This window comes from Schistocerca gregaria, chromosome 7, assembly GCF_023897955.1.
Source record: "Schistocerca gregaria isolate iqSchGreg1 chromosome 7, iqSchGreg1.2, whole genome shotgun sequence".
NCBI classification, from domain to species: domain Eukaryota; kingdom Metazoa; phylum Arthropoda; class Insecta; order Orthoptera; family Acrididae; genus Schistocerca; species Schistocerca gregaria.
In genome coordinates, this window is record NC_064926.1 from 346,387,764 (window position 1) to 346,531,942 (window position 144,179).

General features: G+C 41.8%; 1 protein-coding gene across 1 annotated transcript; it reads right to left on the reverse strand.

Moving 5' to 3' along the window:
* Positions 1 to 1,771: 1,771 nt before the first annotated feature.
* On the reverse strand, positions 1,772 to 97,925 carry LOC126281411 (glutathione S-transferase D7-like). The gene is made up of 6 exons (XM_049980348.1): positions 97,821 to 97,925; positions 67,450 to 67,605; positions 54,492 to 54,550; positions 42,316 to 42,457; positions 26,255 to 26,422; positions 1,772 to 2,228 (listed from the first exon to the last, which is right to left on the reverse strand). The coding sequence occupies exons 2-6, from the start codon at positions 67,588 to 67,590 to the stop codon at positions 2,070 to 2,072; spliced, it is 669 nt and encodes a 222-aa protein (XP_049836305.1). The 5' UTR covers positions 67,591 to 67,605; positions 97,821 to 97,925; the 3' UTR covers positions 1,772 to 2,069.
* Positions 97,926 to 144,179: the final 46,254 nt, after the last annotated feature.

The window sequence follows — 144,179 nt, forward strand, 5'->3', positions numbered from 1 at the left end:
TCGAACCCATCGTTCTACCATTCCTAGACCGGCAAGGGAACTTGCTGTTCCAACAGGACAATGCACGTCCGCATGTATCCCGTGCCACCCAATGTGCTCTAGAGGGTGTAAGTCAACTACCCTGGCCAGCAAGATCTCCGGATCTGTCCCCCATTGGGCATGTTTGGGACTGGATGAAGCGTCGTCTCACGCGGTCTGCACGTCCAGCACGAACGCTGGTCCAACTGAGGCGACAGGTGGAAATGGCATGGCAAGCCGTTCCACAGGACTACATCCAGCATCTCTACGATCGTCTCCATGGGAGAATAGCAGCCTGCATTGCTGCGAAAGGTGGATATACACTGTACTAGTGCCGACATTGTGCATGCTATGTTGCCTGTGTCTATGTGCCTGTGGTTCTGTCAGTGTGATCATGTGATGTATCTGACCCCAGGAATGTGTCAATAAAGTTTCCCCTTCCTGGGACAATGAATTCACGGTGTTCTTATTTCAATTTCTAGGAGTGTATATACAAAAACTGTTGACGTTAAATCTCTGTCAAACTGTGCATGAGTGGGTCGACTGAAGGACTGTGGCAATAGAGCTGACGAAGTCTTAAGTGTGTCAAATGTGGGGTTGGCTAGCAATTTGTCAAAGGATTTTATTTCCTCGCCTGCGTGTTTAATAACCAGAGAATGACCTGTGACCTTGCTGTTTGGTCCCCTCCTCCAACTCAAACAACCAACCAACAACTTAAAAAAAATGGAACGATTCAGTTAATTCTGAATTTAGTCTTCGTTAAGCATCGTGTGTCCGCAGCTTGTGGGCTCGTGGTAGCGTTCTCGCTTCCCGAGCACAGGCTCCCGGGTTCGATTCCCAGCGGGGTCAGAGATTTTTCCGGCTTCGAGATGACTGGGTGTTGTTGTGTCGTCTTCATCATCATAATTCATCTCCATTACGGTCGGAGGAAGGCAATGGCAAACCACCTCCACTAGGACCTTGCCTAGTAAGGCGGCGCGGGTCTCACGCGTCGCTTCCGCATGCTCTGAAAGAAGTATAGGACTCATCACAACCACCGTATTCACTGGGTCAGAAGCCTGAAACGAGTGGAAGGTGTTAGATAGAAAACGTTTTGCACTTTTTAATTTGACTGCGTTAAGTGTAACCAGAAAAAAATGCTGTATAAAAGTAGTGAATTCGTCAAAAGCTTGTTCATGGAAAAGGCTCAGCCTGCCGATATTCTACTACGAGTGTTGTAGAATGTCTTTTGAATTGAATATTGTGTCTGTTACTTTCCAGTGATTATTCAATGGAGTTCTTCAGAGTCAAAAACCCAAAAAGTACATAGTCTATTTCCAAGATATAGCGTTTTCTAAAGATTTGTTCAAAGATGCAGAATGACTAGAAAAAGCGTTTGACGGGTTAAAATCTGCACGTGTCACACTTACCATTAACAGCTGTCATTTTGCTCACACACAGGTGAATTACGCAGAGCATATTATCTGTTAGGACAGAATGAGGATCAATACTCATCTCACTTCTGCTGTACATGACTTTGCAACTCCACACACAGCTATACAATTGCAGTCATTTATTGGGTTGGGTAATTATTACCGAAAATTTGTTCAGGATTTTGCAGAGATTGGAAAACCACTGAATGCGAAATTAAAGAAAGGTGTAACTTAGAGGAATTATTCAACAACTGGGAAAGAATTATTCTCAGAAGATACTTCTTTAAATAAATTTACACATCCAATGATACGAATGAATATCACAAATTTGACACTGTCAGTTTTGTGTGTCACTTCAGACTTGTTTTATTTTTGTACAGTAATGGTAAGAATGATAAATCTACTTTTTACATACATAAAATTTGGTGCTATAGAATTTCATTAAATATGTCATTGATAATTATTTAGGTCCCATTGATTTGTTTTCTTTTAATAAGTATGAGAAGTTGAAACAATGAAACCAAAACTTGGAAGCAAATACAGCAGTAAATATATAGTAAAAAAGGTATAATCAAAAGAATACACCAGTCATACAGATAAGTAATTGACTTTCAAATACAGATATTTGAAGCCTCATAGTTACGGCGCATATACATTATAAGTCACTCTGCTTTTAATGACTTCAGTGACATCCTTCAGTCCTTCCTTATTTTCCTCTTCAAAGTGGGGGATGGTGCTGTTACATCGTTGCAGCCACTCCCTTATCTTTGGGTATGCATCAAGGACTACTCCCATTGCCTGTAAAACAAAAATTAGCTGTGTCACTGTGCCTTGACAACCAGCATATTGTTGTGATATTAGTAAATCTAAAACAATAATGGTAAAGTGCTTTATGTTACAGAAAATCTTTACAACATATTTCCGAGGTCCTTCAATGGTTTATTCTTTCTGATGCACTGACCAATAAGTCATTTAGAGAAGAAACTAAAATTTCCTTTCCTTCTCAACTGAACTAGGTTAGAAAATGAAATCAATGGAATTAATTTGGATTAAATAAGTCAATTGTGAGTACATGAGACAACAGCGATGAAATGGATTCAGAAAAGTGAGTGTGTTGTGACAAATGAAAATTAGTGGTATTCTGAAGGCATGGTTACATTTAAGTGAACCTATTTCAAATTTTATTTATATTTATTTGTTTATTTATTTTCTGGTGGCAGGGTAAGTTCACAAAGTGTGCTACTCCGATGTGCATACACCGTGAGAGAACATCTGGTAGGAGTGTTCAAAAGTAAGAGTTATCCTCAGTGACGATAAAAACAGGTCGGCTTAGGCGCTCGTTTGGCACAAAATTTCCTTTCCTGGCATTTACATCAATTTAGTGAATAAATGAGAAAAGCTTTTACAGGAATATGTGACGATACAGTTGCATTTATTGGTAACTAAGATACTTATATTTGAAAGAAATAGCAACTCGTCAACTGACCATCCTTTATGTCGTTTTGTGAATATTTTCGTAACTGTAACACTCCATTAGATACTTTCACATTGTGTCGTTAGAACTCCAGATTGCTTTGGTACACTTTCAGGAGCTCTTGCTACTTGGTAATAGTTCAAACTAGATACATCCAGACATCTATAAAAAAAAGCTCCGTGATTGTCAACCCTCTGTAACTTACAATACATTTCAGATGACAGAACACTGGCTAAACAGAATCTCAGGTACCTCATGACATGTTCATAAAAATAAATTGTTAATTAAGCATTATCAGTTAATGCTAAACACTCAAAGTAGCTAGAAAAGCAAGAGCTTTTTTTCAAAACTGTCATTTTTCTGCTTTTAGTTACATTTATAATTTTTCTAGTGTGAAGAGCATAGCACACTGATGATAAATGACTCAGTTATGCTGGACGAGTAATTCTTGTCAGTTATCCTTTTTGTGTATATTTTGACTTGCACAGAAGTGAAATGTGGATAATAAACAGTTCGGACAAGAAGAGAACTGTAGCTTTTGAAACAACATGCTACAGAAAAGTGTTGAAGATTAGATCGAATAACCAAAAACTAATGAGGACAAACAAATTTGGGGAGAAAATAAACTCATGGCACTGCTTAGCTATAAGAAGAGATCAGTTGAGAGAACGCATCCGAGGCATGAAGGAATTGTCAGTTTGATAACAAGAAATGTGTGTGTGTGTGTGTGTGTGTGTGTGTGTGTGTGTATGTGTGTGTGTGTGTGAGAGAGAGAGAGAGAGACAGAGAGGGGGGGGAGGGAAGAGGAAAGAGGATGGTAGAGGGGCACCAAGGGTTGAATACAGTCAGCAGATTCAGGTGAATATATGTTGCACTAGTTAAGCAGGGATGAAGAGGATTGCATAGAGCATTCTGGAATGAAACCAGAATCAAACCATTCTGCGTACACACACTGTACAAGGGGTGCGTCAGAGACACAGAGGGAAGAAGCTCTCCAGGAAATGACGCTATAGGTGCTCACTCAAAAGTGCTATTGTAGGCTTGGGTTCGGGCGCATGGCTTCCTGTTGACCAATGCGTCAACAATGATCAATGGAAGAGGCTGAGAACGGCAAGGTAACAGCCGTTGCAGATCCAGTGAGAATTCGTCAAATTAAATAGCCTGCTTTCAGAACAGATATTTTTTGATAAATGTCTGTTTCCTTTAACATGGAAAAAGAGGGCATTACCTAAGATTTCTTAAAGTTGCTAAAATGCAATTCAAATGGCAAAGATATACAATCAGGGCTCTCGAATGAAACTTAAGGAAACGCCTACAGCAAAGTCTTCAGAACGCCAGGATAGTGAGGAGACAGACGTGTAGTCTTTTTTCCGGCTGTTACGGGAGACACTTCTATTTCTTTTCAGTTCCTACTGGAAAGTCGCTCAAGACTATTTCTGAGTGGAAAAAATGGCTCTAAGCACTATGGGACTTAACATCTGAAGTCATCAGTCCCCGAGACTTAAAAACTACTTAAACCTAACTAACCTAAGGACATCACACACATCCACGCCCGAGGCAGGATTCAAACCTGCGACCGTAGTAACAGCGCGGTTCCGGACTGAAGCGCCTAGAATTTCTGAGTGGACCCAGTGGTTATCAGTTTGAGTCTTTGCCACTATATGCCTGATCCAGTTTTATTCTATCGTCTTAACATAAAAACAGCAAACTGCTCAGTCTTCTTTTTCCTCTGGGTGTAGTACCCAACGCCATTAACAGGCGGATCACTGGAGTTCGTCATTAGTGTGATAGGTATATTAATGTTTTCATTACCCTTGGTGTCTGATAAAAAGGCATTAAATGTTTGAGATTAAATCTTGTCAAGAGTAACTTCAATCTATTTAACTGTGGCCCAAAATAGATCAGTTTCATGGAAATAACAAATAATTATAATGCACTTTAATTACTTCTAATACTTTAATTTTTTACTGATTAAAGTGACACATTGTAGTGAATTTTTATCATTAAGTGTGTAGTAATGTAACAGAAAAACTCTGTGGACTACCAAATTTTTTCCTTGCAATTTTACTTTTCGATGTATTTTTATATGAATCAAAGTTTGTAGATAAGTGTACTATATGTAAATTGAAGGTGGAGGTGGGAGATTGGGAAAGAAAGGAATGGTATTACTGATATCAGCTGCATTGGGACACCATGCGGAATCGGAGGCAACAAATGAAAATGAGTACCGGATCAGGTTTGGAACCCAGCATCTCCTGCTTACTAGGGAGGTGTGTTAACCACTGCGCCATCCGGGGCACAGTGTTATTGTAACTGCATGGACTATATCAGCACGTCTCACGGCAGACCCACATTCTACATCTACATCTACATCCATACTCCGCAAGCCACCTGACGGCGTTTGGCGGAGGGTACCTTGTGTACCTCTATCGGTTCTCCCTTCTATTCCAGTCTCGTATTGTTCGTGGAAAGGAGGATTGTCGGTATGCCTCTATGTGGGCTCTAATCTCTTTGATTTCATCCTCACGGTCTCTTCGCGAGATATACGTGGCAGGGAGCAATATACTTTACTCCTCAGTGAAGGTATGTTCTCGAAACTTCAACAAAAGCCTGTACAGAGCTACTGAGCGTCTCTCCTGCAGAGTCTTCCACTGGAGTTTATCTATCATCTCCGTAACGCTTTTGCGATTACTAAATGATCCTGTAACGAAGCACGCTGTTCTCCGTTGGATCTTCTCTAACTTTTCTATCAACCCTATCTGGTACGGATCCCACACTGCTGAGCAGTATTCAAGCAGTGGGCGAACAAGCGTACTGTAACCTACTTCCTTTGTTTTCGGATTGCATTTCCTTAGGATTATTTCAATGAATCTCAGTCTGGCATCTGCTTTGCCGACGATCAACTTTATATGAACATTCCATTTTAAATCACTCCTAATGCGTACTCCCAGATAATTTATGGAATTAAATGCTTCCAGTTGCTGACCTGCTATATTGTAGCTAAATGATAAGGAATCTTTCTTTCTATGTATTCGCAGTACATTACACTTGTCTACACTGAGATTCAATTGCCATTCCCTGCACCATGCGTCAATTCGCTGCAGATCCTCCTGCATCTCAGTACAATTTTCCATTGTTACAACCTCTCGATATACCACAGCATCATCCACAAAAAGCCCCGTGAGCGAGGCTTTCCGCCTTCACCAACTCCGCCAACCGGCTGTATGAACTGAAGATGACCTCTGAACCAAGCCGGCAGGAGCCATTGGTGCCGACATGAGCAACAATTTGCAATTGGGTGCACCCAGTGCTCTCTATCGCCGCCGGCAGGGCCTCCTCCACATCTCGGATGAGATCCCCCGGCAAGCAGAGTGAACACTGGCCTTCTTCCCCGACCTTTCTGCTATTTCCCTAAGGGGCTCCATCACCCGCCTCACGCTGGAGCTCCCAGTCACTAATAACGCCCCCCCCCCCCTCCCCATGTGCCTGTTCGGACATTGCTGAAGGAGTGGCCACATGTCCACTCACAGGCAGAGCGGGCAATGCCACACGGCCAGCCTTCACATTTACCCTCCACCTCGTACGCCGCCAACGCCGCTGAACCCGCCACTCCCCTTGGGGAGAGGGTAGCCCAATCGCGCCCGGTACCCACGAAGATGTCTCGACAGCAGGGACAGTGAGTGAAGCATGTAACACCTGGGGTGTACCATGCGACGCACCAGACTCCCCATTCCCGCTACACTCTGAGGCAGCAGCCTGAAGACAGCTGACCCCGGCCATCAACACGTTCAGCTGTTCCCGAACAGCGGCCAGCTCCTCCTGCGTCCGTACATTCCCACCAAGCACCACCTATCTGCAGTCCTGTCCGTTTGGAATGATCATATAAAGTTGATCGTCGATAAAGCAGATGCCAGACTGAGATTCATTGGAAGAATCCTAAGGAAATGTAATCCGAAAACAAAGGAAGTAGGTTACAGTACGCTTGTTCGCCCACTGCTTGAATACTGCTCATCAGTGTGGGATCCGCACCAGATCGGGTTGATAGAAGAGATAGAGAAGATCCAACGGAGAGCAGCGCGCTTCGTTACAGGATCACTTAGTAATCGCGAAAGTGTTAGGGAGATGATAGATAAACTCCAGTGGAAAACTCTGCAGCAGAGACGCTCAGTAGCTCGGTACAGGCTTTAGTTAAAGTTTCGAGAACATACCTTCACCGAAGAGTCAAGCAGTATGTTGCTCCCTCCTACGTATATCTCGCGAAGAGACCATGAGGATAAAATCAGAGAGATTAGAGCCCACACAGAAGCATACCGACAATCTTTCTTTCCACGTACAATAGGAGACTGGAATAGAAGGGAGAACCGATAGTGGTACCCAGGGTACCCTCCGCCACACACCGTCAGGTGGCTTGCGGAGTATGGATGTAGATGTAGATGTTTCCTCCGTGTTCGATACTCTGCGAGTCCCAGGACGCCGGACGTACTTGTGCATCTGCACTGAATCAGGTGATCCTTTGCCCTTCTAGACGAATCAGTTATATGAGTGTGTGATGTGTATTCTTTCGGACATGTCCGATGAAATGGAATGTTTTCTCATAATAAAGATAAATAAGTATTAGTTGTAAGATAGTTGTAAGTAGATATGCTAGGTTTAGTCAGGGCAATGTGACATTGTCAGAGATTCTAGTGAACTGGGAGTTGCATTATCGCTGTACGCCAGCAGTTCATTACCTTGCAGAGGAGAAGGCGGGGGGTGGGGGTGGGGGGGGAGAGGGGATGTTGAGAGAGAGAGTCGAGTTGAGTGAAGCTGTGGTTCTCCTTCCATTTTTGTTGTTGTTGGAAAATGGTCGAAAGCAGTGGTGCTTAAGTATGCAATGGCACAGCATACATTTGGTGAGGGCTGGCGTAGTATATAGCAGTATCTGGGAACAGTACAATTACTGCAAGAGGATGCAAAATAACATGAGGAGTACTGTTGTTGTTGTTGTGGTCTTCAGTCCTGAGACTGGTTTGATGCAGCTCTCCATGCTACTCTATCCTGTGCAAGCTTCTTCATCTCCCAGTACCTAGTGCAACCTACATCCTTCTGAATCTGCTTAGTGTATTCATCTCTTGGTCTATCTCTACGATTTTTACCCTCCACACTGCCCTCCAATACTAAATTGGTGATCCCTTGATGCTCAGAACATGTCCTACCAACCGATCCCTTCTTCTGGTCAAGTTGTGCCACAAACTTCTCTTCTCCCCAATCCTATTCAATACTTCCTCATTAGTTATGTGATCTACCCATCTAATCTTCAGCATTCTTCTGTAGCACCACATTTCGAAAGCTTCTATTCTCTTCTTGTCCAAACTATTTATCGTCCATGTTTTACTTCCATACATGGCTACACTCCATACAAATACTTTCAGAAATGACTTCCTGACACTTAAATCTATACTCGATGTTAACAAATTTCTGTTCTTCAGAAACGCTTTCCTTGCCATTGACAGTCTACATTTTATATCCTCTCTACTTGGACCATCATCAGTTATTTTGCTCCCCAAATAGCAATACTCCTTTACTACTTTAAGTGTCGCACTTCCTAATCTAATTCCCTCAGCAGCACCCGACTTAATTCGATTACATTCCATTATTTTCGTTTTGCTTTTGTTTATGTTCATCTTATATCCTCCTTTCAAGACACTGTCCATTCCATTCAACTGCTCTTCCAAGTCCTTTGCTGTCTCTGACAGAATTACAATGTCATCGGCAAACCTCAAAGTTTTTATTTCTTCTCCATAGATTTTAATACGTACTCCGAATTTTTCTTTTGTTTCCCTTACTGCTTGCTCAATATACAGATTGAATAACATCGGGGAGAGGCTACAACCCTGTCTTACTCCCTTCCCAACAACTGCTTCCCTTTCATGTCCCTCGACTCTTATAACTGCCATCTGGTTTCTGTACAAATTGTAAATAGCCTTTCGCTCCCTGTATTTTACCCCTGCCACATTTAGAATTTGAAAGAGAGTATTCCAGTCAACATTGTCAAGCTTTCTCTAAGTCTACGAATGCTAGAAACGTAGGTTTGCCTTTCCTTAATCTTTCTTCTAAGAAAAGTCGTAAGTTCAGTATTGCCTCACGTGTTCCAACATTTCTACGGAATCCAAACTGATCTTCCCCGAGGTCGGCTTCTACCAGTTTTTCCATTCGTCTGTAAAGAATTCGTGTTAGTATTTTGCAGCTGTGGCTTATTAAACTGATTGTTCGGTAATTTTCACATCTGTCAACACCTGCTTTCTTTGGGATTGGAATTATTATATTCTTCTTGAAGTCTGCGGGTATTTCGCCTGTTTCATACATCTTGTTCACCAGATGGTAGAGTTTTGTCAGGACTGGCTCTCCCAAGGCCGTCAGTAGTTCCAATGGAATGTTGTCTACTCCGGGGGCCTTGTTTAGGCTCAGGTCTTTCAGTGTTCTGACAAACTCTTCACGCAGCATCTCCCATTTCATCTTCATCCACATTCTCTTCCATTTCCATAATACTGTCCTCTAGCCATCCCTGCTTATCCATTTTGCACTTCCTGTCGATCTCATTTTTGAGACGTTTGTATTCCTTTTTGCCTGCTTCATTTACTGCATTTTTATATTTTCTCCTTTCATCAATTAAATTCATTATTTCTTCTGTTACCCAAGGATTTCTACTAGCCCTCAATACTGTCCTCTAGCCATCCCTGCTTATCCATTTTGCACTTCCTGTCGATCTCATTTTTGAGACGTTTTTATTCCTTTTTGCCTGCTTCATTTACTGCATTTTTATATTTTCTCCTTTCATCAATTAAATTCATTATTTCTTCTGTTACCCAAGGATTTCTACTAGCCCTCGTCTTTTTACCTACTTGATTATCTGCTGCCTTCACTACTTCATCCCTCAAAGCTACCCATTCTTCTTCTACTGTATTTGTTTCCCCCATTCCTGTCAATTGTTCCCTTACGCTCTCCCTGAAACTCTGTACAACCTCTGTTTCTTTCAGTTTATCCTCGTCATATCTCCTTAAGTTCCCTCCTTTTTGCAGTTTCTTCAGTTTTAATCTACAGGTCATAGCCAATAGATTGTGGTCAGAGTCCACATCTGCCCCTGGAAATGTATTACAATTTAAAACCTGGTTCCTAAATCTCTGTCTTACCATTATATAATCTATCTGATACCTTTTAGTATCTCCAGGGTTCTTCCATGTATACAACCTTCTTTCATGATTCTTAAACCAAGTATTAGCTATGATTAAGTTGTGCTCTGTGCAAAATTCTACCAGGCGCGTACCTCTTTCATTTCTTAGCCCCAATCCATATTCACCTACTACGTTTCCTTCTCTCCCTTTTCCTACTGCCGAATTCCAGTCATCCATGACTATTAAATTTTCATCACCCTTTACTATCTGAATAATTTCTTTTATTTCATCATACATTTCTTCAATTTCTTCGTCATCTGCAGAGCTAGTTGGCATATAAACTTGTACTACTGTAGTAGGTGTGGGCTTCGTATCTATCTTGGCCACAATAATGCGTTCACTATGCTGTTTGTAGTAGCTTACCCGCATTCCTATTTTCCTATTCATTATTAAACCTACTCCTGCATTACCCCTATTTGATTTTGTATTTATAACCCTGTAGTCACCTGACCAGAAGTCTTGTTCCTCCTGCCACCGGACTTCACTAATTCCCACTATATCTAACTTTAACCTATCCATTTCCCTTTTTCAATTTTTTAACCTACCTGCCCGATTAAGGGATCTGACATTCCATGCTCCGATCCGTAGAACGCCAGTTTTCTTTCTGGTGAGGAGTACTATTGGCCCAATATCATTTGTTACAGAGTTACAGGAAGATCAGCCTGTGCTGCACATTGTCAACCAACAATACTTTACATTGCACTAACGACATCTCATCCTCAATTAAGATCCAACCACTTACTTGGTCAGACTTACATATGGGTAGCCAGCGTCACAGCTCATTTTGTGTTTCAGTAATACTGAATTACACCACATTGATGGTCTTCACTTTTACTTAAGACAAAATACCTAAGTAGGATCCGTTCTATCCATTACTGATGATCTGAGAATTTCTGGTGATTGAGGAACTATTACACAGTTTTTATTAAAGAAACAATAGAAATAAAAAATCAATAATATGCAAAACACTTATTAATTACTTCAGTGCTTCACTCCATTAAAACGTAATTTGAAAGACAATGCTTAAGAAAGTAAAATTATTGTACTTTTTCATGAATAAGTAGGTTTTCATTTTTACGCAACTGCAAACAGTAAGAAACGTGTGCTAAAGTCTTGAGCAAATAATAGTAGTAACTGCACAAGGCAATTAGCAGTACTTGTTAATGAATAGTAATAAAAGCTGACGTTACTAGAACCCAATGAGTCAATAAAATCATACCACGAACTTTACCATTCTTTCACAATCAAACTTTTAACTTCGCAAGTTACGTAACTGTTACTCACAGGAAAGTGATTATTGAATGACGCTATCACTACGATAAATTATATGCTAAATGACAGCATTCAATAATGAACAAAACACAAATAACTTTTCAGTGAAATGAAAGACAGTAAGCGTTACAATGAATGAACTTGAAAGGTCTCTGTCGGATTCCTTTCATGTTAATTTCTTAGAACTGTTGTCATTTACGGCATACATTCCACTTCTAAATTTACTGTGGTGTTTCTGACTATCTGGGAGGAGACTGAGCAGTGGAACGTGTTACTTTTACACATAATCAAGAACGGTGTGTCACACTACTACACTTTAAAACACCGTTTATATGTAAGTCATGTCACACAGTCTCATACGGAACCTACATCCGCTTTCTTTTATATATTGTATATGATAAGTTACTGTCATCCGCCTTCCCTTCTGTGTGAGAGGATGAATGAGCAAGTGTATTTTTAGTTGCATGCTGGATGGTAGCAGACAAGCCTGTCTGCTAGAGAACAGTAGGACCAACGTCAGAACAGGTAGCTACGCTTTCTAAAAGCAAAGAGGTTTCTATCCTTAGTATTGTCCTGTCCGTCCCTTGTCATGTTGGTATAGGAAGCTGCCCCTCTGGTCACTTCCGTTTTGTATACGGAAGCACCCTTGGTAGGAGCCCAGGTCAGTCTGTCCGTGGCGAGCGTCTGAAGTGGTAAGATCTCCGGCTAAGGGCGTGTCTGCTAAGTCCGTAGGACAATGGATTTCTTAAGATCAGCCTAACTGAAAATTTAAGCACCTTTATTTCAGGTTTAGATCTAAAATATCTAATGTTATCTTAAATTGCAAAGCAGTGTAAGAGTGAAGTTCAGAATATCTTCCAGTAGTTGCTTTGTCATTACTTTGTGAGTAAAGTGGAACCACGTGTTGATCAGTAACTCTAACTAAGACCATCAATCTTAAATGCCAATGTGCGTGAGATTATAACGCCTCGACTTGATAATATTTTTCAATATAGCAACTTTTCTTTATGTTCAACCCACGTGGGGTGTACTTTGTGAGACCAGTACCACGTGCTTATCCAATTGTTTGACCCATCGGGTTAATAGTAAGACGATAGTAACCAGTTTGAGGTTTTTCTTTTGTAATTTGTGCTTCGATGTAATTTATTTTAATTATAAAAATTATTGTGGAGTTACACTCTTTGTGTAAACCAAGTTGACTACGTGAAGCATGTAGTGTAATCATCAAAGTAGCCCTCAGCTATTCTTTTCGGGAAGATTTCACAGAGAGTTGCTATGAATTTAGTATACCAGTGTGTGGTAATTTCATGACGGACATGATTGCGCTACGAACGTAACTTCTTTGGGTGAAAATTGAATCAGTTGGTCGTGGTTAATTTCCTCTTTCATACGTTTCAACGTTCTTCGTGTGTTATTTTATGGATGCAGTGTTGTATGCTGTCTCCGAATCTTGGCTCCATATTTGATGTGTTCCGTAAGATTACAAACTCACATTTTCACAATCCTAAATAAGGCACCAGTTTCGTTATGAATCAAGTTTAATATGCTGAAATTTTAACGGAACAATGATCAATGTTAAAATAAATGTCCCCAGATAGCTCACAGCTTTTAACCCGCTTTTATTGTCTTGAATATCAAAACCGCTTTCAGAACAAATTAAGGCATCAACATTACAACCTCACGAATTTTTGCATTTCCTAATTTTTTATTAGTGATGAAATTTTTTGTTCTTTGGTTACTACTAATTGATTTCCATGAGCTGGTGTGTAACTGAAAGAGGTTTTTTCGCTGTGACATATCCATCTGGAATCACGCTGGAGCAATATTTACCAATTTTTTACTGTTTTCGCCTTACGACAAAATCAAACATTGTTATGTACTTTTTCACCATTAGCGGACAGTGATTATAATGACAGTATCTATGTTCACATAGTGATCGGGCGACCATTAATTTTCCTTAATTCATCAACTAAACTTAAATAACTTTTCAAATTTAGCTAATTACTGTAATCCCATCCCGGCAAATTTTATTTTCGTTTAACGTTAACAGAGTTTTTACTTCTTGTTGTCATTGCTCCAAATGCAGAGCAACGGCGATTCGGTTATAACTGCACCAACATTTCACGGATTTCATTTACTCTTCGGAGTAGAGGCCTTTCATGTGCAACAGGGAACTTTAGGTACACGGTTTATTTCAGTCCTAATTAGCCAAAAGTGTAGTGGGTGGTTATAATGCATCCATCACGACATAAATTAACTTAACAGGCAGTGGGGCTAATACATTGATGGCAAGAAGTTCCATCATGTGGTTTATGAAACACAGTGAAATGTACACGCTTTCATTGTATTTGAAGTCCGCCCCCGGTAGCTGGCTGGTCGCCGGCACGGTAGCTCAGCGTGTTCGGTCAGAGGGCTGGTGCTCTCTGTTATAAAAAAAAAAAACTGGGTCAAGGAATCAACGATCTTGTGACGCCCACGCAGACCAAACGCAACGAACTATATCGAACAAAAAAAAAATGTGGTCAGCACGACAGAATGTCAATCCTAAGGGCCCGGGTTCAATTCCCGGCTGGGTCGCAGATTTTATCCGCTCAGAGACTGGGTGTTGTGTTGTCCTAAGCATCATAATTTCATCTCCATCGGCGCGCAAGTCGCCGAAGTGGCGTGCAGTCGAAAGACTTGCTCCCGACGAACGGTCTACCCGACGGGAGGACCTAGTCACACGACATTCATTATTTTAATGTATTTGAACAGATGTGCTGTGAGACGAAAGAGATGTGATCACACAATTACCAACAGATGCAGATTTTCCTGTATTAAACTGTCACGCAACTTAGTAACGTAATTCGGTATGAAATTTTTGGGAATGTACAGAAGTAACTTCTTTTATTAAAGTACATTTAGCTGCCTTTTGGACAAAAAAAATTATCAGCACTTACGCTAAGATAAACATTCACACGACTTTGTCAAATATTTAGTACTTACATCTAATGTGTGTATAATAACTTACCGGACAAATGGATGTTTTATATTTGAAAAGCTAATTACAAATACATCTTTCAGGAAATAAAGTCTTAAAAGACCAATTTCTTCCAAAGTCACTTAACTGGTTTGTTTTCGTTTTCTCCTTTTTCTAACCTGTTGAAGTCTGTTTCTGCACGCTGCACACAATGACGTCGGAAATTTATACTACACCACTGGCCAATAAAATTGATACATCACGAAGATGAAGGTGCTACAGACGCGTAATTTAACCGACAGGAAGAAGATGCTGTGATATGCAAATGATTAGCTTTTCAGAGCTTTCACAGAAGGTTGGCGCCGGTTGTGACACCTACAACGTGCTGACATGAGGAACGTATCCAACCGATTTCTCATACACAAACAGCAGTTGACCGGCGTCGCCTGGGGAACATTGTTTTGATGCCTCGTGTAAGGAGAAGAAATGCGTACCATCACGTTTCCGACTTTGATAAAGGTCGGATTGTAGCCTATCGCGCTTGTGGTTTATCGTATCGCGACATTGCTGCTCTCGTTGGCCGAGATCCAATGATTGTTATCAGAATTTGGAATCGGTGGGTTCAGGACAGTAATACGGAACTCCATGCTGGATGCCAACGGCTCGTATCGCTAGCAGTCGAGATGACAGGCATCTTATCCGCGTCTCGATCCCTGAGTCAACAGATGGGGAGACAATAACCATCTGCACGAACAGTTCGACAACGTTTGCAGCAGCATGGACTATCAGCTCGGAGACCATGGGTGCGGTTACCCTTGACGCTACATCACAGACAGGAGCGCCTGCGATGGTGTACTCAACGACGAACTTGGGTGCACGAATGGCAAAACGTCATTTTTTCGGATGAATCCAGGTTCTGTTTACAGCATCATGATGGTCGCATCCATGTTTGGCGACATCGCGGTGAACGCACTTTGGAAGCGTGTATTCGTCATCGCCATACTGGCGTATCGCCCGGCGTGATGGTATGGGGTGCCATTGGTTACACGCCTCGGTCACCTCTTCTTGTTCGCAGTGACGGCACTTTGAACAATGGACGTTACATTTCAGATGTGTTAAGACCCGTGTCTCTACCGTTCACTCGATCCCTGCGAAACCTTACATTTCAGCAGGATAATGCACGACCGCATGTTGCATGTCCTGTACCGGCCTTTCTGGAAACAAAAAATGTTCGACTGCTGGCAGGCACATTTTCCAGATCTCTCAGCAATTGAAAACGTCTGGTCAATGGTGGCCGAGCAACTGGCTTGTCACAATACGCCAGTCACTACTCTTGATAAATTGTGGTATCGTGTTGAAGCTGCATGTACACGCCATCCAAGCTCTGTTTGACTCAATGCCCAGGCGTATCAAGGCCGTTATTACGGCCAGAGGTGGTCGTTCTGGGTACCGATTTCTCAGGAAATATGCACCTAAATTGCGTGAAAATGTAATCACATGTCAGTTCTAATATAATATATTTTTCCAATGAATACTGGTTTATCATCTGCATTTCTTCTTGGTGTAGCAGTTTTAATGGCCAGTAGTGTATAAACAATGATTTTTGCTGTCCAGGATAATTCCCCTTCTATTTTCTGTTTGCGTCAATTCTGCAGTAACTAGTTCTAGATGGCTAACTTATTTATGGCCATTGTGAGTCTCGTACTGATAAAGGTTTTAATATACTCGTACTTCTCTACTATCTTTTCGTTTCACAAAATAGTTTTCCACTTATTGCTCACGTTTCGTAACATCATATTGGAAATTCTTCTGAATTCTTCGCAATGCTTACCAAAACCCACATTCTCCAATTTATGCTGTATCCCAAATGAGTAGTTTCATAGATACGTCCATGACGTCTAGCTTGTGAGACTTTGCGTATACCAGGTCTAGCTCTCACATTTTTATACCTATTTAAATAATTATTTGTATACGTCTTGCCAAACACCTTCGTCCTCTGTTTCGATTCAGGCGGTATTTGCTCTCCTCGATCAAACTGCTTTCGCGCTTAACTACAAGTCTGGTCAGGGACAGCAATGCACTTGTATTTCAACTCTGTTCTGATGCAGGTGAAATCTGTCATTACTTGAATGTAGAAGACCTTCTGTGTCTTGTTACTTTCGGCTCACGGGAACCTCAAATTTCGAGGAAGAATCAGCCTCTCGCAGGGGCCAGGCGTACTGTCAGCAACACAGAGCTCAGCGCGCTGGCAGGAGTGAACACGAGTCGGCCCTGCCAGCCTTATCTGGGGTTCGGGCAGGACAAAAGGGTTCTCCTGGACAGGCGGACGGATGATGATGATGTTTGGTTTTTGGGGCGCTCAACGGCGCGGTCATCAGCGCCCGTTCAATGTGCCAGTTTGTACACAGCCCAATTTACACACAATCCAATCGAGCCTCTATTACAAATGTTGATGATGATGATGAAAAGATGAGGGCAACACAAACACCCAGTCCCCGAGCTGGTGGATGGAGAGTCCAGTTCAGACAATACCGACGGAAGACTTAGCAATATGAGGTGGATGAAGTCTCTCAAGTTCCTAACCTGCCCTAGTGGGTCTGGGCGACCAGTAGGAGAAAACACAGTTTTATCCTGTCCTGCAACTGAGAAAACTTCCATTTCAGTTTTTCGTGGTAAGTACAATCAAAAAAATTAAAAAAACTGTCGAGAAATCCCAGAACACTTGCTTTCCCATGGAAACGTGATTTCGGGCCATTCCTCGGTCCGATAGCACGTTTCTGGTTGGCGTTCTGCCATCTAAACTGTTTTTATGAGACTTCAGGCTTGATTCCAGTCTCCTCATCGGAGGGGCATTTAGACCTTTCCCGCAATTAGCTAAACAAAGTGCGCCAAGCAGGGACACTGATGTTTGAAGGGAAGCAGGCGGTGTTTCCGTGGAGAGACTCATGGAGACTTCGCACTGGAAGCTACTCTCAGGACCGCTTCGATTTCGATACGCAGATTTGGACTTCTGCCTTACGACAAGTCGCGGGAGTTTCATCCCGCGGCCGCACCCACGACTGCCAGCCAGCAATAGCGCTCGCAGCAGCACAGTGTACGGCAATATTACCCACATTCATAGCAGACACGGAAAGACCGCACTGCAGTGCGAGCAGCCGAGGACAGGAATTTCAGCTGTTTGAGAAGAGACGGTTTCATCCTATGCTTTAGGTTCTGCTAATCTCTTACTGTAACATGCGCTTCACGAAACTGTTTGCATACTTCTTTCTTTTCCTGTCATTTTAAATACAGGGAAAACCTTTAACTAAGCGCTACTCATGTATCGCCTTTAATATTATTTTCTTCGTCTTATTTTCATAGTGATGATGTGTACTCATTTCAAATCCTTGCCTTTTTCTGAAATTTTGAAAAAAACCACAGTTGAGTCAATTTGCTAGCTTTCCAGTAATTTAACATTAATTCAGCCATTATTTTCCAGCGATACTCTGAACCCTAGCTTGCCTTTCTGAATAATTTTGCTGTTCAGTTTGTGTCATAAAAGCAAAGACTAAAGAATTTTTGTCTTTATGTGTTGTTCACAGATTGACAAATGTGAGTAAGCAGGTCAAACTCTGTTTCAAGCATTTATCCCATCGTTATACTGCCAACGCCCACCGACCTTTATCACTTAAGTTAGGCCCGCTGATGAGATCATGATTTAAATTTCCGCTTTCCTATCAGCGACACAGGTATATTGATAATCGCTTTCTGATCTGGGACTGTGTTATTGGCAACTGAAACTTTTTACCTATCCCCGAAGGTTCGTAGCAAGTTGCCGGTTGTATTTCCTAATACACCCGACTTGTGGCAAACTTTTGTACCTAGGTGGCACAGAGAGACGAATTTTGAGAAACACACGGCGTGTCAGGTGGGGAACTATATTCTGAAGGCGACTAGTGACGTATTGTGCAGCATGATCGAAAGGAAGGGAGCGAGTGGAACTGGGCAGCAGAAATAACCCACTCCTCTCGAAACAAGATTGGTGGCGACTAACATCGTTAGTCAATCTACCAAAGGGACCACTACTTACAGTGTAGTTCCCCCGTATTTCCTATCATACTCTTGAGAGATGCTTCAAATTTACCCCGGGACACTGCTACGTCTATTGGTGATCAGGAGCTGTAAACTCTTCTACTTGCCGATCAAAACCTGATAATTTAGTTTGCTTTCACCATCAGTACATAAAAAGCCCATACTTTGGTACAGTGTCCGCACATTATCACAATGTAACCCACTTCGCCATGAAGTAAGTTGAAAGACATCGATGTTTTTGCTGAGGAAATCAGCCCACCATTTAACTTAAGCAATTTCAATAAATCACACAGAACGTTCTTCTATAGTGCGATTAAAATTAGTTGCGACTTTTGACGTTTGGTCCACCGGAGGGGACATGACGCCATTGCCCAAGTAACACCAATGGCGAACCGGATTTTCCTACCACATCGTCAGCAGTTCGGTTGGTGTTGCTACGCCTGGGATAAACAGTCCCACGAGGTGTCGCGCGTTAGAGGCATCTACGTTTATCAGCTCTCGTCCAATAACACGTTCACCGCTGCGAAGATACGTTCTCTTGCAAAATATTATTCTGAATTCAACAGTAGTAATGGACAATGCACAGTACCGCTCGGTTGTGGTGGATAAAGCTCCAACAATGCAGCGGAGGCAAGCGGCTATTTTTCTCTGGGTACAAACGAATGTTCGAGTGGATGAAATTGAACCTAGCTTGCGTAAGGCGAACTTAATAGAACTTGTAGCATTGCACAAGCCAAAAACACCACACTACCAAGCCGTCGGAATGGCTTAATGCTAAAGAGCATCAGTTTAATCAGGCTTCCTCCGTATCATGCTCATTTAAATCCGACTGAGAGTACAGGGGCCTAGATGAAAACTAATGTGGCGAAAAACAAAAAGAAACTTACACTCAGTGAGACTGAAATGCTGTCAAAAGAAGTCATTACAAATGTTACATGACAGGACTAGTTTCAATTTGACAGCCATAGCAAGAATGTAATTGAGGAGACATGGATTCATGAAGGACTGCGTCGAGTTTTGAGTAATACATCTTGCTATTTTGTCTAAGCTCAGAAGAGTTTACAGGTATACATCTCACTAACATTCTAATGCAATTCAAATTGTGGCAGAATCCTAAAACAGCGTATGATTAAAGTAGCAGCTGAGAGCGAGACACATAATTAATTATGAGAAAGCCCATTTTCAGAACAAGAATAAATGTGCAGCTTCTTCACCTATACTCTCCTAAGCCCACGATCATCCTCGTTTCATAGACTATTGGTGGTCCTCAAAAATGACATTAGTTCTTTAAAAAATCTCCTAGTTGCACGAATATCGCAATTGATGTGGAAGTTTCGCATATTAATCATATAGCGAAATACTTTTCACTTTCTGTGCTATCATTTGCCAAAATCTTGTTTCGATACCTCAGATCGTCAGTGAGATACGAGGGATTGATGAATTTTTCATTCTGCTTTTTCACTGACGAGTGCGTTCGTGACGGTACCCTTTACATACATTCCAATTTCTCGACATTGAAGACAGATAGCGATATCCTTGGAGGTTTAAAGAATAATTTAATGCGTTATCTAAACTTCATATCCAGCACCATATGACTTAACACACAGCACACGCAAATTCATAGCGACCCCCAGTTTTCACTGCAAACTTTAAGAATTTCTTGCAGTACTTTAGGTAATTCCGAAATATCACAATAACTGACAATTAACGAAATGATAGGTAGTTCACCACGAAGCTAACGAGTGAAGATTTAAGATGTGTGAGACTCAGAGATCTTTAAAAGCCCTTGAGAAAGACTACAGGTCGACCAGCCTGCGCGGCTGACAGGTTACGCGCCATTAGGCCTGGCGCTATCGTAGCCTGCTGAGGCGTCCATTACACCCTAGCAACTACGCTTCCCTACACAAGCCCCGCAATGAACTGCCAAAAGTCGCAACTAATTTTAAACCCACTATAGTGCTTCCAATTTCATAACACGTTGGAAACCCTCTGAAGTTTGGACGGACTGGAGGGTTGGTACTGTCATTCTTTGAAGGGTGCCCTCGAAGTTCGGCTCGCGAAAGGTTTGTGCCTAAGCTGAATTCCCCGTCTGGCGTATACTTTTCATTCGTCATACAAGATCGACCACCACCACTTTTCAACAATAGTGGAAAATTGAATCTCATATTTTTGGATAGGATGTTATATCATTTACTTCAAAGTAGTTAATTCGATCATTTGCTATCGAGATGTGTCTCGTGGAAGCAGAAAGATATTGGTGGGATCATGATGCATACTTTCTTGAAGCCTTGTACGCAGTGACGGATTTGTTATTCTGTGTAGCTTAAGAATGTAATGTATATTAATTACATTTGTTATTTATAAATAATCTACATAAGTGATGGAAATTGCAAACAGACAGACAATATAATGCATTCGAATGCAGCTCTTACAATCAGTAACATTATTAAAGGAATAGGTGCACCGATTAGAGAAATGCTATTAAAAACACCATAATTGCTCTAATTTATAAATAAATTATTCATTTGTAATGGTTCTGAGCACTATGGGACTTAACATCTGTGGTCATCAGTCCCCTATAACTTAGAACTACTTAAACCTAACTAACCTAAGGACATCACACACATCCATGCCAGAGGCAGGATTCGAACCTGCGACCATAGCGGTCACGCGGTTCCAGACTGAAGCGCCTAGAACCGCATGGCCACACCGGCCGGCTATTTATTTCTGTTCCACAGTTAAATACGTGGGTGTTACCCTATATACAAGTATTTAATAAAGTGCTCAAAAGATTTTACACCAAGTAAGTCAATATCTTACCAGCGCAGACTACAACGTAAAGGCGATAATATTCCTTGTGTTAACTGGTTGTTCTGTTGATTCTTGGTATAATATTTTATAACTTATGAATCAAAAACAAACGGTATTTCTTCATCATTCTTCATTATACACTACTTAACTAATTGGATATGGGCTACTAGTCATCGATAGTTACAAAGGTAAATATATATCATTTTTTATGCCTTATTTTGTTGCTCAATCTCTCCTAAAGCCTCTGAAGATTCTTCACAAATAAAAAGCAGTGAAACGTTTATGGCTCAATATTGAGAATCTTTCATAGTGTTGCATTAGACGAACCAACTTCCAGGAATAAGTATGTTTGTGTGTGTGAATTTTTGTAAGATCAAAGGTTTTAAACAAAATGCAGCCAAAGAGACTCTCAGCTGCCTGTCAAAGATGGCAATGGTTCAAGTTCAATATAATATTAAATTGAGAAGAATTATATTGATAAAAATGTGAACTATTTCTCTTACAACCAGATGAAACATGACGAACTGAGTTAATGAACAGTTCAATAGAGAAAAATAAATTGACAAAAATTCAGTAACGTTTGGTGACCCGTTATAATGACATGAGTGAACAGTGTAAGGCTTTACATGTAGTTACTCACTGAGTATCGATATTTGTACCTTACATGAAGTGGCCTAGCGCATCAGCAGTACCACCAGTGATTCAGAAGCTCGGTTTGGCGCCGACCGTGTGGTGCCGAAGGCAATTGAATGTTACAGTGCTCGTGGATGGGATTGAGAACCCATCAAAATTAGAAGCAAGTTTTTAGCAAGGATCGCTAGAAGCAATGGTTATCACAGGATAGTAATAATAAGCTGAAATAAGTCTGAATATTAGTGCATGTGTGCTTAGAAACATTAGGAACGTATTCCGTGTCCTGTACTAGAGACAATAAAACTTTCAGTTTTATAAAGCCATATCTCCATTCGAATCTTTTTCATATGTATTAGAGAAAAGAGTATATAGGTTTTTAATGGCAAGTATGGAGACTTCGATAGGGCATGTACCAGTAGGCGCATTGTGCCATTTTGTTCCTTGGGAGTAAGATGCCCACTCTGAACTCTAAAATATAACATTAGTACGACCGTCATGGCTATTTCAGCACAACTGGTTTTAGAGACAAAGTTGTCTGTGATTAAGACGAATAACAAGATAACATTGTCTTAAGATATGTACGTATTGAATTGTACAATTTTTATTACTTTGACCTGTTCTTTTTTCTCACGATTTCATTGGTCATGTAAATTTTTAAATCTAGCTGACATGTACTTTATCACTTGACATTGCTTTTCTACAGCAGTCTGTGAATTTTAAACTCCTTCTGTACTCATATAGTACATATATAAGCCTTGTTTTTTCATCTTCTATTACATACAATATTTATATATTTATCATATTTCTGGCAGTTTTCATAACCACTTGATAATGGCTTAAAATAAAGCCTGAAACCAGTAGTGTAGTTGTAACACCAAAAATGTAAATAAAATACCTTCTGCACCATCCAAAATCTTTTGACATTTAATATCCGCTCATAAATTGTACCACATTTTTAATTTTGAATCTCTAAGCTGTTTTACACCAACTGTACTTATTATGTAATGGATATAATAGTGGATTTATTTGTGCATGTATATAACTGATTGTAATTATAATGCAAATGACATAAATTGCTGGATAATAGCCAAGGGAACTTACTTTAAATGTATCGATAGGAACGACGAAATGGCAGTAGACGTGCCGTTGTTTATCTTTGGGTATGGAGAGTATCAGTCGCGCTGCCAGCAGAAAGGAAGCAGAGCAACTTGAGTCATGAAAGCGTTGGGCGCTCCCGCAGATGCGGTGTGCAGCTATGATCGCGCCAGTGTGGACGCAACTACTTCGTTGACCCGCGATTACTGAGAGCCCGGTAGGCGTGAACAGACGGAGGAAGCTGCAGTTCTCACAATTGCCTGTCCCATGATTATCCGTGGCTCTGGAGACGACTCGTGGTTCTCAACCAGCAACAGTAGTAGCTCAGTATTCTCGTCGGCTACATTCTTCATCGCTCGCACAGCTACAACATTGTAAGACTGTTAGCTGAGAGTGTAAATAATATTGTACGGCCATTACCCAGTGACATTTCTTTCACAAAGATTGACTAAATTTCACAAATAATAACGTACAATAATTAAAACTTGTAGGGCACCTGTGTTGTCGTTGGCCTCAGGCATTATTATGAACCGGGGTCCCTTTCCTTTCCATGCAATCACCGAGTGTCGTAAAAATATGAAAACTGATTAACTACATACTGCCAGTTTTTTTTATGACCAGTTTCAGTCTAACTTCTCCTGCCTCAGTAACTGATCAAATGGCTCTGAGCTCTATGCGACTTAACTTCTGAGGTCATCAGTCGCCTAGAACTTAGAACTAATTAAACCTAACTAACCTAAGGACATCACACACATCCATGCCCGAGGCAGGATTCTAACATGCGACCGTAGCGATCGCTCGGCTCCAGACTGTAGCGCCTAGAACCGCACGACCACTCCGACCGGCTCAGTAACTGTTCATTCTTGTATTGCATAACAGAGGCTTAACGAGTTTGCAATTGAATCACTTACAGGTGACGTAAAGTTTCACTAGCAAAACTAATAACTAAAAACACAGCACAAATCAAGATTGCGCAATTTCATTTATTCCGTATTTAGCTTATCGAGTGTCTTCTGCTGGCTTCATACGTACTTTATTGTTCTTATGTTAAAAGTAAAATCAGTTGCTCATTAGCTTAAAGTACATTCAATAATTAAAAGTAAATAGCTTGTCGTTTTACAGATGTTGCATTACGTTACGCTGAGGTTGCTGGAAGTCATTCTTTACGTAACGAAGTTTCAGTTGCGGCCAGTCATTAATTTAATCAGCAACATCATTTAACTTTACTTTCAAAATTCAGTATTTCAGAATAAATAACCACAAACTCAGTGCTTTCTGGTTCGTTTATGTTGTCGTGAACTGTTGTGCTGTGGAAAAGCGTGACAACTTTCTGTCGCCACGCCAGCGATTATATGCTTCATTTGTTTTGTCATTACCTTTCTCAGGATATTCATTGCACTAGTGAGCTGGCGATATGTTTAATTATCGGTTTTTTTTTTTTTTTTTTGCGTTCACTGTCATCGGTCATTCTCGAAGCAATCACGACTTTGTCCCATCCGATTTTCACGTGCTTTCAAAATTTACAGGACACCTTCGAGGACTTCACTTTGACAGTGATGAAGCAGTATAAGCAGAGGTGAGGGTGTGGTTTCGTCGACAAAGTCAAACATTCCACTGCGACTGAGTCAACGAACTAGTCTCTCGTTCGGAGAAAAGTCTTTGCCTCCAGGATGACTATGTTGAGAAATAAATACGTAGACATGAAGAATGAGGATATAGAACGTAAACGAAGTTTGTGTTATTTAAAAACAACATTATGAGATATTACATAAAAAATCAGAGGCATTACTTTTCAGCACGACCTCGTAGTAATTGCACAGTTGCAAAGAAACAACAGTGTAAGCTACAAGTAAGTTACTGCAAACTAGAGTATAACGTTAACAATAGCTATAAATTTAGCGCCTACGAATTCTAGAGTTACATACGACGTGTATGAGAAAAATTATTAGACTGATTTTTTATCTACCAAAGTTTTAATTTTTTTCAATCAACAATATTGTCCCCTAGTTGTTCCCCGTCTTGGTCATATCTTTTGGATGCTCTACAGAGTTGCAAAATGTCGTCCTTTTAAAATTTTTCAATTTCGGGAAAAGAAAATCGTCACAAGGACTCAGATCAGGCGAGTAGGGGGGCAGTGGAACAACAGCAGTGCCTTTTGATGTCAAAATGCGACACTCATGCTGCAGTATACGCTTGCCTGCAATGTCCTCAAATCACCATTTTCCTGAGCATATCGAAGACATTTTTGTAAAACATTTGGTTGACAGTTTGCCCTGGAGAAACAAATTCTGTATGCACAATACCCCTAAAATCAAAACAGCATGCAAATAATTGTTTTGGTCTTTGATTTGTTCATTCGAGATTTTTTCAGTGAAAGATATGCCTCAGTATGCCAGTCCTCACCTAGCCACTTTGTCTCAGCACCATATTCAAAAAACGAAGATTCATTACCTGTGATCACACGACTGAACCATTCATGGTCAATAACAATCCTAACAAGAAGATCAACGTACACGTTTCTCCCATTGTCCATCTGCTCAGTGAGGTTTATCTGTACCGTTTTCGCATAATTCTTTCGTATGTACAGAACTGACATCAAAATTTGATGTACGGTGAAAGTGTATAACAGGTCACCCATCATCCTTATTCTTAAATGTCGGTCTGATCCCACAAGAGCAAACACACGTTCTACGTTTTCGTCGCTTTTTGAGATTGAAGGTCTCCGTGAGATCTATGGTGTGTTCTCGGCCTTCCATATTTATTTGTGCCAGCGAAAAACTTCTGCTCTTGGTACGAAATGTTCCCCATAGGCCAGTTTCAACTTTTCAAAGGTCACACTCGCGAATTCCCAAGTTTAACACAAAACTTGATAGAATAACGTTTCTCTAAATTCCCCCGTTCCATTTTCGTAAAAAAAAAACTTTACTGACGGCGCTATCGAGAATCGCGTGATGGCTGTACAGAGCTGAAACTTGGCCTGAGCAACTGGAGGCATGAATACAGGGGTGTACACAACTAGAACAATACAATGTTGCCAGCTCGCTCGCGGTGTTGTCTATCTTATTACTTCTCTCACACACTTCATATTTTGTATCATTATACCTTCAAAAGACATAAACGTAGGCTCACTGATAACGCTACCACAGTGGTGAAACATATTTGGGATGAAACAAACAAAATTGCGCTCTTGCAAAAGGACGCTCCGTCCAAATCATTCGCTAATGTGTCGGCTTTCCGGGTGCATGGCCGCGGTTTTGTCACCATAGGTCAAGGCACTAGGAAACCAGAAGCAGCTGACCTGCAGAGTGGCCGTAGTCACGGCGCAAGCGATGTCTGCCACCGTGGCGTGGTCTCCAGCCACCCATCCAGTTGGCTCCAGGAACTTCTCCAGAATCCCCAGTGCATCGTATATGGCAGCTTTCTTGTCCGGTTCCACCTCAGATTTTCCCAGGAACATCAAAGGGAACTGCAAAACACGACATGATGACATTTGAATTAATCTCATTAACTGCTAGACACATTAAGAAATACAGAATATTGCGCCTGGCAAAACAGGGGAGAAGTTAGTCTTTTCTTTGCCGTACATCAAAAATCTACAAACAGGTTAATGTGAATGCATTTCTGACAACTGAACTACAGACTTGATAACTACGATGTCTAGTGCCACTTTTGCTCGGTAAATCATTTTTCAATAACGTGTCTTAAAAGTTTCGTGCATCAAACGACTAGTTATGTCATCCCACTTGAAGTTTTCTTCGTTATATAACAGTTTTATGTGTAAACGTATGACTGAAACTGAGCGCTCCCCTTATGCTTACAGCATAACAGTCTGCTTTTACGCCCTTTGCAATTCCTCTACGCGTGTAACTTTTCTGTGTATTTCTCTACGCCGAAGGTTCCCAACAATATATTTAACCCGTTTAATTTCAAACTTTATTACTTTCTTCTTTTCGTGTTGCCGTAATTTCTACGTTTTAGTGCAACGCACTCCTGTTCTCAAAAGTTACAGTTTCAGAATTTTCCTCCAAAAACTGGGGAAATTTTTGGAACTAGAGGATATCTTTAATTGCAAAAAAAAAAAAAAAAAAAAACTGTGTTAATTTTTATGGGCACATTAGCTTACATCTTGCGTAAACTTCCTTAAGAACATAATTATTTTACGATAATTTTTTTTATCTCAGCCTACCGTGTAGGTGACGTGTTCCTGTTTTAACGCATGTCGTAATGTTATTATCTTTTAAATCTCTGCAAACGTTTTATTAGTCTGCACAAACATAAAAATGTTAATGCAAATGTTTTGTATGAAATGTTTGTATTTGTAAGCTACCATGCCCAGAGTTAACTGCCAAAGTCATTCGAAAGAGTCTATACCGAGACAACTGAAATACTTTCTTATCATGTCTGCCTATCATCTCGGAAGTGTGGAATTTTTTTAGAGAAATTTTAAATAGTTTAAAATGCAAGAACATCTAAGCTGGTTAAATTTTCGTCAAGTTATGGAGAAAATATATTCATAAACATATAAAGTTTGCGTTGAAACTAACACCAAGCTAAACAAAAACATACACATATATTGGACCAAAGTTATTTGACATAAACGATGAGGAATTTCGCCTTGGCAGTTATTTATTGTAAGGGTAGAGTGATACAAGATGTTTTCTCTTGCACTGAACGTCGCTCTCTCCAATACTTAGAGGCTACGGTTGTGAATTTTCTGGAGCAATTTCTTTGTGAGTGAGTCATATACATCTCTTCCTGCTTTATATTAACCCTGATACCGTTCGGAGTCGGGTAATGCTCTTTACACAACAATACCCGCAAACTTTACTTCATTTTGACGTCACGTGCAATATTGACGACTGCATGATCGGCTATCGACATTGTGACAAGGAAGAATATGAATATTATTGCTCCTCCATTCATTCACAGCAACTTTAAGCTGTCCTCTTAGATTCCTCCCTAACCACACATTCGCAAGTCGCTAGATATTCGTAAATAAAGGGACAGATATTTGTGAGAAGAAAAAATACAAATTTTATTGCAGCTCGTTTTAGCCGCAGCATTTAATGCTGTATTTTTTATTCCGTGCCTAATCACACCCTCGGAAAACGCCACACATCCGTAAATAAACAGCGAAATATTTGTGATAAGGAAGACTTTGTTCTCAGACGGCAAAGACTACCACCGGTTAGTTCCTGAATCGTTAGGGGTAAAACTCAATGGGACCCGGGACAAGAAAGGCTAGCAACCTGCTTCCCTGGTACGTTAAATATGATGCTGGCAACAATCGGAGCAAAATGCCTCGGACCTTTGGAGGTGACGGAGTCTCACCTCTAATTGACAAACCAGGGACTCCTAAGATACGACTCGGCAAACGAATGGTAACGAGATGGGGAGCTATTAATAACAATGGGGGCTACTCTGGGAAGAAGGTAGAGCTGGCAGAGGCTGCAAGTAAGATGGGGTTGGACGTTATAACTGTTAGTGACATTCAGGTAAGGGATGAGAAAAAAGAGGATGTGGGAGAACACGAGGTCTACCTGTCAGGAGTCAAAGCAGGAATATCACAATGGGGTGTAGGGCTTTACATCAGGAAAGAAATGGAACCCAGCGTAGTTGCAATAAGGTTTGTAAACGAACGACTGATGTGGATAGATTTGACAGTGTCTAGCAAGAAAATTAGGATTGTGTCAGTATATTCGCATTGTGAAGGGACAGATCAAGTTAAGATGGATAGTTTTTATGACGCACTCAGTGATGTAGTTGTTAAAGGACAAGGACAGTGTTCTGCTCTTGGGTGATTTTAATGCCAGGATTGGAAATCGAACAGAAAAGTATAAAAAGTTATTGGTAAATTGGGAGAGGATATGGAGGCCAACAGGAACGGGAAACAACTCTTGGATTTCTGTGCCAGTATGGGCTTAGTAATCACAAACTCCTTTCTTAAACGTATGAACATTACCGGTATACTTGGGAAGGCAGGGAAACCAGATCTGTCATTGACTGTATAATAACAAATCAGGAATTCAGGAAGGCTGTGAAGGACACACGTGTATTCAGGGGATTCTTTGATGACACTGATCACTATTTAATCTGCAGTGAAATTGGTATTGTAGGGCCGAAAGTGCAGGAAGTCAGGTCCATATGTAGGAGGATAAGAGTGGAGAAACTTCAGGATAAGGAAATCCGGCACAAGTACATACAAGTACATAACAGTGATCTCAGAAAGGTACCAGTTAGTTCAATGCAGTGAAGTACAGTCATTGGAAAAGGAATAGACAAGGTACAGGGACACAGTACTAGAAGTGGCTAAATAATGTCTTGGAACAGTAGTGTGTAAAGGTAGGATGAAGCAAACAGCTTGGTGGTATGACACAGTCAGGGAAACTTGTAAGAGGAAAAAGAAGGCATATCAAAAATGGCTGCATACTAGAACTCAAGTAGACAGAGAAAGTTATGTTAGAGAAAGAAACAAAGCCAAGCAGATAATTACAGCATCCAAGAAGAAATCTTGGAAATACTTTGGAAACAGGTTGGAGTCTTTGGGTCAAGTTGCTGGAAAACCATATTGGAGTGTAATTAGCAGTCTTCGAAAAGGAGGTAAGAAGGAAATGACAAGTATTTTGGACAGGCCAGGAAAACTGCTGGTGAATCCTGTGGATGCCTTGGGCAGACGGAGGGAATATTTTGAAGAGTTGCTCAATGTAGTTGAAAATACGACCAGTAATGTTTCAGATTTCGATCTACAATGGGATAGGAACGATGATGGAAATAGGATCACATTTGAGGAAGTGGAGAAAATGGTCAGTAGATTGCAGTGCAATAAACGGCTGGGGTGGATGAAATTAAGTCGGAACTCATCAAATACAGTGGAATGTCAGGTCTTAAATGGCTACACAGGGTAACTGAAATGGCGTGGGAGTCGGGACAGGTTCCATTAGACTGGACGAAAGCAGTAATCACACCAATCTTTAAACATGGAAACAGAAAAGATTGTAACAACTACAGAGGTATCTCTTTAATTAGCGTTGTGGCCAAAATCTTCTCAGGTATTGTTGAAAGGAAAGTGCGAGTATTAGTTGAGGACAAATTGGACGAAAATCAGTGTTGGTTTAGGCCTCTTAGAGGCTGTCAGGACCAGATCTTTAGCTTACGGCAAATAATGGAGAAGTGTTACGAGTGGAACAGGGAATTGTATCTATGCTTTATAGATGTAGAAAAGGCATATGACTGGGTTCCTAGGAGGAAGTTATTGTCTGTTCTACGACATTATGGAATAGGAGGCAAACTTTTGCAAGCAATTAAAGGTCTTTTCATAGATAGTAAGGCAGCAGTTAGAGTTGAACGTAAATTGAGTTCACGGTTCAGAGTAGTTTCAAGGGTAAGACAAGGCTGTAACTTGTCTCCACTGTTGTTAATATTATTTATGGATCATATGTTGAAAACAATAGACAGGCTGGGTGAGATCAAGATATGTGAACACAAAATAAGAAGTCTTGCATATACGGATGACTTAGTTGTGATGGCAGATTCGATTGAAAGTTTGCAAAATAATATTTCAGAGATAGATCAGAAATGTAAGGACTGTGGTATGAAGATTAGCATCTCCAAAACGAAAGAAATGTCAGTGGGAAAGAGATATAAACGGATTGAGTACCACATAGGAGGAACAAAGTTAGGAACAGGTGGACGGTTTCAAGTACTTAGGATGCATATTCTCACAGGATGGCAACATAGTGGAAGAACTGGAAGCGAGGTGAAGCAAAGCTAATGTAGTGAGCGCTCAGCTACGATCTACCCTCTTCTGCAAGAAGGAAATCAGTACCAAGACTAAGTTATCTGTGCACCATTCAATCGTTCGACCATCTTTGTTGTATGGGAGCGAAAGCTGGGTGGATTCAGGTTACCTTATCAATAAGGTCGAGGTTACGGATATGAAAGTAGCTAGGATGATTGCAGGTACTAGTAGATGGGAACAATGGCAGCAGGGTTTCCACAATGAGGAAATCAAAGAAAATCTGGGAATGAACTCTATAGATGTAGCAGTCAGGGCGAACAGGCTTAGATGGTGGGGTCATGTTACACGCATGCGAGAAGCAAGGTTACCCAAGAGACTCATGGGTTCAGCAGTAGAGTGTAGGAGGAGTCGGAGTAGACCAAGGAGAAGGTATCTGGATTCGGTTAAGAATGATTTTGAAGTAACAGGCTTAAAATCAGAAGAGGCACCAATGTTAGCACTGAATAGGGGATCATGGAGGAATTTTATAAGGGGGACTATGCTCCAGACTGAACGTTGAAAGGCATAATCAGTCTTAAATTATGATGATGATGATGATGATGAGGAAGACTATGAATTTTAATGTTCCTCCTTTCACTCTTAGCAGTTTACACTTTCCTCTTAGGTTCCTGCCTATCCTCACACTCTAGAGGTGGCACATATTCGGAAATATACAGCCAAATATTTGTGGAAGATAGAATATGAATTTCATAGTTGCTCGATTCAGTTGCAGCAATTTAATCTGTCCTCTTAGGTTCCTGCCTAATCGCTAAGTATTTATTTCATCCGTTCTCAGATGAGGCTGACTGTAAATAGTATCCAATATTGCAAAACATACATGTATTAGATTTTATAAAAAGCGGAGCATGTTAAGAACGCTAACACGAAAAAAAAAGCATGCAACGGGATGCGAACCAAGAACTTTCGATTCCAGTAACCACGACATTATTAATCACCCTAACACTTAACCATGCGATTTTTAATTCCCGTCTTGGTTATCATATTCTGTCTTGAATGCTTGTCTCGTTGATACGTTATAAAGCGACATTTAATTATAGTTGTGATGTGTTTGTGATAAATTGTTAATGTTCCATTACGATGAAGCGGCATATTGCAAATTATAATAGAAGTGTGTTTCATTCTTAATTTGTAAATTATTGACCATATTAAGTCACTCCTATGACAGCAATTATTCAGATAGTGAAGGGAGACGAAAATTTAATAGTCATGGGTGACTGGAATTCGAGAGTAGAAAAAGGGAGAGAAGGAAACACATTAGATGAATATGGATAGGGGGTAAGAAATGAAAATTTAATAGTCATGGGTGACTGGAATTCGAGAGTAGGAAAAGGGAGAGAAGGAAACACATTAGATGAATATGGATTGGGGGTAAGAAATGAAAAATGAAGCTGTCTGGTAGAATTTTGTACAGAGCATAACTTAATCCTAATTAACACCTGGTTCACGAATCACAAAAGAAGGCTGTATACATGAAAGAATCCTGGAGATACTAGAAGGTATCAGATAGATATCTTCATGGCAGGCAGCGAAAGACGTCCCCGGAGACTGATCAGAAAGCCTCCCCGGTGCGCTTGACAAACAGGTTTCAGGCACTGTCTCTGGCTGAGCCAGATGCATCTGCCTGCCCTGCTTCAGAGGATCATTCTCAGCCTTCAAGGACCTGGCAATCGCAGAGTGTGGGCTTATTGGTAGTTGGGAGCTCCAATGTTATGCGCGTAATGGGGCCCCTTAGGGATATGGCGGCTAAGGAGGGGAAGAAATCCAGTGTGCACTCTGTGTGCATTCCGGGAGGAGTCATTCCTGATGTGGAAAGGGTCCTTCCGGATGCCATGAAGAGCATAGGGTGCAGCCAGCTGCAGGTGGTGGCACACGTCGGCACTAATGACGTGTGCCGCTTTGGATCTGAGGAAATTCTCTCTGGATTCCAGCAGCTATCTGATTTGGTGACGGCTGCCGGTCTTGCTTACGAGTTGAAGGCAGAGCTCACCATCTGCAGCGTCGTCGACAGAACCGACTGCGGACCTTTGGTGCAGAGCCGGTGGAGGGTCTGAATCAGAGGCTCAGACGGTTTTGCGACCGTGTTGGCTGCGGATTCCTTGACTTGCGCCATAGGGTGGTGGGGTTTCGGGTTCCGCTGAATAGGTCAGGAGTTCACTACACTCAGCTGGCGGCTACACGGGTAGCGGAGACTGTGTGGCGTGGACTGGGCGGTTTTTTAAGTTAGAAGGCCTCGGGAAAGTACGGGGTGGGCTGCAATCCCAAAGAGTGCATGGTAAATACAGGACTGCTTGGATCACGGAACAGTCGGAATTGTAGTTGTAAATTGTTGTAGTTGTGCTGGGAAAGTCCCTGAGCTTCAAGCGCTAATATAAAGCAGAGAAGCTGAAATCTTTATAGGTAAAGCCTGAAATAAGTTCTGCAGAAATTTTTACAAAGTCTCAGACGGTGTTCAGGAAAGATAGATTAGGCAGAATTGGTGGTGGAGTGTTTGTGTCTGTCAGTAGTGGTTTATCTTGTAGTGAAGTCGAAGTAGATACTCCGTGCGAATTGGTATGGGTGGAGGTTATACTTAACAGCCGAACTAAGTTAATAATTGGCTCCTTCTACCGACCCTCAGACTCCGATGACATAGTTGCTGAACAGTTCAGAGAAAATTTGAGTCTCGTAACAAATAAATACCACACTCATACGGTTATAGTTGGTGGGGACTTCAACCTTCCCTCGATATGTTGGCAAAAATACTTGCTCATAACCGGTTGTAGGCAGAAAACATCTTCCCAGATTGTCCTAAATGCTTTCTCCGAAAATTATTTCGAGCAGTTAGTCGACGAACTCATGCGAATTGTAAATGGTTGCGAAAACATACTTGACCTCTTAGCCACAAACTACCCAGAGCTGATAGAGAGAATAATGACTGATACAGGGATTAGTGGCCACAAGGTCGTTGTAGCTAGGCTCAATACCGTTTCTTCCAAATCCACCAGAAAGAAACGCAAAATAATATTATTTAAAAAAGCGGATAAAGTGTCACTAGAAGCCTTCCTAAGAGACAATTTCCATTCCTTCCGAACTGAATATGCAAATGTAGACGAGGTGTGGCTCATATTCAAAGATATAGTAGCAACAGCAATTGAGAGATTCATACCTCATAAATTGGTAAGAGATGGAACAGATCCCCCGTGGTACACAAAACAGATCCGAACGCTGTGGCAGAGGCAACGGAAAAAGCATGCGAAGTTCAGAAGAACGCGAAATCCCGAAGATTGGCTAAAATTTACAGACGCGCGAAATTTGGCACGGACTTCAATGCGAGATGCCTTTAATAGGTTCCACAACGAAACATTGTCTCGAAATTTGGTAGAAAATCCGAAGAAATTCTGGTCATATGTAAAGTACACAAGCGGCAAGACGCAGTCAATACCTTCGCTGCGCAGTGCCGATGGTAGTTACCGACGACTGTGCCGCTAAAGCGGAGTTATTGAACGCAGTTTTCCGAAATTCCTTCACCAAGGAAGACGAATGGAATATTCCAGAATTTGAAACACAAACAGCTGCTAGTGTGAGTTTCTTAGAAGTAGATACCTTAGGGGTTGCGAAGCAACTCAAATCGCTTGATACGGGCAAGTCATCAGGTCCAGATTGTATACCGATTAGGTTCCTTTCAGATTACGCTGATACAATAGCTCCCTACTTAGCACTCATATACAACCGCTCGCTCACCGATAGATCTGTACCTACAGATTGGAAAATTGCGCAGGTTGCACCAGTGTTCAAGAAGGGTAGTAGGAGTAATCCATCTGACTACAGACCTATATCATTGACGTCGGTTTGCGGTAGGGTTTTGGAGCATATACTGTATTCAAACATTATTAATCACCTCGAAGGAAACGATCTATTGATACGTAATCAGCATGGTTTCAGAAAACATCGCTCTTGTGTAACGCAGCTAGCTCTTTGTTCGCACGAAGTAATGGCCGCTATCGACAGGGGATTTCAAGTTGATTCGATATTTCTAGATTTCCGGAAAGCTTTTGACACCGTGCCTCACAAGCGACTTCTAATCAAGCTGCGGGCCTATGGGGTATCGTCTGAGTGTGCGACTGGATTCGTGATTTCCAGTCAGGAAGGTCGCAGTTCGTAGTAACAGACGGAAAATGATCGAGTAAAACTGAAGTGATATCAGGTGTTCCCCAGGGAAGCGTCCTGGGACCTCTGCTGTTCCTGATCTATATAAATGACCTGGTTGACAATCTGAGCAGTTCTCTTAGGTTGTTCGCAGATGATGCTGTAATTTACCGTCTAGTAAGGTCATCCGAAGACCAGTATCAGTTGCAAAGCGATTTAGAAAAGATTGCTGTATGGTGTGGCAGGTGGCAGTTGACGCTAAATAACGAAAAGTGTGAGGTGATCCACATGAGTTCCAAAAGTAATCCGTTGGAATTCGATTACTCGATAAATAGTACAATTCTCAAGGCTGTCAATTCAGCTAAAGACCTGGGTGTTAAAATTACGAACAACTTCAGTTGGAAAGACCACATAGATAATATTGTGGGGAAGGCGAGCAAAAGGTTGCGTTTCATTGGCAGGACACTTAGAAGATGCAACAAGTCCACTAAAGAGACAGCTTACACTACACTCGTTCGTCCTCTGTTAGAATATTGCTGCGCGGTGTGGGATCCTTACCAGGAGGGATTGACGGAGGACATCGAAAGGGTGCAAAAAATGGCAGCTCGTTTTGTATTATCACGTTATAGGTGAGAGAGTGTGGCAGATATGATACGCGAATTGGGATGGAAGTCATTACAGCAAACACGTCTTTCGTCGCGGCGAGATCTTTTTACGAAATTTCAGTCACCAACTTTCTCTTCCGAATGCGAAAATATTTTGTTGACCCCAACCTACATAGGTGGAATGACCATCAAAATAAAATATGAGAAATCAGAGCTCTAACAGAAAAGTTTAGGTGTTCGTATTTCCCGCGCGCTGTTAGTGAGTGGAATAGTAGAGAGATAGTATGATTGTGGTTCGATGAACCCTCTGCCAAGCACTTAAATGTGAATTGCAGAGTAGTCATGTAGATGTAGATGTAGATAGATTATATAATGGTAAGACAGAGATTTAGGAACCAGGTTCTAAATTGTAAGACATTTCCAGGGGCAGATGTGGAGTCTGACCACAATCTATTGGTTAAGAACTGTAGATTAAATCTGAAGAAACTGCAAAAAGGTGGGGATTTAAGGAGATGGGACCTGGATCAACTGACTAAACCAGAGGTTGTACAGGAGGAGCATAAGGAAACAATTGACAGGAATGGGGGAGAGAAATACAATCGAAGAAGAATGCGTAGCTCTGAGGGATGAAGTAGTGAAGGCAGCAGAGGATCAAGTAGGTAAGGAGACAAGGGATAGTAGAAATCCTTGGGTAACATAAGAAATATTGAATTTAATTGATGAAAGGAGAAAATATAAAAAATGCAGTAAATGAAGCAGGCAAAAAGGAGTAGAAACGTCTCAAAAATTATATCGACAGGTGTGCAAAATGGCTAAGCAGGGATGGCTAGAGGACAAATTTAAGGATGTAGAGGCTTATCTTGCTAGGGGTAAGATAGATACTGCCTACCGGAAAAATAAAGAGACCTTTGGAGAAAGAGAGCCACTTGTATGAATATCAAGAGCTCAGATGGAAACCCAGTTCTAAGCAATGAAGGGAAAGAACAAAGGTGGGAATGTATAGAGGGTCTATACAAGGGCAATGTACTTGAGGACAATATTATGGAAATGGAAGAGAATGTAGATGAAGATGAAATGGGAGATACGATACTGTGTGAAGAGTTTGACAGAGCACTGAAAGACCTGAGTCGAAACAAAGCCCCAGGAGTAGACAATATTCCATTAGAACTACTGACAGCCTTGGGAGAGCAAGTCCTGACAAAACTCTACCATCTGGTGAGCAAGATGTGTGAGACAGGCGAAATACCCTCAGACTTCAAGAAGAATATAATAATTCCGATCCCAAAGAAATCAGGTGTTGACAGATGTAAAAATTACCGAAATATCAGTTTAATAAGTCACAGCTGCAAAATACTAACGCGAATTCTTTACAGACGAATGGAAAAACTGGTAGAAGCCGACCTCGGGGAAGATCAGTTTGGATTCCGTAGAAATGTTGGAACACATGTGGCAATACTGACCTTACGACTTACATTAGAAGAAAGGTTAAGGAAAGGCAAACCTACGTTTCTAGCATTTGTAGACTTAAAGAAAGCTTTTGACAGTGTTGACTGGAATACCCTCTTTGAAATTCTGAAGGTGGCAGGGGTAAAATACAGGGAGCGAAAGGCTATTTACGATTTGTACAGAAACCAGATGGCAGTTATAAGAGTCGAGGGGCATGAAAGGGAAGCAGTTGTTGGGAAGGGAGTAAGACAGGGTTGTAGCCTCTCCCCGATGTTATTCAATCTGTATATTGAGCAAGCAGTAAAGGAAACAAAAGAAAAATTCGGAGTAGGTATTAAAATCCATGGAGAAGAAATAAAAACTTTGAGGTTCGCCGATAACATTGTAATTCTGTCAGAGACAGCAAAGGACTTGGAAGAGCAGTTGAACGGAATGGATAGTGTCTTGAAAGGAGGATATAAGATGAACATCAACAAAAGCAAAACGAGGACAATGGAATGTAGTCGAATTAAGTCGGGTGATGCTGAGGGAATTATATTAGGAAATGAGACACTAAAGTAGTAAATGAGTTTTGCTATTTGAGGAGCAAAATAACTGATGATGGTCGAAGTAGAGAGGATATAAAATGTAGACTGGCAATGGCAAGGAAAGCGTTTCTGCTGAAGAGAAATTTGTTAACATCGAGTATAGATGTTAGTGTCAGGAACTCATTTCTGAAAGTATTTGTATGGAGTGTAGCCATGTATGGAAGTGAAACATGGACGATAAATAGTTTGGACAAGAAGAGAACAGAAGCTTTCGAAATGTGATGCTACAGAAGAATACTGAAGATTAGATGGGTAGTGCACCTAACTAATGAGGAGGTATTGAATAGAATTGGGGAGAAAAGGAGTTTGTGGCACAACTTGACAAGAAGAAGGGACCTGTTGGTAGACATGTTCTGAGGCATCAAGTCATCACCAATTATCTTTGGAGGGCAGCGTGGAGGGTAAAAATCGTAGAGGGAGACCAAGAGATGAATACACTATGGAGATTCAGAAGGATGTAGTTACAGTAGGTACAGTAGGTACTGAAAAAGCTTGCACAGGATAGAGTAGCATGGAGAGCTACATCAAACAAGTCTCAGGACTGAAGAGCACAACAACAACAACAACATGACAGCACTCTTATATGAATGCATTAACCGTTGATAAATCATTATGTGACATTATATTATCGCAATAATTGTAACTAATCCTTCCAAGAATTACGTGTTTTTATAAATCTCTGATACGTCCGCATGAGATCTTGAGAGAGGCGGGTATAGAATTCTAAGAAAAGTAGATAGCCAATCGTTTTGTGTGTGACATCAAAATGACGTCACGTTTGCGTAAATTGTTACGAATCAAGTGTTACCTCTCAGAAACTTTAATGTTGCTCATCATTCGTTACCTAGAATCGTGAGCGACTGAAACATGGCGGTGAAATCAGAAGGGAGGTGTCATTATATCACGAACTTTAAGCTGATGTCCGCCATCTTAACCAGCCCAAAACATAAGGTTCACTGCGCTAATACTTCCCCGTGACGTCACTCAGACGCGCCCGTGCCCAATTTCGACAGTGTTGGGAGCGTTGATTGTGTGGAGACGTAGTTGTTTCATCAAAAATGCCAGCTTGTATTGTTGACGGGTGTACTAATCGATCCGATCGTAATCTAAAGCTTTAAGGAATCACATTTCATTCATAACTGGAGCAATTCAAGCAATATTTTCTTTTGTATACATGAATTATTGTTGAAATGTTTACTTTTACTGTAGTGGTTTTATGTTTAACATCTGACTTCAGATTTGCCTTACTTTATTTTGTGTCCGTTCTTTTCTTTTCTTTGTTTTTTATTGCCTTGCAACTCGCAAATACTCCAACATCCAAACCACACTGTCTCAACGGTCTCGATCCCGCACAACACACGACTACGTAATCGCGCTGATTGTTGGAGCAGCATCTGATGCCCAAAATTCCTCTCGCCTATTATTATTCACATTATTATAGCTTTTCACATTTTCTTTCCCTTCGAAAAGAGAGTGGCAGCTTTTGTGAATGTGTATGTGTGCTGTGCTTCCTTTCTGAAGAAGGCTTTGGGTGATTTATGTGAACACACTTGTCGTGCCTGCGTTGTGCTAGGCGTGTGAATAGCAATCTATCCGTTTTATAGTATATTTATTCACTCGGGAAGTTTGTTGTAAAGAATCTACTGCACTTCAAGAGGAACAATGATGTACATAATTACAATACTAAAAGAAAAAATGATATACATTGCACCACATTAAATTAGTCTGTAGCACGACGAGGGGTTTACAATGCTTCAACCAAAAGTTTTGATTACTGACGCATTGATATAACATGTCTGACACACAGCCAGGCAAAATTTAAAACTAAACTGAAAATGTTTCTATTTGATAACATATATTACGCGGAAGATTATCTGTTACTGTAATGTGTAAGTGGTGATGGGTAGGAATTACTGACTGACATCTGCCTATCTTTAACTGAAGAAAGTAAAAACTAATAAATAATCAGCATGGAGGCATACTTACAAAAAAATTGATGTCAATATAATTATAATGACTCATTCCGTATCATTATGATTTATCATGAAAATGTTACATGGAACATGAAACTAAGTAATTGACAATTGGTGTATCAGTTATATACTTTGAAAACCTCAAAATGAAATTCAAAAGTACAATCGAGCAGATAATCAAAGTAGATGTTCATTCAAATTGTGCTATGTTTGGTTTTTCCTGAAAAACTGACACACTGATGAGAAATATTCTGGAAAAAGAAGCAAATAAACTACCGTTGGAAAGAAAGGCCTACATTTTGTACAGGTTAGGATATCATTACTGAAAAGTTACTCACATACATGTTAAAGCAAAATATCCACCTTAAGGGGTCTTAAGCGTTTAGTGTCTTTATATGACCCAACAGTCACAAAATGGAAACCACTGAAAATCAAAAATGTTTTATCTGTAACAGTTATCTACAATTTATAGCTACTTATTTTCATAAACGTCACTGTGACTTAGACATTTGTCGGTGCGTTGTACGAACTATCCAGTACCCTCACCATAGAATTCAGCCCCCAGTGCTGTCTGCCAATTCTCTACTCTGGTCTGCAGCTTGTTGGCTGTGTCAAAATTTTGTCTTCATAGCTTAGATGAAAATCAGGGGAACCAATTACGGGTTGTATTGTGGCTATGAAACCCTCACCATCGGAAATGCTGCAGGAGCATCTTCATTGCCCCTGCAGAATGCGGCTGAAAATTGTCTTGAAGAAGGAAATGCATCATAGTTATGGCATACGGGCAGCATAACTTCAGGCGAAAATTCTCACTGGGCCCTCGTACTTGGCGGGAGACACTGCAGTTGTAGGCATCTTTACATACTCACTGTGCACTCTGAACTGAAAAGAGTGACGTGATGCGATCGACGGGAGTACTAGCAAAACTGCCCAACACATCTATGGAAAACTTCATCGGATTTCCACAGTGGTTTCTATTTAGAGACAGAGACTTCGGAAAAAAAACTTAACGTGCTGCACGCAAAAGGCGTTTTTCTTTTGGACTACTGTAATTTGCTTCACTGTGTTTCCTAAAAAAATGCACCATAGTGGTACCCCGGGACTTATTTTCATCTTCTAAAAATTCAATGTGGTACAAGAACTGCTTCAAGGAACACGTTATGAGAGATTCACAGAAAACAGGTTGGAGGAAATCTCATGCGCCGGCGCATTAAAGGAATCCAGGAAAGGGTTACATTGGACAGGCTTGAGTTTGATGGCATGACCAATTAAACATTATGTCACCTATACCGTTTTGTAATGACTCGTGGCCAAACTGAGAAACTTTTAAGGAGGTTTTCCACCACGAGGGACTCTTGTAGGGTTCTAATTATCAGTGAGAGGTTTCACTTTGATATGGGACACCGTAATAAACTTGTGAGTTCTCTTCCACCCCGAAATGAAGCCATTGTCAAGGCTAGAGCGGTACAAGGTATTAGCATCTTGATTATGAGGACGTCCGGCTTGCATAAACGTAAAGATCACTTAAATGTTGCTCGCAATCTAAACTGAAAGAGTCTTATTAATAAAGATCCTAACTGCAACAACTACGTTCGTGTGACAAGAAACAGAAGCAGTACGGAGTGAACTACAAAATAGTAACAAAGCAGACAAAAACGGCTACTTCCCACAATACTGCAAGGTAATCAACAAACGACTTCAGCCAATTCACGCTTAGACAGCCCATCAACTAACATATACTGAACACAGTATAGTGGTCTATGCATCAGCTGAACGCGATGGTCTTGCGAACAAATGCTCAGGAAGAGCGCATGTTGTTAATTGTGCTCGCCTGCCGGGCCGACTGCCAGAAGACGGCCTGGCAACATTCCAGCCGCGCCCCACGCTCAGCTGCTCCAGTCTCTCTCCCTCCCTCTCTCCACCATTCATCTACCAATCTGTCCACCTCCGCCAGCTAATTCTGTTGCTCATGCTCATGATACAGTTATTACAATCATTTAATGTAGGCTTTCACGGCTGTTACTGACTTCACTTGAAACTTCCAGCCCGTGGTCGATGTATAAAACTTGCTCCTAACGTTTCATCTCCGACTTCTGGAGACATCTTCAGAGGTAAAGCGGCGAACTGCAACCAGAATTGGAGGGAGCACCGAATGTATAGTACCTGTGCAGAAGGCACCACGGCACATCACATGACGTCGGCTAAGAGATTGTCTCTGGTATTGCCAACATTCTCAATTGAAAGTAATCGATCGTCCTACTTAAAGTTGTAACGTTGACATCAAAATTTTATTTAATTTATCGCTTTCCTCTTTTCTGTTAAAATTAGTACGGTTTTTGTAAATCTCCACAGCCCCTCTATAAATGCGCGCTTGATAATGCGATGTTTTCTATATGATGCTAGTCTCAGTGAATTTTATTTCATGATCACCCGCTTGGTAAACATATTCCGACATGGCTGATTTGTCCGTATGTCCCAGGCGGCAATTCCTTCCGTGTTCAACCAGACGGGTGTTAACACTTCTTTTCGTGGTACCTACGCTACGGTCGCAGGTTCGAATCCTGCCGCGGGCATGGATGTGTGTGATGTCCTTAGGTTTAAGTAGTTCTACCTTCTAGGGGACTGATGACCTCAGCAGTTACGTCCCATAGCGCTCAGAGCCATTTGAACCATTTTGAACCGTGGTACCAAAATAAACCAGTCCACAGGTACGTCGACCAAGGCCTATCAGCCGGGAAGTTTTAAGTGAAATAATTACAATGACATAATTCGAAACCTTTATAGCTGTGTAATTGTGTATTGGAAGTGATTGCAAGAATACTCACAGTAGTGGCTCTCAGACGAGGGAACAGCGTGGTGGCATCGAAGTAGAGTCGTTGGTCCACGACCACCCTCTTGGCAGGATCCTTCGGGTACAGAGAGTCGTCCTTCCCGTACTTGGACACCAGGTACGTGGCGATTGCATGGCTGCCACAAGTAAAGGCGTCATCAGCAACTTGAGGTTAAAGCTGGCAAGTAGAAATGCTTTGCGATTTGGGATGGACAGCGAATGTTTTGAACATTTTGGAACTGTCCTTAAGCTAATCCAGAAGGGTAATTTTTTAAATTTGATCTCATTAGGGTACGACTTAAGCACATCATACACTATCATTAATAGAATTTTAAGGGTCTTGCCAATTTATGCACAAATGTTTATTTTTATTGATTTATTAAGCATACATCCAGAAAACAGCATTACAGTAATTCATTTCTGACAGACTGTGGCAGTGTGTCAATTGACAGCAACGTTACATTCCTACGGCAAAAAAGAAAAAAAATGACTTGATGCTAAGTGAATATAGTCTTTACGCGAATATATGTATGGGTCTCGATCCTTCGATTATTTTGAGTCAAATCTAATGGATTCCCCGTGGCAATACCAATAAAATTCCTATTTTATACTGTATGTGCCTTGAAGGAAAAGAAGGAGCTACATTGGTGGTCAAGCCATCGACTTCACATCTTACACAAGAACTGTGGTGAGAGGATGCGTTAATTCTCCTTATCAGGGTACCGGGGTCCATATTCCCGGTACGCCTTACTTTTTAAGCAAAATCCCCAACTGCCAGCGACGTCAATAAGCACATTATATACTTACTGAAATACATGTCATACCGTAAATAACTTTCAGTTAAGCGCCTCTGCATGTCACACTTGCACTAAAGCCTGAAGTGTAGACGTGTAGAAAGATGTCATATTTAGGGTTAGCCATGTATTCTGAATTTACTGCTTTTTATGGGAAATTAGCTACCGGGACTGTATTGTGATGTTCATTGCGGAAGATAAACTATGGGTTAATATTAAAAATTATGAATTACAATAAATAGAAATATCTACATAAATGTACAATACATAGTTACGAACCAAAACATTATGAAAGGAGAAGATGAAAAATTAAAATCTATAGTATTAAATGTCGTCCCATCAAGAAACTGAGATGTTTTGGACAGCACGTATTACTTGAGTAAAAATGAAACACATACTGCAGGATCTCCAATATGCTTGCGCGTGCGTGTGTGCGTCTGTGTGTGTGTGTGTGTGTGTGTGTGTGTGTGTGTGTGTGCGGCGCATTTCCCAAATTAGTCCGGGAGGAATGTAATTAGAAGTCAATCAGGCAGTGTGGCTAGTTCATCCTGAAAAAAAGATGAGCCAGTCACTCTGATAACACATTAAAACCCTCGCCCTAATTTTACAGGGAATAAGTCAGACATTCCTGGGAACCTTAAAAGTCGTATCACGTATCGTCTGCTAAAACAGAGGGCAAATCAGCTGGTAAACTAATTTCTCCCCTCTTGTCAGAATATAAAATACTTTCTAAGACGAAGAAAAAGGCGCACTACGAAGGAATTATCCGAATGGGACGGAAACTGGTAGATATAACGTACATGTAGACACAAACAAATGATTAAAATTGCAGGAAAACTGGATGATTTATTGAAGAGAATGAGCTTTCCAAACTGAGAAAGTCAGTAACACGTTGGTCCACCTTTGGCCATTATGCAAGCAATTACTTGACTTGATACTGAGTGACAAAGTTATTCGATGTCCTCCTGTGGGATACCGTGCCGAATTCCGTCCAACTGACGCGTTAGCTTTCCAAAATACCGAGCTGTTTGGTGTGCCTGGCCCATGAAGCTCCAAACGTTCTCAACTGGGGAGAGATCCGTCGACCTTGCTGACCAAGGCAGGACTGGACAAGCACGAAGACAACCTGTAGAAACTCTCACCGTGTATATGCCTGCATAAACTTGCTGTAATGTAACCTCAGGATGACTTGCTATGAAGGGCAACAAAACAGAACGTAGAATATCGTAAACGTACCGCTATGCTGTGAGGGTGTCGCGGATAACCCGAGGGGTACCGGTTGTGAGGCCGTAAGCTGGGCAACAGTCAGGTTATCCCACTGCTGTCGACCGTGTGAGATGGCGCGGTAGTTAGCACACTGGACTCGCACTCGGGAGGACAAATATTCAAATCCGCGTCCGGCCATCCTGATTTAGGTTATCCGTTATTTCCCAAATTCCGGGATGGTTCCTTTGAAAGGGCACGGCCGACTTCCTTCCCCATCCTTCCCTAATCAAATGGGACCGATGATCTCGCTGTTTGGTCCCTTCCCCCCAATCAATCAACCACCACTGTCCGGAGGGGGGGGGAGGGGGGGGGGGGTGCACAAAGTGACACGGAAAAGATAGTGAACAACAAAAAAGTGCAAGAGACTCTTGATTCGTGAACAGCCTAAGAAAAAGAGACCTTTAATTATATCGTATTGTATCCTATAGGTCACAGATGCAAAGGCACTAAAGATACAATATACATATAGAACCTTGAAGATGAGCTGACTAAGGAAAGCTTCGAAAGCGGCTTTAAAGTACGATTCAGGACAGGACCAAGGGAGAAGAAAAGTGGCCCATCAAGTTATTAAAGTGAGTCCTGAGTTTAGAACAGCTCTTATGAAGCGACAAAAAGTATATTTGGGCTTCGTCCGGATACAGTGAAAGACTACGTAGTAGTGAGGTGGTGTGTTCACTGCCAAGACCTTGGTCATTCGGCAAGACATTGCGATAAACAAGTAGTAATATGTGGTCAATGTGGGGAACAAGACCATATCAGAAAAGACTGAAATGAAATCAAACAAGAGGCAGTGTCTGTGCCATATAAATATAGGGGTAAAAATGCACAGGGAACAGAAACGAATGGCACACGTATCAAACCATCCTAACAAGGTAGATTTTAAGAATGCATTATGAGTAGGCGTCTCATAACAGAAGAAAACAATGACACCATGAAGTGCCGTCTATGTAAGACACATAAATCACCACCGTGGTCGTGCGGTAGCGTTCTCGCTCCCCACGCCCGGGTTCCCGGGTTCGATTCCCGGCGGGGTCAGGGATTTTCTCTGCCTCGTGATGGCTGGGTGTTATGTGATGTCCTTAGGTTAGTTAGGTTTAAGTAGTTCTAAGTTCTAGGGGACTGATGACCATAGATGTTAAGTCCCATAGTGCTCAGAGCCATTTGAACCATTTTTGAAATCACCACCGAGGAGGAGAGACACCGAAAGAGCGAGGAATTTCTGGCAAAAGTAAGCGGTAAGTACCATAGAACATAGCATGCGACACAGACTGAAGTAGAGCATCGTACATCTACAAATAATCAGAAAAGAAGTTTTGGGTGAAAATTCAGATCTATGTGGTACAACAGAGAAGCAAGATTGGAGACGGATGTAGGAGTGACATGATATAGACGAACAGGATTTGGTGACACAAATTGGCATCTGTACGTAGAATGCGACAGCACATATCCTGAGGAATACACTACGCCACCTACAAAAGTAAAACAAGACTCTCCGGTGCAAAAAGTGAATCTGCAACAAAACTAGTACGAGACTCAGAGCCAGCTCGTACAGGAAACAGACATCTTCTACAAAGGAGTAAACAACAAACACTGACCAGAACAGATCCGCGACAGATTTATGAAACCATAGAAAACGTTATGCAACTCACTAGACTGGAAGAGCCGATGACGCTTATTACAACGTTAAGACATTTAGTACGGTATATGCGTCCAGAAGGAAAGTATATTACTTTTTCTGTACCAGATTTCGTAGACAGAGTCCATCTCAAAGTGAACAATCTGCCAATAGAAGTGGAAAAGCTGTAGAAGTTACTGAAGAAGGTTTCTGTCAGAAGAAATTAATAATTCTCCTTAGATACTTTGTACAAGCATTTTGTGATGACGCATGGTCGTACAGCATGCGATTACAGGCTAGTATGACAAGACTGGCGAATATATACCCGTCACCTCTAATGGAGATAAAGATAGGATACCTTAATGCCATGAGAAGTGTCAGCGTATTGCATGGGGCTAGAAGAGTGGCAGAAGAGTTGCAGTTAGATGTAGTGTGCCTCCAAGAACAATATACGAAGGTAGGAAATATCCTCTGTATGCCAATAACTGACCGGATAGTCACACAAGAGAAACGCCCTATGGCAGTAATAAAAGTACTTAACAAGGCCATAACAGTGACAAAAATATCGCAGTACTGTTCAGAACATGTAACTGTGTGGAAACGTTAACCGGAAGGGACGATTGCATCCTGGTTTCCATGTATTTTCAATTTAGTGATGAGAGCGACGAGTATCTCCTAAGTCTAAAGGATATCAGTCATCTAGGACGAACTAAGCCTCTTGTGTATTCCACTGATGCAAATGCGAAGTCAGTATTGTGACACGGCTGCCTGTCTGATGGCCGTGGAAGAAAACTAGAAGAGGCCATTATGGAACTGAACCTGTAGGTACTGAATGTACCTTACAATCCGCCAACCTTCGAATGGAGGGTCGGAGCAACGTCAAATATTGACATCATTTTAGCAGATACGGCAGACGACACAGAAAACGCGCGCATAAGGTCCAATTATGAGATCAAGGACGCTAAGTGGGAAGAACTAAGAAGAGTGTTTCAGTGTCCAGGAAGTCCATCGCTGGGTGATAATGTAGGCGTTAAAGCGCAAGAACTGACAGTGGCTATACATAGAGCAATGGATGCATCGGTACCTATCAGCGAAGGTCGTTCTAAAAAGTACTTTGCGTCTGGACAGAGGCTCTGCACAAATTAAGATGCAGAACAAGAAGAGCCAGTGAGCTGCGCCAGAGCAGTTTTAAGGAAGAGTTGGGGAAAACGGAATTTGGACCATGGAAGCAATTCGTGGAGGCTAACTTAGAAACCGATCCCTGGCGTATACCACATAAAATAGTCTGCGAGAAAATACTAACACCAAGAGTTACCCACGCTCAGAAGGAATGATGACTGGTGACAGAAAATTGGGAAGAGTCAGCCGCCGTGCTAATGGAAACACTACTTCCTGACCATGGAGAAGAAGGCGAGACAGATAATCAGCGTAGGTTAAAGGAAATGTTATGGGAAGAATACAGAACAATAAACTTGTGAATCCTTTCTCACAAGAAGAAATTAGGCATATAAGAATGAAAAAGAAAAACATCTCTGGACGGGATGCCTGCCGAAACAATACAAGTCTTATGTGACCAATTAGATAGTTACTTGTGCGAACTGTGCAATGAGTGTCTCTTGCAAGGAACAGCCCCTGCAACTTGGAAGAACGCTGAAATGTTCATAATCAGTAAAGGGCAAGATAAGGATCCAGTGATACCCAAATCCTACAGACCAATTTGTCTTTTGAACGTTCTCGGCAAGGTGTTTGAAAAGGTTACAAGATGACACACTGTTTCACGGAATGAACTCTCACCAGTACGGGTTTACAAGACGCAAGTCAACTAAAGACGCAGTTAATAAGGCGTTTGCGCTAGATACTCATTCTAAGTACGCTCTAGCGACGATGATTGATATTGCTGGTGATTCGGTGGTCTTAGGGACCATAGGAGTGACACCTCGATTATGTTCTACGTCCCGTTTTGTTGTTCTTCATGAAAAGCCAACCTGGGCTTACATTTCAGCAAGGTAATGCACGTGCATACACGGCGAGAGTTTCTGCTTTTAGTCTTCTGGCTTGCCGCACCCTACCTTGGCCAGCAAGGTCGCCGGATCTCTCATCAATTGGGAACGTTTCGACAATTATGGGCAGGGTCCTCCAACCAGCTCAAGATTTTGAAGATCTGAAGCGCCAATTGGACAATGTTTGGCACGATATCCCTCAGGTGAACATCCAACGACTTTATCGACCAATGCCAGGCCGAGTAACAACTTGCATTATGGCCAGAAATGAACCAACGCGTTACTGACCTGCTCATTTCGGGAAGTCCTTTTGTCATGAATAAAGCATCCAACTTTTCAGAAATTGTAATCATTTGTTTATCTGTACATGTACGTCACACCTACCAGTTTTCTTTCCATTCGGCCGGTCGGGGTGGCCGAGCTGTTCTAGGCGCTACAGTCTGGAGCCGTGTGACCGCTGCGGTCGCAGGTTCGAATCCTGCCTCTGGCATGGATGTGTGTGATGTCCTTAGGTTAGTTAGGTTTATGTAGTTCTAAGTTCTAGGGGACTGATGACCTCAGAAGTCTAGTCCCATAGTGCTCAGAGCCATTTGAACATTTCCATTCGGATAATTCCTTCGTGGTAAGTAGTTTTTTGTCTGAGAGAGTACTTTTATCTATTATGTGGTGTGCTGAAATCAGTACGTCACCAACATCACCTATTTGAGGATTATCTAATGGCTATGAGCACTATGGGACTTAACATCTATGGTCATCAGTCCCCTAGAACTTAGAACTACTTAAACCTAACTAACCTAAGGACATCACACAACACCCAGTCATCACGAGGCAGAGAAAATCCCTGACCCCGCCGGGAATCGAACCCGGGAACCCGGGCGCGGGAAGCGAGAACACTACCGCACGACCTGAGGATTATCTCTCCGGAACAGGAATCCATGCGTCATCAGACAATGTCCTACTCGAAGTGGCGTGAGAAGTACTTCATGTCCCCTTAGTAGCCGGAAGGAGTTACACCACAGCTTAGTCGTTGGTTTCACGGGTAGAAAATTATTGTCCACCACTGCCAGTCACCCTTCTTCGCGTGGACACATCTCCCTGCTTACAATGCGAGGGCATAGCAAGTAGAGGGCAGCACACTGACCCACTTGATTTAGAATACACGCGTCCATGGCCGCCAGTTCATTATCATGAATCCGCTTGCGCCCTGCTATTCATGAGAATGATAGCCCGATTCTTCGCAGGTGAAGAACAGACCTGAGTGTTACGGACTTATTTGTCTCCTGAGTACATTCGTTAAATACATTTAAGGGCACTGGGGGAGTCGGAACAAACTTGAAATTTGCAGGTATTAACACGTTCCTCTTGATCCAGATTGCAATTAACTCTGCGTTAAAGTGGTAAATTGTTTTGGGGAAGCAAATCTCGAGGACGTGGTAGGGTAAATCGTTGAACAGTCAAGAGAGTCCCCCTGCTTAGACCTGTCTCTAAATACAGGTATGTGGTTGTGGACTTCAGTTAAAATTTCATTAATAATCGAATTAAAAACAAAAGAAGGAGTGCAGTCTCTAATTCCCACCTTTTCTTTTTGAGTCATCACCTTCTGACTGGCTTGATGCGGCCGGCCGCGAATTCCTTTCCTGTGGCAACCTTTTCATCTCAGAGTAGCACTCGCAACCTACGTCTTCAGTTATTTGCAGGATGTAGTGCAATCTGTCTTTTTCTACAGATTTTACCCCTAGGTATTTAGGTGAATTTGCGGCCTTTACATGTGACGCATTTATCGTGTAACCGAAGTTAAACGGATTCCTTGTAGCACTCATTTGTATGGCCACACATAGTTCATTATTTAGGATCAATTGCCTATTTTCGCACTATACAGATATCTTATCTAAATCGTTTTGCAATTGCTTTTGATCTCCTGATGACTCTACTAGACGATAGACGGCAGCATAATCTGCAAACAACCTAAGACGGCTGCTCAGATAGTCTCCTAAATCGTTAATGCAGATAAGGAATAGCAGAAGGCCTATAATACTACCTTGGGAAACACCGAAATCACTTCTTTTTTATCCGATGACTTTCCGTCAATTACTTCGAACTATTATCTCTCTGACAGGAAATCAGGAATCCAGTCGCACACCTGAGACTATTCCTTAACACTGTTCCATAACAGCTTGCGAGGTACGGTGTCAAAAGCCTTCTGGAAATCTAGAAATACGGAAAACACTTGAAATCCCTTGTCGATAGCACTCAACACTTGGTGTGAGTAAAGAGCTAGTTGTCTTGTGTTTTCTAAATCCGTGTTGGCAATGTGTCAATAGATCGTTCTCTTCTATTAATTCATAATGTCCGAACACAATATATGTTCCAGAATCGTGATGGATACTGACGTTCATGATAAGGGTCGGTAATTTAGTGGATTACTGCTATTGCCTTTCTTGAATATTGGTGTGACCTGTGCAACTTTCCAGTCTTTGGATAAGGATCTTTCGTTGAGCGAGCGGTTGTATATGATTGCAAAATACAGAGGTATCTCATCAGCATACTCTGAAAGGAACCTAATTAGTATACAGTCTGAACCGGAAGACTTGCTTTTATTAAGTGGTTTAAGTTGCTTCACTTCTCCGAGAATATCACTTTCTAAGCTACTCATGTTGGCAGCTGTTCTTGATTCGAATTCTCGAACATCTACTTCGTCTTCTTTGGTGAAGGAATTTTGGAAGTATGTGTTTAGTAACACAATAGTTTTAGCAGCACAGTCATTGACACTATATCCTTTGCTATCGCGCAGAGAAGGCATTTCTTTCCACTAGCATGCTTTACATACGACCAGAATATCTTCTAATTTTCTGCCAGGTTTTGAGACGAAGTTCCATTGTGGAAGGTATTGTAAACATTTCGCATTGAAGTCCGCGATAAATTTTGAGCGTCTGTGAAGGATCACCAGCCTTGGTGATTATGCGTTAATTTAAATTTCGCATGCTTTCTTCTTTGTTTCTGCAACAGTGTTCTGATTTGTTTTGTGTAGCATGGTGGATAAACTCCGTAATCTGTTAATCTATTCGGTATAAACTGCTGTCGACTCTATTTCTCTGAATTCAAGCCACATCTGATCTACAATGACACCGGTAATTTGGAAGAAGTGGAGATTGTCTCTCAGGAAGACATCAAGTGAATTTTTATCCGCTTTATTTAAGAGATATATTTTTAGTTTATTTTTGGAGGGTTTGGGAGTTACGGGAGTCAGTCTCGCTACGGCAACTCTGTGTTCACTAATTCCTGTATCCGTTTTAATGATCGTTATTAGCTCAGGATTATTTGTTGCTAAGAGGCCAAGTGTGTTTTCACAACTGTTCACTATTCGAGTGGGTTCGAAATAAATTTCAGAGAATGTGTTTGGTATAATTGTGGATGATGTTTTAGGCGTACCTCCGGCTTTAAACATGTATTTTGGCCAACATATCAAGGATAAATTGACATCACCACCAATTGTATGAGTCGGGTAGGTGTTTGAAATAAGATTCAAGTTTTCTTTCAACATTTCAGCAACAGAATCATCTGAGCTGGGATTTCGGTAAAGAGATCCAATTATTATTTTCTTCCGGTTGCCAAGAATGGCTTTTAATTCACAGGAACTATCCACTTAAATTTCGCTGCAGGACAAACTACTTCTACCAACAGCAAGGAACCCACCGCCAACTGTGTTTAGTCTATCCTTTCTGAACACCGTTAGATTCAACGCAAAAATTTCGGTTGAACTTGTCTTCAGTTTTATCCAGCTTTCGGAGTCTATAACGATTTGAGCATTAGTGCTTTCTAACGGCGCTTGGAGCTCTGGTACTTTGCCAACACAACTTTGACAATTTACAACTGTTATACTGATGGTTCCTAGATCTACGTTCTTCTTGAATTCTACATGCTCTGTTTGAGACTGAAGTCCTTTTTTAGTTTCGCGAGACCGTCTAACCTAACTAACCTAACAGCCACGCTAGCTGCCTCCTGCGTGCAATGGACTCCTGATCTCTTAAGCGGTACTCCGAACCCCACCACCCTATGACGCAAGTCGGAGGTATCTTCAGTCTACGCAGTCGCAGAACAATCTGAGCCTCTGATTGACACCCTCCACTCGGTTCTGCACCAGAAGTCCTCAGTCGGTCTTGTCCATCTCGCAAGCAAGATTGGTACCTTGATCACTTCTGGAGCGGCGCGGGATTAGCCGAGCGGTCTAGGTCGCTGCAGTCTTGGACTGTGCGGCTGGTCCCGGCGGAGGTCCGAATCCTCCCTCGGGCATGGGTGTGTGTGTTTGTCATTAGGATAATTGAGGTTAAGTAGTGTGTAAGCTTGGGGACTGATGACCATAGCAGTTAAGTCCCATAAGATTTTAAAAAAAAATCGCTTCTGTATAGCCGCTCTAAACCAGAGAGTACTTCTTCCGATCCAAGGCGACACACATCATTGGTACAGAAGTGAGCCATCATCTGCAGTTGGCTGCACCCTGTGTTCTTCATGGCATCCAGAATGATTTGTTCCCCGTATGAAGTGACTCCACCCGGCAAGCACACGAAGTGCACATCGGCTTTCTTCCCCTGCTTGGCAGCCATGCTCCTAAGATGCACCATAATGCACCTAAAATTGGAGCTCCTAACCACAATAATCACACCCTCTGTGACTTGCATTCTGAGAAGTTTTCTCTCAAACAAGGCAAGCCACTGCATCTGGCTGGGGGACAGAGGCAGCCACAGTAAGTGACAGAAAATCATCGAGTAAGACAGAACAATATCTGGCGTTCTCCACTGAAGTGTTATAGTCCTTTGCTGTTCCTAATCTACATAAACCATTTACGAGACAATCTCAGCAACACTCAAATTGTTTGCAGATGATTCTGTCGTTTAGGGTCTAGTAAAGTCATCAGGAGATGGGAACCAACAGCAAAATGATGTAGACAAGATATCTGCATATTGCGAAATGTGGCAATTGACTCTGTACACCAACAAGTGTTATAAATGAGCATCGTAATAAAATAAGAGAAATCAGTCCTCTCACGAAACGGTTTAAGAATTTGTTTTTCTCCTGTGCAGTTTTGAGAGTGGACAAGTAGAAAAATAGTATTAAACTGATTCGATGAACTCTCTGCCAAGCTGTTAAGTGTGAACTGCGGTCATGTAAATGTAGACGTAGATTTAGATGTAAATGTTTCATTTAAGCAGCTGGTCGGATGATAAGCCGTTTCACTGATTTCAGCGCTTTAGTTATAAATTCTAGCGCTTTCTGAATATATCGACACACAGTTTCGAATATCCCTTCTTCCTTTTCAATAAATGTAAGTGCATTTTGTTATAAATAAATACTGTCATTGTGCACATTTTCCGTAGTTCTTGATTGTTCTGTACGACCTTCTGCTGTGACACTAGTAGCCACGGAAATAGGTGTCCACCCTGACAGAGCCCCGTTTTGCTGTATAATCCTTATATAACTGAGGTGTGACAGGTTAATTACAGGATGTCCACTAACTACTTTTTCGACTCAGCAGCCATCCATCACATGGACACCCAGAGGTTGAGGAGTTTCTTCGAGAAATCTGTACCATCATCGTGATACAGGCGGTTAAGCCAAGGTCCCCGTCCTCGCTGAAGCCCGCCCAGAATGTACGGTTACAAAGGACTGGCAGCGCTCACAGACCCGCTGCTCAACAACTCCAGATTGTCCTAGCCCGTACCCAGCAACGAAACCGAGCTTCCTAATTTGCTCATCATTTGGTGCGATCCACAATACACCTACGGCTTGTTGAATGCCTTATACGCAAGGAGCAGCCTTCATTTCCGCTACCAGCAAGTGCAAGAACCGATAATCATAATATTAGATAGCATATTACCACTTACATTCCACAGGCACTTATGTAACGGAGAAAATAATCACCTTGCTTGCAATGCGACACTGCTATGACAGTTGCTCATCTTTCGCGAGTTTTTTAAATACGTTTGAGCATCATTCATGGCGGCTTCCATAAACATCTGACGACGATGACAACGACGACGACAGTGAGGAATTAAACAGTTTAACCAGGATATCGGAACTGCTAATCAAGAAAGCACGTACTGAGTCACTTGATGTATTTTATTCAGTTTAACTGAATCTTTGACACGTCGACTAGCTGAGCTTCGCAGTGAATAGATGTACGGACCCGAGGAAGACCTGCAACGAAGGCCGAAATCGTTTATCATAATAAACCACACCAAGTGACGAAGACGGTGTCTTTATTGATGTGCTTTTCAGTAGGCGTGTGGAACACAGCAGACAGCATGGCTACAGATACTGTCGAGGCCTAACTACTCAAGACTGAGCACGTCTGCTTCATATCTCTTCACTCTGTTGCTTACAGCATATACCCTGGACACTAGCTGTCTGTTATAATAATGTGACTAGGCATTACATTTCGGAACAGAAAATAATAAATTTTATTCACTACAGAAATTATAACTGAACAAAATATGCTTACCTGTGCCATATGAACAAACCATTATCGTCCAGAGACGGTATTGTGTGCTCTGGATTCATCTGAAACGAAGGGATTTGGTCACAACTCGCAGTCACATTACTCTTACATTATGCGAAGCTAAACATTTCGTCCGTGCAGCAGAATATACAGATTACACTAAAAAGTTTTAGATTAGTCAGTTCCTGAACTTAACAGTGTTGGTTATAATACAAAATTTAATCATTCTCAGATCTGCGAGTTGCCAATGGTTTAGAATACAGTATTTGTTTTGTTCGTGTAAGTAATCTCTGCACTGCAAGGCAAAATTACTCAGAGACGGAATAAATACGCTCACAGCTTAATAGAGAAAGACAAATGTAAATAAAAGACACATTATGGCTATTTTAATTTCGAATGACTAACCAAATTAAGTCGCAATTTATGGCAAATCGTTTCTCGGCTTACTGTTTTTGTCTCGTTTACTAGTACCTGTATTCTGTAGAGTTGTTCGAACATTCAGAATCCAACTATTGCTTGTAACAAATCAAGGTAGAATTATCCTCGTTCTTCTTATACCACTTTTGAAGCCAATATTATCATTTTCTTTTCACACCTTTCTCCCATTAGCAGTACACATGCAATAGTTACACGAACTAATTTCCTATTCAAGTGACAATTCATTTTTCACTGTATAAATTGTCTACTGCCGATGAGCATAACATATTTAATTCATCTGGAAATATTTTATTTAAACAAATATTCGTAATTTACGATAACTAGGAACCGTGTGCACGTCAAAATTCAATTATGCTAGATTTGTTATTTTATTTAAGCCCTTATTCTTCGCTTTGCAACGTAGGTTACACTTTTTCCAAAACTCGACGTTTCAGAAATTATTTATGTTGAAAATTTTTATGTTCCGGAATATTCCAATCTTAATGTGAAATTCTTTCAAAAGTCTAGTGCCATAGTTTTGTAGCACAAAAATTTTTGGTTTCCAGGAATGCATACTTTCACCAAGATAACGTATTAGTTCATTAATTATTCAGATTAAGAGAGTACACTTTTTCGAAAATTTTTGGCGAAATTTGGAGAGCCCCGTACACATTAAAATTTCTCGCCCGCATAATAGTACCAATAATTTTACCATTCGCTAGTCACACAGCTCTTAAACAAACAAACTTGCACTGAGGTGACAAAACTCAAGGGTACCTCCTGATATCGTGCCAGACCTCCTTTTGCCCGGCTTAGAGCAGGAACACGAATTGTCATGGACTCAACAAGTCGTTGGAAGTCTCTGCAGAAATAATGAGCCGTGCTGCCTCTATAGCCGCCCATAATTGTGAAATTCTTGCCGGTGCAGCATTTTGTGCTTGAAGCGGCCTCTCGATTGTCTCCCATGTATGTTCGATGGGATCGATGACGGGTGATCTGGATGGCCAAATCATTCCCACGAATTGTCCAGAATGTTCTTCAAACCAATCGCGAACATCCGTGGCCGGTGATATGGAGCATTGTCGTTGAAACGTGGCTGCACTGAGTCACAGCGCCAGAGATTGCGCCAAAGAGTATTATTCAGCCGCCTCCACTGGCAGTTGCCGCTGAGAAGTTGCTGAGGGCAGTTGTAGTTCGGAGGTACGCGTGATCTGTGCTTGTTGAGACGTCGATAGAGTACTAGTTGTTCTGTTGGGCAAGACACCATATGTTATTCGATTGGGGATGTTGTAATGATCAGAGTGTATTTTTCGTCAATATATATGAAGGTAAAGAACATTTTTTATTTCAAATGTCTAATGCCTCTTGGTCACAGGTTCAGTCAACAAAGTATCTGGCTTGTGTTCATGTATTAGAGTGTAATTCTGGTTTCTATGTGCAATCATTGTATTTCTGTTTATTTTTATTTACTTCATTGTAAATGGCGTTTAAAGCCTCTTGTCGTATTGAGGAAGAACCGTGCCAGATGTGTACGTTGAATCACACTTCCACACACAGAACAGTTACACTTGTGCTTTGTTGTTTCGTAGCTTTTATAGTTGCTGGGGACTTAATTAATTATGTTAACGCAAATTTCCTTTCACTCTTTGTTGTAATTCTGTGCAGTCAAATTGCGTACTAATATTATTCAGGGCGAACAAACAGCGACAAAAATTAAAATTATTTGCATTCTATTTAATTAAGCCCCCATGCACGTGGCGACCGCTGCTTCGGATCGTCCCTTGGAATTCTTTTGATAGTAAAAATAGCAGACAGTAGGATTGTTGTAGTAATTTGTAGTTTAGTAATTGTAGTCTATATTTCATGTGTAGATTTGATAATGAGAACATTTATAGTTGTCTTGTCATTCTTTTAATGGTATTTTGGCAGAATGTAATTTTTTAATGTTGGTATACGGGTTTGACAGTATTGTGCTACTATGAAGATTTTAATTGTTCGTTAGGCGTGTTTGTCGGGAAGCATTTCGTGTGAATGGTATTGTTGGTGATTAAGTGTTATATTGTGTGTAATTTTCGTATTGTGACGAGTTTTGTATGTTTTGTAAATGATTACGCGATCGATGAAAAAGGCGAAAATGATGGATAGTGAGAATGACGAAATTTTTAACATGGCGAACTCGCCAACACATGAGAACAGTATAATGAATAATGAAGTAGAAAACAACTTAATAAATCGGGAAAATAGTCCGGAACCAGTTCAAAATTTTTCTCAATCAAAAAGTTCACAGAATACGAGATTAACGATAGAAGATTCTGAAATAGTATGGAACACATATAGCTTTACAGCTATGACGAAGGAAGTTGGTTATACTGGAAATTTTAGGGGCGAAAAGAATTTCGAACCAGTTAATATGGAGCAATTGATGAGTGCAATATTTAATTTGGGATCTGAATTAAAAACAGTGGGATCACAGTTACGATCTGAATTTAAAACAGAGATGGGAACATTGGCAACACGGTTAGAAGCTGATATGGGAACAATGGAAGCACGGTTAGACTCACGAATATGGACATGTTTTAAAAACATGAAAGATGGATCAAAGAAAGAAATTAGAGACGTACAACCGATTTTGAATGCTCACAATAATAGATTAATTTCAATAGAAAACACACAAAAGGAACAGGATAGAGAACAGGAAGAAAGAGATCGCATGATAGTACAAAAATTTTCAGAGTTAAATTTACAACGCGCACACGGTAAGGAAGAAATATTTGAAAGAATCGAGGAATCTGTACCAAATGACAGAATAAATAACCTAACACAATAGTATGAACAGTTAACTACTAAATGTGTCAATACTGAAACCCGAGTGGCGACACTTACGGAAGACGTAAATAAACAGAAAGAAAAAATAGGTGACTTATCGGAAAGAGTTGAGGAGATTTAAGATAAATTGACAAGTCTTAGTTTAAATGGGGGCAGAGATTCAGACGATACAGCTCCATTGCCATTTGCAGAAACCGAAGAGTACCAGAACATAAATAAACATGTTGAAAACCAGGGAAAATTTAATGAACGCGTTAAAAGGGAGTTTGAGGCGTTACAAAAGCAAGTTAAACAAATTGAAAGCGAAATCGTAGGAAAAGACAGTAGAAGAAATTTGGAATCACCGATAGCAGCGGGTTTTGGAGAAAATAATTTATTTCATTTACGAGATGCAACAAGAGAGCGCCAGGCGCGCGAACTTGACAATAATCGACATTGGGACGGGGACAGACGCGGTAGGTCTTTGTCGCCACGAGGCGAAAACTTTGACTATAAACACTTCTTAACTGTTCGGAAAGTTAAGATCTTTCGCAATTCTAAGAATGACATACATCCATGTTCATGGTTAGATCAATTTATGTACGCACTTCCACCAAATTGGCCACTAAGTCACAAACTGGAATTTATGTGCGGCTATTAAAGTCCTCAGGGGATTCGCTACACTAAGTGAATATGTGCCGTAGCGTGCACAGGGCCCCGAGCTGTAGTGGTGCTATTTCCCTTTTAGTTTTCTGCACCGCTGCCTACTCTTTTACTATTCTTTGTATCTATCAAAACAACTCTTCAACTATCAGTCTATCTAGAGAGTCGGTAAAGAATAACCGGATATGACTATTTTACCCAAAAGTGATTTCGGAAATTACCGTTTGGACTTACTGTATCTTCAGCAGCATTCATTCGTAGTTTAAACGAAATTTTACCTGTTTATCTTCGTGACAATATTACTTCATATGTTGACGATATTCTTATTGCTAAACGTTCTTGGAGTGAGCATAACAAAATTTTGGATTCATTATTACGTATTTTTGGAAGAGTTGGCATTTCAGTGAACTTGGAAAAATCTGAATTTGGTCGTTCTCAGGTGAAATTTGTTGGTCATATTATTTCTACAGAAGGTATTCATCCTGATCCAGAGAAACTAGACGCTATTCTTAATTATACTGTTCCTACTGTTCGTAGTTTCCTCGGTGTCTGTAATTTTCTTAGACGCTTTGTTAGATTGGATAATTTGGCCACACCCAGCTTGTGTGAACTATCTGGAAAAAATTCTAATTGGTGTTGGGATGAGGAAGCTCAATCAGAATTTGAACAACTTCGTGATGGTTTAGTTGTTGCTCCACTTCTTTCACATCCGGATTTATCTAAAGATTTTTGTTTGGCGACGGACTTATCATACAAAGGCCTAGGTGCACACTTATTTCAAGAGACAGAAGAAAACGGCGTTGTAGTACAGAAAACTATTGCATTTAGAAATCGTGTTCTCTCTAAATCAGAAAAGAATTATTCGATTACGGAACTTGAAGCCTTGGCTGTTGTTTGGGCTTTCACAAAATTTCGCATCTTTTTGTATGGCAGACATACTAAGGTTTACACCGATCATCGAGCTCTGGAATTTCTTATGTCAGCAAAATTAACACATAGAAGATTGTCACGATGGGCGCTGTATCTACAGGAATTTGATTTTAGTATTGTTTACATACAGGGTTCTTCAAATATTATTGCGGATGCTTTATCACGTGCACCTATGGGTTTGAAACAAAGTGCTGAGAAGGCCTGCAAAGAAAACAATTATTGTTTGATGTATATTCAAGGTGTTGCGTTTGAAAATTTTATTTCGTCTTCGCTCCAGGACATCGATAAGGAGCAAAACAAGGATCAAGGATCCAATCTAGAAGGACATTAAGGAGAAGTGGAGGAGAAAGGAAAGCGTAGCGATTAGACAGTATTATTTAGTTCGCAATGATATTCTTTTAAAACGAAAATCGGTCGACAACTCTGTTTGGTTAGTTTGCATTCCTGATGAGTGGGTTAATAAGTTGATTTGGTATACACATTTCAGTCGTGCACACTTTGGTCCCAGAAAATGCTTTCATAAATTACGAGAAAATTGCTACTTCAGTAATATGGAAAAACGTATTCGATCTGTTCTTGCCAAATGCAAATTATGTCAAAAGGCTAAGCCGCCAACTATTTCTCACAGAGCACCGTTGTTCCCTATCATTCCAGCGAAATTAAAGGACATGGCTGCAGTCCATTTGTTCGCTCCAGTGGTTCGTTCTACTAATGGTTTTGCGTACATTTTGGTAGCAGTGGAATTGACATCAAAATATGTGTGTTTTACACCTTTACGCAAAGCAACAGCTCGTTCAGTATCTAATGCTTTTATCAAACATTTTCTTAAAGAAGTGGGTCATGTTGATAAGGTTATATCAGATAATGGATCACAGTTTCGCTCTATAATTTGGCTTCGTACTCTACGGCGTCGTAAGATTAAACCAATTTTCATTTCACTTTTTCACCTTCAATCTAACCCTTCGTAGAAATGGATGAAGGAAATCAATAAACTGTGTCGTCTTATTGTCATCAGAATCACAGAACGTGGGATCAGTATCTTCATATTTTTCAAAACATTCTGAAGGAACTCCCTAATGATTCAACTTCTCATTTCTGAAGTCGTTCCTTTTCCGCCTTCACGGAAACTGCGGCATTCTGAAGTTGTGAACCTGGCTCTACAAAATATTGCATCTGCGGCTGCTAGAAGAGAAAAATCAGCTAAACGACCTGGTCGTTTAAAAACCTTGTCAGTTGGTCAAAAGGTGTTTGTCTCACAAAGGAAAAGGCTTGTGTCGTAAATTTTTCTGCTTTATAACGGTCCATATAGAATTCGCAAAATTATTCATGATAATACTGTCGAAGTAGAAACTCTTAAATCACGGCGCTCTAAGGGAATACATCATATATCGAACGTTAAAATTTTTGTGGAATGACATACCTTTGAGAAACTAACAGTTATACGTACACACACGGAGAGTACAAGGATACCGCGCCGTGTTCTGGCGGCGGCACATACTCAAAGCAAGTCAAGTCTGCGCGCCGCGCAAGGCAGTCGTTGACCGCAAACAATTACTTCCTACGTCACGCGTACCTACAGCTGATCGAGCGCTCAGTGCGAATGCACTGACGGCCGTAAACAAATACACAGTCTAATTTCTCTGATTAAATTCAGTGTAAAGCTATAGTGACTTGATAAATTATGTTATTAACGTTTAGTATTTTTCAGGATACAGTTGTATAAAATATTTAAGAACTTCAGGTAAATTCTGTGTGTGTCCGACGTTAAGAAGACTTGCTATCGAGAAAATTTCAGGAAGAATGTAATTTCGAAGAAGAAAGTAATAAACTAAAAAGGTAACTATTAATTGAATTTATTTTTCAGGTAGCATATTTCCATTTAGGTACGTACTTTAGACGTAATTTGCTGCTCGCGATTACGTGATTCATACTTCGTGTTAACTGATACTGACAATGATTGATTAATGAACAGGGTTGTTACTTATGTATGTTATGCATCGCTTGGCTGCTATGCTTTTTCACTGATATCATATTTTTTTAATTATGTGCGTGCTGTGCTTATTTATTTAAATTATAATTGTCACCTGATTAATTGTGCTGATATGGTTATGTATGTAGGTTATACTTTGTGATTTATCTGCTTGCGCCTTCATGTTTACTTATTAAGATTACATATGAACTTTTATTTGCTTATGCTGATATGAGGCTAATGGCCTGTCTATTGTATAAGATATATGTTTGCTGCTTTGCGTATGGATTGCATAATTACACACTTCTGTTTTGTTGTCATAACTACTCTTTAATTTGATATATAGAAATGCTGATGTACGGTGTAAGAACATGGAGTTTAGGCCACACTATGGTATTAATTATAGATTGTTCGCTTGGCAGAGCCTCGTTGTAGGGATTGTGCTGCATCCATTTGTTAACATTCTGTTCTCTACTAGTACATTTACTCGCTATTGTATGTTTTACTTACGCTCAGTGCCTTATATTTTAAGATAAGAAAATGAACTGTTATAATTCTACGAACGGCATTGGCACAAGAAATTTCATTGAAGTCACATGAGCTGGAGGTTTTATGGAAGCTGTATAAATTTATGCTAATAGGAAGGAAGCTAACGACATGACATACCAACACTAGGTTTAGACCATTGACAGTTATTACACTGCATTCTTCGTGAGCAATTGAAATAGCAAATGACACTTTGCACAAGAAATACTCCACATGTTTGCTTCTGTTTTGCCCTGATCCTTGAAGTGGTGTACACACTGTGAAATATTACGATCATTCACACTCCTTACTCGTACTTACTTACTGAAAGTTATTCAAACTAAAGGCGGTTAGAGGTCATGTATGCATTTCTTTTATTTAATGATGGACAAGGTAACCAAAATGTATTTTATAATTTATAATGAGTAGAAGGTTTGGGTCAGATGGATTACACAGAGGTTGTGTGTGAACATTGTGTCTTCGGATTGCATGGGATGATGAATTGAAGTTTGCACTAGGATTTTATCTGTACTTGTTCGAGAAGACTGACCAAAGGAAAGAGTTGTTATGGAAGTGAAATAATAGTGGCGATAAGGGTTATATGTATCGACGTTTTGAAGAGGTATTATTAAGGTATTAAGATTATGTGATGCTGATGATTATTGGAGTTTTGGTGGATAAGAGGTAAAGTAAGTTACGAGCATTTTTTTTTTGTTGGTTTATATGGAACAAGTAGTATGGAGATGGCAGACTAGAATACTAGAAGATTGTCTACACACACACACTTTGTTAAATCAATAAGTAGTATATACTTTTTTTTTGGAAAAAGGAAGTATTTGCATATCATGGCACACTGACAGTTGTTCAGAAAAAGTTGGCTTGGCAAACATTGGTCTTGACATGATGACTATGACGTTGACTAACTGTTATTGACTGTTATACACTGTACCACTACTACTTGATACACATATTGAGTCAAAATTTGACAGAATTGCATTTACATAGTTAACACTATTCAATTACACAGTAGTACTTAATATGTGGATGAGAGATGAGTGAGTGTTATGTGTGTTTTCCTTTCCTAATCTCAAATAATTGGTACCGACCTATCTCCTAAATATTATTTTACTTGTTTGTTGTGGCTTGCACTGACACTCATAAATATTATAGGTTTACTGTTATTTGTGTATTGTAATAGTTAATACGACAATTATCTGATATCATTTTTGTGTTTGCTATGATTTGTATGTTTAGTGTAAGAGCATTGATAATAATTTTGTAAAAGCAATTGTGTGTGCATTCAAACTGTTGTTCGTGCTTGCACCTGTTCAACATTGATGGGTGCCACTTGGAAATGTTTAATTTCTGCTGATAAACTCTGATGAACTGTCTGATTAATGATAGTAAATATTATGGACTGTTACCTGCAGTTGTTCAACATTGATGAGTGCCACTTGGAAATGTTTAATTTCTGCAGATGAACTCTGATTAACTGTTTAATTAGTGATAGTGAATATTATGGACTACCTGCATCTGTTCAACATTACTGGGTGCCACTGATGGACTGCTTCTACTGAAATGATGTCACTTGTTGGTGTCTGCACCTGTTCAACATTGCTGGGTGCCATTGAGGAGCTGCTGCTACTGAGATAATGTCACTTGTTGGTGTGTGCACCTGTTCAACATTGCTGGGTGCCACTGAGGAACTGCTGCTACTGAGATAATGTCACTTGTTGGTGTCTGCACCTGTTCAACATTGCTGGGTGCCACTGATGGAACTGCTTCTACTGAAATGATGTCACTTGTTGGTGTCTACACCTGCTCGCCATTTTTGGGTGCCACTGTTGGAGCTGTTTAAATACTGCTGAAAAAATGTTATGAGACTGCTATTTGCACCTGTTGACCATTTCTGGGTGCTACTGTTGTAAATGTCAACTACTCTGAGGAGTCGTACTTGTTTATTGAACTATTGAAAGGTTTTTATGTGAATATTTGTATAAACTGATTTTGTTGTGTGTTTACTGTTTATGAAAAGTTGAGACTCTTACCTGCACCTATTCGTCATTGCTGACGCTATTGCTTGAATTGTTTAACCACATGATACTTGTGTAAACTATTATGTAAAATCACATGTATGCAAGCATTTCTATTCCTTACTGTATTTTATATATTAGGTTATTGAAGGATCAGTGCAAAGACAAAATTTATTTAGTTATGTGGTATTTACTTATTTAATATTATCTTTTATTTTTGTCTGTATTTTTTTGGACGAATTTGGTGGTATTTTCACCACCAATGCTGGCAAAAATACCATCAAATTCTAGCCGGTGGGGGAGGGGCATATGAAAGGTGGCTGCACTGAGTCACAGCGCCAGAGATTGCGCCAAAGAGAATTATTCAGCCGCCTCCACTGGCAGTTGCCGCTGAGACGTTGCTGAGGGCAGTTGTAGTTCTGAGGTAGGCGTGATCTGTGCTTGTTGAGACGTCGATAGAGTACTAGTTGTTCTGTTATTCGATTGGGGATGTTGTAATGATCAGAGTGTATTTTTCGTCAATATATATGAAGGTAAAGAAAATTTTTTATTTCAAATGTCTTATGCCTCTTGGTCACAGGTTCAATCAACAAAGCATCTGGTGTTTTTTAATTACTTCATTGTAAATGGCGTTTAAAACATCTTGTCGTATTGAGGAAGGTGTGTACGTTGAATCACACTTCCACACACAGAACAGTTACACTTGTGCTTTGTTTCGTAGCTTTTATAGTTGCTGGGGACTTAGTTAATTATGTTAACGCAAATTTCCTTTCATTCTTTGTTGTAATTCTATGCAGTCAGATTGCGTACTAATATTATTCAGGGCCAACCGGTTACGAGAAAGCGTAACCGGACAAACAGCGACAAAAATTAAAATTACTTGCATTCTATTTAATTATGCCCCCATGCATCGTCCATAAAAATTACATCGTTGTTTTGGAACACGGCATCCATGAAAGACTGCGAATGGTCTCCAAGTAGCTGAACCTCCAGAAGCGTGATGTTGCAGAGTGATATGAAATGGAACGAGCATGTGAGGGTTGTGGTAGGAAAGGCGAGTGGTCGATTTCGGTTTATTGGAGAATTCTAAGGAAGTGTGCTCATCTGTAAAGTAGACCGGATGTAGAACGCTAGTGCGATCTATTCTAGAGTACTGCTCGAGTGTTTGCGATCAGTACCAGATCGGATTAAAGAAAGACTTTGAAGCAATTCAGAGGCGGTCTGTTAGATTTGTTACTACACACATCAAAAAAAATTTTCATCACCCCAGTTCTCAGAACTCCTGAAGATAACCGTTGACTGTGGATATCGTATCACAGACATAGTTACTTTGACTGTTCAGAGATGTCACTAAGCCCACTCAAAGATGTAAACAACCATGCATTAGCAACGCCTATTAGAAGGCGAGGGTCCGACAGCCGATCAGTTCGTCGTTCCACCAGGAAGGAGGTACACAGCACGTGTTGTCTGTAGCTTAATCGTGCCTAGACGCTCAATACCGCGTTTCAATCGCGTCCGCAATGTCACCTTGTGCCAGGAAGGGCTGTCAACATGGAAAGTTTCCAGGCGTCTCTGAGTGAATTTAAGCGATGTTGTTCGGACAGGAACTGTCGATGACGTGCCTAGCTCAGGCCGCCCAAGGGCTACTACTGCAGTGGATGACGTCCACCTCCGGATTATAGCTCGGAGGAATCCTGACAGCAACGCTACCGTGTTGAATAATGCTTTTTTTTGCAGCCACATGACGTCGTGTTAACGACTCAAACTGTGCACAATAGGCTGCATGATGTGCAACTTCACTCCCGACGTTAATGGCGAGGTCCGTCTTTACAACCACGACACCAGGCAGCACGGAACAGATAGGCCCAATAAAATGCGGAACGGACCGCTAAGGATTGACATCAAGTCACCGATGAGTGTCGCATATGCCTTCAACCATAACATCGCCGGAGACGTGTTTAGAGGTAACCCGGTCAGGCTGAACATCTTAGACACACTGTCCAGAGAGTGCAGCAAGATGAAGGTTCCCTGCTGGTTCGGGGTGGCATTATGCGGGACCGACGTACGCCACTGGTAGTCATAGAATGCCATCCTCCGACCGATAGTGCAACCTTATCGGCAGCATGTTGGCGAGGCATTCGTCTTCAGGGACGATAATTCACGTCCCCATCGTGTACATTTTGTGAATGACTTCCTTCAGGATAACGACATCGATCGACTAGAGTGGCCAGCATGTTCTGCAGACATGAACCTTATCGAACATGCCTGGGGTAGATTGGAAAGGGCTGTTTATGGGCGACATGACCCGCCAACCAGTCTGAGGGATTTACGCCGTATCGTCGTTGAGGAGTGGGACAATCTGGACCAACAGTGCCTTGATGAACTTGTGGATAGTATGCCACGACGAATACAGGCATGCACCAATGCGAGAGGACGTGCTACTGGGTATTAGAGGTACCGGTGTGCACAGCAATCTGGACCACCACCTCTGAAGGTCTCGTTGTGTGGTAATACAACATGCAGTGTGTGGTTGTCATGGGCAATGAAAAGGGAGGAAATGATGTTTGTGTTGATCACTGTTCCAATATTCTGTACAGGTTCCAGTACCGAGGTGGTCCGCAGCTCGTGGTCGTGCGGTAGCGTTCTCGCTTCCCGCTCCCGGGTTCGATTCCCGGCGGGGTCAGTGATTTTCTCTGGCTCGTGATGACTGGGTGTTGTGTGATGTCCTTAGGTTAGATAGGTTTAAGTAGTTCTAAGTTCTAGGGGACTGATGACCATAGATGTTAAGTCCCATAGTGCTCAGAGCCATTTGAAACGAGGTGATGCAAAACTTTTTTTGATCTGTTTATGAGACTCAGCACTAAAAGTAACAACAAGACGGATAAACTCCGAATAAGGCACAAACAAAATTCAAGACTCAAAACACTAACTCACAGATCAAAACCTGAACTGTAAACACAGCTGGTTGCTATGACAGTGATATCGACCGAAAGGTCAGAGTTTCTATAACAAAAGAGTGAATCCACAGCCTTCTGTATGTAACTTTTTCAAAACTGCAAAGGTCTGAATACGAACACACCGTAAGTACAGTAATATTCCTGAGAACACATACAAATTTGAAAAAATGGAATGAGAATATAAGTAACTAAAATTTCTTAACAAATTTTGCAGTATTTTAAATAGAAAATTTGAAATTATTTTGTAGGTTTAACAACTTAAAATGCTATTTTTTACCATCCTCCGACTTTCCGACTCCTCTGAAGAACATACATAACAATTGTCCCTACCTATAGCGAAGGCACTACCAACGACTTTATTACACTACACATTTATATTGATAATGTATACATTCTATTAATGTGTACCTCATAGCTCACATGCATTAAACATACTTCTCTATTCATGGGGTACGAAACAAGCATACCCACATGCTTCATTTCCGAAGTCTAATGCATGTAATATTGTTTACAAAGCATAGTTGCATATAACACCTTATTCGTAGCCTCATATAGTACAATTACAGAACTGCATTAAACGTGCTTAAAAACGCGTAAGTGCGCATCTGCGTTACTAACCATGACAGTGCACCCAATCCAGACAGTATTAGCTGCCACATTACCTTAACGTAGTCCTCATTGAGGTGTTCCCTTTCCATGAGGTTGACGATTTTGATGGTGACGTCAAGCCCAAGGGCCTTAGCGGTGCACAGAGCCGTTCTGCAAGGCGGGCTGAGAGGAAAATGGTACAGAACTATCGGCATCTTGGCAAGCTGCGTCTGAAAACATATGTAAGAAATAACACCATTATTTCAAAGATTAATTACTGTAGAAAGGTGTGCTCCTCCTACTGAATTGGTATCCTCCATTATTATCCTTACTCACTCACTCTAAACTTCCTTCCTATCTCCATAATTTTAGTATTGTTCTGATACATTAAATATGATACTGTCATTTTTTATGTCGAGAAAATAGTAATTCACGTGGACAGTCTTGCTTCGACTTTGCAGATTTCGAGATTGAAGGCTTCAGTACATTCTCTGCGCCATCTCATCCACAGAAGTATACACGAAAATTTATATTACTCTCAACACTGTCTGCGTAAAATAAAAATAATCGCATTTCGTTTTTTTTACTCATTTGATAAGTTTCATTAGTTTCGTTTAGGGAAGATGCAGTTACAGTAGCCTTTTCTAAAGATTTTCTGGAGAATTTGATGGACGATAAGCTATTAACAAATTTGATTTTTGGGTGACACGCAACGACATAATCCACAGTCAGGAAGGGGGGAGACGTGATGATTCTCAAGGCGACGACACAGGGGACGCGACAGCTATAGATGACACGCAGGCAAGCGGAGTATGCAACGTTAAAAGACACCGCACCGTCGGCAAACGGCTTGTAGCTGGTTAACGTGATATTTATAGTCTGATTTAAACTAGTTGTCACTTGACGTTTAAGCTCCGAAGTTGCGGCGCTGTCTCGTCGAGCAGGCTATGCAGGCAGGCGCCACAGGGCACCACTCTCCGCGGCGATGGAAAAAGGCTGTACCTTCCACAAAAATCAAGTAAAAAATTACTTTCAGTTACAGAAAGAGTTACATTAATTCGTAAACAGCTTCAAATGTGTCACGTTATATCTCAAAAACTAATGCTCTCACAGCAATACTCTTTTTCCTTGATTACTCAAATATCTCTCTTGGCAATGAATTTTTTACAATTTTCGAACTGCACTGCTTTTCCTATATACAAGGTTAGTCAAAAAAGACTATGTAGATTTGGAATGATACAGAAATTTATTGAGATAACTTGCAGAATCGGTGGATGTGTAAATGTGTAGTAAACAGCCTCAAGTATCACATAAAACTGTCAAGTGTCGTTTTGGTTCGATGTGACTAGCATCTGTGATGCAGCGAAATTCCATCGGTTATCTGCTTCTTCCCCACATTCGTTGTAGCAAATGGGGGAAACTTGTGCAATAGCAGCGTACATTCGATTTTTCATTTTGGCTAAATTGTGTGATGGATAACGGGGGGGGGGGGGGGGGAGGGGGGGCATATACACGGTCTTTAATGAAACCTCAAAGAAAGCATACAGCGAGCGCTCTCGTCACCAGTGAAAGCAGACATTTTGACGTTACACTGCGCTGCCGCTACTGGTGGCGGAATGGGGCACTGATGAGCTACGTGAATCAAATTTGAGATTGTTTGCTACAAAAGGACACATCTGTTGTGAGGACATCATAACGTGGCAGTTTTAAATGTGGAGTCGTTTGAATTATGTTTGGTTAAGATACCGGTAGAGGTCGGGTCTGAATCACCACTGCCAAACGCAGCAAAGAATTGCGCTGTAGCCACTCCCAAATGCTTTGTGTACTCCAATTTGCTGTGTATTGTGGATTGTTTTTTGTTTCATTTTTACTCATGTGAAGAGACTAATTCCAGTGCATAAAGCGATTCGAATGCGACTCTCACGACAATAAAACTTTATGTCAGTTTTGATTTCGTGGCAGCACGGAATGCGGACGTAGAATGGCTGCCCTTCGAGAGGGAGCTGAGCTTATTCCCTCATACCGTTCCCTTCGACAGCTATGTTCGTGTTTGATTCCTGCCGCGACCGAATGCCACGATGTACTGTCCGCATAGTACCGATTCTGTAAATTATCTCAATAACTTTCTATATCAGTCAAAAGTTTCAAAGTCTTCTTGACTCACCTTGTATATTATGCTTCTGAAAACAGCGCTTTCATGCAACTGTGTCGGTATTTAACTCATAACAAGAATGAAGTTTGAAGTCTCTATCTCCTAAAAAAATAATGCAAAAATACTGAAATTTACGTATAGTATCGCTTTCAGTGGTATCTCTTTGCACATTCAACATATTTTCTTTCTTTTGATTAGGGCGGGTGTTACGTTGGTTTTTGAAACAGAAGTTTACGCGTCTAGGAAGGTTTCCTTCTTATCACTACAATCTCGGTAACTATTACACAGATGAAATAACGTCTTAGTGTCTACAAAAATCAAATATATTTAAAATGCCGTACTACCATAAGAAGATGCCCGCCCGGTTAGCCGTGCGGTCTAACGCACGGTTTTCACTAGTTGAAAGGAGGGCCTGGTCCCTAGCACGAATCCGCCCGGCGGACATGTGTCGAGGTCCGGGGTAGCCAGCCAGTCTGTGGATGGTTTTTAGGCGGTTTTCCATCTGCCTCGGCGAATGCGGGCTGGTTCCCCTTACTCTGCCTCAACTACACTATGTGGGCGATTGCTGCGCAAACAAGTTCTCCACGTACGAGTACACCAACATTACTCTACAACGAAAGCATAAGGGTTACAATCGTCTGGTGTGAGACATTCCCTGTGTGTGTGTGGAGGGGGGGGGTCCACCGGGGGGCCGAACCGCACAATAACCCTGGGTTCGGTGTGGGGCGGCGGAGGGGTGAAGTGGACTGCGGTAGTCGTCGTGGGGTTGTCGACCACTGCGACTGCGGCAGGGACGGAGCCCCTCCGTCGTTTCTACAATACAATACCATACGATAAGGAGGCGATGGGAGGTGACTGAACAGTATTCCTTAAAAGGGAAACTCAGCATCACATCCCTCTCAGATATAGTGGCAAGATGACCCAGTGGATCACCTGTTAAAAACTGGACACAGATCTAGCACGAAAACGGGAAGAAGGTGAACCGAACTGAAAAAAGAAGCAAAATCGAAACGGTGCACGGCCCATGCTCAAGATTTGCACGGCCACGGTGTCGTTCTTATGTGGTCACGGTGTTGGACCGCGCGGGGGGAAATCCGCGTTCAGATCTCCCTCATGCGAGATATTTTTTTCACAAAATTATGAGCTCTCCGTCCGGTCATTGATGTCTCTGTTCGCTGTATTTAAATTCGTGTTTGTCTCGTGCTGTAGTGTCCGTTTGCAACGGCTACTTGTAAGGAGAAACTGGTACAACTGCCTAACATTGTGATCGGTCCCCGTGAGCACGCAGAAGTGCAGCAGCAGGACTTGGCATGGACTCAACTAATGTCTCAAGTCGAGCTGAGCGAACTGACACCGTAAGTCCTGAAGGGCTCTCCATAAATCCGTGTGAGTACGAGGAGGTTCAGATCTCTTCTGAAAAACATGTTGTAAGGCGTCCCAGGAATGCTCAGTAATGTCATGTCTGGGGAGTTTGGTGATCAGCGGGTGTTTAAACTCAGATGAGTGTTCCTGGAGCCACTCTGTAGCAATTCTGGACATAACGGGATGCCGCGTTGTCCTGCTGGAATGGCCCAAGTCCGTCGGAATGCACAATTGACGTGAATGAATGTAGGTGATCAAACAGGATGCTTACGTACGTGTCACCAGTAAGAGTCGTATCTCGAGGAATCAGGGGTCCCACATCTCTCCAATTCTACCCGCCCAACACCATTACACTCCCTCCATCAACTTGGACAGTCCACCGTTGACATACAGGGTCCATGGATTTACGAGGTTGTCTGCATAGCCACATACGTCCATCCGCTCGATACAATTTGCAACAAGACTCGTCCAACCAAGCAACATGTTTCCAGTCATCAACAGTCCAATGTCGGTCTTGACAGGCCCAGGCGGGGCGTAAATGTTTGTGTCGTGCAGTCATTAAGGGTACACCAATGAGGCTTCGGTTCCGAAAGGCCATATCGACGATGTTTCGTTGAATGGTTCGCACGCTGACACTTAATGATGGCCCAACATTGAAATCTGTAGCAATTTGCGGAAGGGTTGCACTTTTGTCACACTGAACGATTCTCTTCAGGCGTCGTTGGTCCCGTTCTTGCAGGATCCTTTTCGGATCGCAGCGATGTCGGAAATTTGGAGATGCCGTTCCCCATCGCTCTTGAGCGGACTATTACACCACGACCAAATTCACTTAAATCTTGATAACCTCCGATTGTAGCAGCAGTCACCAATCTAACAACTGCGCGAGACAATTGTCTTACTTACCCGTTGCCGACCGCAGCGCCGTATTATACCTGTTTACATATCTATGTATGTGAATACGCATGCCTCTACCCGTTTCTTTGGTGCTTCAGTGTATAACCACTGTATGTACTGCCACTGCCACCGCCAAGACTACACTGGGGGACAGACACGTGAATGATCAAACGGAAAGTACTTAATTTTGTGAAGAATAAAAGCTGGTGCACGATGGAGACTATGAATAATATGAGGATTGGAACTTAAACAGTGGCAACTATTTATTCACAACCGATACAAAAGAGTTACATGTTTGCACCTGTTACTAACCTCCAAAGTAGTCAACACCGTTGCGTAGCCAGCGATGTGGAAGGCGCAGTATACCGTTAGCAGAGCCTCTTCTGTTGATGGTGCGAATGGAACGTTCTACTACCTGTCGAATCTCTGGAACAGTTCTGAAGCGAATGCTTCGAAGTGGTTCCTTCATCTTCGGAATCAAATCAATGTCACAAGGATTTAAGTTCCGGGAGTATGGCGGATGGTACAGTATCTCCCAGTCTCATCGACCGAACAGAGCAGCCACAGACTGCGCCGTATGCGCCCGCGCGTTGTCGTACAAAATGATGTGAGGGGTGCGCAGCAAGTGTCGCCGCTTCTTTCGCAAAGTTGGTCGCAGGTGATGCTCCAAAAACGAACAGTAATACTGTGCAATGACGGTCTGCTGTGGAAGGACGTAATGTGTTAGAATAACAACATCATAGTCGTACATGAAAGTTACCGCAACTTTCACCATATTGGGGCTTTGACGCACTTTCGACTTTCACGGCGACCTATAATGACACCATTCCTTGGATTGGCGTTTCAGTTTTGGCTCGTACGATGTGGCCCATGTCTCATCCAGTGTTACGATACGGCGTAAGAAAGCCTCTCCTTCGCGCTCTTAGCGGTCCAAGTGCGTCTGAGCAGCGTCGTAACGCATACATTTCTTCCGTCAATCGTGATAAAAAAATTTCGCATGCCCAGACGATTCTTCAGGATGCGAAGCACAATCGTAGCGCTAATCTGGTTTCGTGGGCGAGCTCACGAATCGTATGGCGCCGATCACTGTCCACTAACGCGGCAACAGCATGCACTACTTCTTCATACATGCTAGGACGACCTGCCCGGTTCATGTCTGCCACAGTTTGCCGACCTTCGTTGAATTTTTAACCAACGTGCCACTGTTCTGTACGGCAATGCTGACTCCCCGCACGCCTCATGAAGACCTTGATGACACTGTCGTGCTGTACGACCTCTGGCACATTCAATCTTGATCCAACTCCGTTGTTCCTGTTTCGAAAACATTACGTTAGACAGCTTGCTCACAAGTGTTTCCCTCGATTGTGCGCACGCCGATGACATGGAAGGGAGAGTCCCTTTGCTAGGAGGTTATGTAGGTATGTCAGCAACGTGTGCTATAAGCGGCAATAGTAGACCTCATTGCATAGTGTCTCCACAGCAGTGTTGCCACTGTTTAAGTACAACCTACGTATATTGTGTTTCAATATTATGAATTACCTCGAGGAGGTCTGTTGACACACAGTCGACACAGATTTAGGAATCATCGTTCTTGTGAAATACAATTACTGTAGCCCTTTACTCACACTAAGTGTTGAGTGCTACCGAAAAGGATTTCAGATTGATTCCGTATTTCTAGCTTTACGGAAGGCTTTGACACCGTACCTCACAAGCGGCTTGTAATCACACTGCTTGCTTTTGGAATATCGCCTCAGTTATGCGATTGGATTCGTGATTACCTGTCAGAGAGGTCACACTTCTTAGTAACTGACGGAAAGTCATCGAGCGAAACATAAGTGATTTCTGGTCTTCCCCAAGGTAGTGTTACAGTCCCTCTGCTGTTCCTTATCAGTATAAACGATTTAGGAGACAATCTGAACAGCCGTCTTAGGTTGTTTGCAGATGATGACGTCGTCTGTCGTCTAATAAAGTCGTCAGAAGATCAGAACCAATTCTAAAACGATTTAGATAAGACATGCGAAGAGTGGTTAATTTCTTCACAAATTCATCCCTAGGTATGCACACTTGCTACGCCGTTAATCAGCTCCATAGGAAAAGTGAAATTTTTTGCTGATGTAAAAGCTAACAGGCGGCGTTTGATGCTTTAAAGCTGATTTTAAGTAACACACCTTTTCTAGCCATCTCAGATTTTGGGAGTCTAATGCTGGGATCACAGCAGTTTTGTTTTAAGAGCAAGAGGGATCGCAGCGGCTTATTGGTTATACCTCTTGGTCTTCATCTGTTCTCAAAGCCGGCTGGGCTGGCCGAGCGGTTCTAGGCGCTACAGTCTGGAACCGCGCAACCGCTACGGTCGCAGGTTCGAATCCTGTCTCGGGCATGGGTGTGTGTGATGTCCTTAGGTTAGTTAGGTTTAAGTAGTTCTAAGTTCTAGGGGACTGATGGCCTCAGATGTTAAGTCCCGTAGTGCTTAGATCCATTTGCATTTAAGCAAACTGTCGCTGAGGAACAAGGAACTGGAGAAAAGGTTTTATCGAATGCTGTAATTTAACAGAGAGCCTTTCTCCATTCGAAAATTTACAGGAAGAACAGAATGGGGATGAGATCTTAGGGGGTATTAAGAGGCAGTTGAGGGAAGGAGACTCAATAAGTGAATCATACAATGAAAATCCAGGTCAGAGTTGCAAATTTTACTTTTTTTATTCACTCGATGACTAGCTTTGGGCCGCGACCTATTTTCAAATCACTGTAACATAATCAAAAATAGTATTTCCGAAGATGTGAAAACCAAGCCGAAAATGTGCAACGAACAGTTTACGCAGCAGCGCAGCAGTATGCTTGAAGTTCGTCAATAAATGGATTCCAAATCTTGAAGGATTTTTGTGCTATTGTACCTACCATGACGGGAGACCAAAGAATTGTTTACCCATGCAGCTTGCAATGTCTATTAGACATTGAGTGGGGGGACACTGAGGGTCCTACAAAACTATTCCAAAGATTAAGGAGCATCCTACATTGCCCACGTTGGATTTCGACATGATAAAGTAACAATGTACGGAAACCACAAATGCAAAGTCGAATCCGAATAACCGTAGAGATTTTTTGAGTTCTAAATGGAAACAGAATCTCATGAAAAACTTGTTCGTCGGCTATATGGGGCCACTTTCTTGGATCAGCAGTTGAAATATATATATATCTTGGTCTTGGTAGATCTCTTTAGCCGTTTTCTCTGCTTGTCCCCTAGCAGGTGAATGACCACTAGTATTTCCATTTAACATCTAGGAGGTCTGATTTACTGCTTTGGTCCACTGAATGTGCTGGTAAGTGATAACGCCTCTTCACTTACATCTAGCGAGTTTCGCAGCTTTATTTTGGCAATGCGATATCCCATGTCACCACAGTTCCCTGTTACCTGCAGTCCTCATTTATACAGAGGATCAACCATAATTCAGTATCTGCCCTAATAATATTTCATGACAAATCGCAAACTGCTTGAGAGAGACCTCTGTGCTGGCTCAACTTTTTCCTGAATGCGGCGGTCGCGTAAGACCATGCTAGCAAGGTTGATGTTCACGTATCTGCTTAATTCACCATTAGCAAATTAGTGGAATACTATGATTAGCTGCCGGCCGCGGTGGTCTCGCGGTTCTAGGCGCGCAGACCGGAACCGTGCGACTGCTACGGTCGCAGGTTCGAATCCTGCCTCGGGCATGGATGTGTGTGATGTCCTTAGGTTAGTTAGGTTTAAGTAGTTCTAAGTTCTAGAGGACTGATTACCACAGCAGTTGAGTCCCATAGTGCTCAGAGCCATTTGAACCATTAGCCATATGATTAGCTGCTGGAGAAAACCGAGGGGAGGTGTCCTGCCTCAGTGAAAGTTGGGGTTTTAGGGAGAGTCAAAAAGCTTCATCCCAAAATTAAGGATGCCGAAAAAATTACTGAGAATCTATTGCGGCGTTCTGTCGGTCCCTATGAAGTTGCGGAGGTCCTTCCACTGGTCACCTTTTGGGTACTAAGTACAACAATAGGTAAGTTAGCAAGGAATCATTTAAGGCAGATGAAAGACGTAAAGAGCTCAGACCCAGAAAGATGGAAAGAAGGCTTCCCCCCCCCCCCCCCCCCCCCACACACACACACACACACCAGCCCTCAGATTAGGGCTGGTAGGTTGAACCGTGCGCCTACTCTTATCGATAACTGATGAGAAAGGTCAAAGGCAGTGTTGCTCCACTGCGTCCCAATGGTCTTCGGCGCTGGCAGATAGGAGACATACAACAGAGGAAAGTGAGGATTTTACGCCGCATGGCGGAAGGAGAAAGAGAAGAGGTCGTGCGCAAAAGCTTTTGTTTCGTGCGTGACATGACGTGGAATAGTGCAGAGGAACCATACGTTGGAATGTACAGGTTGTACCGGCTGTTTACAAGAATGTGGTGTACCATGATGGAGCGGTTTGTCGCCCGTCAGCGTGTTTGCCACTTCCATAGAAGATTTCTGCCAGATACGGTTTAAACTCGGCTCAAGGCGACTGAGGCATATTTCCTGCTGATTTACTGCAATCTTATCTGCACAACACGGTAGTATTTCATCTGGTGAGGCTTCATTCGTGAATCTGAGCCAGTGCATCTTGTTCTGTGTGTGACCTGTTTTGAGTGTACAGTCGCTAACTGCGTTTCGGCGATATTAGAAGCATTTCTGTAGAACATTGTTGGTGGTTCCAACCAGGCGCAAGCCTTTTTATTTAACGTATCTTTGGCGGCTAGACTATCAACATCACTGTCTACGGGATGCAAGTTAATTTCTCAACTCTGCAGCGAACCACTGTTCTAAGATGCACGTTTTTCTCCGATCAATACACATAGTCAAATGTTTTCACTTTTGGTACTCGTTTCCTGCAAAGTGTCTGTAGAAAATGTAGAAAATACTCCTTATGGTACTTCAAACAATCTTGAACATGGCTGCTAACGGCAACTGTCAGTAATTATCGATTAGCAAAGGAAACAGCCACCGGAAGTTTCTTCATTTAAACTTGATCTAGGCTTCGATGTTACTATACGTATCTTCTTCAGAATTACGTGTTACTGGTTACATTGATTAAAACATGTTACATGAAACACGAGCTAACCAGCTAAAGTCACTTCCAGTAATTCAAATTAAATGTCCTTTAACACTACGAGGATAAAATTCATTGGGCTGTTGAACAACAATCATTTACCAGACACCAATGTTATTTTTTTCGTCAGTTTGATTGATCTGATGCGACCCGAATCTACACTGATGAGCGAAAGAAACTGGTACACTTGCCTAATATCGTGTACGTACCCCGCGAGAACGGAGATGTGGCGCAACAGGACGTGTCATGGACTCGACTAATGTCTGAAGTAGTGTTGGAGGGAACTGACACCACGAATCCTATAGGGCTGTCCATAAATCCGTAAGAGTACGAAGTGGTGGAGATCTCTTCTGAAGAGCAAAGCATCCCAGATATGCTCAATAATGTTCATGTCTTCGGAGTTTGGTGGCCATCGGAAGTGTTTAAACTCAGAAGAGTGCTCTTGGAACCACTCTGTAGCAGTTATGGACGTGTGGGGACATGAATGGGTGCAGGTGATCAGACAGGGTGCTTACGTACGTGTCACCTGTCAGAGTCGTACGTAGACGTATCAGGGGCTCAATCAGGGTGTCATATCACTCCAACTGCACATGCCCCACGCCAATACAGAGCCGCCACCAGCTTGAACAGTTCCCTGCTGGCAGGCAGGGTCCACGGATTCAAGAGATCGTCTCCATACCCGTACATGTCCATCCGCTCGATACGATTTGCAGCGAGACTCGTCTGACCAAGCAACATGTTTCCAGTCATGAACAGCCCAATGGTGGTGTTGACGGACCCAGACGAGGCATAATGCTTCGTGTCGTGCAGTCATCAAGGGTACACGAATGGGCCTTTGGCTCTGGAAGCTCATGTCATGTTTCGTTGAATGGTTCGCACGCTGACACTTGCTGATGGCCCAGCATTGAAATCTGCAGCAATTTGCGGATGGGTTGCACTTCTGTCACGTTGTACAATTGTCTTTAGTCGTCGTTGGTCCTGTTCTTGGTTCAAATGGATCTAAGCACTATGGAACTTAACCTCTGAGGCCATCAATCCCCTAGACTTAGAACTACTTAAAGCTAACTAATCGCACACATCCATGACCGAGGCAGGATTCGAACCTGTGAGCGTAGCAGCAGCGCGGTTCCGGTTCAAAAATGGTTCAAATGGTTCTGAGCACTATGGGACTTAACATCTGTGGTCATCAGTCCCCTAGAACATAGAACTACTTAAACCTAACTAACCTAAGGACATCACACACATCCATGCCCGAGGTAGGATTCGAACCTGCGACCGTAGCAGTCTCGCGGTTCCGGACTGAAGCGCCTAGAACCGCTCGGCCACATCAGCCGGCGGTACTGTTCTTGCATGATCTTTTTACGGCAGCAGTGATGTCGGAGATTTGACGTTTTACCGGATTTATGATATTCACAGTACACTCGTGAAATGGTCGTACGGGAAAATCCCCACTTAATCGCTACCTCGGAGATGCTGTGCCCACCGCTCACGCGCCGTCTGTAGCACCATGTTCAAACTCACGAAAGTCTTGATAACATGCCATTGTAGTATCAGGTTATCAAGATTTACGTGAGTTTGAACGTGGCGTTATAGACGGCGCATGGCACAGCAGCAATCTATCTAACAACTGCGCCAGACACTTGTTTTATGTAGGCGTTGCGGACCGCAGCACCGAATTCTGCCGTTTTACGTATCTCCGTATTTGAATACGCATGCCTATACCAGTTTCTTTGGAGCTTGAGTGTATTTCCATCCTCTGTCAATCTCTTCGACTTACAAGGAAATGGTCCAATCCGGCATGTTGAAAAATGCCCTGAATTTTTTTATGTGACAAGATTACACTGAAGGAAAGACAGTGTCAGAATTTTAGCTTCTAAGACGCACTGCAAGTATTTAAAAAAAAAGTTGAGAATTGCAAAATTCATAGCTCGCTCGGCGGCTGGGGAAATGTACTGCCGCCGCTGGAGCTGTAGTGGACAGCGGCTGGGCGATATGACAGGCGCATATCCTTGACTGATGATGCATCGGTAAGCAGATAACACGACGCGCAGTGACTTATTAGTAAAGAAAATTTGTTTCCATAGATGGTTGCTCTGAACCAATTGGCCACAGTCATTGTTCACTCAAATTTGCGCCTCATTGAATGTCTATAATAACTACCAGCTGTGTTTATGGTATCGTAAGTATTAACAATAGAGATAAACTGAATTAATACTGATCTGATGTATTTACATTTTCCTGGAGACGTATTGAGTCTCAGCTTAATCTTACTTTGAGTGTCTTTTTCAGAAGTACACAATGTTACTTCGTTACATCGATTACAACACTTTTCCTTAATCATGAGGTAACCTGTTCGAGTCACAGGCAGTAATTCAAATTCACTGTGCATTAATACTATGAGGGTAAAATACGTATGACTGTTGAACAAACATTATTGAATCAGTATTCATTGTGACAATGCTTAATGTTAAGCAGTGTGCCAACTTTTGCTTCGTAAAAATCTGACTGAAAACAGTGTAAATGGACGAAAAATTACAAGAACTTATAAATATGCGCCAAAATGAAAATCGCAGAAGTGTGAGAGAAAAACAGTAATACTCGAAAGATTTACTGCAGAACTGCTCGTCAGAGGCAGTGCACCATTACTGATGGAGAATTACACTACTGGCCATTAAAACTGCTACACCGAGGAGATGACGTGCTACAGACGCGAAATTTAACCGACAGGAAGAACATGCTGTGATATGCAAATGTTTAGCTTTTCAGAGCATTCACACAAGGTTGGCGCCCGTGGCTACACCTACAACGTGCTGACATGAGGACAGTTTCCAACCGATTTCTCGTACACAAACAGCGGTTGACTGGCGTTCCCTGGTGAAACGTTATTGTGATGCCCCGTGTAAGGAGGAGAAATGCGTACCATAACGTTTCCGACTTTGATAATGGTTCGCGACATTGCTGTTCGAGTTGGTCGAGATCCAATGACTGTTAGCAGAATATGGACTCGGTGGGTTCAGGAGGGTAAACGGAACACCGTGCTGGATCTCAACGGCCTCGTATCACTAGCAGTCGAGATGACAGGCATCTTATGCGCATGGCTGTAACGGATCGTGTAGCCACGTCTCGATCCCTGAGTCAACAGATGGGGACGTTTGCAAGACAACACCCATCTGCACGAACAGTTCGACGACGTTTGCAGCAGCATGGACTATCAGCTCGGAGACCATGGCTGCGGTTATCCTTGACGCTGCATCACAGACAGGAGCGCCTGCGATGGTGTACTCAACGACAAACCTGGGTGCACGAATGGCAAAACGTCATTTTTTCCGATGAATCCACGTTTTGTTTACAGCATCATGATGGTCGCATCCGAGTTTGGCGCCATCGCGGTGAACGCACATTGGAAGTGGGTATTCGTCATCGCCATACTGGCGTATCACCCAGCGTGATGGTATGAGGTGTTATTGGTTACACGTCTCGGTCAACTCTTGTTCGCAGTGACGGCACTTTGAACAGTGGACGCTAGATTTCAGATGTGTTACGACCCGTGCCTCTACCCTTCATTCGATCCTTGCGAAATACTACATTTCAGCAGGATAATACACGACCGCATGTTGCAGGTCCTGTATGGGCCTTTCTGGATACAGAAAATGTTCGACTGCTGCCCTGGCCAGCACATTCTCCAGATCTCTCACCAATTGAAAACGTCTGGTGGCCGAGCAACTGGCTCGTCACAATACGCGAGTATTGATGAACTGTGGTATCGTGTTGAAGTTGCATGGGCTGTATACGCCATCCAAGCTCTGTTTGACTCAATGTCCAAGCGTATCAAGGCCATTATTACGGCCAGAGGTGGTTCTTCTGGGTACTGATTTCTCAGGATCTATGCACTCAAATTGCGTGAAAAGGTAATCAGATGTCAGTTCTAGTATAAAATATTTGTTTAATGAATACCCGTTTATCATCTGCATTTCTTCTTGGTGTAGAAATTTTAATGGCCAGTCGTGTACAAGACCAGGTCCTCCGAATCGCAAGTGAAGTGAATATTGCTCACTTCAAAGCTTATTCGGACTAGTTAAGAATATTAAAGAAATCATACAGTATGGGAAGTCGCAAGACTAAGAATTTTTCTTAAAGATACGTGTGAACGAAATGCCACTAATTCGTAGCCGATGTGAAGAGGATGTGTACTGTTACCTCCACATCTGCTGTTTCTACACAGAATGTAAGGTTTCGTGAAATAACTGTGAGCAAACCGAACTTTATCATCTCGAGCCGAAAAAAAGACAAAATATTGTGCAACTGGTTAATGCTCTGGCACATTCCTATATAACAATTCCAGTGATAAGTAATAATGGATGCTGTTTTTGCAGGTTTATAACCGTCTTCAGTGCCCCAACGGTAAATTAGGACCAAAAATAAGGCTGTTTAGTGGCAAAATTCATCTTTCGACTGAACATTAGTTTTTAACGAAATTGTCGGACAATATAATTAAGATAGGTTCGTGCCATTTGGTGTTTATTAGGGAACAATATTCTTAAATTTCTGTTATTTGTGCATTATTAGTTTACGTCGACACGTTTTGGACCCGCCAGGTTCGCCGAGAACGCTAATACGCTGCTCCCTGGACTCAGGTAGGAGCGCTGGCTCCGGTTCGAATCCGCCCGGCGGCTTAGCGACGGAAGCCGGTGTGCCGGCCAGCCTGGATGTGGTTTTTAGGCGGTTTCCCACATCCCACTAGGTGAATATTGGGCTAGTCCCCATATCCCGCCTCAGTTACACGGCTCGCAGACATCTGAACACATTCGCACTTTTCCATGGATTTGCACTCGACACAGACAGTTGGGGTACACAAATTCTGTCCCATGGGGTACGGGGTGGCGGCAGGAAGTGCATCCGGCCACCCCTTAAATTAACCTTGCCAAATCCGATTAACCATGCTGACCCTGCATCATTGCGGGAAAATGGCACAAACAAAAGAAAGAAAGAAAGAAAGAAAGAAAGTTTACATCGACAAAGTTTGCAAATTTCGTTTAGTATACTTGTCATGCAAGACAATAAGCAGAGCGACGGCCACAACCATTTCTTACTCTGCCACAATTCTTTCTAAATAAGATTAGCAAGTATTTGAGGTTCCTGGATGCAGTGGTTTTCCTTTCGCCAGGTGTGCCTGTTGTAAGGAAACTATTGTGACGACTACGGGAAATACAGAAGGAATTGTTTCGTTGTTGGCAAAATTTACATTATTCCAAAATTGTCATACGAATTGCGCTACAGGAAATATTATAAAATGATGTGTATTTAAGCAATATTTCAAATTTCCAGTTGATGGACTGTAACGTAACATCAAACACTACCATAATTTATCTTCTTCTGCTAGACGCTTTTGTGAGAATTATATCTGCAACAGTTTAGCTGTCAGTGTGAACTGCCTCTTATTCAAAAAATTACCTGTGACATTTTTTGTATGGTTTAGGTGCATGCGGCAAAAACGAGTAACTTCAACAATTTTTAAAAAGTACTTGCAGCGTGCGTCTTAGCAGCTAAAATTCTGACAGTGCATTTCATTCGTTGTATTCGTTCCACATAAATAATTCAGGGTGCCTTGCGGCGTGTCGGATTAGCAGAGCGTGTACACAGTGTCCTCGGCTATTTAGTGTATATATTTTAATTTGTCTTCCCTACAATTTTTGCCTTCTACAGCTCCATCTTGTGGCAATGAAGTTATTGCTAACATCTTTAAAATGTCCTGTTATCCTATACCTTCTTTTAGTTAGGGTTTTTCGCACCTGTTTCATCGCCGTTTTCGTGGTGAACATCACATCTAATCGGTTCATTTAATTTTCAGCATATTTTTGTAACACCACATCTCAAGCACTTCGACACTCCTCTTGTCAATTTCTTTACAAGTATGTAATGAAATCAGGTGGAAGTCAGACAGCGTTAAATCAGATGTAGAGACCGGTTGACCCATCATGTATACTTCCAGTTCCTCTCTTCCCATCGTAACAAATTAGCTTTATTAGGCAGCGCACTGTCCAGAAGAAATATGTTTCTAATCTTCTGCAGACTAGAACTCCCCCAAAGGAGTTTTTCGTCCAGTTAAAATACTTGGGTACTATTCGTCAGTTATTATGGGACTACTAGGCAAGCGCAAGTAAATTGTTGCTACAAACATGCTCACCTGCTTCTGACAAGCACTTTGACTGCTGTTCCGTTTCTAGCGTGACCACAGCTTTTCCTCAGTAACAAATATGCCCATAACAACGTTATAGAAAGATCCAAGTGTCGCTCAGGACACTGTTTTCGAATTTACATTTCGTCAACATTCAACGGAGCATCATGTGGTAATTTGTTTTTGGGACCGTCGATAGTGTTGCATCTTTGGTAGGCCAATTCGTAAGGTTTGCCGTCTTGATTGGCTCGACACACCTGCAACAATTCCACTGCTGCTCAAAACGAATTACAGCACGATGCTTCATGCTGCGCCGATCTGTTTTCGTTCCTCTATCGGCGTGCTACGGTACTGTGATGCGGCCATTCCAGTGTGTGCCATGACGGCAGATATGAAACTGCAGAACAAAATAATATTTTTTTCGAGATGATAATAAATACATCATGACAGTTCCTCGCATTTTATCTAAATTTTTGTGCGTGACTAAATTTTGGTTTGCCCTTTACGTTATCTCAAAGAAAAATACCGACACGTTTTGCTTCAGTTTCCGATTGCTGAAGGGCTTAAAATCAAGAAGCAGGCTCTTTATGAACCCTCACCATTTTTGGATGAATTCTCATTGGTTGTAAATGTCCAACACACAGTACATGATGCCAGTAGATACTCTTGTTCTTTAATTTCAATTACACCCACACACACATTAGATTCCACGCGGGGTTGGAGATTTTTCTCTGCCCGTGGAATGAGTGTTTGTGTTGCACTCATCATTTCATCATCATGTTTCGTGACAGCGGCTATACTGGATTGAGAACAAATTGGACTGTGCAAAACTGGGAATTTATACGGGCGCTGATGACCGCGCAGTTGAGCGCCCAAACATCATCATCAGACACACACACACACACACACACACACACACACACACGGCTGTTCGAAAAGCGCCATAAACAAAACTTCTTCATATATTAATTTGATACCTACATTATTGCGTAACATGTGCCAGTACAAGGTTAAAATGCCCCTGACGAACACCTTCTCTACATTTTTCGTCTTGCACTCTTACTTACGCAACCGGTTTCCCATTTTCAGTCCCCGACCTTCCCACCGCCACAAGAAACTGCGCTTGTCATTGAGACTCAAACCTCTTACGTCCGCAGGTGAGCCGACAAATCCCGGAGGCAGTGTGTTGGCAGGTGAACACGAAAGCAAAGGAAAAAAAAAGAGACGGGTCAAATGCAAGCCTTTGAGATTACATCTCAAGCCAGATTAAACGTGAGCAATGATCTGCTAGCTCAGTATTCGGCCGCCATACTGCCTTTAAATCTCGCTTTGTCTGGCCAAACGGCTAAAAATGGCGACTACTTTAGCTAACGGGAGAAAAAAGTTGTTGGTGCGTAACTTCACTGCGTTACGTTTTATATGCTGGTATTCTGGTTGCTATAGGTTTATTTATCGATTATCGTTTTTTATTTGTAGTTCACTGTTGCTATCTGAGTTTACATATCATCATTTGTCATTTAGAGATAGTGAGTGGAAGTGTGGACGCTAGAAAATGGAGTGCCAACTTGAGAATTCGGAACATTTCCGACATAGTCTTCTGTTTGAGTTCAGTAGAGGGGTGACAGCAGCGGAGACAGCCAAATGCATTTGGGCCGTGTGTGGGGATAATGCCTTTGGACAGGGCACGACAGGAAATTGGTTTCCTTGTTTTAAGGAGGATCATTTTGACATTAGTGACTTCACTTTCAGAAAGATCTTGGGTGTTTTATGAAGAGCGTTTAAGCGCATTAATCCACAATAATTCATGCCAGTGTATTCTAGAACTGGCAGATGTTATGAACTGTGATAATTCCATCATCGTGCGACATTTTCATGCAGCGGGGAATATTAAAAAACCTGGTATATGGATACCACAAGCTCTAAGCCAAAATCACAAAAATCAACAGGTTGCCATACGTGCATCTCTGATTGCTCGTCATCAACTCGTTCGTGAACAACATCGACTATTCCTATCTTGTGTCATTACTGGGGACAAGAAATGGTGTCTTCATGCTAACATAACTAAAAGAATCAAAGCATAAACTCCCCATACAAAGACCAGCACGCATCCATAAAAGATAGTTATGCACCTGGTGGAACAGTTACGGTGTGGTGTGCTACGAATTGCTTCCCTGAGCTGTAACAATCACTGATAACGTTTACTGTTAACAACTGAGAATTCTTACAGACGCAGTCCAAGATAAAAGACCAGGAGGGCTACGTGAAGTGATGCATTCCACGATAATGGTTCAAATGGCTCTGAGAACTGTGGGACTCAACATCTCAGGTCATCAGTCCCCTAGAACTGCTTAAACCTAACTAAACTAACGACATTACACACATCCATGCCCGAGGCAGGATTCGAACCCGCGACCGTAGTGGTCGCGCGGTTCCAGACTGTAGCGCCCAGAACCGCTCGGCCAGCCGGGCCGGCCCATGATAATGCCCGCCCGTAATACGACAGAGAAAAACTGTAATTTTTCACGCTTTTCAAAAAACAGTCGTTTCGTCGTTATAAAACGTGCAGCATCTCAATTTGCAAATTTGATGCAATATTTTATTCCTTTCTCCTTCACTGGGATGACGTCCACCTCGTCGACAACACTTCATCACAAATAAAACACTCAGACATTGCACTTACCTTCCTTAACAAACGTAACTAATTATATGAATGCGTGGTGTCTGTTCTTTCGGACACGTCCGACTGATTGGCCTCGATGGGCAATGAATCCACCACATACCGTGCAGTTGCACAATTACGTTAGACCTATTGCGGGATTTTCAAATTGCGAGCAAGGAAGGCGAACGGGGACTGCGGACGGGTGCATAGGTGGGAGTGTAGGTCGGCCGAGAGGTGCGCCAAGGTAGTCTGAGCAACTCCGATAAACACTGTGTCCGGGTGGCGCAGTGGTTAACGCGACTGCCTAGTAAGCCGTAGATCCTGGGTTTGAATCCTGGTCAGACACACATTTTCACTCTCGCCGCTAATTCTGCACAGAGTCCCGATACAGCTGACATCAGTAGTTCCTTCCCTTCCCTTTCCACCCCTCCGCCTTCAGTTTACATAATAAGAACGAAACATCGGTCAGCTGACGACTGATGCCTGGTAGGAGCATCAACAACACGCGTCCCGGCAAAAGTACATGTTGGCGACACTAATGGAGCAACAAAATGTAGTGAATGAGTATCTTATTAATAAACGAAGAACAGTGGACACTGGAAGAAATCACTGAACTAAAAGTAAAAAAAAACTGATGTTGGTCGTTAACTATGAGATTTACATGAATAATTGAATAATGGAGATATTTACTTACGAGTTAGGTTTTTGTCAGTTTCTCTGATTTAATTTGATGGTCCACAACTTTTTTCCTATAAAATTTTGCGTGAAATTGGCTAATTCTCAGATGCTACACGTTTCATTGCAGCAAACGAGTGTTTTTGAAAATCGAAAATAAGTTTCCTCACGAAGCTTTTGTAACTAACCTCAGTCGATGCAGAATTTATTGCTTTTCAATTTTGGTAACCTTGGAATTTCCGATTAAACGCTTAGTTTCGCGGGAATTTAAAAAAAAAAAATTTGGTGGTGTTCTTTGAATCATGGCTGAAGTTCCGATCGGAAATCGGGGCAGACTTAGATTACTCATGTCTGAGGCCTACTTGAGTTATTAAAACAGTTTCAAGTATTCCACTAATTTTTGAAACGAAACCGCATTTTTGGAGCTAATTGTACTGGCTTATATGGCATTTGACTGGAATATCCCCCCTCCCCTCCCCCCCTTCTCCCCCGGATCGGTTCAGCAGTCTGGAAGATGTTTTTCCTCCCCACACATTGGCTCCTTTCTTTGCGAAAACTAGATATGTGAGAGTTGTCATTTTTTGACGCACACGGTAGCTGCGCGGTCTATGGTGCCTAGCCACGGTTCGGACGGCTCTCCCCGTCGGAGGTTCAAGTTCTCTCTCGGGCATGGGTGTGTGTGTTGTCCCTAGCGTAAGTCATTTAAGTTAGATTAAGTAGTATGGAAGCCTAGGGAACTGTGACCTCAGCAGTTTGGTCTTTTAGGAACTTACCACAAATGTCCAAAAATGCGTATTTCCTGAAGTGTAAATAAATGGAATCGATGCGTGTAAAAGCTGTCCCAGAAGTGTTGCAACAAACTTCGAGGAGTTGTTGAGCGTGTGAGCGTGTCTTGAGAAACAAATCGAGGATAGGAACCCGTGACTGGAAACGTCATCCAACGACGCTACAGGCGTCGAAGTTACAGGCACCGGCGGTCCTGTAACACTGACGGACCATACGCGGTACTTCTTGCAACGTTGGTTGTTATTCAGTGATCGTGACTGATTGCTACGATCGCCAATGGCGAAGATGGACGTAACTGCTGTGTACAAAGGCCTTGTCTTCTGTGAATGAGATACTCTGTTGCTTCTGTGGATGACGGTTTCGCACATGGGTTCGACGTGCAGTTCATCTTTTTTCTGAAACCCTCTAAAATCACCAATGGTTTTCGGTATACAGGAGAGAAATAAACTGCAAATGGAAACCCATATCAAAAACTGTCATCCACCAAGGCAACAGAGCATCTCATTCACAGGAGACGAGGCCAATCTATGCAGCAGCTGGCTCCATCTTCTCCACTGTCGATCATGTCAGTCAGTCACGATCACTGAAAAACAACATTGCGAGACGTTCCGCTTGTGGTCCGTCAGCGTACAAAGTCACGTTTGTTGCCGCAGGGATGACCTACCGGCGCGCGCCGCTGCCAATAACTTCGGCGCTCCGCAGCGTCGTTGGATGACGTTTCTGGACACGGATTCCTATCCTCGATTTGTTCCTCAAGACACCATCTACAACTCTTCGAAATTTGTCGCAACCTTCCTGGGACACCCTGTGTAGTGTAGTGTTATGTTTGTACTGCGCAGTGATGGTGTTGGGAGATGGGAGATGATGAAACCTAGTGCTGGCATGTACCTATTCCTCTCGAACAACACAAATGGAGCAGCCAAGACAAGCGTCCCCATCCCGCGGACTAACCACAATCAACAGTTTCACATTTCCTTACTTCATGACAGTGCGGAGAGTTTTGGAATTTAACTCAGTACAACGCAAAGTCTGGTGATCGGGATCTTCACGATACCATCTACATTACCTTTGCTCGAAAAATACTGGCAGTGAAAATTTCATCCACCGCCAAGAATCTAAATAGCCTACCTGCGAGTGAAGCCCGTCGACACAGGCGAACACGACAGTTATCTCTAAAGTTAATGCTGGCAAGCGTGCACTGTGCCATGGAAACAGTCACAATAATTACACAGTTAATAACTGCTCTTTAAATAACAGTGACCTAATCGTCAATTTTGATATTATACTCTTTCGAGTCCACTCCGATAGATGAGTGGTCAGCGCGACGCAATGCCGCGCCAAGGGGCCCGGGTTCGATTCCCGGCTGGGTCGGGGATTTTTCTCCGCTCAGGGACTGGGTGTTGTGTTGTCTTCGTCATTGTGTTGTGTTGTCTTCATCATCGTTTCACTCACAGAGGTGGCGACAGGAAGGGCATCGGGTCACCCCTTAAATTAACCTTGCCAAATGAGACGATAACCATGCCGATCCTGCGAACGTGCGGGACACAGGCACAAGGAAAGAGAGAGTATTATACTCTTTCGTCAATTGTTGCAAATGATTTCTAGTATCTAATAAAGCCACCGGGCGAGGTGGCAAAGTTTTGTGTGGCTGTACTCGTATTAGGGCAGGAGGAGGGTTCAAATTCAACGTCTCGACACAGTGAATTATGCTCTACGTCTACATCTATACTTTGCAAACCAATGTGTAGTGCATGGCGCAGGCTACATTCCATTGTGCCAGTTAGGGTTTCTTCCCGTTCCATTCACGTATCGAGCACGGAAAGAATGATTGTTTAAATTCCTCTTTGCATGCTTTTAATTAATCTACTCTTGTCCTCACGATCCCTATGTGAGCGATAAGTAGGAGGTTGCAGTATATTCCTCGGCGCTTTGCAGGTGGGCTTTCTCGAGATAATTTACGTTTATCTTCAAGAGCCTGTTAGTTCAGTTTCTTCTGCATCTCTGTAAACATCCAACGCGGGACAAACAAACCTAAGACACAGCTGTATCTTGAGAATGTCTTTATTGTATCACACGACTAGTTTCGGCGGCACATTACCACCAAGGAAATTACGCTTTTGGCAGTGGTGGAACCTGATTATGTCGGTAATGTGCCGCCGAAACTATTCGTGTGATAGAATAAAGACATTCTCAAGATACACTGTGGTGGTACTTTTTCTCATATATATCATTAAATGAAGTCAGTCGTCCGTGCAAAGATGGACATCCATAAATTAAACGTATGACCATTTATGCTACTCTTCCTGTATATGTTCAGTATCGCAAGCTAGTCCTATTTGGCACAGGTCCCACATACTTGAGCAATATGGGTCGCACGAGTGATTATTTAACAATCGTCTTTGTAGACTGACTGCATTTTCCCAGTATTCTACCAATAACCCGAAGTCTACCACCTGCTAACCCACGACTGAGGCTGTGTGACCATTGCTTTCCATATACAGGTATGTACAAACTCTTACACCCAGATATTTGTATGAGTTGTCCGATTCCAACTGTGACTCACTGATGATATAGTCATAGGATACAACGCTTTTCCGTGTTGTGAAGTGCACAGTTTTAGATTTGATTTCTTGAGGGTATTTTCGTTCTGTCGTTGCAACTATAAAAAATGTGTGTTTTTTTCACTACATGCGTTTCGCTTTATTGAGGTAAAGCATCGTCAGTGATGGTGATTTTCACTTGATTTTTTTCCTACATCGGGAAATACCCTCTGCTAGCACATCGTTGACGTTTTTCTTGTTTAGACACTGACAGTTGTAGTCTCATTTTTAGTTGCTCTGTAGAACTACGCATTTTTTATCTTTTAGACAGCACACTTTTTTCACACCACTGTAGAAAAAACAAAGGAGCATAAAAACGCGAAATGGAAACCGATCTCAGTAACCAACTGTAAGTCTGTAACAATAAAAATAGGACGCATCTTATATAGAATGTTGTATTCGAATTATTCTACACTAGCATCTCCTAAAGTATAGTCCTCCTGAAAAATCTGAAGCCAGACATTGTAGTGGCGATCAGCATGGCAGTCATGGACAGCCAGATGTACCATACGACCACTACTGCAGTTATCTGACTCAAGATCGCGTGATATGGATGCACTGGATAGATACTGTCTGATCAAAAGTATCCGGAAACCCCTACGTAATGTGTAATTGACTTCTAGATGTGACGTGAGGTGGACCCCTCAGTATAAAAGAAGACGGGAAGTATTGTGGTTGTCATTAGGGAAGCAGTAACAGCAGAATGGTTCAGAGAGGGAAGCTCCATGACTTCGAATGTGGACTTATCGTTGAATATCACCAGGGTAACAAATTCATCAGGGACACTTCACCTTTCTAAAGCGGCCCAAATACGCTGATGGAGATATGAAAGTAAAGTGGAAACGCAAAGGAACAACCACAGCTAGGCAGACCGGGTGAACATCACACACTGAAGGGCAGAGACCACAGAGGAGGGTCTGCCACGGTATGGCAAACTACACACGCACGTTGTGCAGACCATGTGCGGCCGAGACCTGACCTGTCTCAGCTTTGCTTGGTCCTTCTGGGGTGTACCCGGAACAGTGCGACATTTCCTTGAGTATTGTGGTATGGGACTTTTTATCGGCACAACTCTCTTCAGTTTGGGAGAATCATGGTGTCAACGCCATTTACCCTTCGCTATTTGTTCTCGTACGAATGACATTCACAGGTTCAGTGGCTATTTGCATAAAAAGAGGCAGTCTAGCGATCTATTGTCACAAAAAATGAAGGGAAATGACAGAAAGACGAATGAGAATTCCCATTATATTTTATACAGTTGTATAAACAACAAGGTACCGCAGATTTGCTATGAAATGATATTACAGCACCATGCACAAAGAATTTCATGTATTAGCTGACAACGAAAGTGCAAAAACTTATATGATACCCCACGGGATTTATTGTCCAGTACATCAAGAAGCGCTTTCTGCTACATTTTCAGACATGGAGCACGTGAAGGAATTGCTAGTACGAGCAGTAAAATTTCTGAAGTCGCTTACAATAGTCCACCGGCAGTTGCAAGAGTTTTCGATGGAAATCAACGAAGAGTATGGAGACTTTATATGTTATCGCGAAGTACGTTGGTAAAGTTAAAGGGCATGCCTGGTACGATTTTTCGATTTAAAATCCGCTATTTCTGAATTTATGAAGGAAAGAGGAGAGCAGGAACGAAAATTAGAACATCTGGAATGGATTGCAGACCTTGTATTTTAAGGGGCTTGACTTCACACTGCTAACAATAAGACATTTCAAGGTGAAAAAAAAAAACTTTTGACGTGATGGGATACGCATTTAAAAAGAAAATGCATTGAAGACTGAAAGGACAATTTCTGACAAAAAATACAGTGCAGTTCCCTAAGGTCACTGGCGTTAAAGAAAGTGTGACGTTTGAATAATTCATTATCGCCTTGAAAGAATTACAGGCATTCTTTCTTAAACGTTTTGAAGACACTGGCAATCTTACATTTTTTCGAACTGTTTTCGAGACAGTTTGCCATTTGAGTTGAAAGGCTCCTGTCCATCTCGAGCTGGAACTGAGTAATCTACAATGTAATTCCCATTTACATTAAAACTGTCCCGGACATCTACATTGTTCTCCTCAGGTAGAGTTTCCACGTCTCCATAATTACGTTGCAAAAGTACTACAATATTTTGATAAACCTAATTGTGTGAAAAACCGTTTATGATTATGAAAGTAAATAAATCAGAAATACGTGGCAACCTGAGCGCGAAAATCTGTTAAACTGTCTGTGTCTGTCCATATGCCTACATTTTGTATTACATAAAAATTTTGTCTTCATTACGCAAAAAATTAATGATACTGAAAATTAGTTTCGTTTGTGCTCTATGTTGAAGAAAAATAAAATACGAAACGAAGTCGCATGCAGTGCTACTGTATTGCCATTTAAATATCGCTCAGACATCATGATCTGCTGGTGGGGGGAGCGTGGGCTGAATTCTTGGTCGCCCCTGCAGCAGGTGATATCGATCTGCTTACTAACTTTATCTAAGGCTAAAACGTTTTAGAATTTTTAATCAGATGATTTGGCGAAACTTTATTTTGAAATTCACTGAATGCATCTCGCCTTGCTCTCTAATCCTCATTTTGATTTCATCCAGCCATTGTGCCACAAGTTACAAATTCGTTCTTAAGAAACAACTTGAGCAAATACAGCTTTCACTAGGAAAGAATTTAAGGAAAGCTGAATTCACTAGATAGGGCAAGAAATACAATTTCGTTCATATTTGGCTGAGGTAGGGGGAAGTTAGGGCAAAAGCTCTCCAGCTAATGAAAAATCCTGTATCGTAGTGTTTCTTTCAGTCATATCCTTGGATGGACTATCTAGCTATAGGCAAGGTACTGTACGAGAGGGCCGTTTCAGTTGCATACACCCTTAACATAAAACTTTTCCCATTCCTAAATCAGTCACAAGTGCCCTTGTAGTAGCCACACATCTGCCTTGTGATCGGTATTGTAGCATCATAGAACAGAGAAAAAGTCCCTAACAATCGCATTACAAAGAAATGAGTTCACATGTTTTTAAAAAAAATCTGTAACAAAATACTTCCTTACAGTGAACAGTAGAGTTCGAAGCAGGTAAAACAGGAGTTCACCAGACGAAAGGTTTTTAGATGAAGCTAAAGTAGAATGAGAGAAAGTCGGGTGATAGAGGTTTAATCGTCATAATCCTTCAGCTGAATATACATATAATAATACAAACTGAATAAGTGTGTTTGCCATACTGGATACTTTAAATAAATGGCAAAAACTAAATCGTGGTAATAGTTTGAGGGCTCATCCAAGCAGTGTGTATTGGTACCAACCACCACAAGTGGTCAGGGGAAGCTAAAATGCCAGAGTAACAGTGGCAGAGGAGCCACTACATAACGATGAGATAATTTTTATCGATCTTAGCAAGTAAAGCTTACTTTTAAGCAAACAAATCTTAAATAACAGAGCCCAGAGTGCTGTTAAAATTTATTTTCGGTGAAGAACACAGCTGCTGGGACAAATAGACAAACACCCGTAAATGAGAATTCTATCAATTGGGGTTTTCAGCTTGTTTAGACGTTTGGTTTATCCGCTACTAACCACAACATCGAAACGAGATCAATCACGACCAACTGCCAAGATGAGAAACATAGAAGTATATATCCTCGGCGTCACAAAGCAGCTTAAACCACTCAATAAAGGCAAGGCCTCTGGTCCAGATTGTATACCAGTCAGCTTCCTCTCAGAGTATACTGATAAAATAGCTCCATATTTATACAACCACTCGCCCACAGAAAGATCCGTACCAAAAGACTGAAAAATTGCTCAAGTCATACCAACACCCAAAGAGGAAAGTAGGAGTAATCCACTGAATTAGAGGCCTATATCACTAACATCGATTTCCAGTAGGGTTTTGGAACATATACTGTATTCGAACATTACGAAGTACCTCGAAGAAAACAATTATTGACACATAGTCAGCACGGTTTCAGAAAATATCGTTCTTGTGAAACACAACTAGCTCTTTATACTTTATCGACAGGGGATGCCAAATTGGTTCCATATTTTTGATTTCTAGAAGGTTTTCGACACCGTTCCCCACAAGCGTCTTCTGATCAAACTGCGTGCCTACGGAGTATCGCCTCAATTGTGTGACTGGATTCGTGATTTCCTGTCAGAAAGGTCACAGTTCGTAGTAATAGACGGAAAGCCATCGAGTAAAACAGTAGTAATATCCGGCGTTCCCAAGGAAGTGTTATAGGCCCTCTATTGTTCCTGATCTATACTAACGACACAGGAGACAATCTGAGTAGCCAAAAATGGTTCAAATGGCTCTGAGCACTATGGGACTCAAGTTCTGTGGTCATCAGTCCCCTAGAACTTAGAACTACTTAAACCTAACTAACCTAGGGACATCACACACATCCATGCCCGAGGCAGGATTCGAACCTGCGACCGTAGCAGTCGCACGGTTCCAGACTGCGCGCCTAGAACCGCGAGACCACCGCGGCCGGCTCTGAGTAGCCGTCTTAGATTGTTTGCAGATGATGCTGTCATTTACCGTCTTGTAAAGTCATCAGATGATCAAAACGACTTGCAAAATGATTTAGATAAGATATCTGTATGGTGCGAAAAGTGACAATTGACCTTGAATAAGGAAAAGTGTGAAGTTATTCACATGAGTACTGAAAGAAATGAGAAAAATTTCGGTTACGCGAAAAGTCACACAAATCTGAAGGCTGTAAATTCAAGTAAATACTTAGGGATTACCTAAATTGGAAGGATCACTTAGATAATATTGTGGGTAGAGCAAACCAAAGGATGCGTTTCATTGGCAGAACACTTAGAAGATGCAACAAGTCTACTAAAGAGACTGCTTAGCCCACGCTTGTCCGCCCCTATTCTGGAGTATTGCTGTGCGGTGTGAGATCCGCATCAGTTGGGACTGACGGATGATATCGAAAAATTACAAAGAAGGGCAGCTCGTTTTGTATTATCGCGAAATAGGGGAGATAGTGTCGCAGACATGATACGTGAATTGGAGTGGCAATCATTAACATAAAGGCGTTTTTCGTTGCGACGGGATCTGCTCATGAAATTTCAATCATCAGTTTTCTCCTCCGACTGCGACAACATTCTTTTGGCACCCACCTACACAGGGAGAAATGATCATCACGTTAAAATAAGAGAAATCAGGACTCGCACAGAAAAATTTAAGTGCTCGTTTTTCCCGCGCGCCGGTCGAGAGTGGGACGCTAGAGAGACAGCATAAAGGTGGTTCATTGAGCCTTCTGCCCTGCACTTTATTGTGAATAGCAGAGTAATCACGTAGATGTAGACGTAGAGAACTACTCATTAAAATCCTTCTCGGTGTACTGCCGCGTCGTGTTACAAAATATTAAAATAAATCGATGTTTCACCCGAGTTGTAGCGGTTCTCTGAGGCAAGAATTTTAACGACGTTGACACCGGACATGAAGCCTACGTATTTATAGGCGCTAGCCTTCTGTCAGCTTGATCGCACCGCTCGATTCGCTTGCAGAAAAAGAAGCTATCACATTCCAACGTCACCACAACCTATAACCAACCTATGAAGTTGTAATGAAATCTAGACCTTTCGCTGCTTACAGGCGATTATAAATATCAACGGGGACAGTTGAAAAATGCGTCCCGGCTCGAGTCCCGGTCGGGGCGCACGTTTTTCAACTCTCCCCGTTGATATTTATAAACGCCTGTAAGCAGCGAAAGGTCTATATTTCATTATAACTTCATTCTTCGAGAGCTGCAAGATCACCAATGATATCTGGACAGATATCAGCTTCATATATAAACAATCTTATCACAATTACAGCAGTTCAAATTTTGTGTCTATCACCAGTGTGTTTGCTCGTTGGAAACACGTTCTGTAGCTCATTCTGTCCTATTTTTTTGCTTCCTCCAAACTGAAGCTATGAGTACAACGGCTATTTGCTTCATAGCGCACATAAGTGTTTGGTGCAGATGATGCCTGTAAACTTTAGCACTGAATACTAGTATTACATATTCTGTCACTGTAAAACGATTATTACACCCAAAATACTCCTGTTGAATTGTTCGACCCATAAGATTTTGGGAAACCCACTGCTTGTCCAAAATTTACTGCCAGAATATTTCGCTCCAGAGTTTTTGACCAGCTTACAGCATAGGTGTAAACCATTTTATACGTGAAGAAAGAAGAATGAATTGCAAATGTCATGACAGAAACTTCCGAACATTCGGCGTTTTCCCCAGGTTTCGTGGGAGATAATAAACACACTGTGATGAAATGCGTTTTGTTTTTATTTCTGTCGTCGTCGTTGTTTTTGTTATTGCTTTTCTTACTACATTTGCTAGTTTTCAGAAGCAATGAAAACGGGATCACAACAATTGGATGTGCTACTATGCACGTAATGTAACCTCAGTTGCGAAGCGGCTTTACTCACACGAGTGGTTGTGTCCGGAAATTTACACTAGTATCTGAACCCGTATTTGTTGATATCACCTTTAAAAGTGACATGTTGTGACAGAAAGGAAGTTCAAAGAATATTATAATGATAATATAAGAAATATGGCATGAAGGAATAAACACAGTTTTGGGCGATGACATTATCTTGTATTTTTTCAGCGGTCTCCCACACTATTCTAGGGAAACAGTGGGCCAGTCCCCACGTCCCGCTTTGGATACGCGCTGCGCAAAACAATTGTAACACTTCCACATGAGATTACTCTAGATACAGGAACATGGGGTACAGAAATTTCGTCCCAGGGAATATCAATATACGCTATAAAAGTAAGTATACAATGTGCGTGCCGCTAAAACTCAAAAAAAAGAGCCGGTACAATCAAGGGAGTTATATAGTGTCGTAGCCCTCTATCCCCTCCATGGAGAAGGTTCCCATTTTTATATGAAGGGCGTGCTTTTGGAGATATAAGGGCTGGGAAGTTTCGCCCTCTAGATATTTGTAGAACATTCCAGAATGTTCCGGAATGTTCCACAATGATACGGGTTGTTCTGGAATGTTTGGGAATAGTCTGAAATATTTGGAAAGATTCCAGAATGTTTGGAAACATCCCGGAACATCTTACATCATTGTGGAATATACCCATTGGTCAGTAGCAAGCATATATATAGCAAGGCCCGTCACGGGTACGAACGTCAGTTTCTTATCAGTGAAGAAGGGATGAACCGACAACGTGGTGCAGTGAGTGAATGACAATGCCCAAACGAAATAGAGCAGTTCTTGCCAGGTCTGAAGCAAAACGGCGAAAACAAAAAGAACAACGAAGAAACGAAACACATGAAAAGCGCAGCGCACATCTAATTTCCCAACGAACGAGAATGAGCACCGAGAGAAGTAGAGAAACCGAAGAATAACGAAATGAAGGGATTGAAGAACCAAGAACTGCCAGACAATCTTATAATAAAACACTGCGAACTCGAGCTAGCCACGAAAATATCATCCCACGAGAAGCGCAGACGCGCACAAGTAATGGAACAGGGTGATCGTCAAACAGCTATCGAATAACATCATCGAAGCCGAACTTATGACTGGAAAGAACAAGGGGCATAAACTACTTACCCCCAGAACACTACTGAACTGCCATTCCAATTTAAGACACTGCAATTTCCAATCAAATAAGCCTACAGTTTTACAACTAACAAAGCGCAAGGACAAACTTTAAAATATTGCGGCATCAACCTGAAAGACTTTTGCTTCTCTCACGGTCAACTATACGTAGCTTGCTCTCGAGTAGGAAATCAGAAAAAATTGTTCATATATCCCCAGGATAATAAAATGAAAAACTTTGTTTATAAATAAGTTTTGAACATAGTTATAATGTCCAATAAATTTTTTTACCCGTTACACTTTAAAGCTTATCCTTTTTTCCAACTACCACACAACCTCATATCAACTCCCTGACCGAAGCCCGGTACTCCAAGTACTATAATAATATAACAATGCCGACCCAAAAGGCAAACGGGTAAGGGGAAAAGAAGAAGAAGAATATTCCACATAAACTGAAAAGCGTACAAATGACTTACGTGACTCCGAACAATGTAACAGCGTGGAGCGCACGTGTCTGGCTGCGGCTGTCTGGCAGCAGCGGCGAAGGCGCCGGGAAGGTCAGTGGTCAAACTGGCGGAAATTCCCGAGCCTTGCCGACATAACACGAACAGCGCCTGCAGCTGTCGACCGCCTGTTGGACAAATTGCCCCGGCTACAATGAACCGTGTACGTCCGTTCAACAACGTGTCCTTCTGAAGCAGCGCTTATGTAAGACTCCTCATCACTGTCTGCCAGTCGTACTGCCAAGGTCCTGGTAAATTACAGTAAGCTAATCATGTAATGTTACTTGTAGAGGCGTGCGAAACACATTAGACACTGTGACGTCAGTGTCCCCAATTTTTTCAAGTAGCAGGTAAGATTCTAAAATTGCAGTTTTTGGTGTTACTCATTTTGTGAGCTTCAAAATGTGTCATGAACCAAAAACAAGATTCTAATGCAGCACATAACAACTGTTACATCTCAGTCGTTGACAGTTATCCACTTATTATGTTCAAGGTAGATCACTTTGGTACCTAAACGATGAAATTGTATCCTTTACCCTTTGGGAAATGAAGAAAGAATGTCATAGGACATTCAAAGCTGTTTGAGATCCAAAGGTTAAGAATTAACAAGCGCAAGAGCATTTGTTGGCTGAATACACACTCTGAATTGCTTTGTTACTTGTATGTAATGGGTGTCTGTGTGTACAATGTGATCCTTGATAATGAAATCAAGATGCCAAAACGGGGTTATCGACAAGTAATAATACGTTAGCGGATAAAAATTTTGCTGTATGTTTATTTCAGAAACCTACTGTCTGGCCGGCTTGGGTGGCTGAACGGTTCTAGGCGCTACAGTCTGGAACCGTGTGACCGGTACGGTAGCAGGTTCGAATCCTGCCTCGGCTGTGGATGTGTGTGATGTCCTTAGGTTAGTTAGGTTTAAGTACTTCTAAATTGTAGGGGACTGATGACCTCAGAAGTTAAGCCCCATAGTGCACAGAGCCATTTGAACCATTCTGAACCTACTGTCTGTTGTAACACAATACAAATCATTTTAAAATATGGAAATGTATCTTTTAAAGTCATTCAGTTCATCATGAGCACATTTAATATGAGTGCTTAAGACTTTAAGACCTAGTTTTAAAACTTTGAGGAACGAATGGTAACACTTTTACTTCTGAGTTATGCACAACAGACGACTGTTTCACGGAAATATCAAATTTTATAAAGGCGTGATGAAATCAGTTTATACCCGCTGTTCAGTTTCCTCTGAGCGACATTCTGTTTCTTGTCATGATGTGCAACATTAACAAAGGCAGTCACATCCATTGGAATGGGAGTAATTACGTACACAAAGAGTCTTAAAATCAAGGCAACGCACTGGTTACACATCTGGTCCCAAGCACCCTGAGTCGGTTCTCGAATAAAGGATGTCGCACGCCCTCCCCCTTTCCCTACGAAATCACTGACGACATCATCGCATCCCCCTCCCCTATGACGTCATTGACGACATCATTGCATTTCACCGCCACCCTCTCATGATATCATGTGCTGTTGTCAGAGTTCTCCTAATAGGCCATTTGCCATTATGTAAAAAAAGGCAGGAGAATCAAAACGTGGTGCGAGATTCAAAACAGCCAAATGTGCTAGAGGTTTCTCCCAACTCCTCTGATTTAACTACTGAAGTAGGCTTCTTGTCCTAAGTACAAATTATCTGGATATACAAGATGGTGTAATGTCCTATTGGCGTGAAATACAAAAAAATGGAGATGGCTGACCACGGATACTGACACAGCTCTATGACGCCAGAAATCAAGATGACGGTCTCCGTATGCTAGGACAAAGGGGAAGTAACCACTCTGAACTTGACTGCTATTTACAACTGACTTCCTTTCAGCGACATCAAAAACCACTTAACATGGTTTCCTTATGCAGGTACCAGGTGATTATATCAGGTTGGTGGATAAGTTCATAGCGGTTTTTTTGCATGTTCATATTTCCTTTGCTGTGGGTTGATTAACTGATTGCTATTTTAATTTGTAGTTCACTATGAACCGTAGAAAATCGAGTGCCAAGAGGAGAAATCGGAACACTTCCGACATGTTCTTCTGTTTGAGTTCAGTAGAAGGTTAACAGCAGCAGAGGCAACCAGAAAAAATTGCGTCATGTATGGGGATACTTTCATTGGACAGAACACAGAAAGCAAACGGTTTTCTCATTTTAAGGAGGATTGTTTTGATATTAATGGCCATCCACATTCAGGAAGACCTTTGGGGTTAGATGAAGATCGTTTAAACGCATTAATCCACCACAATCCACTTCAGTGTACTCGAGAACTGGCAAATGCGATTGAAATGAGACAATTTCACCAAAGTGCGACATTTGCATGCAGTGGGGAAGGTTAAAAAATCGAGTGTAGAAATTCATAAATGTTCAAATGTGGGTGAAATCTTATGGGACTTAACTGCTAAGGTCATCAATTACTACGCTTACACACTAATTAACCTAAATTACCCTAAGGACAAACACACACACCCATGCCCGAGGGAGGACTCGAACCTCCGCCGGGACCAGCCGCACAGTCTACGACTGCAGCGCCTTAAACCACTCGGCTCGAGTGTATGGGTATCGCATGCTCTAAGAAAAATCGCAAAAGTTACTTGTTCGTCATCAATTGGCTCTTGAACGACACCGACCATTCCCACCAAGTGTCATTACTGGTGACGAGAAATGGGGTCTTTATGCAAACACGAGGAAAAGAAAGGAATGGTTGAGCAGCAACTCACTGTACAATGACCTGCACGCATTCAAAAAACATAATCTTATGCATCCGGTGGAACAGCGAAGGTGTAGCGTACCAAGAGTTGCTACCCTGAGGTGTAAAATGCTCGCCTAATATGGCTCAACGAGTTCTTTGCCTCAAAACTATGTGATTTCTACCGTAAAGTGAAGTGAAGGTGTATGTATTATTGACTACTAAAGTCTCTATTATGTGTATCTGTTCTGTTTATTAAATTTATGGAAAAACGTCATGAACATATGCACCAACCTAATAATTAAGGGCAGTTACTTACGGAACTCCACAGTGAGCTGCAATAATCGCATGGCAGCGAATCATGGTAGATGTGCTAATGCATCTCTACCGATTTCTGCTGGAAAAAAGTTAGTCCCAGTTTTGGCCACCAGGATGACAGTACGACATCCACACAGTCATCTGACGAGCCATAACATGATTGTCGACTATCACGAAGAACGACTGTGAGCTGTTAGTAGAACTGTATTATGTGAACGGCAGCAATTACAGTGCTGCATTGAGAGAGTATATCCTTATGAAAGGTCTGAGGAGAGGCCCGATGTCGCCAGATGGTTTAATGAAGATGACAATGAAATCCGAAAACATGGGTGAGCTTTGTGGGAAACCTGGTAAAGTTATTGACGGTGCTGCTGTTACTGTAACTGACCATGCAGCAGGTGCCCCGACGGGAGTCCGACAGTTATCCATACCATGGTTAACAGTGCGGAAAGTTTTACGGTCTATATTTACGGGGACCTGCACAAGATCCACACAGCACAGTAACTGAAACCTTACAATCCCTAGTAACATTCTCAATCTGCTATTCGTTTTCTGGCACGGATCAATGTTGACGACATGTGACCAGGCACTATTCTAAGGAGTGACGAGACACATTTTACACTACAAGGTGCAGCAAATACACAGAATTGCGGAAGTTTGGGTCCTGTTAATCCACGTGTTGTGCACAAAGAGCAATTGCACTCGTCGTATGTGACTGCGTGAAGTCACAAGCATATTTAGTCTAGGTCCGTTCTTCTTTGAAGAGAATACACCCAGAGCGCCTGTCGGGTGTGCCACCTTGATTCCTACGTTGGAAGAGCGCAAGTGCGAGGAAATCATTATGTTGAAGCAAAATGAAGCAACACACTTTGTCACTCGCCCAGTGAAAGATATGCTTAATGCATCCTTCTCCAGATGTTTTCCAGATGCATGGCCAGCGGGATTTCCTGATCTGAGGGCTCTGGAGATATCTGAAAGAACGCATTTACCAAGGACTCTCAGCGTCTAACTGATCTGAAGACCACTATACACGAACACATAGCTCAGATTCCACCGCAGCTGCTGCGAGGAGCTGTTGATCACGTCGTTTTATGGACGCAGCGTATCGTTGACGTCTCTGGTGCTCATACCGAACAAACTGTGTAACTGGCAGTTAATAATAAAATCAATATCATACCTTTCTCACTTGTTTGACCTTTTATACCCATGTCTCGTTCCTAATTCATCACATATAGAAAAATTTCGTTCTAATTCATCACATACACAAACATTTCGAGACGTCTTTCTTGCAGCTATAGCGCCAGATTAGCACCTGATGGCCAAAACTGGAAACAATTTTTTCCAGCGTAAATCGGTTCCCCATTAAAACGTCAGCGTATCTTCCAAATTTCGCTGTCGTACGGTAACTACTGCCCACGCTGGACTTCTAAGGGTAGTCGCACTTCAATTATAACCACTTGGTAGAAAGCTATTATTTATGCAGATGCGTGGGAACCTGCAGAACTATTTACAGCAGTTATGACTGTCAGTTCACTTGTTCTAAGTACAGAATTCAAGATGGCCTCTGAGTTTTCCAATGATCTCACGCATATCACTTGCTGCAATTTGCAGTCCGTTAGTGCTATGTTTAAAAACTTCTCATCTTAGGCTGCAGTTTAAGCCATTGTCACACAAAGTTTCGATCTGACTTGTCCAAATCCCACCTGTACTGTGCTTAAACAACTGCTGAAAGAATAGGATAGGCAAGTTTATGTCTTTATTTGAACAAACACTCCTCGAGGTGAACCCACTGCTAACATTATAATTCTTTTGTCCTAAATGCAAATGTTGCTATTCCACTTGTCAACAGTTTAAACAATTGCTCGTATGAGGTCACAATTTAAACAGCTTAATCTACCCCAGTTACCTTAAATTTTATATACAATGGTTTAAAAACATAGGAAAAATCAAAACAAATCACTTGCCTCAACTTTAAAATGGTGAGAAATTCTGCTGGTTGTTAGAACTAGAGCATTTGTGCTAACCATAAAACGATGCAACGATTATGGTTGTCACTATTATTTGCAGTATAAATATGATAGGAACACTTATGTCTTTATTCAAACAAACATCTCCATTCTGCAGTCTCTAGATGCACCAATAACAAGCATAGTGCTGCTGAGTATCCAGCCGCCAGATGGATAGGGATTCGACTGCAGCATTTTGCTCAGCGTGTGCCCGCCACAAGATGGTATAATGTTGTGCATGCTCCACATGTGTCAGCCCAGGTCGGCTGCCCTCAAATAACTCAGTGCCAATATGCTTCGAGCGCTCTGCACACTGAATGGCTTGAGGCAGTTCCACGTCAGCGACGGCTTCACGTCCCAGACTGGCCGCTTCCTCCTAGATGATACAAATCTGAAAAGGTTGGTACCGTGTCATCAGTTTATGATAAGATTAGTTGTGTTCTCCGATCATGGCTGTATACCTCGACGTAACCAGTTATGTAAGTCTGCACTCTAATTTTAGAACTCTAAATTTAGAGTTTGTCATGATGGGTGTCCACACAGAGAACTGAGACAGGAGCCGGAACTTCTAGGCACACCCGGTGCAGTGCCGTCGCAATGTCTTTCTCCAGCGTGTTGGTGCATGCAGGAGTGTACAGAAGTACACTTAAGAGGAGACTGCAGAACGATATACCGCTGTGAATGTGCATTTCGCGTAAGACCATTGAAGACCCATTTGTGAGTGGAGTAGAACCGACAACACTGAATTTTGTGTTGAAATCAGTGAAAATAGTACCGAAATCAATAAATTTTTGAAGTAAACCAGAGAATTCCTGCTTCAGATCTATTCCCTTACCAGTGAACATGTATACTGAAGAGTCAAATCTAGTTACTCGCTCGGCGAAGGCCACATAACAACCATATCACAGAACTTTTACATCCCTAAGTTCCTGTTTCACTGCGCTTTTTTTGCACACATACCATCAGTCGTCTCCTTATGATGTGTAAACAGAAACAGCCGACATATATACAACAAATCATCTAATTTTCACGCCAGTTTTATGCTGATTTCAACGAATATTGCTTCAAAACCATTGAAATTTATGGCTAAATAGGTGAATCGATACTGTTGCATTTTCATCTGCCGATGCATAGTTGTTAAGACCCTAGCAAAGCATTTCTGATTTTGTTCCATATCCGTTGTCATGCTTACTTCATAGGTACTCCAAACAAATCTCTTTAACTCATCTTAGTAGTGTCTCCTATGTCATTTTCTTTACAGTACATGATATTTCCCAAGAACTGTTACAACAAATCTAAGTCTTCCATATCTCTCTCCTGTACTTTTCAAACTCAAACAATGAATCCACTGCAGCAGCAGAAGGTTTTCAGGAACATAATCGTAACGGTTTGATATGTTTTATGAAATTTCATATGTTGGTGATACTGAATCTCTCAAGTACATTACGCTTATCTCTGTAACTGGTGATATACCTTTCAATTCTCTGGAAATCTCTAGAATGATTCTGTACACAGTGTATTTCAAACATGCTTTTGGTTTAAGCAATGCCTATGGTAAGCTGTCACCTTGTTATTTCTCACAGCTGATCATCGTTTGCATTTACAAACAATGACTGTTATAAATATACGTCTCACTGGGCAATGCAACGAAAGCGAACTCCTTGATAGAAGTAGAGATGTGCAGGACTTCAGCATTTGAAGCTTGAACTTAACAGTATGCTACTGATATTTTGCTAACATCATAAACAGAAAAGAAAACTATCTCACTCTGATCTCTCTCTCACTGTAACTGTCAAGCATATGGTTACAGAAATTTGTGCACAGTGGTGCTAGAATTTCACCAATTCCTATCATTGACTGAGAATTCCTACAGCTATGAAACTGAACGATTCTTACGTCCAAACTATCTACAAGTATACCAGATGTGACGGAGACCGTTCCCTGAGAATTTTCACATAGCATTTCACAATAGGGCATTGCCCGCAATTCATCTATAGATAACTGCAATATACTACACCCAATACGACACTGTTAACTTAGCAGATATTAGCAGTGCCATGACGCTATGTATTACACTATCATTACAGTGAACTATTCATACCTTCAAACCAACGTAGTATTGTGGCAGGCAGACACCTATTCTGAAAATGTATAGTGAGTTAATTGTCAGTTTGCTGTGCCTCATTGGTGTGATTGACGTCAAAACTGCGCAGGGTGCAGACAGTTTTGTATCAGTTGTTATGGTGCGATAATCGTGTGATATACTTTTTTATGTCTCTGTTGTTCACTTACGATTTTGACGTCAAAATATGTCTGCATGGAAAAAATAACTCTTCAGCTCTTCAACGATACACATTTTTACACTTGTGAGCCTTGTCGAAGACTCTCAAAGTTTCATGCTTTTCAAATGGGTATGCACTTGTTGTTTTAGGACCAACAGCTGTTGCAGCTTCCTAAAGTTCAATATTAGCTGCACCCCTTGCTGTAACTAATACGTCTTGTTGCGTCATACATTATCTGCGAAATATTTTATTCATAAAATTTATGTCACATGTGGCATTCCTACAATACGTGTGTCAAAACACTGCTCTGGTGTGTTTTCGGAACAGAGTTGGGTCAAGTGCTGCCTGTTCCCATAGACCAGTACCAACAGCACAATAGGCAAAATCCCATGCAATTTTTCTGTGAGCAGCAATTTTCCGAATATATGTATTACACTTTATCGTTCCAATAATGCGCCCTCTTTCAAACTCACTGATTTGACGGTACGGTTCGTGCATATGTCTGTGATGCATCCTGCAAATCTACTTAAATCATACTGTTGACCTTGTACCCGCCGTCCGACAAGCTTCAAATGCTCATAATTTCTTCAAAACATACTAGTGAACATGTCCTGTAAATATGAATTTCATATCTCTAGTCATTCAAGGTGTTCTGTTTTTTCTGAACATGAGTGTACGTCACTTTTGTGTGTAAAACTTCTGTCATTGCGTAATGTATAGCACTGTAATCGACAAATAACATACTTATTTCCAAAACGGTATTATCTCGAGAAAAATTAACAAAAACATAAACACAGACGTCTGTGGCAAACGACTCAGTTTTCGCAGTTTTGGAACATTCATTCATTTATTGTTTGACTTGATATCATTGTGTGCACGTTGTTCCTCATTTCTTCAATACTTTTATTAATAACCTGAATGCATTGTTAGCTAAAGTACGGGCTATTACGATAGAAGAGAAAAATGAAAATGTTTACATTTATTGAGAAAGCGGCAGGAATGTCGACACTGTTGTAATGCTTCATGCTCGACATTCTCCAAACAGTGTGCGTCACGCACTTCTTTTTGTTGGGTTATTCGACAGTTCTCCACTGAGGGAGGGTCAATGTGGAGGCTAGCCGTGTGGCATTGCCCGCTCTTCCTGTGAGTGGACATGTGGCCGCTCCTTCAGCAAGGTCCGAGCAGGCACACGGGGGTAGGGGATTATTAGTGATTGGGAGTTCCAACGTTAGGCAGGTGATGGAGCCCCTTAGGGAGATAGCGGAAAGGTCAGGGAAGAAGGCCAGTGTTCACTCTGTCTGCTTGCCGGGGGGTCTCATCCGAGATGTGGAGGAGGCCCTGCCGGCGGCGATAGAGAGCACTGGGTGCACACGACTGCAAATTGTTGCTCATTTCGACACCAATGACTCTTGCCGTCTGGGTTCAGAGGACATCCTCAGTTCGTACAGGCGGTTGACGGAGTTGGTGAAGGCGGAAAGCCTTGCTCGCGGGGTGGAATCTGAGCTAACTATTTGTAGTTTCGTTCCCAGAACCGATCGCGGTCCTCTGGTTAGGAGCCGAGTGGAAGGCTTAAACCAGAGGCTCAGACGATTCTGCGGAGATCTGGGGTACAAATTTCTCGACCTCCGTTATCGGGTGGAGAAATGTAGGGACCCCCTGAATAGGTCAGGGGTGCACTACACGCAGAAAGCGGCTACAAGGGTAGCGGAGTCAGTGTGGAGTGCACATATGGGTTTTCTTAGGTTAGAGAATTCCCTCCCTAGGCCCGACAAGACGCCTCCTGAGACGCGGCAAGGTAGTAGAAGGCAAAACGCAACAGGGAATAACAATATTAATGTGGTAATAGTAAACTGCAGGAGCCTCTATAGAAAGGTCCCTGAACTGCTCTCATTAATAAACGGTCACAATGCACACCCAGTACTCGGGACAGAAAGTTGACTGAAACCAGATGTAAACAGTAATGAAATTCTAAACTCAGACTGGAATGTATACCGCAGAGATAGACTGGACAGTGAAGCGGGAGGCGTGTTTATAGCGATAAAAAGTGAAATAGTATCGAAGGGAATAGACGGAGATACGGAATGTGAAATAATTTGGGTGAAGGTCACGGTTAAAGCAGGCTCAGACATGGTAATTGGATGTCTCTATAGGCCCCCTGGGTCAGCAGCTGTTGTGGCAGAGCACCTGAAGGAAAATTTGGAAAATATTTCGAGTAGATTTCCCGACCGTGTTATAGTTCTGGGTGGAGATTTTAATTTGCCGGATATAGACTGGGAGACTCAAACGTTTATAACGTGTGACAGGGACAAAGAACCAAGTGAAATTTTTTATGTGCTTTATCTAAAAACTACCTTGAGCATTTGAACAGAGAACCAACTCATGGAGATAACATATTAGACCTTCTGGTGACAAACAGGCCCGAACTATTTGAAACAGTTAACGCAGAACAGGGAATCAGCGATCATAAAGCGGTTACTGCATCGATGATTTCAGCCGTAAATAGAAATATTAAAAAAGGTAGGAAGCTTTTTCTGTTTAGCAAAAGCGACAAACAGCAGATTTCAGAGTACTTGACGGCTCAACACAAAAGTTTTGTCTTAAGTACGGATAGTGTTGAGGATCAGTGGACAAAGTTCAAAACCATCGTACAATATGCGTTAGATTAGTATGTGCCAAGCAAGATCGTAAGAGATGGGAAAGAGCCACCGTGGTACAGCAACCGAGTTAAGAAACTGCTGGGGAAGCAAAGGCAATTTCACAGCAAACAAAAATATAGCCAAAGCCTTGCAGACAAACAAAAATTACGCGAAGCGAAATGTAGTGTGAGGAGGGCTATGCGAGAGGCGTCCAGTGAATTCGAAAGTAAAGTTCTATGTACTGACTTGGCAGAAAATCCTAAGAAATTTTGGTCTTATGTCAAAGTGGTAGGTGGATCAAAACAAAATGTCCAGACACTCTGTGACCAAAATGATACTGAAACAGAGGATGACAGACTAAAGGTTGAAAAACTAAATGTCTTTTTCCAAAGCTGTTTCACAGAGGAAGACTGCACTGTAGTTCCTTCTCTAGATTGTCGCACACATGACAAAATGGTAGATATCGAAATAGACGACAGAGGGTTAGAGAAACAATTAAAATCGCTCAAAAGAGGAAAGGCCGCTATACCTGATGGGATACCAGTTCGATTTTACACAGAGTACGCGAAGGAACTTGCCCCCGTTCTTGCTGCGGTGTACCGTAGGTCTCTAGAAGAGCGTAGCGTTCCAAAGGATTTGAAAAGGGCACAGGTCATCCTCGTTTTCAAGAAGGGACGTCGAACAGATGTGCAGAGCTATAGACCTATATCTCTAACGTCGATCAGTTGTAGAATTTTGGAACAAGTATAATGTTCGAGTATAATGACTTTTCTGGAGACTAGAAATCTACTCTGTAGGAATCTGCATGGGTTTCGAAAAAGACGATCGTGTGAAACCCAGCTCGCGCTATTCGTCCACGAGACTCAGAGGGCCATAGATACGGGTTCTCAGGCAGATGCCATGTTTCTTGACTTCCGCAAGGCGTTCGATATAGTTCCCCACAGTAGTTTAATGAACAAAGTAAGAGCATATGGACTATCAGACCAACTGTGTGATTGGATTGAAGAGTTCGTAGATAACAGAACACAGCATGTCATTCTCAATGGAGAGAGGTCTTCCGAAGTAAGAGTTATTTCAGGTGTGCCGCAGGGGAGTGTCATAGGACCGTTGCTATTCACAATATACATAAATGACCTTGTGGATAACATCGGAAGTTCACTGAGGCTTGTTTCGGATGATGCTGTGATATATCGAGAGGATGTAACAATGGAAAATTGTACTGAAATGCAGGAGGGTCTGCAGCGAATTGACTCATGGTGCAGGGAATGGCGATTGAATCTCAGTGTAGACAAGTGTAATGTGCTGCGAATACATAGAAAGAAAGATCCCTGATCATTGAGCTACAGTATAGCATGTCAGCAACTGGAAGCAGTTAATTCCATAAATTATCTGGGAGTACGCATTAGGAGTGATTTAAAATGGAATGATCATATAAAGTTGATTGTCGGTAAAGCAGATGCCAGACTGAGATTCATTGGAAGAATCCTAAGGAAATGGAATCCGAAAACAAAGAAAGTAGGTTACAGTACGCTTGTTCGCCCACTGCTTGAATACTGCTCAACAGTGTGGGATCCGTACCAGATAGGATTGATAGAGGAGGTAGAGAGGATCCAACGGAGAGGAGCGCGCTTCGTTACAGGATCATTTAGGAATCGCGAAAGCGTCACGGAGATGATAGACAAACTCAAGTGGAAGACTCTACAGGAGAGATGCTCAGTAGCTCGACACGGGCTTTTGTTGAAGTTTCGAGAACATACCTTCACCGAGGAGTCAAGCAGTATATTGCTCCCTCCTACATATATCTCGCGAAGAGACCATGAGAATAAAATCAGAGAAATTAGAGCCCACGCAGAGGCATAACGGCAAACCTTCTTTCCACGAACAATACGAGACTGGAATAGAAGGGAGAACCGATAGAGGCACTCAAGGTACCCTCCACCACACACCATCAGGTGGCTTGCGGAGTATGGATGCAGATGTAGATGTAGATGTAGGGAAATGTACAGCCATGGAAAAGGAACCGTTGAAGAACAGTTTCTGGAGAAAATAAGGAAATTTCGATATTAGCCGCAGTGGCTCATAATTAGGACGCGGCAATTATGTCGCGAATCGGGCATAAGTCAGACAACCATTTGCTGAATTCTGAACCGTAAACATCATCCGTTTCTTACTTCTCTCCATAAATAAGTTCATGGCAACGATTTCCAGAACTGGGTCATTGATCGCTTCAGCAAATATAGAGAGCTCGATTTCTTTGCTCGAGTATTGTGTTCCGACAAATCAACCTTTACAAAACATAGTACGATTATTCGATAAAACATACATTAATAGAATGTGGAAAACCTACATTGAACATCAGGGTGCGTGGAATGTGAATGACTAGTGTGGAATAATTTGTGACAGACTCATTGGTCCATTCGTTATCGATGCCACCTTAATTGTCGATAAATGTCAAACATTCTTGGAGGACTATCTTCGAGTATACCTGAAGATCTTACCTAGGACTTGCGACACAAACTGACTTCAACATGATGGCTGTCCAGCGCATTATTCTGTAGCGGCGTGGGAAGTATTAGGTATTTTGTACGATCGTTGGTGGTTCAGAAGAGGCAATCCAGTGTTTTTTGACCGGCAAGATCGCCAATCTTTGTTCGCCTTACTTATTTTGTGGGTTTACCGGAAGAGTGAAATCATGACATGCCAACAATGCATGACAACGTGATGCAATGCGTATTAGAAGATTACATTGGAAATACTTCTCTCTTGTATCAAATCATTCCATGTGCGGATAAAAGAGTGCAGTGACATTTTTGAGCACATAATGTGAAATAATTCTTGCAAATAGGCATTTTGTTAGTGAAAGGTGAGAGGACAAGCTTCTTTCAACCTTTTCTCGCAATTACTGAACATATCTGGAATTTTTTTATCTAATGCATTTTTCTCCAGTTAATAAAGTTTTTGAACTCCATTTTTACCAGTTGCAGCACTATCTATCACACGCCGAAAACAGTGTTACACACAAAAAGTGAACCGTGCAAGACGTTTATAGAAGGCAGAGAGTCCGCCCCCTCTCCCATCGCGACTGCATTTATCCACATAATAAATTCAGTATCAATGAATGCAACATCTGAACTGTTAAGTTTCATCTCTTGTAAAAACGTGCTAAGTCTCTTCGACAAAGCAACAACTGGATTGTGAAGTCTCTCTGACATTGAAAATGTGTGGATTACTAAAGCAACCTCTCTGACAGCTGAGCTTTTTAGTCTCGCCGGATATACGAGTATGTTTGCTGGAGTAAAACATGCTAATACCTGTAAAATATATGAGTCATTATTTTAAATATTTTGATAAAAGTTGTATACATTGTTAATATAGTTTTCTGTACTTTGAGGACTGTGGAAAATAAACAACTTTTGTTGAGATTTTGTCAGTCTCTTTTTACTACATCATCCCTATCCATGACTCGGCAATATTTTTCATATGACTATTCTTATACGCTTTGAATTCAGCTTGTTGCACGCAGACCAACTGGAGCCCTAAGAGATTCAGTTATGCCATCTGTAAACTCAGCTGTTATGGCATTTCTGTTTGCTGACATACTTGGCAACATCATTGTATAGAGGCTTAACGTACACTATGTGATCAAAAATATCCGGACACCCCCAAAAACATACTTTTTTCATATGAGGGCATTATGCTGCCACCTACTGCCGGGTACTCCATATCAGCAACCTCCATAGTCATTAGACATTGTGAGAGAGCAGAATGGGGCGCTTCGCAGAACTCACGGACTTCGCACGTCCTCAGGTGATTGGGTGTCACTTGTGCCATATGTATGTACGCGAGTTTTCCACACTCTTAAACATCCCTAGGTCCACTGTTTCCGATGTGATAGTGAAGTGGAAACGTGAAGGGACACATACAGCACAAAAGAGTACAGCCGACCTCGCCTGTCGACTGACTGACACCGTCGACAGTTGAAGATGGTCGTAATGTGTAATAGGCAGACATTTAACCAGACCATCGTACAGGAGTTCGAAAGTGCATCAGGATCCACTGCAAGTACTATGACAGAGTTAGGCGGGAGGTGAGAAAACTTGGATTTGATGGTCGAGTGGGTGCTCATAAACCACACATCGCGCCAGCAAACTCCAAACGACGCCTCGCATGGAGTAAGGATTGTAAACATTGGACGACTGAACTGAGGAATAACGTTGTGTGGAGCGACGTATCACGGTACACTATGTGGCGATCCAATGGCAGGGTGTGGGTAAGGCGTATGCCCGGTGAACGTCATCTGCCAGCATGTTTTGCCAACAGTACAATTCGGAGGTGGTGGTGTTATGGTGCGGTCGTTTTTTTCATGGAGCGGGCTTGCACTCCTTGTTGTTTTGCGTGGCACTACCACAGCACAGGTCTATATTGATGTTTTTAGCACCTTCTTGCTTCCCACTGTTGAAGAGCAATTCGGGGATGGCGATTGCTTCTTTCAACACAATCGAGTACGTGTTCATCATGCACGGCCTGTGGCGTAGTGGTTACACGACAATAACATCTCTGTAATGGAATGGCCTGCACCGAGTCCTAACCTGAATCCTACAGGACACCTTTGGGATGTTTTGGAACACCGACTTCGTGACAGGCCTCACCGACCGACATCGATACCGCTCCTCTGTGCAGCACTCCTTGAAGAATGGGTTCCCTTTCCCCAAGAAACCTTCCAGCACCTCATTGAACATATGCCTGCGAGAGTAGAAGCTGTCGTCAAGGTTAAGAGTGGGCCAAAATCATATTGAATTCTTGCATTACCGATGTTGGGCGCCACGAACTTGTCATTTTCAGCCAGGTGTCTGGATACTTTTGATCACATAGTGTATGTTCGCTGTAGACTTAGTCTCTGTATAGCGATCCATGCTGCAGCATACAAGCCATGTATGTGCATGACACTTGGACGCTTTAAGGGGAGTTAGAACCGAAAAAACATTTTTTCACATTTTTATCCCATTATGAAATATGCAATTTTCCGAATTATCACTTATAAACTCACATGGGAAGTAGTTTATTTTATTTTTTAAATATAATCTACATTGATTGCAAATGTTAAAAATTTTACGCGTATTACTTCAGAATCTAATAAAATCGGTACATTTTTATATAGAAGGCTGTGGATTGCTCGGTAATAAAGGTTAAGTTACGTGTTTGTATTGGTAGCACTGTCATAAACAGTATCGTATCGTTTCATGTATAAACACACGCAGTATGTCTAAATGCTAACATTTTTCCGAGGAAAAGCGACGAATCTCTCAAAAAGCAAAGTATGACGCCAAAACGTGTTTTTAAGAAACGTGGGTTTCATGGTAGTAGGTTTTCGAATAAAGGGAAACATTGTGTTCAACATATTGCATGTGAAGTTACAGACAATAAAATACAAGCAAATTCGTCAGTATCTAGATAAACACCCGTTAGTGCTTCGAACATTAAAATTAAACATTGTGATACACCGTTTTCTCAAAACGAAAGTGATGTAAATGGTAGGTTAAGTTATAAACTGATAGATTTATACAGCCTAACAAGTGTGTTATGTGAATGTGTGTGTTGTAAAATATGTGGAGTGCCAGTTAGTTTACATGAAGACAGTGAGGCGCCAAATGAACTAGCTAGGGAACTTATTATTAATTGTGCCAGTTGTAAATATACTCATTCATTTTGGAATTCTGATAAGTGTAAAGATAATTATTTTGAAGTAAATGTTAGGTGGTTTTATGGATGGAGAGCTATTGGCAAAGTACACACTGCAGCAGAAACAATGTATGCCGTGATGAACATGCCACGCCCACCTTGTAAAACCGAAAAGTATGCAGGATTTATTGGAGCTGCTGTGGAATCTGTTGTATGTGAGACAGTGAAGGGTACCACAAACGAAGCTGTTGAAATAAATGATGGTATGACTGACATACCAGTAGCTTTTGATAGCACTTGGCAGAAGTGCAGCTACTGTTCTAAGAATTCTGTTGCAACGATGACCATTGTGGATACTGAAAAGGTAATAGATTTCCAGATTGCAGCCAAACACTGTTATAAGTGTAAATCAGGGAATAAAGAAAGGCATATCTATGACAGAAGATATGAAGTAGGCCTCTGCAGCTACTGAAATTTTTAGTCGATCTGTGAACGAAAGGGGAGCGTTACACTAAGTTCTTAGGTGATGGAGACTCAGAAGCATATAACAGTATAGTAGCCACTCAACCTTATGAAAAGATTATCACAAAACTGGAATGTATTGGCCATGTCCAGAAGAGGATGGGTACCAGGTTGAGGAAGTTGAAACAAAGTTTGATTAAAACAATAAGAGCCATGCTGACAGACAAAATGATTGATGGGCTACAGCAGTATTATGGGATGGTCATTAGACATAATACTAAGGATTTGTTGAAAATGAACAAGGCAGTATGTGCTACATTGTTCCAACCACTGGCAACTAATGAGAAACCAGTACACTGCCTTTGCCCTCCTGGACCTGATTTATGGTGCAATTACCACAATGCCCAGTACTCTAACAGTTCATACAGTCATAAACATCCAATCCCAGCAGCAGTCATGAATATCATAAAACCTATTTACAGAGACCTGAAAAATCCTGAATTACTGGAGAAGTGTCTGCATGGTCAGACTCAAAATCCCAATGAGTCGGTCAATAATCTTATATGGACCCACTTTCCAAAAATGTTTCTCTTGAAATGAAGACACTGAAGTGGGGGGTCAGTGATGCTGTTATTGCTTTTAATGTTGGAAACATTGATAGGGTGAAAGTGCTACACCATAGGGGAACTACCCTGGAGCAAACTATATCAGAGAACTTGATCGGATGGACAACCGCTTCGAGTAGAGTATTTAAATCTTCGGGTAGTAATAACATACATATCCTGAGACTACTGAAGTAAAAGAACGACATAATGTTATGTATAAATAAAATTATTTAGGATACTGTACAAAAAGTACACAAAATTTTAACTGTATTTCAGAAAGCAGTGGCTGAAATGCAATTATTGAAGTTCAGTAGATTCAGAACATACAGTTTAATGTACTCTAAGAGTGTCATGTCAGCGGCTACAGTGTTTTCTGAAATACAGGGGAACCAGGTCACTAAATTTAACATTGCCGAGATAGGCGTTCCAACTCCCCTTAAATAAAAGAACTGTGTTGGGTCTTCAGATGTTAACCTCATCGTATCACTCTCAAAGATATTAACGATGGATTCATTGTTTCTGATGAAAATATTGATGTCTCAATAGAGGGAATTCTGTTCTGTTATCACGCAGTCCTCTATGTATTTCAGCTTAGTGCACAGTTGATCCCACACCTTACCACTGAATTGCACCTTTTGTATCTCGCCAATCATTATCTATTTCTAAAACAACTTCGAAGTCTAAGTCAGATGCTAAACCAACACACTTCACTCAACTGGCAGTCAATTGATAGATAGTGCTGCACAACAGCATTCTTGCTCTCGTGGGCTCAGCAATCGTTTGCTGGTATGGGATTGGCGACCTCAGGGCTCCTGAGCTGGGGACTGGCAAGCGTCACCAGTCGTCTGCCACCGTAAGCTCTGGGCATACTTCATCGACCACTGTGCGGGGCAGTGGTGGATCGTTGAGTGTTACAGGTAGATTTGCCTGGAACACGAATAAAAATACCCTCAGTCCCAAAATGTGCTGCGTGTCGATGAGATGCACGTCTTCATTATCAGACAGCCTCTGGGGATCCTACCACACCTCAGTTGTGCAAGACTTACCGAGGCACACGGGGCTCTGTCTAGGTGGACTTTTATTCAACTAGCTGCTCGTGGGTCCGAGATGGAACCCTCTAAATTATCTGCTTCCCCTCCCAGCAGAAAGGGTGGGCTGCTGGTAGTCACTAACGCCCAATAAAAAAAGAGGACTTGTGAAGCCATTTCTTCTGACTCATGAGTTCCTTCCGAAAGTTCTGTGCATAGTAACAGAAAACATACTAGTAGTCAATATATTTTAGTAGTTAAAAGGAAAGAAGATAGTTTCGAGAAAGTTTCGCCTTTCTGTATTCAAATACACTTCGAGGGCATTAACGCCACTTTGAAATCAGTCAAGTGATTGTGTAATCGGTCACTGTTGAAAGCAACATCTAGTTCCCAACAAGTTAAGAACCTCCAGAAAACTTAGTGCCTTGGAAAATATGCTGTCGAAACTCAGTTACACCCCACCTTGAATTACAGCAATGGTGTTGTGATGTGCAGGGATCTGGTGGACATTCATTCGCAAGGAGGAAATGAAGAACGAGTGTGCTCCAGTACGATTATCGCTGTGCAAAACATCATGAAGAGGGTAATGGGGATTTTGTAAAAACCGACTTATTTATCCTGTCGTTCAGTTGCACAAAACATCCTGAGCACGTTAAAGTAGGTTTCCTTCGCCTAAGCATGCAGCCTTATGCCTCAAGCCAATGTGCTCTTTGAAAGGCCAGTACTTTCGTCATACTACTCTTGAGTGTCACAGAGAAGGGCCTTGTGTCAAATGTGGAAAGGCGACCCATGAAGGAGTCTCTTGTTCATCACCTTTGAGGTGTGGATTCCTCTGGGGCTCACCCTGCCTTGAGTAGCAACTGCAGCACGTATCATGAAGAATGGAAGACACAAGAGCTTAAGACTACAAGCACATATCGCATGGAGAGTCTAAAAAGATGTATAAGGTCTTGCTGTCCCCAACGTTTGCTACCTCCTTTGCATCAGTTCTTAAAAAGCCAGTGCTGAAAGATGACGCTGCTACACAAACGGAGGTTGCTGGCGTCAGCACTAATACCTGCATTTGTCACTGCACTTGAGCTGCTGCAGTTATTTCGAAGCCTGGCCCTCCTCCCAGAACTTCAAAAGAGGCCATGGTTGCTGACGTTGCGAGATCCTTGCCCCTCCAAAGATTCAGTCTCATCCGCTGTCAAGTGCTGTCACTCCCACTTCTCGGTTGTCTTTGAAGCCTCCTCAGTCCAAAAATTAAAGCCGAATGCAATGAATCGCCACCAGTGGAGACAGGAAGTACACAGTCCGACGATGTCGATATCATCCTCTCTAATGTCTCTCTCGAATGTTCTTCAGAGGCAATGGGCTTTGATGTTAAACTGGGGCAATCGACCCTCCGCAAGACTGAGATTCCCACTGCAGGTTCCTCTCTCCAGCAGTGTGTCATGTTGGAAGCGCTATCCCAGCCACAGGTGGCTCCCATCCTGTAGAACATTAATGGGTCAGGGCACACGTGGTGGAATTGAAACGCCCAGCACAGGAGCACCCCCTTTGCTTGTGTTTGCAGGAAACATTTGCAGCTGAAATTAGTATGTCAGAGGATCACAGTTTGCTCGCTGTATTTATGCAACAGACTCTGAGGCTCTCACAGGTATTATGGAGCAACTCGCCTGGCCACTTCTCCTGCTGGGAAGATTCAATGCACATCATGCCTTCGTGGCTCGATCTCAACTTGCCCTTAGGGTGATATTCTGGAGAGCCTCCTAATATCTCACGAGCTGTGCTCCTCAACCCAAGTACTTCCACCCATTTGTGTGCTGCTACATTCTCAGCCATCAACCTCTCTTTCTGCAGCTCATGGTAAAGCATTTTCCAAAGACTACCACCAGTGCCAGCCAGAATCTGGCGTTTGACTATCACTTTGCAACTGTAGAGAGGGACAAATTGGACTTAAGATCCAATAATTCTGAGTCTTACAAATACCCTTTTCCATGTGGGACCTGGAATCGGCACTTTTTAAGAGTGGTGATACTGCACTTGGCCACGACCAATTCAAGTACTGCATGCTTCGACATTTGCTTACAGCGTCAAAGGAAATCCTGCTCGAATGTTTTAATTTGATATGGCAGACAGGTTACTTTCTCAACTCTTGGAGAGAGGCAATGTTCATCCTTCCCTTCAAGCCAGAAAAGGACCAATATATCCCAGTAGTTACTGGAGTATCGCCTTAACAAGCTGTATCAGAAAACACTGAATCGAATGGTTAACCGCCATCTGATCTGATAGTTAGCGATCAGGCAACTCCTTAGCTGTGGATTCCAGAAATTACTGTCCATAGTCGACAACCTGTCCCTGCTAGAGGCAGCCATTCAGCATGCTTGCTTTTGTAAATATCACTTATAAGTATCTTCTTTGACATCAGTACGGTGTACGATGCTTCTTAGACACACTGTATTCTAGTGGAACTTCATCAATGGGGATTTCGTGGCGACCTCCCCATCTTCACATGGTCTTTCCTGTCTAAGCGGTCTTTTAGATCTCGCGTTGGTGACACTCTTTCAGATCGTTTTGAGCAAGAGGATGGTGCCCTCAGGGCAGTGTTTTAAGTGTTACCCTCTTTGCCATAGCCATAAACAGTAGCACATGTACAGTAAGGGGCCCTGTATAATGCTCCTTATTTGTGGGCGATTTTGCTGTTTTCTATTCCTCCTCTTGTGTTGCAACATCATCTCATCACTTGCATCTGACAGTGTGGAGGTTAGAGGAGTGTGCTGAATAGACAGGTTTTCAGCTTTCTGCAGATAAATACGTGTACGTTCGTTTCAACAACTCTCATTTTTGATTTACCTAACTTGCATATGAGGGATACAATTCTACATTTTAAAGACAGTGATGTTTCTGGGCTTCGTTTTTGTCTCCGAATTATCATGGCTTCCACAGCTGAGAAACCAAAAAGCCAGAACCCTGTAGGCACTGTACATCGTGAAGTGCCTGAGCCACAGGTTTTGGAGAGCAGAAAGGGCGCGCCTGCTCCGATTTTTTAGGATTTTTGTACGTTAAAGGCTAGGCTATGGGTGTAGAGTATGTGGATCGGTGAGGCAGTCTTATGTGGAGATCACTGACGCTATGCGTCATGAGGGGATTAGACTGGCCATTGCAGCTTACAGGACCAACTCCAAACTAGTCTCTGTTCTAAGGCTGGTGAATTCTCACTTACAATCCTATGGCAATTCCTCATGGTGCGTCAGACATGTAAGTTCCTCACAGCTCTGCCTCTGGAACGCCTTTTCTCCAATTGTCCACGAGCAGCAAGGCAATTTGGGATCTGCATGCAGCATGCGTTTCAGTCACCCAGCGTGGAGCAAGTACAACCCCAAATCCAAGATTTTGACCTTCTGCCCCCTGGTTACTGCAGGGGCACATCGATTTTGGATTTAGTGCAGTACAGGAGTTGCTGCACTCCTATATATGTTTTCAGTACATTATTTTATGACATTTTAAATGGGCACCACGACTCCACAGCTGTCTTTACAGACGGGTCGAAACAGGGGGACTCTGTAGGTGGCTCTGTTGTTTTTCTTGATCGTGTCCTCAAGGTCCGACTACCTCAAGACTTCACTATCTTCCACACAGAATTATTTGCTATCTTGTGGGCACTGGAGCACATGAAACGTGATTCAAGTACTTAATTCCTTGTCTGTTCCGATTCTCTGAGTGCCCTTCACTGTCTACAACACTAGTAACCAGCAGATAAAGTGGTCCAGGATATCCAGGACGCCCGCCTCCAACTGCAATGGGTGGGGAGGGAGGTGTCTTCCTGCGGGTCACAGGGCACATGTGCTTTGCGGGTAATGAAAGAGCGGATGTAGCTGCTAGGGAGGCATGTCGTGATCGTTAGATAGTTCGCTGTGTTATCCCGATGCAAGCTATCGCCTCGCTGTTGAGATACAGAATCTTGCGTTGATGGTAGGATGAGTGGCAAGAAGTGATAGACAATAAGCTCCGTCTAGCAAAGCCGACAACGCAGCCATGGCGTACCTCCTTCCAGCCACGTCGACGCGACGAGGTTCTTCTTACTTGTCTTCCCATACGCCACAGCCCTATGATGCACGTCTTCTTGGTTGCAAGAGGACCCTGCAATAAGTGGTGCATGTGGTGTACAGATCACTGTGCGCCACATTTTATTATATTACGTTTTATTTGATGTGAAACCGGCCGGTGTGGCCGAGCGGTTCTAGGCGCTTCAGTCTGGAACCACGCGACCGCTACGGTCGCAGGTTCGAATCCTGCCTCGGGCATGTATGTGTGTAATGCCCTTAGGTTAGTTAGGTTTAAGTAGTTCTAAGTTCTAGGGGACTGATGACCTCAGCTGTTAAGTCCCATAGTGCTTAGAGCCATTTGAACCATTTGATGTGAAGAGCAATAAGAAAATGTTCTATAAAATGATGAAAAATAAAAGGAAGGTTCTGAAGTACCAGTGAAGATGGAGACAAAGGACGGTACCGTGATTGAAGATCCAGGGAATAACGGATCTCTGGAAAGAACATTTTAAGAAACTGTTAAATGCCGAGGAGCAGGTACACGAGGAAGCAACAAATAATGGAGAAATTGAGAGAAGTTGGGAAGCAGAATTAAGACACTGGAAGAAATGGAAATAGCTGTGAAGGAGATTAATGGCCGCGCGGGATTGCCCTAGCGGTCTAGGGTGCTGCAGTCATGGACTGGCTGGTCCCGGCGGAGGTTGGAGTCCCCCCTCGGGCATGGGTGTGTGTGTTTGTCCTTAGGATAATTAGGTTAAGTAGTGTGTAAGCTTAGGGACGATGACCTTAGCAGTTAAGTCCCATAAGATTTCACACACATTTAAACATTTTTGAAGATGAATGGGGGGAAGGCCCCAGGGCTTGATGAAGTATCGGTGGACATGATAAAAGCAGCAGGTCCAGTGGGAACGCTGTGGCTGTGTAGAGTACTATCAAGTGTGTGGAGAAATAGTACAATACCTGACGATTGGAGAAGAGGAGACATTGTTCCCACCTTCATAAAAGGCAATAAAAGACTTTATAAAAACTACAGAGGAATAACCCTTTTGAGTCATACAGCCAAGATTTTTGAAAGAATTTTACTATATCTAATAAGTGAAAAGATAGAAAAGGAGCTGAGTGAAGAACAGCACGGGTTTAGGAAAGGCAGAAGCACGATCGACCTCATATTTTCTATCCGTCAACTGTTGGAAATAAGTTGGGAGTATAACAAAATGGTGATAATGGTTTTTATAGACATATAAAAGGCATATGACTCAGCTAACAGGGAAAGACTCGGGGAAGAAACGAAGAAGACAGATATAGAAGATGGATACATTAATGTAATAAAGACAATGTACAGAGGACACAAGGTAGAATTAGAACACCATTGGGGAACTCTGAATACATCAAAGTAAGACAAGGACTTAAGCAAGGAAGTATTCCATCTTCTGCACTTTTTAATGTTGTGATGGAGGAAATGAATAGGGCAATTAAAGGTATATTAAAAGAAAAAGGCAAAAAGATGATTTTTGCAGATGATATGGTAATATGGGGTGATAAAGAGGTAGATGTACAGTCACAACTTGATGCGTGGAAAGAAATAATGAAAAGGCATGGATTAAAAATAAATAAAGATAAAAGTGAAGTAATGGTATTTGGAAGAGAGAAAGGGATGAACGGAAATATTACCTTGAATGGAGAACCCCTCAAAGTGGTAGAAAGCTTCACTTTTTTTGGGAGTGAGATATCTAAGGATGGAAGAATAACTAACGAAATTAATAGGTGGTTACAGAAGGGAGGCAATTTCTATCAAACAATAAAACACTTGATTTGGAATTATAAAGTCTCAGAAAAAGCAAAATCCTTATGTATAAGAATTATTACTTCCCTGTTGTCACCTATGGTGGAGAAACGTTGGACAATGACAGAAAGGGCCTGGAGCAGACTGTAAGCAGGAGAAATGAAATTTCTCAGAGCAGTTAAGGGAAAAGCAAGAGTAGACATAGAGAGGACCTTAAACAAGAAAGTATGAGAGAAGAAATTGCAAAAAAAGATATTAATATGGTATGGGTATGTTAAGAGGATGCATGGGCGGAGACTCCCCAAAATTATGGAAGAACTAAAGATGGATGGAAAAATACCTAGAGGGCGCCCAAGAACACCGTGGAAAATGGGGGTGAGAATATCTGTGGAAAGGAGAAGTGTGACCTAGCAGCAAGTGGAGGAAGAAAAGTGGTGGGAGGACCGAGCCAACTGGAGAGGACTCGTCAGCACCCAGACCCGGCAGTAGCTGGAGCGGGATCCAGATATAGATAGACTTATTTTCAGACCAGCTGGTAGCGACAGATTTGCCGACAGACCTGCCCTCTATTTTAAGTGACTTCACGAGGAATATGGTTAGGGTTTTGAAGTTTTGTGAGTTGTACAACATTATTCCCAAGGTTTTAGGGAGACAGTCTCAGTATGATACTGACTGGCTCACCCATGTTTCTGATAAATGGTCTGCGGTCGTATTTGCCTGTGTCATTGTTTTAGCTCTTACTTCGTTTTGTTTGTGTTTTAATCCCTGGATTAGCAGCTTTCGCCCTTTATCCGTAGAGCTGAGGTATGAAGTAGAATGATTATATGAGTAAACGCCAGTGAGGTGGTAGTGAGTGCGTAAGTGACGTTCTTTTAGGTTTCATCCTCACTGCTTGCAACAATTTCAGCGATTTTATCCACATTCGTCTGTTAACACTTCAGGGCGCTGATAAACTTTCCGTTTAGCGCCTGTTCAGCCAAAACACACACACAGACACACACACACACACACACACACACACACACACATACCATTCTTAAACGACTTATCTGAGGCTCGACGAGTAGTGCTGACACAGGATATGGTGGAAACTCAAAGTCTGGAAACAGCTCTGCATGCTGAATTCATTTCCACTCCAGTGTGTCAGATGCCGCATCAGTACTCCGCATGTGCATGCTGGCTTGTTTTCTGCTGCTGCTCAAATGTATCAGACACTACTTCATACACGTGAGGGATCGGTTGGGCTGTGGGAGAAATAGAAGAAAACCATTAAACCACACATACATGGACATATATAATGTATAATAACAATGACCATTGAGAGAGACGAATGGATTAGTACTTCCAACTATGTTAGTCATTTTTTCTGTGTGGAGATGGCAGTTCTCTGCTGACACTTCATGATGATCATCCTTTAACTATGGTCTATGCAGCACAATTGGTGGGAACACTTGATGTTTAGTAAGAATGGAAGCTGAGGATGAGTGGTAAGGGTAGTTCCATGAAAGTTGGGACAACTACTTTGGACTGATAACACTGAAGGCTGTTCCATAACCCCAGGTCCATAATTCTGCGTTGCCATCTTGGATTCTGAAGGCATCGACGACGTTATGAGTTACCATCTTGAATTCTAAATTTATAACCATGCAGACGGCACAAATACCTTCAAGATCGCCTGCTTGGATTGCTTATCAAGCAGACTGCGTTAGGGCTTGTCATCATGTTTCTGTTTGGGGCAAATTGTTACAATTTTGGAGCAATTTGTCACAGTTTTGGGCGCATTTAACAACAATTTTTGCTGAAACTTGTAGATATACGCTGTGAAGTGTTATGTATTCTTCACTGTGCAGTACATAAATTCTTCAATTTCCATCGATATTCCCATATATTATGAAATACTCAAAGTCCAACATTTCTTCTGAAACATTTCAGAGTAGCCTCATAAAATCAAGCATATGTGTCTGGCTATTGTCTTCTAGCATGTCTTCCATATAGGTGTCTGTGGTACAAGGTCTGAATCATGCCACACAGGCTTGACGCCATATATAGTTCACTGTGACGGCAGTCTAATACATACAGCCGCATGTTGCCAGCATTGGTATATTTTATGGTTACACATTTTTATGTATTTAACTATAATTATATGTTTTATACATTATAACTTTATGCTAAATAAAATTAAGTATTACTGCTTTTTCACTCTAATTAACTTCAGTAAGCCGCTTGTTAGTGAGATATCTAAATCAGATCTACCATAAAAGTTGAAGACAGGAAGTAAATTACCTTTAAAAATAACATTATAGTGGAATAAAACATAGTTAATTGTACATTGATCTGGATTACGAAGGACGTGCGCCCAGTTAATTATCTAAGATCTGACTTTTCATTTCTCAGAAGCAAATCCGATATGATAACAACAATGTCTGTAGCATTGTCCCAGCCATTATTGTGTGTAGTATAGGGTTCTGTGTGCTGTCGAGATTGCCAGTGAGTCAAATAAGACCAACAGCCTGAAGTTTGCCGACTACTAGCAACTTATACTGAAGAAGAAGAACTACGTATTGTATGCAGCAACAAAAGTTTGCAAAATTGTACTAGTTCAGAATTCATGATTGTTTATGTTCATGATATCTTCTGTTGCTTCAAAATTATCATCTGAAGTAAGATCTTGGATTACGATGGACGACACTTTCCCTTCTTGTGGGGAGATTGTTCTAAGTCGAGTGTCCAATAACCTGATCGTATGGTCTGTGAAGTCCCATCTTGAGCAGTACATAGTGATTTGCAGCGCAAAGAACAGAACAGTGCGCTCGCTTATAAAGCAAGTGCTACCGACGCAGATCCAAAAGACTCCAAACTCCATAAATGTATTTTTTCATGATGTTCGCTCTGCTATTATTGCTGCGAACATTCGATGGTTCAGACTTAAAGTGCCTGAATTTCACGCTTTGCTACAAATGTTAATGAAAAACTATTTCGATTTTTGTTACCAGGAACTCTGAAAAGCGTGCGACGTTTACAATACAAACGGATGGTCATCGAAGAAAAATCGATGCGTGTGGACGTTTCATTGTCAATTTCATTATTGTCAAATTCGGCGGAGATGAACCCTCAAAGCCATTACTAATTTCTTGCAAAGTGCTGGACCATACAAGTCATTCAACAGTAACTCTTTTTGTGAAAGGCAGTCTTGAAGTGCAGTTTCCTGAGAGAATTCAAAAAGAAAAAGTTGTTTTATGTACTCAGATGATGCGGCATGCGTGCAGACGGCCCTTTCCATGTTCTGTCCGCATTTAATTCCCCTCACCTGTCTAGCCCACGCACTGCAACTGTCGCCGAAGTAGTGCATGGTAGCTACACAGAAGTGAATGAAATAATTTGATAGCCCAAGAATATTTTTCTCAAAGCCCCAAATTGTTCGTTACTCTGATAGGGAACTGCTGCCGAACCTAGCGTTGCCACTTAGTCTGTCCTAACGAAGTGGGGTACATTGATTCAAGCTGTCGGTTTTTCAAGCCATGAAACGTGTGATTGATTCATTTCCGAGAGAATCTGTAGTTTTAACACTAGAGGAAAAAGTGCTTTCATTGCATACAAAATCGAAAATGCTTTGGCGGGCGAACATCCACAGCAACTTTGGCTTCCTTGGCAGTAGCTTTAATGAGTCAGAATGTGTCACGGTGCCTTTGCAGGAAACATAATGGGGCGTTACTGTCGTTGGTAGATCGGAAGAGACGACAGTTAAGGGCTGCGGTGACCTGGAGAAGAGGAGAGAGTGACACGGGCGGCGAAGAGCGCAAGTGAAGCGGCGAGTGGTGGTGGCCACGCATCTGCCGTGGCCCGTTGACAAGAGTGGTGCTTTTGCTCACTGCGGGTTTGGCGGGGCCGAGTGTTAGTCGTAGCCCTGAACATTGCTCGCTAACAGCTGCTTCGGCACGACGCACAGTGCTTCACGTGTCCTGTTCTATTGAAGTTGCAAGCAGTTTGTGTCCATTGTGGTGCCGAGTAGGAGTTTGGCCTGCCCTTTACACGTACTGGAAGCGGTGGCGTCTATTACATAATACTCGTGGGTTTCCGACTGCGAGTAATCTTCGTTACATCCTTCTCTCAGTGCTCTCTAAACAAGCGCTGGATTTTACGAGAAATCACGGACAGCATCCAATTAGTGTGCGCGTCACTTGGTGTCGCGCGGTGGCTATTTTGACTCCGTATCCTGGTTGCAAGTTGTAATATATATATAAATGTGTTATTTATGAAGGTTTTACGTGGTATTACTTGAATTCAGTTCTGTAAATCTATGGGGGCTTGTGGCTGTCACTATTCCAAACTGATTTTAGAATCTAAAGATATAGAATGCAGATGTAATTCTTCTGATTTACGAATTGTTCTTTATAGTCAGTGAAAATTGTTTAATCTAGCTACCTTATTGCTGAGACATGTCTATAGTTACCTGTTGGCTAGTATAACGAGCTCGAACTATTTACTAAATTGTTTGCATCTACCAAAAAAGAACTACAGAAAAATGTTATGGCTCAATAGTCAAGTCAGTTTCCTGTATAGCGTTCGTACTTTGCTGCATTTGTAGTATATTTTTTACTAAATAATAAACGAGTTGTCTCTGTGTTACAGGATAGGTGATTATACCTCTTGTTAACTGTGGCCTAGTTAAAGATGCCTGTGTACCATGACTGAAATTTTTAATGAAGGTTTCTAGTATTGTGGAAGCGGCAACCGCCGTCCTATGTTAGTAGAGAAACGGGAATTATTGCTGATGGAGTTGCTTCTGCCACCTCATCTATCGTCATAAATTTGAACCACATTTGACAATCATTTTGGTTACTTCAAAGGCAATGACGTTTTGATAATTACTGGCAATAGCTGATGGTTGATATTTGTGATGTTTTCATTTGATCATATGTTTTGTTGTTTGTAGTGTAAATGTATTTTTACTTCATTTAATATTCTTTACTAAAAGGAAGTGATTTTGTACTGTTGACATTTTGAGGCGTTTTCTGTCAGTTGTGTTACTGAAATTTAGTCTTTTCAGTTCTGGAGGCAATTTGCTAATGTTATTCTTGGATTTTTGCTTTTTAAAAATTCATTAGCGTTTTTCGAAACGTTAATAAATACATTATAACTCAGTACGTTACTCCCTACTGCATTTCGGTTTCAGAATGTCAAATGCAAGAGGTGATAGTGGGCAAAGAGTAGTCAATAAGCTCGCCGCTGTTTTGGCAAGAAATCCAAGATACTGAACTTTTATTACATTCTGCAGTATACTTAGTGGTGGAGTCTTAATCATGCTTCTTAAACGTCTCGTGATGTGGAGACATCATTCTTCTGCTTTAAAAACTCTTCCTGACTGTCGACTTTCTACGAATGCAGAAAATTAGAAGCTCCTGGTTGTTCATTGTGCTTTAGAATTGAAAATAAGGGCGGGTACCTTCATAATTTAGGGAAGCTGGACATTTTAGTAAAAAGATGTGATCGAAAATAATTTTCCATTAGTACTGCCGTGTAGTCTTTCAAAGTAAAACTGAGGTAATATATTGTGTACCTTCTTGATGTTTTTGTCGTGTTTTTAGTACGCTCAAGTGCTTGTTAAGGTAATACAGAAGGCTATGGTGTGATTCCGAAGCTTATTTTAGTTGAAATTATGTTAAACATTTAATAAAATATTTTCGTGCTATTAAATATTTTCTTATATATCTGACACATTTTTATTACATAAATTAAATGTTTTGCGTACAGATATTACACAAAAATTCGGTCTCTACTCATCGGCGAGTAACAAATGTATGTGAAAGGCAGCTTGATTATCCAGTCACAGCTAATTGATGGGTCGGTGGTCCGGACACAGGAGATGTCATTTCCGCTCTCCATAAGGCTCGAATTTCTAACCGAAAAAATCCTGATGGTCTCAATAGGAACACATTAACTCGCTGAAAGCAAACATCACGTTGTAGACCGAAATCATCCAACTAAAAGAGCCCACAGTTAGTAGAAAACTTCAGTTGTACACTTCCATTTGTGGTGAAGGCTTAACAACATGCAAGTCATCTTAAGTCTCTATTTTTCAGCCTGGTACGTTTCACCGGCCGTAACATCGACGCGGTAAGCCGCTGGATATCGTGGCCGCACTGATCCACCAGCAACTAACTGACTTCATTTATTACAGTTGTGAACATACGGACCAAAGAAGATGGTAGAAACTTGTTTCGCGTGGTCATTATAAATGGAATAGAAATTCACTACACACTATCGAAATAAACTATATGAAAAAATAAGACGCACCAAGAATGGGACGGAAATCGGTAGCTGTGATACACATATACAGACATTTCCGATAAAATTTAATGATTTATTCAAGAGAAAGAACTTCACAAATTGAGCAAGCCTTATGCAAGCAGTTATTCGACTTGGCACTGACTGACAGTCTTGTTGGTTGTCCTTCTGAGGGATATCATGCCAAATTCTGTCCAATTGGCTCATTAGATCGTCAAAACCCCGAGCTGGATGAGAGCCCAGAACGCTCCCAAAGTTCTCAATTCGGAACAGATCTGGCGACCTTACTGGCCAAAGTAAGGTTTGGCAAGCACGAAGACGAGCAGTAGAAACTCTCGCCATGTGCGAGCGGGCGTTATCTTGCTGAAAGGTAAGCCCAGGATGGCTTGCCATGAAGGACACCCTAACAGAGCGTAGAATATTGTCGACGGACCAGTATGCTGTAAGGGTGCCGTAGATAACAACCAGAGGAGTAGTGCCATGAAAAGAAATGAGACTCAGGACCATCACTTCTGGCTGTCAGGTCTTGTATCGGGCGACAGTCTGGAACGTCTCCATGCACGTCTTCGGCCTGGAATCTCACTGACTGGAGTAGCATTAACTTCATTGATGAGTCTTGCTTCGAAATGAGCCCCGATGACCAGCGAGTGGTGGGATACCACCCTCACTGTCGACTTCCGAACGACCTCACCACAGGAATGATGGTCTTGGGTACCATTTATTTTCCCAGCAGAACCTTTTGGATGTTGTTCGAGGCACCCTTTACGTCGACGATATACGACGCCTCGTCTTGTTGCCCTTCGTGGAAGGTCATCCTGGGCTTACATTTCAGCAAGATGATGCCCGCCCGCACACTGCAAGAGTTTCTGCAGCATGTCTCCGTGCTTGCTAATCGTAACTTGACCAGCAAGGTCGCCGGACTCTCCACGATTGAGAACGTTTGGAGCATTATGGATAGAGCTCTCAAACTAACCCGGGATATTGGCGATCTAACTCGCCATTTGGACAGAATTTGGCAAAATTTCCGTCAGTAGGACATCCAGCAACTCAATCAATCAGTGCCAAGCCGAATAACAGCTTGCATGAGGGCCAGAGATGGATCAACGCGTTATTGACTTGCTCAAGAAGACTGTCTTCCTCCCCTCCTGCTACCACAGCCTGGTTAGAGGAATTCATAGATACGATCGCTCCTCCCATGGTGCCATTTTAAACCATCGGTTCCCTGCTGAAGAAGACCGCTATAATGTTCTCCTTCGTTCTTTCTCTAAAGAAGAACTCAACGAAGCTGTTAAATATCGAGCGACAGTTGCCCTGGCATTGATCATATACACTACTCTATGCTTGCACACCTGCCTATAGAAGCGAAAGACTTTCTGTTGAACATTTTTAATCAGTATTGGATGAAGAAATACCTCATATCAACATGGAAGACGCAAGTAATAATTCCAATTCTCAAAAGTGGTAAGGATCCAAATGTCGGTACTAATTATAGACCTATTGCCTTGTCGTGCGTTGCAAAAACACTGGAACGAATAATAAAAAGGAGACTAGAATGGTGGCTTTAAAAAAGTAATTTGTTGCCTCTGAGTCAATACGGCTTCAGAAAAGGCAAAGGGACCATGGACAACCTGTTTTTGCTTAATATGGATATCACGTCCGCCTTTCAAACGAAAGAGACAGTAGTGGCAGCTTTTCTTGACGTTAAGGGTGCATATGATCACGTACAAATACCGATACTCTTGGACAAGTTGGCAGGATTCGGAATTCCTTCACGGATGACCTACGGTATTAGTACCCAGATTACTCAAAGAACGATCTACCTCCGTTTCAAAGTTACCATGATCGGACCTTTTTATATCTCCCAGGGCTTGCCGCAAGGTGCAATTTTAAGTCCTCTCCTGTATACTCTATATTCGCACGACCTAGAACGCATACTTACTCCCCCACAAAAATCCTACAGTATGCTGATTATATATGTGTTTATTCTACTGCTGCTTCATATCTTGAGGCCAAAACGGCATTAACCACAACCATCGCACACATCGATGAGTGGCTCTCTGTCAATGGGCTGGAGATCTCAGCAGTCGTTCCCTTCTCCAAGTCGACGACAGTTCGCACTGAAGATCTCATTACCGGTGGCAAGTACACCTTCCATATAAAATCTCACGTTCGATTTCTGGGGATGATTTTTGACTCTCGGTTAAGCTGGGCGCCCCACATCCGATCCACCGTTACCAAGTGTGAAGAAGGTTTAAATGTCATCAGATCACTCACTCGTGTCTGGTGGGGAGCGCACCAGAGTGTTTTACTCACCATGTAGAGAGGGATAATTCGATCTCTATTAGACTATGGCTGTCAATTCTACCACACTGTGTCAAGTACTCATCTCTTCAAATTAGATCCTCTTCAATATAGAGTCATTCGTACCTGTCTTGGAGCCATGCAATCGACGCCCACCAACGCCCTTTTAATAGAAGCAGGGGAGATGCCCTTGAGCATTAGGCGCCAAACGTTATCGGACAAATTCTACATTCAAGGTATGGCCATTATGGACAGTTCCGTCTATCAATGTAGAGGCTGCATTTATCGACTGTGGATTGCATCCCACAGAAGGAATAAAGTGCCAGCCGTTTGTGCCAGCTTCGACACTTGGTCACCTGTCATACGTTCTATACGGCGTTCAGCGCATCTACCTGTTTTTGAATATCATCTTCAAACGCTCTGCTCCCAGATCCCAGTCCATTATTTAAGTACGACCTGGCTGGACACTACTAATGTCAACGTTGGCTTCAATCGTCTCGTTCAAGCACAATGGTCGGGTTTTCTCTGTGTATATACCGATGGCTCCAAAATTCCGCAAGAAGAGTGTATAGGATGCGCTTTTTTCTGCCCTCAGCTCCAGATCCGCAAAACTTTCAAACTGCCTACGAGCACTTCTATTTTTACGGCGGAGACAGTGGTAGTTTTGGAAGCACTTAAGTTTGTCTCTAGCACTTACTTCTCCAAGATATTGATGTATCTGACTCGCAAAGCGTTCTTAAAAACATTCAGTACAGTCGATGGAACAAAACAACCAACAGTTATATCTTGGATGTGATATCTGAATATATTCGCAGCACACGCACGGGCCAGACGATCTATTTGTTGTGGGTACCTTCCCCTTCTGGTATCCTCTATAATGGTGAAGTTGATGCATTAGCCAAACAAGCGGCAACCTTAGGCACCGTCCTGGATCTGCACCTTCCTTATACAGACTACTTACGGGAAGTCAAGGATCACGCAAGACAACAATGACATGAAATGTGGAACGTTTCTCAACAGACAAAAGGCGGTTATTACGCAGCTCCACAACCTCGGATTCCTTCACAGCCGTGGTTCATGAGGACACATCTGGACCGATCCACGATTTCTACCATCATAAGACTCCGCTTGAATCATGCCTCTTTTCCACAACATTTACATCGGATCAACGTTTACAGTTCACCAGCATGTGAGTGTTATCCTGAGTCGGAAGCTGATGTCAACCATATCTTATTTATGTGCCCCAAATTTGACCGTGAACGGTTGGTCTTTCTGAAGACATTGCTGAATATGGACTACCATCTTCCTCAATCGGCTTCTTCTCTTTTGTGTACTTAAGACTTTCGTCTACATAAAGTGGTAGTTAACTTAATCAAGAGTACTGGTCACAGTCTGTAGGTTTTAATGGTATACGTAAATTATAAATATATCTTGCTGTTGAAGATATTTCAGAACTGGTGTGAATTGTAAGCCAAGACACTTTTGATTATTTTCCAATTCAATTCAATTTTTAAAAACATTATGTACAAAACTGTAACAATTAACCTTTTATTCTTGTAAATATGCATTTCTGTATTTGTTTATTCAATTATGTGCACATTGTCTATGTGTTGCCGATGGCTAAATTGAGTACACACTCAAAGGCCAAATAAATAAAACAAAAAAGCTCGTTCTCTTGAATAAATCATCCCGTTTTTCTGAAACTGTAATCGTTTGTTTGCCTGTACATGTACGCCACATCTACCGATTTTCGTCCCATTCGGATAATTCCTTTGTGATGCGTCATTTTCTTTTCTTCTTTTTTCCTTGTAGTATATTATGTTATCGTGTCTTCTGGTGTACCATGAAACAAGGAATGTACAGCCACCAAAGACAATAATTATTAATTCGTACAACATTAAGATATTACCTTCTAAAATAAAAAAATTACGTTAATGTACGAGGCAATGAAGGTTTAATATATGATAGATCGCCAGTTAAACACAGAGATTCGCCATATACTGTTGGCAAAGGCGTACTACTTTCCACGCAACAGAGTAAAGATCCTTCGTTAAGAACTATGTAACCGAATAGTACAGGTTGGATCGGTGAGACAATACTTACCCTTTAGCTAACCTGGTAGTGTCCTGAAATAGTGGGTAAGCAAAATCGTAGCGAAGCATTGCACACACCTACGTCTTGTTTGTTTAATAACCTATCGCCCTCTATAATTTAACGAAATGCAGTAACAAGAAAGGAAGCCATACTTTGTGCTACAGGAAACATAGCAAGGTATAACACGTAACGTTATATTAGCCTTAAACGTGAAAAAGTACCTTAAATAATGCATATTGAAGATCAGCAAACAACGAGCCAGACGTTTCCTCTGCGATCAGTACTTCGCTCTATTAAGCCACAATGGGTGTGGTAGTAATGCCGGGAGTGTCCTACATACAGAGTATGAACGTCAATGAAAGGGCAAGTAAGATGTTTGCGCGTCAATAGACGACCAGTGTTTCATAACACGAAACAAGAAGACTGCAAGTCGCCCTTAGCCTAACGCCAGCGAACCAAATTTTCTTCAGTTTAATACGTAGATCATTAACCTCGCACCTTATAACGTTTGTCACACTTGAGCTAACCCTTGTGAAATGACAATGTATGCACTTAAAGGTTTTCTGTCTGATGACATTGTCTTAACAGTCTGTCAGCGTCCTGATTTCATACAGAGTGTGCCATTCTGTTTTCATAAATTAAAGTGAAACTCACAGAAAAAAGACAGAGTGAGAGTGTGTGTGTGAGAGAGAGAGACAGAGTTGAAAATGGAATTTACTGATGACATAGGACAGTCTGTTGTTTTTTGACGTGGAAAAACTGTAGTATTGTAAATATCTTTACATATTCTGATAAATAATTTAGATCGTTGGAATTTTATTTTAATATACTCTGTGATTGACTGTTTCATTTTAACGGCTGGTAAAATATTGGGCTCTGATTGGCTGTTTTAATGACTGGTGAAATACTGAGCTGCCAACGGCCTTGTCGCAGTGGTAACACCGGTTCCCGTCAGGTCACCGCCGTTAAACGCTGTCGGCCTTGGCTAGCACTTGGGTGCGTGATCGTCCGGTCTGCCGAGAGCTGTTGGTAAGTGGCTTGCTCTCAGCCCTTGAGAGGCCAATTGAGGAGCTACTTGATTAGGAAGTAGCGGCTCCGCTCACGAAAAGTGACAACGGCCGGAAGAGGGGTCTGCTGATCACACGGTCCTCCGGTGACTCCTATGGGCTGAGGATGAGACAGTGGTCCGTCGATACCGTTGCGCCTACAGGGCCTGTTCGGACGAAGTTTAGTTTTTAAAATACTGAACTGTGACTGGCTGTTTAGTTAGATTTTTTATAGATTTCCCAACAACGCCATCATGTGTATTTCTACATCTACTTACATACTCCGCAAGCCACCGTACGGTGGGTAGCAGAGGATAAACTGCACCACTGCTTGTCATTTCCTTTCCTGTTCTACTCGCAAATGGAGAGAAGGAGAAATGACTCTGTATATATCTCTGTATGAGCTTTAATCTCTCGTATCTTCTTGCTTATGCCGTATATATGATGGCGGCAGTAGAACCGTTCTGCAGTCAGCTTCAGATGACGGTTCTCTAAATCTTCTCAGTAGTGTTTCTCGAAAAGAATGCCGCCTTCCCTCCTGGGATTCCCATTTGATTTCCCGAAGCATCTCTGCAATATTTGCACGTTCGAACCTACCGGTAATAAATCTAGTTACTCACCTCTGAATTGCTTCAATGCCATCCTTTAACTCGACCTGGTGTGGATCCTAAACACGTGAGCAGTACTCAAGAATAGGTCGCACTGGTGTCCTACATGCGGTTTCCTTTCTAGGTGAACCACACTATCCTAAAATTGTCCCAGTAAACCAAACTCGACCAATCCCCTTCCCAACCACAATCCTCAGATGCAAGTTCCATTCCTTATCGCTTTGCAAAGTAAGGCCGAGATATTTAAACGACGTGACTGTGTCAAACAGGCTTTACTAATGCTGTAAGCGAACCTTGTGGATTTGTTTTTCCCACTCATCCGCGTTATCCTGATTCCTCTACATTACAGCTAGCTGTTATTCATCACACCAGCTACAAATTATGTCTGACAAGGGAACCTCCCCATCGCACCCCCCTCAGATTTAGTTATAAGTTGGCACAGCGGATAGGCCTTGAAAAACTGAACACAGATCAATCGAGAAAACAGGAAGAAGTTGTGTGGAACTATGGAAAAGTAATCAAAATATACAAACTGAGTAGTCCATGCACAACATATGCAACATCAAGGAGAGGCCGAGTTCAGTAGCGCAGTGGTCCCGTGGTTAGCATAAGCAGCTGCCGAATGAAAGGTCCTTGGTTCGAATCTTGCCTTGAGTGAAAAGTTAAGTTTTTATTTTCAGCCAATTATCAAAGTTGAGGCATTCACACATAATCAACTTCGCTCTTCAAAATTCCAGGACATGTTACATGTTCAGATTTGCTTGGACATATGCAGGATTTGACGGTCTACACACGGAAAATTTTGAAAACGTTAAAAGGGAAAATTGTGCGACTGTGGAACTGTTGCATTCATTTGTTGCAGTTTATGTGACAAACTCTTCTGTTTTCATAACTTTTTTTGGGAGTGATTACCACATCCACAAGAAAACCCAAATCGGGCGAGCTAGAAGAATCTTTTTACCCATTCGCCAAGTGTACAAGATAGGTGGGTAGACAACATATTCCTGTCATGTGACGCACATGCGGTCACCAGTTTCATATAGAATATATCAGACGTGTTTTCCTGTGGAGGAATCGGTTGACTATGACCTTGCGATCAAATGTTTTCGGTTCCCATTGGAGAGGCACGTCCTTTTGTCTACTAATCGCACGGTTTTGCGGTGCGGTCGCAAAACACAAACACTAAACTTATTACAGTGAACAGAGACGTCAATGAACGAACGGACAGATCATAACTTTGCGAAAATGAAGAAAGTAATCGTTTCACTCGAGGGAAGACTTGAACCAAAGACTTCTCGTTCCGCAGCTGCTCACGCTAACCACGGGACCACGGGACCACGGCGCTCCTGACCTCACACACTCCTAGATGTTGCTCACCTTGCGCATGGAATACTCATTTTCTATATTTTGCTTATTTTTTTCAGAGTCCCACACAACTTCTTCCTGTTTTCTCGATAGATCTGTGTTCAGTTTTTCAAGGCCTAACCACTGTGCCAACTTATAATTAAATCTGAGGGGGGTGCGATGGGGAGGTTCCCTTGTGAGTAATCTTGCACGCCCCTACAGTCACTCAATCTCGACACTTTATCGTACACCACAGCATCATCAACAACAATCCCAGATTCCTGGCCACACTATCCGACCGACCATTTGTATACATTTTCAAATTTCCCACCAGTGTCATCCTGGAATGTGACGTCTTGGCCCCTGCATCTAGGCTACCTGCAAATAATGGTAAAGAAGCTCTCACGGGATCAGCTCAGGACCTCTAGACCCGAACCTAGGGCTCAGGGATGTGCGAAAGATTACCTTGCTCTAGTAACTTTGTTTTTCCGTGGTACGACTTTTCGGTGACTGACTTGAAAGAGTAGCGTGTGTGTATAAAGTTTTGTTTCAAACTAGGAAAAGTTACTTTAGAAACGCACCAAGCTTCTTGGCTCGATGAATCACGTTAGACACAGACGTACGACTGGTTTAAGCGTTCCAGAACTGGAGAACATCAACTGATGATGACTGTTCTGATCGACCGTCAACTAGTATTGAATCAAAAATGCACAGAAAGTGAGGGATCTGCAAGATAGTAAATAGACCTTAGACCTCTGCGACCCTTTGGGGAATACGTTGTGATACGTGTGTATGTGTTCTTTCAGAAAAGTTGAGCGTTAGAGGGATTGGGGTAAATGCAACGTCGTGTGGCGTCTTCAGGGAACTTAAATAATGACTTCCGGACGACCTATACTTCCTTTCAAAGGGGAGGTCATGACGTTCACATCACGGATTTCTTTCAAACTTTCTACGTTTTATGTAGAGCATTAGGACAACATAAATGTACTTAATTCATTAAATAACAAGTTACAAGCAGCAGGTATTTTCTGTGATTTGTCAAAGGCATTCGATTGTGTAAACCACAACATCCTTTTAAATAAATTACAATTGTATGGTGTCACAGGCAGTGCTGCGAAATGGTTCAAGTCATACCTCGCTAACAGGAAACAAAGGGTGTCAGTGCAAGGGACTAATGAATTAAGTCATCAGTCATCAACAGAATGGGAAGAAATTACATGTGGTGTCCCACAAGGATCCATCTTAGGGCCATTGTTTTTTCTTGTGTACATTAATGATCTCTCATCAGTTACACTGCCAGAAGCAGAGTTCGTTTTGTTTGTAGATGACACAAGTATTTCAATAAATAGTATGTCGAGTGTAGTTCTAGAAAGATCTGCTAATGATATTTTCATGGTTATTAATAAATGGTTTAAAGTCAACTCACTGTCATTAAACTTCGAAAAGACTCACCATATGCAATTCAGAACCTGTAAGAGCTTTCCACCCAGCATATGCATAAAATACGAAGAAGAGCAGATAGAAGAAGTTGACAGTCTTAAATTCCTGGGATTACAACTTGTTAATAAATTCAGTTGGGAGGAGCACACCACTGAATTGCAGAAACGCCTTAACAAATCTGTATTTGCAATTAGAGTGTTAGCAGACATAGGCGACATAAAAGTGAAAAAGCTTGCATACTTTGCCTACTTTCGTTCCATAATGTCATATGGTATAATATTTTGGGGTAACTCTTCAAGTCAAACAAAAGTTTTCAGGGTCCAAAAGCGTGTAATACGTATTATTTATGGAGTAAACTCACAGACGTCTTGTAGAAACCTCTTCAAAGAACTGGGTATACTAACTACTGCCTCTCAGTATATTTACTGCTTAATGAAATTTGTCCTAAATAATATATCTCTTTTCCCAACAAACAGCTCAGTTCATACATACAATACCAGGAACAAAAATGATCTGCACAAGGACATAAAAGCACTTACTTTAGTTCAAAAAGGGGTCCACTACTCAGGAACACTCATCTTCAATAATTTGCAAGCAAACATAAAAAATTTAGTTACAAATAGAGATCAGTTCAAAAGGAGCCTGAAAGACTTACTAGTAGTCAACTCCTACTCCATTGACGAATTTTTTAACAGAAACAAATGATGTGTTGTATATATTTATACTATTAGTATTGTTATTTCAGCTTAAAAAAATAAAAAAAAGGTGACACGTTCCACATCCACGATGATCTCCTCAACACAGATCTATGGAACGAAAACTAATCTAATCTAATCTAATGTGCCAGTAGTAAGGCGTATTGCTTAGGCGATTTCGAGCCAATTACTAGAGAAGTTTTACACGTCAGTCATGTATCGGTGCTTTGCGACGCTGAGCACGAGATTGCGGCGGTCAGGAGTTCAGTGTTCAAGCCCCGTAAGCTATGGTTTGCAACGCTAGTCATGTTATTTGATATATATTATATATGAAAGGTAATATGATAGACACATGTATTTGCATAAACTTTTATTGAATTTCCAATTGTATTACATTGTTTGCTAATATTTACCATCCAACAAATATCTATAAATATGGACAAGTGAAGGACCAAAAGCATGAAGTTTTCCTGAAAATCAATGCCTGTCGTGATTTCCGAAATCCCTTGTACCTTCAGTCGGCAAAAGTACCGAGAACTGTGTCGCACCTGGGCGCTTCGATCTGCAGACACATGTCTGTCTTGGAAATCACGAGTCAAACGTTGATAAATAAAGTTGTAAATAGCTATTCAATAGTAGAGTGAGTTACAATATGATAGAATTTCAGGGTAATGTATGATTAACTTCGACATTTCAAGTTGCAGGGTGATATTTTTCAAACTAACACGTAAAACTTAAAGTTAAACGGAATCTACCGCATCCAAACTAACACGTAAAACTTAAAGTTAAACGGAATCTACCGCATCGGATGAATGCAGTTTTCCCACATGACGGATCTTCAGAGTTTCTAAGGAAAATACAAAGCCCATTGATATTTTGAAAATTTCCTTTTTCCTCCTACAATCTGGATGCAAACCATGCGTAAAGCAACATTTTCGTAAATATCGGTGGCGAAAATTGGCTTTGTGGGATTGGATGTATTTTAACAGTATCGTCACAAGAAGAAATTTCTCGTTCTTTGTCAGTGAAATATGAACAAGTTTGAAGCCGCTGGATAAAGTTTTTAACGTGCATTTAGAAATAAAAGTCACATAATATTTTTTGTAATAATAAAAATTAAAAAACAGCTAAATAACTTTGGAAATTCAATAAAACTTCATGCAAATAGACACGTCTTTTCATCAAGTTCCCTTTCAAATATAAATAATGAAATGATCGTATGGCATTTTTGGCCGGGAGGCCCATTCGGGGGAGTTCGGCCGCCGTATTGGAGGTCCTTCTTAGGTGATGCCACATCGGCGACTTGCGAGTCAATGATGATGAAGGACACACAACATCCAGTCCCCTGCCGGGAAACGAACCCGGGCGCCCTGCGTGGTAGGCGGTAACGCTACCCCTACGCTACGGAGGCGGACTTTCAAATATAATGGGTACGAAATAATATGCATAAAGAAAAAGATGAGAGTCACTCGGTCCAGCGATCCACTGATTAAGGAGCCCATGACCGCCGCCAGCTCGTACTCAGACACGTAAAACGTCTCTTGCGATTTTCTCGATAATAGGACACCTTACTACTTGCTGATTATGTTGTTTTAATGGACTATTAAAAATGTACAAAGTCTGAAGTAAATCCGTGATCCGAACGTCATAGCCCCCACTTGTAAGCTAAAGAAAGCTTGACAAGCCAGGAGTAACACTTTAAGTCCTTGTTTATCCTTTTTATTTTAATGGAAGTCTTCAAGAAGAGTTCAACCGTCCTGGTCAAACTCTCAGTAAAGAGTTCTGTTGTTCTAAGATGTCTGAGGGAGAACACAGAGAGAACACACCCACTGAACTGTCGTACGAGCTACTGGGTGCTCCACCGTGACAATGCATGACCTTACGTTACTGAGGAATCTATCACTATACATTGTGTATGTGAACCACTGCAGGGATTTTGATACAGTTTTCATTGATAGATAGCCTGATCCAAGAGGGAAGTTTGGCTATATAATTAATTACCAGTACCCCAGTCAAGTCGTCCGTGCGAAGCTGGAGCAGTTTTCTACTAAAAACGAGGTGGCGTTAGTCCCGAGCTGCAGTGCTCATCAAACTTACCAACGGATGATTCCTCTCACTCCTCGAAAATGATAATTTGAAGGCCAAAGATTTGATACTGTGGAGGAGATTCAAACGGAATCATAGGGGCTACTTCCAAGATGCATTTCAAAAGTGGAAGAATCGTTGAGATCGACGTATTCATTCCAAAGTGGCGTATTTTAAAGGTGATATTACAGAATCAGATGTAGGTAAGACGTAATAATGGTATTTTAGAAATGTTTGGCTACCTCTTCGTATATGCGAAGTAAGCCATGTGCGTCCTACAGCAAAGCAGAAACAACAGCGTGTGGGATCCATTGTCAGTAGACTGAGCTCCCACGAAACAAGCCACATAGTGCACAGGTCATCTTATCCATTTAATGCAAAATTATACACATGGCAAAGATTTTTAACGGTGGATGTATGTATAATTCTTCAAAAATGTTGAATTTTTTCCATCACATGATTCTGTAGCGTGTTAAAAATATCGTCTGTAATTTTCAGAGCTTTATTCGTGTTACATATGATGTAAAAACCATCTTATTTCAACCAATGCGCAGTGCCTTGCTCCCTGTCCTACACAGCTGTGTCCTTGTGATATTTTATTATTTCCTGCCATCAGAAGACACGGTAGAGTATTAAAAGCTGTGAGCCCAATTACGATGAGATTAATTAGGATTTATAACAGAAATATACACATGGTGAAACACAAAATACGAACGAAAGATTTAATAACCTCATTTAGCAGAGACGCCCAGAGACAACATTTTGCTCGTCTGCTGTTGTTAAAACTTCATCATATGATGCTTGTCTGATATTCAGTGATGGGAACGCTGGAAGAATCAGGACCCTTATGCGAATATGATTTAGTTTGCCTCACTGAAGTCCTATTGAAGAAGGCTGATGATGTTCCTGTTGCCAGTTACCAAACGTCAGTGTAGCATATTGCCAGAAGGTCATGTCTGAAGGATCAGACTAGAAGAAAAATGAGGAAATGTATTCTCACAGCCAGCATTAAGGTACCTGTTTCCGGCGTTAGTGCTAAGAACATATTTTTTCTGCACTTCTTGCAACTTTCATTTTTCAATATATAAGAAACATTTTCTGCTGAACCATTGCAGATAAAAAGGTGAAATTTGCTACAGATTTTGTAAATACTGTACGACATCTTTCTGCTGTACAAAAGTTTTCAAATGTGCTTTACTGTGAAATTTATTTAAATTTTTGTGAAGAAAATATTGACGCGTATCATACATATGAATTTTAAATATATGTTGCGAGTGTTCTAAGACTGGTATCAAGAAACTGGTACATATATTTGTTTACCTAATTACGAAGAATAACTTATCACATTTTGAAAGTGATAAGTAAAGAAACCATTGAGAACGTGTTCATATGATGTAATGTGTTGTAAAAGTATCCAGCAAAGTCATGATCAAATTATTTGACAAAAAATTGAAAAAAGCCCAGATTATAGTCAATAATATAATGGTAACATGTAAAAAATTTGGTTCCATTAGCTCTCAAACAGTAAAAGTTACACTAGCTTATATGTACCCATTTATTTTCTCACAAGACCCCCTTTAAAGTGCGTAGTGTGATATTAAAATCAAAACGTGGAAGTAAATATTTGGTTTTATATTGACATAAACTTTCCGCAATTAATTAACTCAAAGACACTGTTCAAGCTGACGATCACCAGTCTCACTGCAGTTACACTGCCTGACAGAAAGAGTGGAGCACCCAAATGAAATGGTTGAGTGTCGATGCAACAGGCTCTTTATACTTATGAAACAATGAGTGTTATCGACAGGGGATGTCAAATTGATTCATTATTTTTAGATTTCCAGCAGGCTTTCGACACCGTTCCTCACAAGCGTCTTCTAGCCAAACTGCGTGCCTATGGAATATCGCCTGAGTTGAGCGACTGGATTCGTTTCTCCTGTGATAAAGGTCACAGGTCGTAGTAATATACGGTAAGTCATCGAGTAAAACAGAAGTAATATCCGGCGTTCCTCAAGGAAGTATTATAGGCCCTCTGTTGTTCCTTATCTATATTAACGACATAGGAGACAATCTGAGTAGCCGTATTAGATTGGTTGCACATGATGCCGTCATTTACCGTCTTGTAAAGTCCTCAGATGACTAAAACGAATTGCAAATTGATTTAGATAAAATATCTGTACGGTGCACAAAAGTGGAAATTGACCATGAATACAGAAAAGTGTGAAGTTATTCAAATGAGTACTAAAATAAATCCACCAAATTTCGATTACGCGATAAGTCACACAAATCTTAAGGCTGTAAATTCAACTAAATACTTAGGGATTATAATTACAAATAACGTAAGGTGGAACGATCACATAGATAATGTTGTGGGTAGAGCAAACCAAACACTGCGATTCATTGGCAGAACACTTAGAAGGTGCAACAGGTCTACTAAAGAGACTGCTTACACCACCCTTGTCCAACCTATTCTGGAGTATTGCTCTGGGGTGTGGGATCGGTATCAGGTGGGACTGACGAATGACATCGAAAAAGTTCAGAGAAAGGCGGCTCGTTTTGCATTATCGTGTAATAGGGGATATAGTGTCACAGATATGAGACGTGAACTGGAGTGGCAATCATTAAAACAAAGACGTTTTTCGTTGCGACGGGGTCTTCTCTGGTAATATCAATCACGTTTTCTCCTCCGATTGCGAAAACATTCTGTTGGCACCCAGCTACATAGAGAGAAATGATAATCACGATAAAATAAGAGAAATCATGCCTCTCACAGAAAAATTCAAGTGCTCATTTTTCCCGCGCGCCGTTCGTGAGTGGAACGGTAGAGAGGCAGCATGAACGTGGTTCAACGAACCCTCTGCCAGGCACTTTAATGTGAATAGCGGAGTAATCACGTGGATGTAGGTGTAACTTGGTACACAGACACAACATCGGTGGTTATATAAATGATTAGAGTTGTAAGAGTGTGACAGAACGGCCGCCAGAGTACATTAGTATTGGTCGTGTTTAGTGTTGTTACAAGGTCTGGCAAAGTATATACGAAACGTGAACGGCGTCAGATGTCGAGTGATCACTGTGAAGGACACGGAGATGCAGCGGACTCCTATGAGGCAGCATTTTCAGCTCCTAACACATTTTGAAAGGGGCCTCAATGTGGCTCTCCATTAGGGTGGCTAGTCGAATCGCGCAATATTTTGTGGTAATAGAATGAAGTTCTAAACAAAGCAAAGAAGAGAAAGCAGAAAGGTGGAAGGAGTATATAGAGGGACTATACAAGGGCGATGTACTTGAGGACAGTATTATGGAAATGGAAGAGGATGTAGATGAAGATGAAATGGGAGATACGATACTGCGTGAAGAGTTTGACAGAGCACTGAGAGACCTGAGTCGAAACAAGGCCCCGAGAGTAGACAACATTCCATTAGAACTACTGACGGTCTTGGGAGAGCCAGTCCTGACAAAACTCTACCATCTGGTGAGCAAGGTGTATGAGACAGGCGAAATTCCCTCAGACTTCAAGAAGAATATAATAATTCCAATCCCAAAGAAAGCAGGTGTTGACAGATGTGAAAATTACCGAACTATCAGTTTAATAAGCCACAGCTGCAAAATACTAATACGATTTCTTTACAGACGAATGGAAAAACTAGTAGAAGCCGACCTCGGGGAAGACCAGTTTGGAATTCGTAGAAATACTGGAACACGTGAGGCAATACTGACCTCACGACTTACCTTAGAAGAAAGATTAACGAAAGGCAAACCTACATTTCTAGCATTTGTAGACTTAGAGAAAGCTTTTGACAATGTTGACTGGAGTACTCTCTTCGAAATTCTGAAGGTGGCAGGGGTAAAATACAGGGAGTGAAAGGCTATTTACAATTTCTTTAGAAACCAGATGGCAGTTATAAGAGTCGAGGGACATGAATGGGAAGCATTGGTTTGGAAGGGAGTGAGACAGGGCTGTAGCCTCTCCCCGATGTTATTCAATCTATATATTGAGTAAGCAATAAAGGAAACAAAAGAAAAATTCGGTGTAGGTCTTAAAATCAATGGAGAAGAAATAAAATGTTAAGGTTTGCCGAGACAGCAAAAGAGCTGGAAGAGCAGTTGAACGGAATGAACAGCGTCTTGAAAGGAGGATATAAAATGTACATCAACAAAAGCAAAACGAAGATAATGGAAAGTAGTTGAATTAAGTCGGGTGATGTAGACTAACAATGGCGAGGAACGCAATTCTGAAGATGAGAAATTTTTTAACATCGAGTATAGATTTAAGTGTCAGGAAGTGGTTTCTGAAAGTACTTGTATGGAGTGTAGCCATGTATCGAAGTGAAACTTGGCCTGTAAATAGTTTGGACAAGAAGAGAATAGAAGCTTTCGAAATGTGGTGCTACAGAAGCATGCTGAAGATTAGATCGGTAGATCACATAACTAATGAGGAGGTATTGAATAGAATTTGGGAGAAGAGAAGTTTGCGGCACAACTTGACTAGAAGAAGGGACCGGTTGGTAGGACATGTTCTGAGGCATGAAGGAGTCACCAAATTAGTATTAGAGGGCAGCGTGGGGGGTAAATATCGTAGAGGGGGTCCAAGAGATGAATACACTAAGCAGATTCAGAAGGCTGTAGGTTGCAGTAAGTACTGGGAGATGAAGCAGCTTGCACAGGATAGAGTAGCGTGGAAGGTATGAGGTCGAGGTCTACGAAACCCTTCTGTTCCTAACGTTTCGTTCAGAACAACGCCTCTGAAGGTGTTCAGCGCAGTTCTGGTCGAAACGTTAGGAACAGAAGAGTTCCATGGAACGCGTCTGTATACCGTCGGTAAAACTCAACGGAGGAGCAACATCTCTGCAGATGTCCAGCGCAATTC

Excerpts from the sequence above, each read along its gene's own strand:
- LOC126281411 (XM_049980348.1), bottom strand. The coding sequence starts at position 67,590 with ATGCCGATAGTTCTGTACCATTTTCCTCTCAGCCCGCCTTGCAGAACG. Across the intron at positions 54,551-67,449 it reads TCAATGAGGACTACGTTAAG|ATGAATCCAGAGCACACAAT; the intron begins GTAATGTGGCAG and ends CCTTCGTTTCAG. Across the intron at positions 42,458-54,491 it reads GGTTTGTTCATATGGCACAG|CCATGCAATCGCCACGTACC; the intron begins GTAAGCATATTT and ends TACTTGTGGCAG.